The 144,179-nt window shown below is 42.1% G+C and overlaps 2 protein-coding genes across 8 annotated transcripts; one reads left to right on the top strand and one right to left on the bottom strand.

The window, feature by feature from the left end:
- The first annotated feature begins 58,732 nt into the window (after nucleotides 1–58,732).
- On the top strand, nucleotides 58,733–129,033 carry FXR1 (FMR1 autosomal homolog 1). Of its 4 annotated transcripts, none has more exons than XM_030575176.1 (17): nucleotides 58,733–58,926; nucleotides 72,734–72,786; nucleotides 86,467–86,560; nucleotides 100,527–100,598; nucleotides 102,561–102,709; nucleotides 103,341–103,434; nucleotides 104,588–104,704; nucleotides 104,804–104,974; nucleotides 112,789–112,867; nucleotides 116,753–116,862; nucleotides 118,073–118,159; nucleotides 119,787–119,994; nucleotides 121,301–121,504; nucleotides 122,625–122,777; nucleotides 123,765–123,866; nucleotides 126,689–126,780; nucleotides 128,011–129,033. In XM_030575176.1, the coding sequence occupies exons 1-17, from the start codon at nucleotides 58,876–58,878 to the stop codon at nucleotides 128,182–128,184; spliced, it is 2,010 nt and encodes a 669-aa protein (XP_030431036.1). In that variant the 5' UTR covers nucleotides 58,733–58,875; the 3' UTR covers nucleotides 128,185–129,033. The 4 variants fall into 4 exon arrangements, with proteins under 4 accessions (XP_030431036.1, XP_030431034.1, XP_030431035.1 ...); XM_030575174.1 differs by having other exon boundaries at nucleotides 58,743–58,926; nucleotides 122,577–122,777; XM_030575175.1 differs by having other exon boundaries at nucleotides 58,744–58,926; nucleotides 122,577–122,777; nucleotides 123,765–123,845.
- A 1,628-nt stretch (nucleotides 129,034–130,661) lies between these two features.
- DNAJC19 (DnaJ heat shock protein family (Hsp40) member C19) lies at nucleotides 130,662–138,057 on the bottom strand. Of its 4 annotated transcripts, none has more exons than XM_030575178.1 (6): nucleotides 137,976–138,057; nucleotides 136,512–136,563; nucleotides 136,136–136,209; nucleotides 135,610–135,686; nucleotides 133,204–133,274; nucleotides 130,662–131,443 (listed from the first exon to the last, which is right to left on the bottom strand). In XM_030575178.1, the coding sequence occupies exons 1-6, from the start codon at nucleotides 137,976–137,978 to the stop codon at nucleotides 131,373–131,375; spliced, it is 348 nt and encodes a 115-aa protein (XP_030431038.1). In that variant the 5' UTR covers nucleotides 137,979–138,057; the 3' UTR covers nucleotides 130,662–131,372. The 4 variants fall into 4 exon arrangements, with proteins under 4 accessions (XP_030431038.1, XP_030431042.1, XP_030431041.1 ...); XM_030575182.1 differs by having other exon boundaries at nucleotides 137,986–138,055; XM_030575181.1 differs by having other exon boundaries at nucleotides 137,932–138,019.
- Nucleotides 138,058–144,179: the final 6,122 nt, after the last annotated feature.

The raw sequence follows: 144,179 nt of genomic DNA, 5'->3' as shown, positions 1-144,179 counted from the left end.
TTGGTGGGAAGAAAGGAGGGAAGGGAGAGAGAAAGGTTAATTTTCTCTCTGTGTTAGGATTACTTCCTCTCTCAGGGAGAGTCTGGGAGGGGGAGAGAGAAGGAGGGGGGAAGGGGAATTTTCCTCTCTGTGTTAAGATTCAAGGAGTTTGAATCACAGTGATCTTCCAGGGTAACCCAGGGAGGGGAAGCCTGGGAGAGGCAACGGTGAGGGAAAGGGTTTACTTTCCTTGTGTTAACATCCAGAGGGACTGGGTCTTGGGGGTCCCCGGGCAAGGTTTTGGGGGGACCAGAGTGTACCAGGCACTGGAATTCCTGCTTGGTGGCAGCGCTACAAGTACTAAGCTGGTAATTGAGCTTAGAGGAATTCATGCTGGTACCCCATCTTTTGGATGCTAAGGTTCAGAGTGGGGAATTATACCATGACATTTCCCTACTGCTCTATGAGGGCTTACAGGGGAAGGGCAGAAACTCCTGTGTATTAGCATGGCACAACTGCAGCCACTGCACTCCACAGGGAACAAGGACCTGCCTCCCAGACACTCCAAAGAGACAGGGATGATGCCAAATCCATCTCTATGGCTGTGGTGATGAGACTGGTATCATGGCTCCACCTCTTGGGATTCCTGAAGGAGGTGCAGACCACAATGGAGGACCTCCCTTTCGAGGGTGCGAAGCTCTTCGCTGAGAAGACCAGTGCCTCTCTCCACTCCTTGAAGGATTTCAGGGCCACGCACAGATCACTGGGAATCTACACACTAGGGCAACAGAAACATTTTAGTCCCCAGTCCAAACACAGGACTTATTTGTCTCAATTTCTATAACAACGTCACTATGAACCCCAAAGGAAAAAGGGAAAATTCAAGAAATGGAAACCTTCTGGTTCTCAATCTTCAACCCAACCCCCTGCCTCTAAGTACCAGTTTTGATGGGCAGGTCGAGATGCCACATGGCCACTCCCCCTACTATCTGAGCCCATGGACCCATTTGGCCACCGTCTGACAGTGTTCCACAGTGCCTGGGATGCATAACATCAGACAGATGGATCCTAGAGATCGTCAGATCTGGTTATTCTGTCCAATTCACCTCCCTCCACAACACTCTTCCCCATCTCTCTTCAAGAACCCTTCTCACGAGAGTCTGCTACGTCAGGAGATAGATTGACTCCTGCAGTTAGGAACTATAGAACCAGTACCTCAACATCTACAAGGCAAGGGGTTCTACTCTCGTTACTTCCTAATGCCTAAAAGGAAGGAAGGTTGGAGACCCATTCTGGACCTCAGAGCTCTCAACAAGTTTGTCAAAGCTCAGAAGTTCAAGATGGTCATTTTATTGACGATTATTCCATCATTGGAACAGGGAGACTGGTTTTTGGCTCTTGACTTACAGGATTCCTGCTTTCATATTTCAATACTACAGCTCACAGATGATTTCTCAGGTTTACTCTGGGAAATAACCATTACCAATACTGAGTCCTCCCCTTCGGACTCTCATCGGCTCCAAGAGACGGCACCAGGCTCACCTGCAGCTGTCCCTGGTCGCACTCTTTTGTTTAAGCGGCATGCACTCCCCCAGACAGGAGACACAGACAGCTGTGTGGAAAGGACGGGAGCAGGTCTGGGGGGAGGGGCTGGGGACGGTAGAGCTGCGCGAGGGAGCTGCGAGCAGCAGCCCCACGTTCTGCTCCTTTTGCTACTGCAGGTTCCAGGAGAGTCCGTGGATACCAATTTATATCCGCAGATATCTGCATCTGTATCCATGCAGGGCTCTACTGATCAGGCCCCCCATTTGAGCCTATGGCTACCTGTTCACTAACATACCTATAGATTAAAATGGCTTTTCTGATAGCAGTTATCACAGCTAGAAGAAATGGGGAGATAGCAGCTCTGATGGCACATCCCCCCAGTAGTGGGTTGGAGTGTTCCCACCCTGTTTGCATCAGAGGGATGCTACTCTGCCTCGCTACGCAATTAAGCGGCTGAAAGCCAATGAACAGGAAATTAGCACAGTCAGGCTTAGCCCTCTGGGCGGGGCAGAGCAATCACTAGCAACCAGGCTCACTCTCCCTGGGCAGGGCAGAGCAAAAATATCTGTGGCCCAGCTCCCTGGGCGAGGCAGAGCCAAAAGTTAGTGGCCCAGCTCCCTGGTTGGGGCAAAGCAAAAAAAGGTCTATGGTCCAGCTCCCTGGCTGGGACAGACTGCAAACAAAAACAGGCCATCCGGCCTACGGTGGGTAAGCCGCTACCTCAGGGGTGGGATTGGCAGCAGGGGGTAAGGGGACCCAGGCCCACCCTACTCCACCAAGTCCCAGCCTAAGGCCCTAACAGTGGCAGGGAATTCTGCCATTGGGTCAGTGGGAATCCTGCTGAAACACGCTGACCATGGCTTCAGCAAACACAACCAGACTAATGTCTGGTTTCCCTGGGCTAGTTCCTGCCTCTAGCTGGTTGCAGGGCTTTGTCGCTTCGGGGTCCTCGGCAGCTGGAAGTTCCAGCAGCTCTTCGGGGTATTCGCTGTGGGGCATCTAGTCTGTATATTTGCCAGTCGGCAGCTCCTCCACATGTTCCTCCAGAGACAGGGGTTGATATAGCTCAGTCTCTGGTTCAGGGGCCAGCAGCAAGGCAACAGCGTCTGACTCTTTCCCTGGCTCTCCCTCAACTGAGCTGGAGTCCCCGCCTCTAATACTTCCTGTTCCGCCCCTCTGCTTCCAGCATAAGGGGCGGGCCTGGCCTGACTCCATCCACCAGGACTCAGGGAGTGGTTTTTCTCTGTCTGTGTCAGAGGGAGGCCACTCTGCCTAGCTATACCCCCTATAAAGCATTCTTCCTGGATAAGGTTACAGTAAGGCCACACCCAAAGTACATCCATAAAGTAACTTCCTCTTTTCATATGACTCAGTCAATGCACCTTCCCGTCTTCTACCCCAGGCCTCACTGAGACAATGAGGAGATCATACTATATACCTTAGATGTTAGGAGAGCCCTAGCATTCTACCTCAATAGAACAATAGCCTTTAGGAAGTCTCCTAGACTGTTCTTCTCTATGGTGGAAAGATCTAAGGGCTCAGCAATATCTGCCTAAAGACTCTCTAAGTGGGACTCAAATTGCATCAGACAGCGCTACTAAATTTGTAACATGACCTCTCCAGACTCAATCCATACACATTCCACAAAATCGATCTTCCCATCTGTCACCTTCTTTAAGAATGTCCTTATCTCAGAGATCTACAAAGTGGCAATGTGCACATTAGTCCACACCTTTGCAGACCACCAACGCAGGTCACTGGGGACTCTGCCTTAGATGCCATCTTTGGCTCCACAGTACTGTCATCTGTGACTGCCCTGACTCCGAAGTCCCAGCCCTCTAAAAGGGGAACTGCTCAGGGGTCACTTACAGTGGAGCATCCATAGGGACACTACTCAAAGAAGAAAAAGAAGTTACTCACCTCGTGCAGCAACGATGGTTCTTCAAGATGTGTGTCTCTGTGAGTGCTCCACTACCGTCTTCCTCCCCTCTACTTCGGAGTTCTCACTTATGACTCTGTGGTAGAGAAGGAACTGAGGACACTTAACCTGCGTGCATTGGCTAGCCTCTTGGCACAGTGTGAGGAGTGACAGCGTATGTGAGGACCCAGTGGACACTGCTACCAAAGTTCTCCAATGAGCAGTGCAGGGATGCAGACATACCTACAGTGGAACACCCATAGGGACACACATCTCAAAGAACCATCGGTACTGCACAAGGTGAGTAACTTCTTTTTTCCTCCTTCAACAAATATATTGATTGTGCTCTTTACAAAGATACTTCTATTCTGTGTTAATGTTTGGGACTCCTTGTATCATTTCAGCAGTAATTTAAGGTTGAACAGGATCTTGTTTCTGAGATGAAAAAGAGCCCTCGCAAAATTCAACAGACCTGGTGTGAACAAGAACACCTCCCAGTGAAATCAAATGAGTTGTGCTCGGTCAAGGCTCATAATGAATTTAATAGCATTCATTTCTCTTCTCCATCAGTAGGTGGTTTTTGCTGGAACTGAGACTGATGTAGCTTCAGCTTGGTATACAGTAAGGTTCTACAAGATACCCTAGTCTCAGCAATATCACAAGCACAAGTCTACTATAATTTGTGCTATTTCCTTAAAAGTTTCCTGTAAGAGGGAAACCCTGGGGATTACCTACCTGGCTGGTATTTCATTTGCAGACTCGGTATCTTTTTGTCAAGGTCAGCTGTTGGTAATGACAATTTACTAGCAATAGAAAGGTTATTATTTTCTAACATTTGGCTCAAATTACCTGAAAAGTCATAGGGCCAGATCCTCAACTCGTGCAAATTTGGCCTAGCTCTCTTGAAGTCTATGGATCTACACTGATTTACATTAGGTGAGGCTATTCCTGGGGGAATTCTGTGCCAAAAAGTTAAAAATTCTGCAACAAAAATTAAAAATTCTGCACACAATATTTTCAAATTATTCAAAATTGTACATATTTTATTTGTCAAGATAACAATATAATCAAACCAGTTTCAATTATTTTGGTCATTTATTTCAAAATATCTGTCAACAAGTATGTCTGTTACAATACAGACAACAAAAAAGATTCAAGAAATGTTTGTTGACAAATAGATTCCTTACTAGGCATATTAATACGGAACTCTGAGTAATAATTCATTTAAACTACACTACAGAACTGTATTTCCTGCACCCCTCAGAAGCAGTGCAAAGGCTTGGGGGAGTCAGGGGTAATGGAGGAGCTGAGGGAGAGGGAAGTAATTGCTCAGAAGGAGCCTGAGTGTGAACTTGGAGGGTTGTTGAGTATGGGTGGAAAAAGTATAGAGCACGTTTTTTGGTGGGGCGGAGAGGGATTGTTAGGGAGATTCCCCCCTGCAGACCTTGGTTGACGCCTAGCCTCTCCCATTCAGTCAGGCACATTTGTCCCTATCCCCATGTGTCCCTGCTCCCTCATGTGTCCCTCCGCCCCCATTCAGATACCCACTCCCCCCATTCCCATGTGTCTCCGCACCCTCTCCCCCTATGCCCATGTGTCTCTGTGCCCCACTTAGCCACCCCCTGTCCCTATGTGGCCCTGCACTTCCCTCTGCCCTATGGCCTGCGCCTTCACTCCCATTCAGCCCCTTCCCCAGTCTGTCCTCCCCCACTAGCCCTATGCGCCCCTATTGACCCCCCCCAGCAGCCCCATAATGTCTTTCTCTCCATATCCACTGTCTTCTGATCTGGCCAGACTGGCACTGTGAAGAAGGCATGCTCTTTTTTTCCATAGCTGGCCAGGAGCTGCTGCTCTGTTCTATTGCCACAGCGCCTTCTGGTGGGGAAAAAGGCAGAACTGCAGCAACTTTCCAGCAGAAGCTTTTTTCTGTGCAAAAAATTTAAGAATATGTATGGCTCATTAATTATGCATATGCAGTGGTGCAGAATTCCCCCAGGAGTTGGTGAGGCTCTGGCTAATGATCTCGGAAGGGCATTTACATGAAGACTGATGTATTGGCCCAGCGGCATTTTGGTGAAACATCCACATCTGTAGCTACCCATTAACTTTTGAGAGGATGTGGGGGCTATTGTTAATGATGTAATTGAATAAGGGATTCAAATATGCTCTAGCATTGGTACTTTCTAAGTGGGAAAATACCAGCTACACCCATTTTTTTATCATCAGAAAAGTGTTGATGTGGGATTCCCACAGTGGGAAGGTGGCAACAAGAGTGGGTAGGGTGTGGGACCCAGTATATACGGCAGGCGGTCTGTTTTTTAACTTATGGATCTCACTTCCTCAGGATCACGGCCTTCATTTGTAAAATGTTGTAACAATTGGCACTGAATATCAAGAATACAGTGCATGATTTTATTATCTGTAACTCCTAATTCTTATTTACTACTAGATGAATAATTTATATTAGTCATTTTCAAAGATCTGTGGTGAAATGGACCTTGTATCTCTAAAGCCAAGACAATGTGTACAATGTATTAGTCTGGAGTTTCTAAAATCTGGTCAGTTTGCTAAAGATTATTGTATATACAAATGGAAAAGAGGAAGTATGTTTATTTCTAGACAATATTTAAATTTGAAAACCAGCAACTAAAGTCTAATTTCCTTAATTTAATAATGCAGTATCAATAAGAAAATGAACACTTGCTCATCTTGTGTTTTTATATTTTATTTAATTTTGATTTGCAAATAATGTTGCCACAGATGGCCATAACAGCCCATGATTTCTGATATTGGGTAAAGCACAAATATAAAATATACTTGAAGCTCAACTCTAAGTAGATTATAAACATTTAATATAGAATGTTATCATAATATTCAGAGCACCAAATTGCAGACTTCTGTCACCCACTTTCAGGCATGCTTCTGAAGATCATAGTTAATTCTGCTGATTTATGGTAATGCTGTAGCACTATCATACGCAGCATCAGAAACCACTAACAAGCTTAGTATAAGCTTGGACTGAAATGGTTTGAGGTTTAAATTTCTGTAACGATTATAAACTAGAGGGAGTAAAATCCCACTTCAGCAAAAAAAAGAAAAAAAAAGTGTCTTGTTACAATTCAGTACTGCAACCACTCTCTCTAACTTGTCCAAGTAGCCATATTTGAGAAAAGTCATTTTAAATTGTGACTGTCATTTTTAAATTTAAAAGCAATCCTTTTTGTATGGTAATATGCTTCATAATTAGGAGATACAATGTTAGCATTTATTGAAAGGGGGAAAAAGCTAGCCTGAGAAGTATTAAAATCAACTGGATTTTTTCCATTTCTTTCAGAATGAAAGCTATTTATAAAACAAATCTGATGAGTTTGCCAGTCCCTTCCATAAACATTTTAATTAGGTATGTCACATTTGACCATTTCAAGGATACTGTGTAATTGTGATTACCCTAAAATTTATTCCAAAACTTACTCTGAACTTTTAGGGTTAGTCTGAGAGCCTGTGTGCATGGTGAAGAGGTTATGGACCAGATCCTAATATGGTATAAACTGGCATAGTTCCATGGATTTTAATATTGAAGTCAAAGGAGCTTTGCTGATTTACATCAGCTGAGTATCTTGCCTTGTGTGTTTTCTCCTCATGTTTTTATGAGAGCTGTGGAGGAGTAGCCATTTTTGGCAAATAGTGAACTTCTGTCCTGCAGCAACCAAATAATTTTACCAAGCCAGCCATGCAAGACATTACTATTTTCAAAGAGCAGTTCCACAGCTTTCACTAGCGAGAACTGTCCTCTCTTTCATGAAAAAACAGAATCTTGGCCTAAATTTTCAAAAGCAACCAGTGATTTTGGGTGCTCAACTTCAGACAAGTCAAAGAAACCTGATTTTAAGAAAGTGCTGAGCACCTGCTCTTTGAAAATCTGACCCCTTTAAGGTGTCTCAATTGGGCAGACAAAAAAATTATGCACCCAAAATCAGCTGTCACTTTTGAAAAGGGATGACTAAGAAAACTAACTGAGGCAAAACTAATGTTACCATTTTCACAAAACTGATGGTAAAGCAATTATTCTACATTGATGCAACTTGATTGGTTTTGCAGAACACTGATCTTTATTTCTATTCTTTAGAAAACAAACGATGGCTGTGTTTATTTAAACCTTATTGTACTGGGCCAATTCCAATTTGGTCTTTCAACCGAGTGCTTCAGTTGACATCAATGGGACTATAAGGCTGAGTAAGACAAGCAGAGTTTGACCCAGTGATCAACCCTTTGTAAATCATTGTAGCTCAGCCACAGCCTCTTTACGGTCAGGATAAAATAGTCAATATACAGTTTTACCTCTGCATAGCCCTTTTCATCCCAATATCCTTTATAAATTAGGGGTCATGACTGAAGCAAAACTCCTACTGATTTCAGTGACAGTTTTTCCCAAGTAAAGGTTTCAGGATTTGGCTTTATATGAACTATGGGATGGGAAGGCAGCAGACCGTTGTGCAACAGCAGCTTGGATTATGGAGAATGTTAACCAAGGCTGTGGGCCAAACCCCTGCTCTTACAAAAAGTGCAATGGGATCTTCAGTGTCCCCACAGAACCTCAGGTTTAAGTGCTTCAACCAAATGACACCCCCTCCCCCGAATGAATTGTATGGAATACAATGTATCTCCCTTGGCAGGATGAGGGGGTAACTCAGGTCTGCTAGGATTTGAAACTGTATTTCCAAAGAGTTCAGGTATTTCGCATCTGATGCTTTGGTCACCTCAGTGGTCTGAGTCAAAGCCTTTTAGATCTAAAAATGGATTTAACTAATTTGGCTTCTCCCCTCCTCCCCGCAGCAGACTTGAGCTTTGGAAAGAAAACCACCAGATTCTGTAAGATCTGGGAGGGCTCATCATCTGGTGTTGAAACACGGACTCCACATGCTACAGTTTTCTTTTCAGGATGTCACTCTCCCGCCTCCACACTCACCACCAAACAAACATAGAAATCTACTACTGTTCTCCCTGCACACTCCATTTTCTTCCAATCTGAGAGCCATTTGTGTGTATAATTGAAAATTAGCAGTGCAGCTGTTTGAAGAGAGTAATTTATCACAGCACATTGTTCGCTCCTGACACTTTAGACCTGGCTCTAACAAGGCAGTGGTTGCTGGGGGTTGAGCTGCAGAAAGTGATTCGGCTGTAATGCTGCGTTTCCCCTGCTTTGTTGCTAATTGTAGCCTCTTTTTCTCCATTGAATTGGGAGTTGAGTAAAAGAGCTTGTTTGCTCTGTGCGATGAGGCTGCCAGGGCCGCTTGGGCTATTATCACAAGATACTCTTGATCTTTTGAAAAGCAGGAAATAGAATTTTTCTCCAACAGGGAAAGTAATTTGCAATGCGTCCATTAGTTCTTCATTAAAGCAAGATTAAATTGCACAGCAAATCACATCTGTGTTTGGATGATTAAAGGGTGGCATTTTAGAGGCCAAAACTAATTACTAGCCAAAATGAATGGGAGTGAAAAAACAGTCATGTTTTTACATTAGATAGTGTGGCTTGTAATTAGATTCAAGCTAATTCCACTATTTCTTCTCATTTAATGAGATGAGCCTGTCCTCATCTTTTTCTAGGCCACGCTAACAGCCCCAAATGTATAATTTTGATAATACTGAGAGTTTACTTTATTGAAATTTCTTTGCTACCTGCCACAAGTGACTGTTCTGTGTAGTGGTGCTTCATTATGCAGCAACACAAGCTACTGTGACATGGTCCTAGTGAGCACCAAGTCCAGTCTCCTCTTTCTTTTTCTTTTTTTGTTAAATGAATAATTTTCATTGCTTTAGAGAAAAGTGCACAACTAAGGCACATCTTTGTGTGTTGGGGAAAGGACAGGTCTCCACAATAAACCCCTTTCATTGAGCAAACTTAGAGGAAGTTGCTCTCCAGGCATGAGTAGGAGGAAATTCATAGTTGCAGCTGAGAGGTGAATGCTTGAAAGGAGGTGGCTAAGTTATTTATTGGATTTTTAAAAAATAAGTTCCTACCCACAATTGTTTTAACAGGAACTGCTCCTAGAGGCTTGCAACTGACATATGGTTCCATAGTGTCCAGGAATTTGTTAACATAAGGCCAGATTGTGCTCCCAAGCATAGGCATAGTTTGACTTGTATATTTGGGGGGTGGGGGCAGCTCCAGTCTGGCCAATGGAGCCGTGCATGGGGGATAAATTCCATGGCTGCCCAGGCTTCAGTTTTGGGGGCAACACCCTCCCACCTTCCCCAAACTATGCCCATATTCCCAAGATCTGTGGCTCTCAGTCCTCCCACTACTACCTTTGTGGTACTATCTCCCCCTCATTCTTAGGATCCCATGGAGTCAGGATCCATGTAGGGAAGGAGATAGGGATTACACATGAAGTGAATAGCCCGATGATGGCCCTGAAGACACATGGCATCCCTCACTCTGATTATGTGGAGATTCCCCAGACAAGATAATGCTGATTGGTTGCCTGTTCCATGGGAACTCTTCAAAGAGATTCTCTGGGACAGGTACGGCCAGGGGAGCCGCTAGTAGCACTTGTCCAATGGAGCCGTGCTGCCAGGAAGTGAGGTGGAGGGAAGCAGTGTAGAGAGAGAGAGCTTCCTCACAGATTATTCTGATACCCCAGCATCCACACAGATCCCTAGAGTTTGGGAATGGGCCAACAGCTCATTTTGCAAGGTTGGGATACGCCCTTCCCCCCAACTCATATTCTCAATAGAATAGTTGGAGAGAAGCTGTGTGAAGATATCTGACCCTGATTCATATACATAACACTAAAAATATGCCAGGAAGGTTGCAGACAGACAAGGTCTTTACCTGGAAGAACTTACAAGCAACGGGTCCAACCCTGCAAACACTTACTGTTAGTGGGCATAGATAGAGCTTACTACTATGAACAGTCCTACTGGATTCCAAATACGTGGACCTTGAGTATGGGTACTTAAGAGTAAGCAGGCATGGTGTGCCCACTGCTCCCCTCCCCACAAGCAGGTGCATGAGGAGTGGGGTCTGCCTCCCAGCCCTAGTGCTCCTGAGCTGAGGCAGAGAGGGAAGTAATCTGCTGCTGGCATAGGCCCATAGCACAGTACTTCCTCTGAAACATCATGTGCTGCGCCGAGCATGCCATCCCATACACAGGGCTTCTGAGAATGCTACAGAATAACTCAATATGGTTGTCAAAATTTTTCATTTTGAAAAAAAGGGGCATTTTCACTCTCAAAAAATTTGTCGTCTGAAAAACTTCAGCCAGCTCCTGCTATATGCCAAATTCTCATTATCTTCAATAATTTGCTTTGGGATTTCTCATTTGCAATGACCTGCGTCAATCTCCCTTGACTCCCAGAATTTTGTGTTCTCCTAGTAATAGGGGGACTTGTTTGCCAATAAATAAAAGAAGAAATGTATCCATTTGTCACTGCGTAAGAGATACATCGTCCTCAGCTGGGAAGCTGAAGCTCCTGCAGTTACTCTGGCAATCTGAAGTGTCTCTTATGACCAATAGAAAAGGCAAGTATTCATTTGGGGAAAGTAGAATTATAGTTTACCATTAATATAGCGTTTATATTTTCTAAAACTTAAAACTACCAATGTCAGAACTTTCTTTAATTGACTGCTATATAATCAGGGCCCCATATATGCTGTGGCACAACAGAACCAAATTCCTTAAATTCTGCTGCAAAACCCCTTAAATTTTGTTTCAATATTAATGTATGCCCCATGAAATACCCTTCATTCGCACACTCCACACCACCCTTCCCTACGAAATCACACACAACTATAGCTATTATAATCTGACAAATATGTATTAAAGTGAAAGAGGATGTTTTGGAGTATAATTCCATGGATAGGGGCAAATTCCATATAAATATTGCAGCTACAGGATCACGGAATATATAGGGCCTTCTGTACAATGATTTGAAACTTATATGACTGATATAATGGAACCAAAATTCTTTGTCTGAAGTAGCCTGAAATTGTTGACTTTCAAGGTACATTGCAAAGACCATCATCTATCTGTCAGGGCCTCTAAGGGAAACCCAAAGGCAGCTGCTTTAAATTACTGGTTGGTTACATTAATTTCATTTCTTTTGGCTGTTGTGCTGCTGAATAGTTATTTTTCTATGGAGTGCAATTCTAACAAATGTTTGGGGCACCAAGGGGGTTCATTGACATCTTTTTCTATTTAATTCTAACTAAACCATTTTGAAAAAGATGTGAGATGTCAAGGCAGAGATCTCAGATATATAATAACTTTTTAACTGAGAAGTATCTGGCATTGCCATATTTGCTTGTCCCTCTGTAAGTGAAGTAATTATACCTTTTAGGCTCAATCATGCAACTTCCTAAACTTGAGTAGTCTTTATTAGAGCTGGTTGAAATTTTTCAGATGAAACTTTTTCAGTCATTGAACCATATATTTGCACAGCGCTGGTCCTTATTTGTATGAGTTGTCCCATTGATTTCACTGGCAGTGGTCCAAAGCTCTGCAAATGCAGGATCTAGGTCATGATTTTGTCCACAATTAGGTGACTGAGGGCTTGTGTACATGATGTGTTAGTTTGCACCAGTGGGGTGTAAATTCTAGTCCACACCCACATGTCGCACACTAACTGGCCTATGTGGCCCTTGCTGGGGCGCACTAATGGTTCCCCAGTGCACATTAATGTAGTCCCATTTCCCACAGTATTATGTTAACATGCCCTGGTGACCTTTTAGTGCCTGACATGCTGGTGTGGACTAGAATTTACATCACTCTGGTGCAGAGTAACACACCATGTAGGCAAGCCTTGACAGGTTACAGTATTTGTGAGACCTAACAGAAATGGAAACAGACCAGAATGGACCTGTACAACTGGATTCTTAGTCTAATATCTTAAGGGTGGTCATCCCAAATTCCACTGGTTTCCCTGATGATATTTCAACAGAATGTAGCATACAGATATTATTTTTATATGTTAACATTTGAACATGGAGTGATAGGTGTGTATGGTGTTTAATAGAGGGAATCAGGATGTGGTCCCTGTCCTGAGGAGCTTACAGTCTAGGTTGGATACAACCTGATATGACACAAAAACAGATGACATCAGGCAAGGGGGAGGAAAGAAAGCTTCCACAAATTAAGGCTGTACAGTTACTTGTTTTTGCAAGTATTAGCTCCTATTTTTAGGCCATATTCTGATGCCTTTTCTGACAGTAAGTGGCACAGATCTTCAGGAGTAGTCTCATTGACATCAATAGGACCACTAATAGTGCAAAATGCTGCTCAGGTATGGGTATCAGAATATGGCTTTTAGGTTGTATTAGACTAGCTTCAGAGTTTGGTCATTGTTAGAGAGACTGGAAAGAACTGGGTTTTGAGGAGTGTTATGCTGGAGGAGAAGGAGATTGTGTTATGCAGGATAAATGAAAGCATTTTAGGCAGAGGGGACATAATGGAAGAAGGCACAAAAGGTGCTTGTAAGGAAAAGATAAAATGAGATATGAAGGGAAGCAGAATTAGCAGAGCAATAGGGTAGGCGGAGATATGAGAGGAGGTGTAAGCAGAAGTGTGCGCAGAACCTCTTAGATGAGGACAAGGAATGATTTGGATATGGAAACAGATACTTTGTCCTAATGTTTGCCTATTTACTGGTCTGGTAGCTTGTCCTCTCACCATATGACATTCCGAGTTAGCCTTAGAGCGGCAGTTTTCAAATTTTTTTACATAGATTGTCTCGTACCCCTTCCCTCCCATTCATGAATACATAACCCACCTTCTCTCTCCTCCATGTCCAAGTGGACCCCCTCACCTGTGATTCGCAGTCACATCACATCCCTGTGGTAACTACAGTAATGATCTATTTGGAGAATCACCATTAGGAAATATTTTATGTATTTTTAGCTATTAGAAACAAGAACATGCAGCCAACACCATCTGACCAGCCAGCTCCCTACAGCTTGCCAGCAAGTGCTCTTTAGACCAGCAGTAGTCTGTGGCCACAGTTTATGAACTGCTGCCTTGGATGATATCAGCATTAAAAATATTAACAATAAAATTCCACCTGAGACAGAAATGTTTATGTGAGTCATGACCTCAAAATCAGACTGAGACAATGTAATTAGAAAACGTTGATGAGATCTTCCAGTAACAAATTCTGGACTATGGCAAGTAAAATTCAGGTCACACTTCTCCTTTGAAGTTTTAATGGCCACTCCAATTTTCTGACAGTCACTCACTTATGTTTGAAGTAAGTGTGCAAAGCCTTAGCTGTCTCCATTTGTCTCTAACTACTTCAGACGGCACTGAGCTCATAAAGCTGAAAGCTTCGAAGGGCTTATTCAGACATTCCATTCTGGCGCTGCCATTTATCGCAGGGGCTCTTAAATATATTTCTTTATAATAAAAAGTATTTTAAAAAACACAAACCTAACAGTGGACCTGTTGGGCTGGATGCATGCTTGTAACAAAAGTGCTAATGGTTTCACTGGGAGCAAAACGGGGCTCTATAGTTTAGTATTTTATACCTTTTTGCAAACAATGTCTTAAAATATTAATATTTACCCACTTTGCATTTTCCCTTTGTATTTTTATGACCAGTCCTTTCTTGTCCTGAAGAAAGGGATTGTCTTTTATTTTATTTATTTTTTTTTTTGCAACAGGTTCTCAGTGCTGCTGAATGAAGTTCACCTTGTTGGGTCAGAGCAAATCTGCAGGGCAAGTGGAATTTTAAGTCTGCTGGATTGTTACTAACATAAAGGTATAATCCACCTAGGCCTCCAATACAGGGAAAGAACCCTGTTATTATTAAGGGACAGGACTGGGGTTCAGTAATTAGAATTCTTTCTACTCCTGGCTCTTTCATAGTCTTACTAGGTGAACTTGGGTGAGTCGCATGACCAGTCAGTCACACTGCCTCATTTCCCCCTCTGCATAAGGAGGATAATACTTACTTACTTATCTCACAGGGGTGTTGTGATGCTCTAGGGCAGTGTTTCCCAAACTTGAGATGCTGCTTATGTAGGGAAAACCCCTGGTGGGCCGAGCCGGTTTGTTTACCTGCCGTGTCCGTAGGTCTGGACATCCAGTGGCCAGCACGTCCCTCGGCCCGCGTCGCTTCCAGCAGCTCCCATTTTTCTTGGAGCCTTGATCGGCTGGACCTGCGGACATGGCAAGTACACAAACCGGCCCGATCCACCAGGGGCTTTCCCTACACAAGTGGCGTCCCAAGTTTGGGAAACGCTGCTCTAGGGCCTGATCTAATTTCTTGCTGGTGCCAATGAGAGTCTTTCCATTGACTCTAATGTATGCTGGTTCAGCCCTTTAATTTACAATCCTTAATTTTGTACAGCAGAGTCGTGCTTCAGGTAGAAGGTGGTACTGGAGGTATTAGAAATACATATATTAATTAATAATTTTACATAGGTATATTTGTGTTTAGTAGGGTTTTTTCCCTCCAGCAGTTCAGGTGTTTCTTTTGTTTGCTCCTGTAGTAGTCATCATAACATCACAATCTGTTTCCATGGAAAATACTGTGATGTGCAAATTCAACTTTATGCCTTCAGAGTAAGATCAGGGAGAAAGCAGAGATGGACTTTAGGAAGAAGACTTGTTTAAGGACAAAGTACCAACTTCAATGCCAGATTCAGGCCTAAAACCTAGAGTAACTTCACTGACTTGAGTGGAGTAACTCACAAAACACAAACCTTTGTCATTATGCTTATAATCTATTATTGTTTGTTAGTTTTGTTAGTTAGATTGTAAACTATTTGAGGGTCAGAATTTCCCTTCATATCTGTTTGAACAGCACCTAACATAATGCCTGATTTAGTCCTCTGGATGTTACCATAATACAGTACAAGTAAATAAAGGTTCTTAATGTGCTCCTTCACTGTGGTATTGCAAACGCAGCAATTGGCATTTGAATATCTTAGAACATCCATACTTTGGGAACTTTTGCTGGCACTGTATAATAGTTTCAATGTTGTGTGCTTTTTCTGTGCTCTGGTGGACCCAGCAACTTACTTCTCTTTAAGCAAGCCATGCCCCAATCCTTCAATCTGAGATCCTGGGTTTTGGACATGTTCTGTTGATTCATGGTTTGTCTACTCAGGGAAATTAACCAGCATACATATTCCAGAATAACTGTTCTCCTATAGCTATTCTGGAATAATTCCCCATGCAGACACTCTATTCCAAAATGAAAGTTACTATATTCTCGAATAATTACTCTGTTTGGAAGTGCAGTACTTATTCCAGCATAAAATCATTTTTAATCTGGATGTGTAGATTTATCTAAATTGATTAAAACCAGATTTACACAGCTCTACACACAAAGTTGCATCAGTTTTACTAAGGGTATTTCTTCACTGCACAGTTAACTACAGTTATCTACACTTCAGTTAACTCCTCTTGAGTTAAACTAGCTCCAGTGATCGCAGCCACATTGTGAAAGAACATTTGAGCTGAAGAGATTGTATGTTAGCAGCTAATGAGTTTTGCTAACTGGAGCTGTAGCCTATAGTCATTGATGGGCCAGCCAGTTCAGTTTAAAAGAATCTGTAAATTATAGGTGCAGGCTAAACTGCTATAAGCCAAGTTTAAATCAATGTAAGGGTATGTCTATGGGTGTGCTCACTGTGTGGAAAAAGGCAAGGACACATGGTAGGGATTTTAACCAGGCTCCAACTTCATTAGCCAAAATACATCCAAGGTTCCCACTGGGGAACAGCTGAGTGGAATCACTTGCACCACATGGAGAGCCAGTCATCACACCAGAAGGGTCTCTGGGTGCCTCCACTCACCTGCTAGAATCCCTCCCTCTTTCGAGGGTTGAAGCAAGAGGAGACTTGGACCCCCAACCACTACCACTGTCAAGTGCATTGGGGGTGGCCTCCCTGGGATAGTGCTCTGGTCCCTGGTTTGCATTTGCCCCCCCAGGGGTTAGACATGATGCCCTCATCTCAGAAGGAGATGCTCACCATGTTATCTTTTCATATGGAACCTAAGTCAGCAAGTGCCTGCACTAGACACTTGCCACAAGGAGGTACCGGCATCAGCTTGGCTGCCTGCCTCCTTCCCTCTCTCCACACACCTTGCGTGGGCTACCTAGAAGTTTGGCCAACCCAATACCAAGATCATCCAGGAACAAGTCAGCACCAATAGCAGAGAGGTGCACTCCATCCTCTTGATAAAACTCAGCCACACTCTGGCGCTGTTAACCGAGTCACCTCAGGACTCCAGTCATGTCGATACTTTCCAGGTGGCTTTCCTCTGGGCCCTCTCCACCTTTTTCATGGGTGGACTGCAATTTGCCAAACCCTGCAGGCTAGGATCATACTATCTCCTGCCAGGAAACATATTTACCAGCAGTCCAGTATCCCACTTAGCCTTCCAAAGTAGTTGGAGCCAAGAGCACATTCCCAGGTCATTATCTTCTATGTGAACAACAGTGATGTCTGGTTTTTCCTTATGAGTCACCAACTCATGCAAAAGATGCATGAGCTGATCCGAGCACATGCTCCATCTGCATCTGGCCCAAGTACAAGCTGTGAGCCTCAAGATGAATTATACCTTCTCTTGTAAGCCCAGTGCACAGTGCTATGCCCGTAAATCCATATTCCCAGCTATAGGCATACTCCAGCTCATTCTAGATGATAGATATGGGGAAGGAAGCAGGCATGGTTAAAACCAGTGGTGCTTACTGCTCACCACCTGTGTTGGCCTCCCCTCAGGCAGCTGCACATAGGACTTAGAGGCCCTTGATCACCCATGCCCTATATCTTGGACCACTGACACCCTCAGACCCAACTGGGTAGCCACTGTTACAGCCCCTATGTGGAATGAGTGGGAGCTCCGATCTCCTGGTGGCAAGCCCAAGAATGGCAGCCCCTTCTTAAACATGCCCACAAACTGGAATTTGATGCATGCAGGAATAGGGGACCCTCACCGGGTGACCATTGATCAGTGCCCAGTACAGGACACACGTCCCCCTCACTAGAGAGGTGCAGAGCAACAGCCTTGCCAACCCTAATTTGACTGGTTTTTGAGCTGTGGATCTTGAGCTGGAGAGAATTACCTTCCCACTGCACATCCATAGTTTGAAAGCCTGCCCCAAAGAGACTTCTTTGGCTGACGAGAACAACTCACTGACCTGGGAGACCCCAAAGAAATCCAACAGAAAGCTGCCTTGAAGAATATAGGCCCCCCCACCCACCCAAATGGTAGACCCCCAGGAAGAACCTCAACTACTTGCCTAAGGACCTGTAAGGGCAATGGCTTCCTAATACTGCTCCACATCCTGGCAGCTAGGGGAGATGCACGTGGATCATTAATACCAAATAGGGGTCTGGATAAACCTGCAACTAGCAGTAAAAGGCCACTCCGTATAACCAGTTAATTATAGCAAGACCATGAACTGCCAAAGTTGGAGTTCTGGTATAGTCCAGGCCCTGCATAAACCTTCAGCCTCCCTGAAACTCTTCAAACAGGTTGTGTAAGCTAAAAAGGTGTGGGGTGCAAGTGCTCCCTTGGCCACAGATACGGCTTTTAGCAACCAAGATTCCATAGGGCTGCTGCCATCTTTTCTGGCACTTCCTTGGTCTCCAGTGCTAGTGCTCTGAATCTACTGACCTGCAAGTGAGAGAGCATTGGCTATGCCGTTGTTAAGCCCAGGCACATGCTTGGCAGTGAAATGAGCATTGTATGCACATTTCTGCTTGGTAGTGTACATATCTGTAGATAGAGAGTGCTCTGAGAGCCTTAGTTACATTTAAGATTCCATACAGGTGGAGTCTCTCCTTCCTCTCCCTGTGAGGAACTGCTGTGCCCCATGCCAGGGAGGAAAATCTCTCTTCCACACGGCAGTGGGTGAAACATGAGATAAAATAAACCCATGTGTTCTGCCCTTAAATCATTCCAGCAAGAGTGGCGCTAAGTCCATTCCAGTTCCTTTCAGAAAGGACAGAAGAGAGGGACAAGCCTCTGTTCCAAGCACAATATGCACATTTCACAAAACATGGACCATTTGGAGCAAGTAAGACTTCATCCCAGGGGTGGTTCTGCTTCTCTCAGCACCTAATCTTCACTCCCCCTGCCCATTAGTCTAAAGTAGGGCTTTAATCCATTAAACTGCTGTACGAAAGGATCTTGAGTCTGAATTTGGAGTGGAAATGGACACTCCTCAATAGGTGTCTGATTATATCAGCTTACTGACCACCTCTCAGAAGGACAAAGTTACCAGCAGCATCAGCACCAGACATATTAGCTATTGCCAGTGATTGGAGGTTTCCATTTTCACCTCCCAAAGTGCCAGTTTCTGTGTTGTGATGGGGTGCAGTCCCCACACTGGCCCTGAAAGAGTTGAATTAGGCCTAACCCTAACCCAATCAGCCACATAAGCTGCAAATTGGGGAGATGTAGGCTGAGTGGAGAATGCTAATTAGAAGGAAGTTCACCTGTGAGAGAACATATGGTGCTTCAATAAAGCCAGGAGGCTGGGAGTAGTGTGGGAGGTAGTAGGGAGGTTGCTTGTAGTCTCTCTCCCTGAGGTAGAAGAGTAGGAAGAGTTAATAGGAGCCCCTGAAAGAAGGGATAGGAACCCAGGAGCAAGGGTTTACTTAGTAGGCCTGAGAGAGGGGAGTTTGACTGGTGAATGAAAAGCTTGGAGAAGTGCAGTAGGAGGTAGCCCACGGGCAAGAGCAGTAAGGTTAATGTAGCTGTAGAACGTAACTGCTCACTGTAGGGCCACTGGCTGGAACCCAGAGCAGAGGAAGGGTCTGAGTTCCGCCTATCATCCACTGCAGAGTGGCATTGCTAGAGGCAGTGGATGGGAAGACTGCCTGAGTCACTGGGGGAGTGATAGTTAAGGCAGTGGCTGTGAGGACTGCCTCGTGCTGCTTGTGAGGAAAGACTTCCCTGGAAGGGGAAATCAGTGTGACCTGGCTGGAGGACTGAGTTATGAAGCAGCTGTACTAAGACTGAGTGAGTGGGAAGAGAGCTACAACAGTGGAATAAAAGAAAGGGGTGCTGATCCTCAGAATTGCCAGAAGGTAGTGCCACCGAGGAGTGAGTAGAGCATTCCATGACAGTTGTGCATAGGGTTAGGCTGCAGGCATAACTAGTCCCCCACAGGTAACTAAGGAGAGACCACAAGCACAGGGGAATAGAACGGGGCTCTGTACATGAGTAAGAAGAAAGCCATGGAGCATCAGACCTAGTCCCAGATCAAGGTGATCAACTGAGCCACCACATTGCCCTGCTGGAGTAGTGATGGGCCCAGGGTAAGGACCAACTAGACTATCACAGCAAAGCAGATTTACCAAGTAAATTCTGCCAGCTGAGTGCACATGCAATAGCTACTATTGCTGCCAATTCAAGTCCTGCAGGGCAATAAGCAGTTCCTCAAGGGCATGGCCTGCAGTCAGGATTCCCCAGTAAGGCTCTGCCTGGACCATGGAGCTCAGTCTTGGCCTCATTAGGGATTCCTAACCTCCACCACCATAGCACCCCAAGGCCTGCATGTCCCATGGGGGAGGTGAGGCAGCCCTTATCTTGGGCCAAAACCTGGCCCCTGAGCAGCTCCACATGGGGCACCACAAAAGTGAATTACTCTGAAGTAAAGCCATCCAGGCATGGTCCTGCTGGATTGCACAGCTGCTGGCCCACTTGCAGCAGCAGAAGCAGAGCTGAGGAAGGCTACCCTGCTGCAATCCCATCTGGGCAGGCAGAAGAGGGAGGGTGGTTGCCTGCTGGAAATCAGAAAACAGGAAGTGGCCCTTAGTATGTGGTTCTGATGGCTCCAAATCTCATGACAAATCCCATCAGATCAAACCTATCTTGTGGGGATTAAAAATCTTGTGGGACTTAGCCTGTGCCATCCTTTTGCCTTGTCTCACAGGGGAGCCACAAAAACACATCCCTTGCTAGGCTTGGGGGACCTCCACTGGAGCTACAAGGAGTAATTTCCAGCTTGAGCAGACATACCCATACTAATTCTGATCAAAAACAGAAGTGTTGGCGAAGAGTGCCAGTGGAACGAGGGGGGCTAGCCTCACATGATCCTGTCCAAGACTCTAAGTACATACTTGAGTGGCTAGCCTGTCTCCAAACTTACTCTTTGTAGTGCACTCTCTCAATCAGAGCTAGCGTGGGTATGTCTACTCGAGCTAGAAATTACACTCTAGCTCCAGCAGCAAAGAATCCTGTGGCACCTTATAGACTAACAGACGTTTTGGAGCATGAGCTTTCGTGGGTGAATACCCACTTCCTCAGATGCATGTGAGGAAGTGGGTATTCACCCACGAAAGCTCATGCTCCAAAACGTCTGTTAGTCTATAAGGTGCCACAGGATTCTTTGCTGCTTTTACTGATCCAGACTAACACGGCTACCCTCTGATACTTGACTCTAGCTCCAGTGCAGACATAGCCAAAGAATGGCCATAGAGGAGTTTGCAGTTGTTTGAAAATATCATATTGCCTCTATATAAATCCATGGTATGCTCACATTGTGAATACTGTGTGCAGATGTGGTCACCCCCTGTGATGGGTTTGGGCCCTTTCGGGTGTCAGAAGATAGGCTGGGGTGCCACTGAGTCAGCCTGTTCTGCCAGCCTGGGTCCCCTTTACCTGATCTTGCTGGGTTAGGCTCACAAGCCTCTTCCAACCAAGCACACAGGCAGGGCCACACCCAGCTGCACAGAGAGACAGAGATCCGCTCTGGAAAGATTCAGCCTTAGGGGCTTGTCCCAACACCCTGGTGCCCATTCCCTTTAATGGGTACAAACCCAAAGGTTTTATGAGATGTGCCCCCTCCCTCAATGTGGAGGGAGATAGGCACAACTTCTTGCCCTCCCCCATTAGAAATTACATAAACTGGGTTATATTATAAACAAGCAATAAGTTTATTAACTACAAATGGTGATTTTTAAGTGAATATAAGAGATAACAGGCAGAACAAAGCAGATTACTGACCAAATAAAGTAAAATACACAAGCTAAGCTCAGTATACATAAGAAACAAGTTACAAAATGTAATTTCTTACCCTAAATATTATTTTAGGCAGGTTGCAAAGTTTCTGTGGTTCAGAGTTCCAGTTATATTCCTTTTTGGAGTGGATCCCCTCTCTGTCTGGACTCACCCTCTGCCTTCCCTTCAGGTGGCTTTAGCAGTCTTTCTTCTTGGGCAGACCGGCCATGGACAGCAGAAGTCCTGTTTGCCTTCCTCCCCACCCTTAAATAGGATTTACATAAGGCGGGAATCCTTTGTTTCCCAAATTTGACATCCCCCCCATCCGTTCCAGTGGAGCGTTGCAAGAAGTCCCAGGTGATGTTTAGTATTAGGCGACAAGACCACCTGACTCTGTCGTATCTGAGCATCTAGGTGGCAGTGGCAGTATGGAGCATCTGCAGGAAGGCCAACCCTTTTAACAGTTCATTGTCCTTGCTGTTGGGTCATCAGCTCTGTCTGGCTTTTCTGTTGTTGTACCTGAAATGTTAGCAGTGGGTGTCACTCAAAGTAGCATAGTTGAAATACAGATACATAGTCAATATTCCTAACTTCAGATACAGAAATGTTACAGGCATGCAAATTGGATAAATCCATTCTGTAAATTATAACCTTTCCAATGATATCTTACAAGACGTATCTTACGTGAAGTACAGCTCAGTTATGTCATTCATATCACAAGCATATTTTTGTAAAGAATATGGAGTGAAACATCACAGCCCCTCTCAAAAAAGATGTATTGAAATTGAAAAAGGTTCAGAAAAGGGCAACAAAAATTATTAGAGGTATGGAATGACTTCAATATGAGAGGAGATTAATAAGACTGGGACTTATCAGCTTGGAAAAGAGATGACTAAGGGGGGATATGAGAGAGGGCTATAAAATCATGACTGGTGTGGAGAAAGCAAATAAGGAAGTGTTATTTACTCCTCATAACACAAGAATTAGGGGCTACCAAATGAAATTAATAGGCAGCAGGTTTAAAACAAACAAAAGGAAGTATTTTTTCACACAACTCACAATCAACCTGGAACTCCTTGCTAGAGGATGTTGTGAAGGTCAAGACAATAACAGGGCTCAAAAAATAACTAGGTCCATCAATGGCTATTAGCCAAGATGGGCAGGGGTGGTGTTCCTAGCCTCTGTTTGCCAGATGCTGTGATGGGTGATGGGGGATGGATCACTTGATGATTACCTGTTCTATTCATTCCCTCTGGGGCATCTGGCATTGGCTGCTGTCAGAAGACTGGATACTGGGCTAGGTGAGCCTTTGGTCTGACCCAGTATGGCTGTTCTTGTGTTTAAAATTGGTTTAAAAATCAGTCTAGTTCCCTCTATGTGTAGGCAAGGCCCTACTGCCTTGGATCATTTTTCCTGGTTAAGTAAAAGTTAAAAGAAAAGAATGTGCTGAGGAAACCCAAATGGGGGGTACTTCTTCAATATGCTGCCCCATAGAATACAATACCTCAGTACAAATACTGTTAAACACCTTGAAGAGCCGAGTGCCCATTCCCCCTTCAAGAATGAGCTGCTAAAATTTGAGAACTATGAATTATCACCAGATGAATAAATATTAAGGAGTGCCTAGCAGGTGGTACCCACAAACAAACTCTTTCCAAAACCCCTGTTCTGGACAAAGGCTGATGAAATTACATTGATTTAAAATCTTGTGTCATGGTGATACAGGAAAAGAGAGAGGAAGCACTGTTATTGTCTAGAGAGAAATTAGAATTGTTTTCCAGCACTAATTTCTCACACACACATCAACTCTATTCCAGCTTCTCCCAACACACAAACTCCAGCTAGCTATAAAGTACAGCATAAACAAATTGGTGAACTCTGCTCTATTCAACATACTGTAATATTTTCAGGTGAATAGCGCAGGTGGACTTTTAAGTGGCCAGTTCTGTATAAGAGGACTCATAGACAAATGCAATGCAATAGATGCAATGGGCCAGATTTCAGTTCTGATATAGACAGTGACAATTCTAATTTACTTCAATCAGAGCTACACCTGCTTTTGCCAGCACTGAATTTGGTCCAGTGTTTTTTTGAACTGGAAATTACAAACGAGGTTGGGTATTCATTGTGGGAGTAGCTGAAAACAGCACTTAGGTTACACAGGCAACTCTGACAGAGAAATTTATCATAGAAAGAATGTGGCTCTCCATAGCTGTATACAAGGAGCCAAGGACTGCACTGTGAAAACAAACACAAATTTAAGAAGCAGAAGGAAGTGGAATGCTAACCAGGACAATGTGATAGTTCTATCAGAGGTATTTTGTGACCTGTGACACACAGAGAGATGGACTACACCTGGGAGAACCCTGAGATAAGGCCATTCCAACTAAGGGTACGTCTACACTATGAGATTATTCCGATTTTACATAAACCGGTTTTGTAAAACAGATTGTATAAAGTCGAGTGCATGCGGCCACACTAAGCACATTAATTCAGTGGTGTGCGTCCATGGTCAGAGGCTAGCGTCGATTTCTGGAGCGTTGCACTGTGGGTAGCTATTCTGTAGCTATCCCATAGTTCCCACAGTCTCCCCCCCCTTGGAATTCTGGGTTGAGATCCCAGTGCCTGATGGGGCCAAAATCATTGTCGCGGGTGGTTCTGGGTAAATGTCATCACTCATTCCTTCCTCCGGGAAAACAACAGCAGACAATCATTTCTCGCCCTTTTTCCTTGGTGTAGGGGACCCCGGAAGACATTGTTACGGTTTAAGCTAGGGCTTGCGCTTTCTCAAGGAGAGGTTATTAGTGGACAGAATTTGCTAGCAGTTGCTGCTTTTAACTGGATAAAACTGCCCTGTGTGGGAAGCCTCGGTGTTTTGGGGAACTGCAGACCGTCTGCAGAAAGTCCCTGGCCCGAGGCCAGGGGAGGCAGCCATTGCTGATGGAAAGTCCCTTATTGCATATGTAAAGGCTAGTTTGCATGCTATTAGCATGATGCTATAATTGCTAAGGGCTAGAGCTTGTGCATTGAACTTCGCACCTGACCGAGCTGTTCGGACGTTGGACTCCCCAAGCCAGTGGCAGCAATGCGTGGAGTTCCCATTGCGGGTGTGTCACTTAACCTTCATTAAAGCCAATTAATTCACCTGTTTGTGTGGGCCTCGTCCTTGCAGAGCATCCAGGCATGCAACACTTGGATTGCCCTGGCAGACGCCATAGCATGGCAACCATGGAGCCCGTTCAGCTTTTCTTTTAACTGTCACCGTATATGTACTGGATGCCGCGAACAGAGGCATTACTGCAGTGCTACACAGCAGCATTCGTTTGCTTTTGCATGATAGCAGAGACAGTTATCAGTTGTTCTGTACTGTCTGCTGCCATTGTAAATTGGCAGTAAGATGACGGTTATCTGTCGTTCTGAACTGTCTGCTGCTATCATGGGTGCCCCTGGCTGAGATCGGCCAGGGGTGCAAAGGCAAAACTGGGAATGACTCCCCGAGTCAATCCCTCCTTTATGGTTTCTAAAAATATAGAGTCGGTCCTGCCTAGAATTTGAGGCAAGTGTACTAGAGAACCAGTGTATCAGAGAGCACAGTTGCTCCGTGTCAGATCCCGCAGAAATGATGAGCTACATGCCATTCACAGGGGGTGCCCCTGCAACAACCCCACCTGTTGCTTCCCTCCTCCCTCAACCTTCCTGGGCTACTGTGGCTGTGTCCCCCCCATTTGTGTCATGAAGTTATAAAGAATGCAGGAATAAGAAACAGTGACTTGTTAGTGAGATAAAATGAGGGGGAGGCAGCCTCCTGGTGCTATGACAGTCCAGGCAGGACATTAAGCGGTGCGGAAGAGAGGAGTCCAGGCAGTATAGAATCTTTTCTTTACACAGGAAAGGGAGGGGGCTGATGGAGCTCAGCCCCCAATTGCTATAATGAGGATTGTTAACAGCCGTTCTGTACCATCTACTGGGAATGGCCAGGAATCATTCCTATTTTTACCCAGGCGCCCACAAGCAGCCTCACCTGAGGCCAGCCAGGAGCACTCACGGGCTGATGGTGACAACAGATAGCAGTCATATTGTACCGTCTGCCACCAGGGAGGGGAGAGGAGCGGATACTGCTCTTCACTGCTGCAGCATCGCGTCTACCACCAGCATTCAGTAGACATAGGGTGACACTGAAAAAAGTCAAGAAACGATTTCTTTCCCTTTTCTTTCACGTGGTGGGGGGAGGGAGTAAATTGACCCTGAACCACGCTGGACAATGTGTTTGAACCTACAGGCACTGGGAGCTCAGCCAAGAATGCAAATAGTTTTCGGAGACTGCTGTGGACTGTGGGATAGCTGGAGTCCTCAGTACCCCCTTCCTCCCTTCCTCCCTCCATGAGCGTCCATTTGATTCTTTGGCTTTCTGTTACGCTTGTCACACAGCACTGTGTAGCCTGGAGATTTTGTTCAAACACTTTGGCATTTCATCTTCTGTAATGGAGCGCCGATAGAACAGATTTGTCTCCTCATACAGCGATCAGATCCAGTATCTCTGTACGGTCCATGCTGGAGCTCTTTTTGGATTTGGGACTGCATCGCTGCCCGTGCTGATCAGAGCTCCACGCTGGGCAAACAGAAAATGTACTTCAAAAGCTCGCAGGGCTTTTCCTGTTTACCTGGCCACTGCATCCGAGTTCAGATTGCTGTCCAGAGCAGTCACAGTGGTGCACTGTAGGATACCGCCCAGAGGCCAATACCGTCGATTTGCGGCCACACTAACCCTAATCTGATATAGTAATACCGATTTTAGCGCTACTCCTCTCGTTGGGGAGGAGTACAGAAACCGATTTAAAGAGCCCTTTATATGGATATAAAGGGCCTCGTAGTGTGGACAGGTGCGGCGTTAAATCGGTTTAACGCTGCTGAAATCGGTTTAAACGCGTAGTGTAGACCAGGCCTAAGAAGAGAAAAGTGCTGTATGAAAGAATTGAGGAGGACAAAGAACGGATTAAAGCAAATTATGGATATCAGTTTGGGGAAAATAAGGCTCTGTGACAAGGCTGGCAGACAGTTTCTAGATCCCTGCATTGATATATGAGACTCTGTAGAGTCACCCTAAGCTTAAGTGCTAGAACCTTATATAAAGATGCAGAGTATTTACCACTGACTCATGCTAGCAGGTGTAGCATATTAGCTTCAGGATATAAAGGGGATTGAAATGCCTCTGTGGTGTAGAAGGGTCCTCAGGAAAGTCTCTGCTGGTAGGAACAGTCAAATCTGGGGAGAAAGCTTAGGCTGAAATTTGTGTTTGCTGTTATTTAAGTTACAAGACAAGCCAAACTATAGGAAGAGGTATAGCTCTGTCTTGAAAGCATCTGCTATGTTAGAACAGTGAGAGTCACTGGAGTTAGTGGTTGTAGGCCTGTGTCTTGTGAGAGGGGTGCAGCTTCTTGAAACCTTGACCCATGTCATCTGACTGTGCTGCACCTCTGTTAACTATGTCGGAATTAAAATAAACTGTGGAAAAATGGAGTACATGAAGTGACATGACTCTTTCAGGCTGGAAGGAAATCTTCTAGAGAAGGTGGTTACAGCACTTCCATGTTTTCTTGGCAGAAAGTGACACTGTAGAAAAACCAGAGTGTGAAATCGTCCATACCTTGCTACCCATGCCAGATCCAGAGGCACTGGAAGATCTACAGTATATTTCAGGGGGAGCATAAAAAGGACTGCAAGCTGCTATACAAGTCATTCAAAATATTTCAGGAAAACTGTGAACCACATAAGAATGTCACTTAGCAAGTCCCATTTTCTTTACAAGAAATTGGCTGCCAGATGAGACACCTGACCATTATGTTACAGATCTACTTAATAAAGCTAAATCATGTTAACTTTAATAATGAGGCAGAATTATCTGTAGTACAACTGATAACCTTGCTTTGGCCTGGTTGTCAAAGAAAATGGATTTGAGTTTGTAAATGACAATGGATATTTGAAGAACTAGTGAAAAACTGTTCTTCCCAAATGAAAGTGTTAGCAAGCAGTGAAAAACCTGAATCACATCTAATTAAAAATCCATACTATGGCATAAAGGCTGAATACAAAGTAAACAAAAGGCAGAAGCCAGATTGGTTTTATATAAGTGTGGAGACAATTGCAACTCTGTGTGGGATGGGGGTGAGGAGGGATGTATGCAATAAAAGCAAATATTTTGCAAAAGGTGAGTCACACTCAGGAAAAATTGCAAAGAAATACAAATGCAAAACATTTTCAATATACGGCTTAAGGATAAATCTCTGATGACACAAAAGCAGTGTTCTTTCTGAACCTCTTGATAAATTTACAAGGCAAGATTTTACAACTGGTTTGTGATATTGGCCATAAACAGAAAGTGAAGCTCAAAATTGATATTGGCAGTTAGTGCAAGGTAACTACTGTAAGTATATACAAAAAATGATTGACCATCTAATGTTAAAAAGAAAAAACTGTGCTTGTTTAATATAGCAGATGCAAAATGAGCCACTCTGGCATGTCTGTCAAGAAGAGATACCACTCAGTAGAGTTTGAAACAGTACAACAGGAACATGTGGTTTGGGTGAAGAGCAGTTTGCAAATGCAGATGATCAACTGATCAGCTGAACAGAACGCAAAAGATACTCTTCAGGAATTTAATGAAATGTTTAACAGAATAGTATATTTTAAGGATAATGTATTACATTAATATAGATCCGAGTGTGCTGACACAGTATCTCTGTGAACTATACATGAACTATACAAAGTTCCATTGGCACCAATAGAGAATAACAGTTGGACTTGCCTCAATGGTTCAATTAATTTTTATTGAGTGAGTTCTGACATGTAATGAGTTAACAGCAAGGTTACTGCAACAAAACCAAGTAAGATAAGGCTGCAATTTATAGATCCAAAAAATAGTGGAAGAGATCATGTCTGAACTTGGAAATGTACAAGGATTTCCATTTTGCATGCGAGCTAGGAGTTCTGGTAGGTCCAACTCGATAAAGGAAGTGAAAAACTCTGTACCAACCTCCTTTGCAGTTGGTAAGTACCCTTTAAAAGTGTTCTCTTCAGAATTGACTCAGTAACTAAGGTGCATGAGAGCATCAGGTTTCAATCTTTGAGGTTCTGGAAGAGGTATAAGTAATTGTTGCTGATTTGTAATGAAAATGATGGGTGATGCATTAAGAGATTGATTAATGTTTTGTAGCATGTAAATAAACAGAACTTCAGATTTCACAGGAACCAAACACGAGAGCAGGCCAAATGAGGCTAGTTACACAGGACAGGATCTGTATTCAGTGACAAAGAAATTCAATTCCACCCAAAAAGGTGAAGACAACGGTACAAAATAAAGAGACCCTGTAACAGGGAAGCCTTAGAGAAATACATGGGCTTGTTGACATATTTAAGCAAATTCATCCTTAATTTGTCACACTTAAATGTTCCACTCAGATTACAGCTTGATGACAGTATGGAATGATACTGGAAAGGCTGGCAAAATAATAATGTTTGGAAATTGAAGAAAAAGTTGTCACAGAAGCATCTCTCCTGAAATATTTTGAGATTAATGAAGAACAAATAACTCAGATGATGCAAGCTCATGTGGGATGCATACTGTTTTTGGCTAGATGATCATCCAATAGCATATGTTTCCAAAGCACTGACTAAAACATGACAGAACTATGCTGAGATTGAAACAGAAATGCTTGCGGTTGGTGTGTTTGTGATCAGTTTTATTAATATGTTTCTGCACAGGAATAGATAAATCCGTGGAAGGCATGGCACAAAAACAATTGTGCAAAGCACTACATTGAATTTTTAAAAAATCATGAAACTTTAAAAGTACACATTACTTGTGAAAAAATAGACCTGGTAAGGAATATTTTATAGCACAGGGGTAGGCAACCTATGGCACCCGTGTCAAATGCGGCATGCCAGCTGATTTTCAGTGGCACTCACACTGCCCAGACCCTGACCACCATTCTGGGGGGGGGGAGCTCTGCATTTTAATTTAATTTTAAATGAAGCTTCTTAAACTTTTAAAAAACCTTATTTACTTTACATACAATAGTTTAGTTATGAATTATAGACTTATAGAAAGAGACCTTCAAAAAATATTAAAATGTATTACTTGGCACGCAAAACCTTAAATTAGAGTGAATAAATGAAGACTCGGCACACCACTTCTGAAAGGTTGCCGACCCCATTATAGCAGATATGCCTTGGAGAGTACCTATACATTCTGAAAGGAAGGATCTGGGGAAAGGAGAACATGAAGTAAATAGGATTCAAATACTATCCATTTCTGAGACAAAATTTGACAAATTTGGATACTAAATGACCCAACCTCTCTCGAAATGTCTTGAGAGAGTAATTCTTAACAGATAATCTGCAGGGAAAAAAAACAGGTATCTCCAGTCATAAAACTTATGTTGACTCCAAGGATAAGATTGTTACATATGATGGGACTCTGTGTAAACAACACTGTCAGAATAGAACATATCTTGAGTCATAGATACTAAGCATAATGCACAGCATACTTGTAAGTAATGGAAACTGTAAGAAGAGAGCCCCAAATGTTCTATTCTGGCTAGCCCTTATGTTGCTATTAGAAAAAAAAAGGTATCTAAGTGTTAAATCTTTAAAATCAGAAAATAATGTAAAAGCACCACTGAAACCAACTCAGATTCATGATTGAGCTAGGTCCACGACTGATACAAATATATTTAAATAACCTGACAGATTACTTACCTCTTGTCATCGGATTACTGATGGAACTTTTCTGGAAAACAAAGATTTTTTTTTAACACAAAAATTCCGTATAAAAAATCTGCTTTAGAAATTTTCCTGTTAGGAAATTCCACTTTTCCTTTGGGAAACATTGCATGAGAATGTGGCTTTCCTCCTGTCTTTTAACCATTTGTTACTGTTTTGCAAACTGGAAAACATTGGGAAACAAGAAAATTGTGTGTGTGTGATATTAGAATTGGGAAAGGTACAGAGAAGGGCAACAAAAATGATTACGGGTATGGAACAGCTTCTGTATGAGGAGAGACTAAAAAGACTGGGACTTTTCAGCTTGAAAAAGAGATGACTAAGGGGGGATATGATAGAGGTCTGTAAAACCATGAATGGAATGGAGACAGTGAACAAGGAAATATTATTTACTCCTTCACATAACACATGAACAAGAGGTTGCCCAATAAAATTGATTGACAGCAGATTTAAAACAAACAAAAGGAAGTGTTTCATCACACAACACATATCAACCTGTGGAACTCCTTGCCAAGGGATGTTGTGAAAGCCAAAATTATAATGGGATTCAAAAAAAGAATTACTGGTAGATAAGTTCATGAAGGATAAGTTCATCAGTGGATATTAGCCAAGATGGTCAGTGATGCAACCTCATTCTCCCCTCTTTCTGCGAAAAGCTGGAAATGGATGACAAGGGATAGATCACTTGATTAGTGATTGCCTGTTCTGTTCATTCCCTCTGAATCATGTGGCATTCACCACTGTTGGAAGACAGGATACTGGGCTAGATGGATCATTAGTTTGACCCAATATGCCTGTTCTTATATGAGAGAGAGAGAGAGAGATTTAATTTATAAGTGGCAGTGTTGTTCTCACTCTGAGAAATAACATGCTACACTTTGTTCCTGTTTTCCAACTGGCAAAAGTAATGGTCAGGGAAAGTGGTTTTTTTGCTCATGGTGTTCTAACTTTTAATAGTTGGAAAACAGGGTAAGTGGAGACAACATGCACAATTTCAAAATGAAAAATGTGAATCGAGCATTTTTCCCCTTGCATTTTGTTTTGAAAATATTATAGAAAACAAAATATCACCAAAAATGATTTTTATGCAAAATCCTTCTTTTCAATAACCATTACTTTTGATGAAAAACATCTTTTTCATCAGAAAATTTTTGTTCAGTGTTGATTAGTACTGTGTGTTTAAAACCTGAGCTGTTACACAATATGTCGAAAAACAATTTGCCAATGGTGAGAGATTCCAGATCAGATTCCAATAATGGCTCACCAGTCACAGCTGCCTCATTTTTTGAATTTTCTTTGAAATATCAATTGAAGCATGGCATAACAAGCCCTTAGTCTCATAGTCAAAAGGATTAGTTTTTTTTAAAAAAAAGAAGCTATTTTGCCTTCACCAAAGTCATTCAACGGTTGTATAGGAGGGACAGATGACATCTAAATTAGGGCTGGCAACTAATTAAAAAAATTAGTTGCAATTAATCACGATTAAACAGTAATAGAATACCGTTTATTTAAATATTTTTAGATATTTTCTACATTTTCAATTATAACACAGAATACAAAAGCAGCAAAGAGTCCTGTGGCACCTTATAGACTAACAGACATATTGGAGCATGAGCTTTCGTGGGTGAATACTCACTTCGTCGGATGCAACTGACGAAGTGGGTATTCACCCATGAAAGCTCATGCCCGAATATGTCTGTTAGTCTACAACAGTGGTCCCCAACCTTTTTGTGACCAGTAGCACATTCATGTTTTCAGAAGAGTGTGGCGAGCGCCAACAATTTTACAAGGTTTATTTTGTATGTGTACATTAAATAATACAAAAAAACATTTAATATTACATAATATATGAATCCAGAGAGAAGAGAGAAGCCGGAGAAAAACCGCAAGGACAGAGAACACTGGTGCCCGCAGCCCTGGAGTACTCTGTCCCCAGCAGGCTCGGGGCCCCAGATTCTCTTCTCTGCTGGGCACAAGGTGGGCCCCGCACCTGCTAGGGACCGAGAACACCAGTGTCTGCGGCCCCAGAATTCTTTGTCCCTGGCAGGCATGGGGCCGCAGCTTCTCTCCCCTGCTGGGAACTAGGCAGGCCCCACACCTGCTGGGAACAGAGAACAGCGCGCCTGCAGTCTGAGTTCTGTGTCCCCGGCAAGTCCCCTGCTGGGCACTAGGCGGGCACACATAAATGCCCCGGCGAGCGCCATAGTGCCTGCGGTCACCACGTTGGGGACCACTGGTTTATAAGGACTCTTTGCTGCTTTTACAGGACTCTTTGCTGCTTTTACAGATCCAGACAAACACATCTATCCCTCTGATACTTGACAGAATACAAAGTGTACAGTGCTCACTTTATATTTATTTTTTATTACAAATATTTGCACTGTAAAAAACAAAAGAAATGTATTAGGTAAATTGAAAAATACTAAGTATTGTAGTACAATCTCTTTGTCATGAGAGTTGCACTAACAAATGTACAATTATGTACAAAAAACAACTGCATTCAAAAATAAAACAATGTAAAACTTTACAGCCTACAAGTCCACTCAGTCCTACTTCAGCCAATCACTCAGACAAACAAGTTTGTTTACATTTGCAGTCTGAATGGCTAGCCAACTACAAAAGCAGTTTCTCCTCCTATGGTGTTCACACCTCAACTGCTGGAAGAGGGCCTTATCCTCCCTGATTGAACTAACCTCATTATCTCGAGACTGATTCTGGCCTGCATAATTACACTTGCCTCTGGAAATTTCCATTACGTGCGTCTGATGAAGTAGGTATTCACCCATGAAAACATATGCTCCAATACGTCTGTTAGTCTATAAGGTGCCACAGGACTCTTTGTTGCTTTTTACAGATCCAGACTAACATGCTACCCCTCTGATACTTGAAAAATACTGTTTATTTTGTTTATCATTTTTACAGTGCAAATATTTGTCATAAACAATAATAATATAAAGTGAGCACTGGACCTTTTGTATTCTGTGTTGTAATAGAAATCAATATATTGGAAAATGTAGAAAAACATCCCAAAATATGTAATAAATGTCAATTGGTATTCTATTGTTTAACTGTGCAATTAATCACGATTAAATTTTCTAATCACAAATAATTTTTTGAGTTAATTGCGTGAGTTAACTACAATTAATCAACAGCCCTAATCTAAATAAAACTTACAAAGATATTCAAGATGCTACTGACAATACAGGGGAAGATGTTACGGTAAGTCTTGGAGTAAGTGGATACTAACCCCTTTCAAGTGAGTGGGTAACGGGCTGGGATTTGAGCAACAGTCTGTTACTAACATTTCTGTGTGTCAAACCTCTATTACCATGGTTGCCTATAGCCTTCTAAATCAAATAGGAGTGTTTTTCCCATATAGTCTCTTAGAACAAATCATTATTACCTTCCTTATACTAAATGCTGCTCACAATTGTCTTCCTATTGTGAAGTATTCGGAAACAATAAGAAGACACATTGTATTGTCCAGTTAATGTTATTCAGCCAAGGCCATTGTGATAACAGCTATGTCTGAGCATGGAGAAACTGGAGAGGAGTTTTGAAAGTAACATTTCTTTGCAGATAAGTCAGTCTTATTTTATAGGAAGGTGATGGGTATGTACATCGGAGTATGTGATGAAAACAACAGAGACGTGTGTGTGGATTCTTGTTGATTTCCAGAAGCCAGCAATAGTCTTCTTGAAAACATCCTGTGGTCAAAATTCAGGAAAAGGGTTGGGTTAGTTTGTTTTTTCAATCAAACCTGCCATTAGAGGAAGGAATCAAAAAAATCCTTGCATGAAATTTCTGAGATCTGAGGCATTGCAACAGAATTGTTGAGCAAGTGTATGGAATGTGCTAATCTTCACAGTAAAGTTGCAGAGGGGCCACAAGGAAAGTGATTATTAGAGTGATTACATCAGCAAAAGATACTGGCTCCAAAGGAGGAAGGAACAATCCAGGTAGTAAACTGGCTGCTCTTCGATTTTTGAGGAGTCTGGCCTTCTAGTTCAGTCATTAAAAGTTTTTTGAAAATTAAATATGCCAGAAGAACAAGGATAGCTACAATTCCTTCTGATGGTCTGTCATAAACAGATAGTTAAGGGTTAATGTCTCTCTTACCTGTAAAGGGTTAACAAACAGGGACCCCAAACACCTGACCAGAGGACCAATCAGGAGACAAGATAGTTTAAAATCTCGTGGGAGGGAAGCCTTTGTTTGTGGGTTTTGGGTTTGGCTTTGTTCTCTCTGAGTCCTGGACGGGGCTAGAGGTGTAACCAGGTTTCTGCCAGTCTCCCTGCTACAGTCTCTTATCTGTTCAGAATTGTAAGTAGAAAAGGCGGTCATAGTCTTTCAATTTGTTTTCTTTTTCATTTGCATATGTGTACTTGCTGGAAGTAGCTTAAATTGTGTTTCTGCTGGAGAAAGTTTCTTTCTATTGTTTATAAATTGAAAGACCCTGTAACTTTTTACCATCTAAAGTGCAGAGATAAACCTGTTACTTTTTTCTTTCTTTTTTATTAAAAGCTTTGCTTTAAGACCTGTTTGAGTGTTTTCTTCTAGCTAAGGCTCAAAGAAGCTTAAGTCTGTATTGCCTGAGGGAGGGAATGGTAAAGTTCCTCTTTGTGTTAGATTCATGGAGTTGAATCAGGTGATCTCCTAGTGTTCCCAGGGCAGGAAGGAGCTGGGGAGGAAGGAGGGAGGGGGAAGGAAATGGTTTATTCCCCTTTGTTGTGCTCAGGGAATTTGGGTCTTGGGACCCCCAGGGAAGGTTTTTGGGGGAGAGTAGAGTCGATCAGGCGCTCTACTCTAAGTCCTGATTGGTGCAGCCTATCAGATCTAAGCTGGTAATTAAGCTTAGGGGAATTCATGCTAATACCCATATTTTGGACGCTAAGGTCCAGAATTGGGAATTATATTATGACATGGTCATTCAGCTATCCTCAAGACATCAAAAGGGGAACCTCTTTACACTTTCAAATACAGTAGTAAGTCACATACATTAGTTGTTGAGGATTTCTTTAATTATCACACTCATTTAATACTGATGTACTTCTTTTCTTGTTCTAATTGTATTCATTAATCTCTTTACAGTCCCTTAGGCATACATACAATTGTGTGGGCCATAAAAGCATTTTGCAAAGTCATATGTTTTTCTGTAAGTCTAGTCTATTTTTTAAATAAAAAAGGCGAATTAAATATTTGACTTAATTGATTTGTTACATTCTTTTAAAGTCAAATTCTGCTTCCCTTACTCAGGTAAAACTGCCATAGAGGACAAAGATTGCCACAGGCAATGGGGAAAAACATTAGAAAGGTAAGTTATCACCCACAGTTAATACAAATAACCGTTAATTAAAATATGTTAGTTGGATGAATACTGTACTACTTTTATATCTCTAGGTGGCAGCAGTGTAACAAAATATTTAAAAAGTAATGAATATTATTATATGTGTTCACTGTTTAATACAAACAGGCATTAATTAAATGTATTTGACAGTTCCTTGCTACTGTACTACTTTTATACTCTAGATGGCAGCAGTGGAACAACATATAGAACAGCTCCTGATGCTATTTCTTCATCCGTGTTCATGCTATGCTCACATTTTCAGCAGGTTTAAGTTATAGAGAAGAATTGCAGAAATTTAAAGGCAGAGTTACTAAACAAACAATATTTGCATATTTTCTGATACCGAGTGAAGCTGAGTGAACAATGGAATTTGGTGCATCGTAACATTTAATTGCTATAGTGATGGAAATCCTAATGTCCATTAGCACTGGTATCATTATGAACTGGTCACTGTTTTTCCATTGTAAACTCTTCCTGCTTTCCCCCTCCCCAAAGATTTATAGCTCAGGATCTAGATCCATCAGATGGATAAGATATTCATTTGGGAGCTGATCCAAAGCCCTTTGCTTTCAGTGGCAAGACTCACACTGACATTGGGTCAGGCTCTCCTGGAAATGTAAAGGAAAAGGTGATCTTGGCTGTTAGGTTATTTTTCCAATATTTCATGCTGAGGATGCACAGAATTGGCTAGCTTGCCCTTTTAAGGCACAATCCCAAGAAGGGGAGCAAAACTGATTTGTCCTAGCTGGAGCTTGGGGAGGGGATTATGCCCACCATCCCAAGCTTCCCCTGCACACAGCATAGTGCACTAGCCCCATCCCAGTGCAGTCAACCTCATTTGTGGACTGCTGTGGTTGGGGAGAGACTCTTCCTCCTCTTTCCTTTTGAGATGCCACATGGCTGGCACAGAAGGAGCAGTGCCTGTGCTCTTCTGAGTGAAGAGACTGCCGTTAAGACTGGTTCTTGTATAAGATCAACAAAAAGGTTGGAAGCTCTTTGCTCCTACCCTCAAAAACACCCATGAAAGTACCAATCCTAATCTGGCGCCATGTAGACAATGGATATTTATGGTAAACCTGAGGATTATTCATCAGCTCACTTTTCAGAATCTTCAGCTGCCAGTAAAACAGTAGGGAAAAGAGATTGTATTGTTAAATACCAATGTAAAATTAGAGGCAAGTTACTCCAGAACTACTAATAAATCTTAATGCTTACAGGGCTGCTCTTCGTCAGAAGATCTCAAAGCACTATACGAAGATGAGTAAGTATTATCCCTGTTTTATTGATAGGGAAACCAAGGCTCAGAGAATATAAAGACCCTACAGCTGGGAACAGGAGAGCTGTATCCCAGACACTCATACTTATGCCCTACCCATTGTGGGCCATGCTGCTCCCTGTATCAAAGATAAATCGAAGTTATACAATTGACGGAAATAAGGGTAATTAGGGCATGTATTCATTTGTGAAAATAATGTATTTAAAAATTATTGCATGTTTCCCATCCAACAAGGGTCTTGTGCTCTTTTTTTCCGGACTGAATGGTCCCAGGTCAATGAAGAGAAGATATTAGCTTTAGATTACAAGTTTTTTTTTTAAATCATGAATAAAAATCATTCCAACTGCCACCTCAGTGACAAGTGCTCTGAATTTCAGAGGTGGAGGTAAAGGTCAGGTGATGTCAACTCACATGGTTTCCCTATATTGTCAGAGGATATGTACTGATTGGAGAACATAGGGTTGGCATTCTCAGAACACACCCTTCCGGTGAGTATAGGCCGCAATTCCTGCCAGCTAAGGGCACAGTCCCATGTAGGGAATTTCAGTGTCTGCACACAGTCCCAATCAAGAGTGATTTATGAGTATGCAAGCCTGCTTTGTGGACTGTTGGGGGTGTGTACTCAATATTTTTGCTTTATTGCTAGGCATCCAACAAGGATTTTCACATGTAGCAAAGCAGATGTAGACACTGAAGAGTCGGCCTGTCCAGAGCATGCACAGGTTCTCCTTGGTATGGGCGGGGAGGAATAAATAAATTAAAAAAAAGCATTGGGCACCCCCATGTCCTTCTGGGCATCCCCCATACCAGGTCGCCAGACTAACCCCTGAAGAAGGCAGTTCACCGGCACCTTGAAATCCTTTGTGAAGTTGGTCATTGACTGGCCCCAAAACCATCACTAGGAGCAAGTGAAGTCACCTTGACAGGAGCAGTTACCCATGTAAAAGCAGATAAGGCATATAAATACCAAGGTATGTGACCTCTAAATGGGATTCTCATCCTCTCTTTTCCATCCTTCAAATCCCTCTTTAAAACCTACCTTTCCCAAGTGTTCTATACTACTCTCCCCATGCCATCCTACATCTGAGTTACTGCCCGATGTTTTATTTGTTTCTCAGTTAGACAGAAAGTGTTTTGGGGAAAGGAACATGTCTGATTATTTGGGGCCTTGATTTCTCCAGACACAAGTAATGCCCAGTGAAATCAATGGGATTTACTTGAAGAACTTGTTTGTAATAAGACTTATATATTTGTGATGCTAAATCTCATGCTTACCTATTCCATTTGAAAACAACCACCACCACCATTATGGTAATTGGATGTTAAGGCTGTGTGGTTAAGAATTCAAAAGTTCAAGAGTGCTGTTTGTGCAGTCAACCTTAACTCTCCCTTGGTGCATATGCAGTTAGAAGTAAAGATTATACAGTATAGATATGTAATCTTTAATTACATATTCAGATACTATTACTCAGAAAATATGATCTAATATCACAGCAGCAGGAGCATGTGGCAGAGGTGTGAAAACACTGTGTGTGATGGGTTCGGTCACAGAGACCCCCTTGGGACTGTCACCTGATGTGCTGAAATTACCTCTGAGCCCGTTTTCCCTGCCAGCTTGGGACTTCCAGAACCCTTGTTGAGCCAGACACACTAGCCTGCTGCAAAACAGACCCAGGGTCTGGTCCACACCCTCAAAGCTGCAGACTCAACTGAAAACAGCTCAGCAGGTTACCTGTCTCCAGCACCCAGACACCCAGTTCCCAATGGGATCCAAATGCCAAATAAATCTTTTTACTCTGAACAAAGCTTATACAGGGTAAATTCATAAATTGTTCACTCTCTATAACACTGATAGAGAGATATGCACAGCTGTTTGCTCCCCCAGGTATTAATCACTTACTCTGTGTTTATTAATAAACAAAAGTGGTTTTATTAAGTATAAAAAGTAGGATTTAAGTGGTTTCAAGTAATAACAGACAGAACAAAGTAAGTCACCAAGCAAAATAAAACAGAACACACAAGTCTAAGCCTAATATGTTAAGAAACTGATTACAGGTAATATCTCATCCTCAAAGATGTTTCAATAAGCTTCTTTCACAGACTAGACTCCTTCCCAGTTTGGGCCCAATCCTTCCCCGGCACTGTCCTTGTTAGTTCCAGCAGACATCTCAGGTGGTAAGTGGAAGTTTTCTTATATCTGACCGCCCCTTTTGTTATGCTCCACTCCCTTTTATAGCTTTGGCACAAGGTGGGAATCTTTTATCTCTCTGGGTCCTCACCCCTCCTTCTAAATGGAAAAGTACCAGATTTAAGATGGATTTCATTATCATGTGACATGGTCACATGTCACTGTAAGACCCCTAGTCTCCATTCTTCCTGGCTGGCCCACAGGTACACAAGAAGGCTTGCAGGTAAATAAACCATTTACAGCCAACTGTCCTAGTCAGTGGGAGCCATCAAGATTCTAAACCACCATTAATGGCCCACATTTTGCATAATTACAATAAGACCTCAGAGTTATACTTCATATTTCTAGCTTCAGATACAAGAATGATACATGCATACAAATAGCAGGAATATATTCAGTAGGTTATAACTCACCTTACAAGAGACCTTTTGCATAAAGCATATTCCAGTTACTACATATTCACAGTCCTAAGCATATTTCCGTAAAACATATGGAGTGCAATGTCACATTATGCTAGAGAAAAAATTCTGGTATAGCATCTATGCTCCGTCAGAGTAAAGATTTGCTCTAGTGAAGGATAGTGTCTCTGTCAGCTTGACATCTTAATCCGATGACGCCTGTGATCATGTAATTTAAAAACTGATTGTAATGCAGCTGCCCAAGGGAGCAAAGATAAATGCCTTTTCCAGCTGCAGAACTCCTACAACGTTCAGGAGCAGGCGCAGAGGCAAGGGCTACTACCAACTTTACATGGGGAATCATGGCTGTGACAGTGATCTTACTGAGCTAACAAGGTTATCTTTCTGGAGTCCTTGTTTTACCCACAGTGCAGCTTATAGACTCAGCTATAATCAATCTCATGGAATTTAGTGCACACCTTACTTAACTGGATTTTAAGATGAGTATTTAATTTACCTGTGACACTTGCCACCCCCAAGATAAGTCTTGTGGGTTTAGTTTTTGTGAAGGGGGGAGGAATAGCCTGCTAAACCCAGGGTTGTGAGTTCAATCCTTGAGGAGGCCACTTAGGGATCTGAGCAAAAATCAGTACCTGGTCCTGCTAGTGAAGGCAGGGGGCTGGACTCAATGACTTTTCAGGGTCCCTTTCAGTTCTAGGAGATAGGTATATGTCCATTTATAAAAAAGGAGAGAGCCCCTCTTCTGCAAGGCTTTGCACACTGCATCACTGGTCCTATTTCCTACCTCTTCCAACACTGCCAGTTACCTTCACCTCTCCTTTCCATCCTCTCTATCCCAACATACAATATGCCTATCCTCTCTTCTTTCAAATTCCTCCTGAAATTCTGTGAAACATACAGATGCTAAGCTGTGTGAGAAAAATGCTGCAACATCTCCATTGTAGCACACAAAACAAAGCCCCTCTATGAGTAACCCATCCAATGCTTTTCATGTCTGATTTGTGCTGTCTATTTAGATCGCAGAGACCACGGCTAATTGTTTCAGATTTGGGTGGCTAAATTATCTCATTTTCAGGGGTGCTCAGCACCTCTGAAAATTTCTGCTAATTTCAAATGGTGCTGCAGGTAAATGGCCTCTTAAAAAAGTAGGATGTTTATTTAGGAGGCTCTATTGAGGAATGTCAGCTAAGCTGCCTAACTTTAGGTGCCCAAGTTAGAACAAGAACCAAATCAACATTTGCTATGTTTTGTACTGAGGGCAACTTTTATTTTTGACTTGTTGACAGGCTGCATTCCTAACCCATCCTCAAAAATTCAAAAAGCAAGACAGCATAAACCTTAGCATAAGCTTCCTCCCCAGGCTTGTCTCTTTTAGGATTCTCCACAATATTTCCTATGTCCAAGCTCCCTAAACTGCATCTACCAGCCTGACTCAGCAGTAATTACCTTGTACCATAACATGGGTTTTAGTACCTGAGCCTAGTGTGACTCAGCAAAAGAACTGAGCATTCCTACACATGTTCTTAGGGTCAGCTACCCTGTTACAGAAGGGATATTATCAGGTAGTTCTTTCCCAAATTGTTATTCACGGTAGTTTAATATTGTTATAAATCCAGTGGGGACTGGATTTTTTTAATAATTCTAAGTGTGAATTATTTTTATATCTACCAATTTGTTGCTTGTAAACTGAAACCAAACCAAAATAGACATTATTTTTGAAGCACCTTAAAACATTTATGCTTTGTTGTGGCAGCATCAGCTATTTCTCCTCTGTTTTAGGTTTCATGAACTGGTTTATTTGTAAGTAGATGATAAAGAGATCAAACAGCTTCTAGGTTTCTTTTCCTACTTTACATTTATTGTTTTGGAGGGGGTTTAATGACTAATAAAGGGTGAAATTCATACCTATCAGAGGGACAGTGCATACCTACGTATCTTTTAAGTGGTATTAGGCCTTGTGCTGGATCACTACCCAGCAGAGAACTTCATCAGTCTGGGTAATGATCTAGGGTATAGCACTGTGTGTTACCAGACCAATTAAAAAGGGTATTGTTTCTGGCAAAATGGCATTTGGCTGTGTAAATTCTATCACCTGTGCTTGAAACTGATAGCTGTTATCACCTATATATAAAAAAATGTGTGCTTCAGAAATCCTCTGCTATATATGTCTCTCCTCCACACTCTTTCTTGAGAACCCCTCCCAGTATATGTTCCATTAAAGAACATTAGTGTTGTTCTGACTAATTTGATGATGTTAACAATAAAGTTAGTTCTTGTGCCCTTTACTCAGTACATCAGAATGAGTCTGTTTTCGCCCATCACTTTGAACAGGATGAGTTAGGAAGAACTGAACCTCTACGGAAGTAAGTGGGGGGGAGGGGAGAGACAGCATTATGTGACGCTTAAAAAAAGTAAAGCAAGAATGACAGGATTTTTGTACAACTAAAAGATGATCTTCTTTAAATTTCTAACTCTCATGTTTGCTCTTTATGGGTAGATTGTTAGAGCATATGTTCAGCTTTCTCAAGAGGCATTTAGCACTTCAAATGCAGTAATAAATTAATTTGCGAGATAGAGGCAATAATGAAGGATTCCATTTCAAATCACTGACATGCAACTTTTGTGGAATTTTCAAACACTAAAAAATATAAGTGACAGCCTCATTTATTTATATAAATGAGCCCACTGATGTAGGAAGGTACAAGATTGACAGCATTAGAAAGGGAAGCTCTCTTTGTATCTGTAGGAGAGATATAACGTATATAGCAGTAGTACACGCTTTCCTCCATGTCACTTCGCCACCACACTGTCCTAGCAGGCCACCTCCGCAATGTGAAAGTAGTTCAGCCACCATGTGTATCCAATCCTTTGTTTCTCTTCTGAGATTACCAAAATTAGTTGCAGTGACATGGACACATATCAGCTAAGAACTGAAACCACCAGTTTATTCACATGGCCAACAATAGGGACAATTTTCTCTCAGTGTCCACCTAAACTAGATCATAATTAATGAACTGCTCTGTATCCTGTCACATAGTGCCTAAGATATCCAGTTTTCTGTGACATCAATTTTGTGCCAAGAGCACAGCAGTCTCACAACCACTAAAGAGCCATTTACTTGTAAAGAAGTGTAAGAAACATCTCTCAGGGGCTAAAAGTGTTCAAGAAATGCTTAACAGTATATTGAGTTGGCAGATTCTTAGGCTCAGATTACAGAAAAACATTAGCAGTGAAAGTCCACAAGACTTATCCTAATTTATCAGATTACTTCCTCAGAAACTCTTCTTTTGAACTGCTCTTCAACTAAAGAACAAATGTATAGACTTCAATGCTTAATAAAGCTAAAAGCTTCTCCCTGGGGTAATTGAAAATTTTCCATCAAAGCGTGGATAGACCTGGTTGCAGCTGCAACAAAGAAGAAACATATAAAGCCAAGTGGAAAGCAGTTAGACAGCATTGGTGGTACAAGACCATTGAACATGGTCCTGCTAATTGGAATCTATAGCACAGGACATTCCACTACATGCTGGGCAAATGACCCTGAAAGTTTCAAGTCTATCTAGTATAAAAAAAAGTTCAGATGTAAAAATAATCATACGAATGATGGATTCTGTATCCTTGAATGGGCATAACTAACCAGAGATCTGGGTAACTGGCAAATTTCTTTTTTAAATAAGGCTCTTTGAGCCCCATATATGCATCTACTTTCACAAGCATTTCAAAACCTGTCTTCTAATAATTTCACACAGAGCTTTCAGAGAAGCAATGTTCAAAAGAATAAAAGTAATGAAACACAGGAAAGTTTTACATTTTTATTTCTGCACTTTGGGAAAATGCCTATTGAAGACACAAGACAGTTCAAATTGGAATTTCTTTACTGCCAACAAAAATGAGTAACTCTTGATCTAACGAAAAAATTACAGAGATTGAAAAGCAGAGATGGACTTGGGAAATGTTTCATTTACAGCAGGATGCAGCCCTTATTGCACTTGTATTTCAAATTGTTATATCTGTGGAGACCTAAATTGCTCCAGTATAGGGGTTTTTGGGGGCTTTAGGGCTTTCTGTCCCTGAGGAACTCTTATAGGTAGCTAAAATCACAGACTTCATCATTATGAAACTGGATAAATTTTGTTCAGCAATGTCCCTATTTTAACTGGAAATAAAAGAACACGTAATAATGAAACTGCTTATTTCTTGTCTTTTGTCTTACTTAGACTGTAAGGTCCTTGAGGCAGGGACCATCTTTTGTTCTGTGTTTGTACAGTGCCTAACACAGTGCAGTCTTGGACCATGACTAGGGCTCCTAAGCACTACAGTAATACTACTACATCCTTTTAAAGGCCCAGATCCTGCAATCTGATTTATGCAGGCACACCCTTACGTCTTGTGATGGGGTGTACAAACCATGCACTGGAAGGGAAGGTGTTAAAGAGATACTCTGGACCCAGGCATTCCCATCCCACTGCACCTGCAAAGCTTGCACAGGTTGGAGGAGGAGCTTAAAAAGAATAACTCAGGGGTGGGCCGGCAGTGGAGATAAAGTGACCTACACTCAGAGCTCCTGAGAAGGAGCACCACAGGAGCTCTTGCTGATTGAGGCCTGGTGATAGGACCCTTACCAAGGCAACAAAGAAGGGACCTGAGGTTCTTTGAAGGTTAGAGACTTTATCTTAGTGTTTAATTCTTTACTGTACCCACTCCCCTTCCTAGGCTTCAGAGCCCATGCTTCAGCATGTGCCCCAACTTCTGAGCACTGTGTACAAAATATTTTCAGAACACTAGAACTAGCCCCACTATCCAACTCTGTTGACCCAGGCTGGGAGACTCACCCCTGTGGGCTCCAAAATGCTGTGTAGACATATCCTAAGTGTTTCCAGGAGCAGGCCCTATATTAGACAATGACAGAACAAAAATGTCACTAGGTCACGGCCATCCACACAAATACCCATCTATACCCAGATGCATCTCTCTTTGTCCCATTAACCATCTCTCTCACTTCTCCTTATCACCTCCATTTTCTCTGTCCTTTTTACTCTGCTCCCATCACTTTCTTTCCCTCCCTTTATCATACATCACTTATTTGTCACTTCTTTCCCCATCTGCCATCTATCTTTTTATCTTCCTGTCTTTCCCCCTTTCACACACACTCCCATATTCCCGTCTTTCCTCGTCAAAGTTTCCATTCCTTTCTCTGCTATTCTGTTTCCTCCCTTTCCACTTCTGTTTTCATCTGCTGTTCCCCATCTTCTTTCTCTCTTTGTTCTCATCTTTGCCCCCTTTCATCTGCTATCTCCTCTCTGCCTTTCCATTTCTCTTCTCTCACATTTCAGCTCTTCCCACTAATCCCTTCCAGTCCCACTTTGTCATAGTATCTTAATGTATTCTGCCTCTGACACTAGACTTTTCTCCCTCACTGTCTTAACTAACATTTCACATGCTGAGCACAGGAGCTCCTTTCAGAAGTACCAATTCAGCACAGCAGGGGAAAGCCCAGTGCTGCAGGTATTATTCCATTAAGATAGGCTAGAACCAGTAGGTATGGAAAATTATGGAGCATAGTGCAAACTGTAGTTTAGAGCACTAGCAATTTTTAGGGCTAAAATGATGAGTCTTGGAGCAATGAGGTGCTTGGGGTATCAGAAAATACAGTTTTTAACATACCAGACGGATGACCTAGAGCAGTTGCTACCAGTACAACAAAGTAGTAATGAAAGGAGTGCTTGTATTCTGAAGACATAAGGTTCTGAGTACTTGTGTAATAATGTAAAGGGAAGCAAGAGGCCAAGCAAAAAAACTGGGTCAGTTTTTCAGTTTTCAGCAGAATTGCCTTATAACTGAAGTAGCTTGCTTCATTAATCCTCTTTTTAATCGTATCAAATAGATACGCAGTGGAAAACACCATTCTGCTAGTCTTACAATATGGTGAGGAAGACAGAGGAAAGACAAGAAAGTGGCCAGATTCCAGCTCATCATCTTCAACTTGATTGCAGTTAATCTGATACCTCTGCAAAGCCAAATGATTATTCAGAGCGAGATTGTCTAAGCTAAGACAGCAAATACTAAAACCATTGAGGCCATATTTTAACCTCTTGACTGCTAATTTCACTGCAGGACAATGTACACTATACACTTTTGTATCTAGCAGTGGAACTGGATGATGTGCAGTGTATATCTGTGACAAGGTGATTGCCCATAGTGTTTTTGAAACACCTTGAATATAAATGTTTTATCCGTAGCCTTTGATATTAATGGTAAATCTTCTCCCTCAAATATCACTGAAAAAGTTCAGCAGGCAAAGTTAAAATCAAATAGGGCCAATCCAACATCCATTAAAGTAATGAAAAGAGTCCTTCTGACTTTAATTGGAATTAAATAAGGCTAATATTGGCAAAATAACTGATATTTAAATTCTTTGAGTGATTGCAGATGTCCATTACATTAGGAGTATATGTGTGTGTGTCTTGTGCACCAGTGCCAGAGAGTTTTCCCGAGTAGTACTCATAGTGGTGACCACACCTGTGATCTGGTATCCCTCATGCTTTGAGCCAAGGGCATAAGGGCAGAGCTGCCTCACCAGACCTTCAGCTCCTTCTTACCATTGGTGGTCAGTGTGTGCTATTAGCTCATTCGTTCTGCAAACAAGACATTATAGTTAATTCTTGTTGTTAGTTAGTGGTACTCATTTTGAGTCCTTGGACCTTCTTTGTTCCCCCACCCTCTCATTTAACATATTCTCCACTGTTAGTAGTTAGTGGACTGTGGGCTCTGCCTGGTACCAGGAAAGCCTGTGCCAGGGTACCCTGGCTTCAAGCCCTGCTCTGGGAGTGTCAAACCAACACCCATGAGCAACCCTCACTCTTGCTGTCTGAAGTGCTTGGATAAGTGTTGTGTCAGGAGTAGGTATGTGATTTGCTGATGCTTCAAGACAAGAAGTAGGAATCAGAACACTTGAGGTACCTCCTTGTAGAAGCCACTCTTTGCCTGACTTCAGTACCACCTCGGCCAGCTAAAAGGAATTCCTCTACATTCTTAGCTATGGATAGATACAGGAGGAGATCCCCTTCACTGGAGCAGTCCTCCAAGAGGCACAAGCTCTTGGGGAATTCTTGGCATCTGAAACCAAAGAAGAGGATGACTTCCACATTGTCAGAATTCTCTTTGTGGGACTCCTCAACCATAGAGGCTAGTCACTCTTGTAACAAAGGTAGAGTGCACCTTTCGGCCCACCGCTCCCTGGTACCACGTCCTGGGGCTCAACCAGGCCAGAGTTGTTGATTCTGGTTCCTGTGCTGGGACTGTTGAGGCTGGTTGCTTCCTCAGCACAGCCCATGCTCATAGAGGGGCAAAGGCGCTTTTGGTACTAACCACCCTGGAAACCTGTGCAGCTGCAGAGAATCTGCTGAGCTTCTCAGGCCAGTCACACATAGTGCACACATTGGCTTCCATGTTGGGATTTGCTACAGTGTCAGTGACTTCAGGTCTGGTCCACTTACAGCAATCTCAATGCCAGCTCCGAGACCAATGGTAACTGTTCTGCCTCAGCACATATACTGACAACCAGGAAGCCCGCAAAGTTGTTGCTGATACAGACCAGTCATAGATAATGGTTACACTCTCCAGCAACACTACCCGGTTCCACTTCACCCTGGCCTTTGGATCATCTTAATTACTTGTTCTTTCTTATGTTTAATCAGTAAACTTTTAATTTAAATAAATGCTTTTAAGTATTCACCAAATAAGCACATACAAGCAAAAAAAAATTTCAAACCTATTTAATATTAAATAATTAAAAAATCATAAACACCCCTAACTCTTTACGTCTTTAAAATCAATATCCATACAACATGACTCATACTTCTACTGAAGATTTGAAATGTCAAACCAAAACTAGAGTTGGCCTCTTTCATCATCCAATCACGGAACAAGACAGTTCTTTTCAGTTCTTGCAACTTGGACTGGAATTTTCCAGTCTCTTTATGCAGCACATTTTGTCACACCAGCCTGTATAAGACAAATTAGGTTATAAATGTTGCTAGAGCCATCTTAGGACATACCTTGAACACTGGCTGGTTTGCTCCAGTCAACAACTTACTTCTGGAAGTCACTTTCCATGGTCCTTTTTGTGATGCATCCCTTGGCTAACTGCAATTATGCTTGTTCAAGTTTCAGTTTCTCCATCAACCCTCTGCTAGTTGCTGAAATGTCCAGTTTAAAGTTCATAAAATTTATACAAAATCTGTCTATATTCTTTGATGGTCTTTAAACTTGTTTAATAGTCCATTATACAAGGCAAAGACACTTCAAGAACTCTTGTTCTCCAGCAGATCAGAAAGCTGTATAAATCTTCCATTTCTGTTCTCTTTGTTTTAATAACATTGATGGGACCTTGGTATGAATGGCTGAGATGAATTTGTGCATTATTAACCAAACAGTTACATTTCTGATTCTTCCACTCTGAGACCAGGTGTCCTTATAAAAATAATATTTGGTTTCAGTTCTTTTTATTTACTGCTTCTTTCATCACAGGTACATTTCATTAACTTAATAGAATAAGCATGCTTGATTGCAAGTATTAGCCTTACTTCTTCACTTTATTACTTAAATAAATCAATATGAATACAACCCCTTTCTTTCCCAAACAGGATTGCCTATGAGGTAAACCATGTCATTAAAGTTTACAATATTTTGCCCAAAACTGTATCAGTTGTAGCTGACATCCATTTTATACTTATAACTTTATTTAATTGCAATATTAGATTCCATCAAGTTCCCTGTTTTCACTACTGTGTCTAGCACATCATAGCATATCTTAATGTTTGATTTTTTTTTAATTCATTCATTTACAGACAGGGAAAAAGGGGAAGTCTCTTTTAGCTGCACCAGCGGTACTTTCTTGCAAAAAGGCTGCAGCAACTGTGAATTTCTTCAGACTGTTGAAGAAATCTAGCCATTAGATCTTGGGTTTTTATTCTGTCAGCCCTCTGTTCTGTCTTTTCTAAAAGACCTTGTTGCCTGGGTGTCATAAACAGATAAGAAAAGTTGATAGCACAGAAGTACTTTATATCTCTTTGACTGTAAAGGGTTAACAAGTTCAGTAAGCCTGGCTGTCACCTGACCAGAGGACCAATCAGGGGACAGGATACTTTCAAATCTTGAGGGAGGGAAGTTTCTGTGTGTGCTGTTAGAATTTGTTGTTGTTCACTCTGGGGGCTCAGAGGGACCAGACGTGCAATCAGGTTTCTCTCCAATCTCCTTGATACAGGTTCTTATAGATTCCAAATAGTGAGTACTAGATAGATAAAGCGAGTTAGGCTTATGTTTGTTTTCTTTATTTGCAAATGTGTATTTGGTTGGAAGGAGTTCAAATGTGTATTTGGCTGGGAGGAGTTCAAATGTGTATTTTGCTGAAAAGATTTTAATTTGTACTTGTATATTTAGGCTGGGAGGGTATTCCCAGTGTCTATAGCTGAAAGACTCTGTACGTATTCCATTTTAAATTTACAAAGATAATTTTTACTGGTTTTCTTTCTTTAATTAAAAGCTTTTCTTGTTTAAGAACCTGATTGTTTTTTTTTTTATTCTGGTGAGACCCCAGGAGCCTGGGTCTGGATCCACCAGGGAATTGGTGGGGAGAAAGGGAAGGGGGAGAGAAAGGTTAATTTCTCTCTGTGTCAGGATTACTGTCTCTCTCAGGGAGAACCTGGGAGAGCAAGAGAGAAGGAGGGGGGAAGGTGCATTTTCCTCTCTGTTTTAAGATTCAAGGAGTTTGAATCACAGTGATCATCCAGGGTAACCCAGGGTGGGGAAGCCTGGGAGAGGCAACGGTGAGGGATCCTTGTGTTAAGATCCAGACGGACTGGGTCTTGGGGGTCCCCGGGCAAGGTTTTGGGGGGGCCAGAGTGTACCAGGCACTGGAATTCCTGGTTGGTGGCAGCGCTACGGGTACTAAGCTGGTAATTGAGCTTAGAGGAATTCATGCTGGTACCCCATCTTTTGGACGCTAAGGTTCAGAGTGGGGAATTGCACCATGACACTGGGCAATTCTTAAATAATAAAATGTCACAACTTTGGGGCCTTAGTTACTACACAATACACCAAGGGCCTGCCTTCCATGGAAGATTTTCAACTGAAGATTATGGCACAAAGAGGAAGTTAAAAAAAAAATGGTGTGGTACAAACTTGTTAGCAATTATTGTTGCAGTATCCCTGAGGCTGGTTCTAATTAGATTTCAATGGTTGTACACTTTAGTTAATAATTATGATCTTTATTATTTTACTATAAAATAATATAGTATTGGAAACGGAATCAGAGCTATTCCTGTTTCCTGATACACATAGCTTCAAAAGGACTAAAAACAGAACAATATATTGTAATAATGTAGAAGTTAAAAAGTAATATACGTTGCATGTTATAATAGATAGAAATTTCAAGAAAGCAGTCTAAAGGATTAACAGAATAGTTGGAGCTTGCATCAGTATGCTCACAATGTTAGATTCTAAATTATGTTACGTTGCTTTCTAAAGATCTTTTTGACAGAAGGGTGGGGAAAGCCAGTGGGGCACAAAAGGAATAAATTACATTTATTCCTAGCATAATTTACACTAATTATTGCTATCTTATTTTTCACTATAAAAGGTTAAATTCCACACACACACACACACACACACACCTAACACATACACACAATTAAGGTAAAACCTTGTTAAGAGTGACAAACAAATTCAGAAAAACTAAGAACTTCTCAGTTTAGTTAGCATCCGCCTCTAAGCTATACCTCAAGACATTACTGCTGCCACTCCATCAAGGCCCTGATCACACTGGGCTGGGAAGTGATTTAAGGAACTGTGATTAAACTCTGTTTAAAGGTGATTCTAGCTAATCTAGGACCTAACACAGCTTGGGGATCACTATGGATAGGGACACCTTGCAGTCATATTTAAAAAGGCACGTCTAATCTAAATTGTGTTTTCAAGCATAGTTCTAACATGGTTTGCCCCATCATATTTGCTGGCTAAATGTGTTAGAAACTGGTCTAGCCAGAATTGTATTTAATCTGGGTTTAAATATGATTCCTAAACTCTGTTTAGAGCTCCACGTGGACAGAACCATAAGTTTATAAAGATTAAAGAGAGGGTTGCCCACATTCAAATTACAACGTATGCACATTCCTGTGTGTTTTTATTTATTCCTAATTCATTAAGGACTTTATCTTTAGTGGGGAGGAGCATCCAGACCTCCCACTGCCATTTCAACTAGGTGCTCAACACTGCTCAAGGGAACATAGGTAAGGGAACATTAATGAGGATTATCTACGTGAGGAAGGGCTGCCGGACTGGAACCTAAAAGTCTAGTGCAAACTTGATATTTTAATTTAAAACTCAGCTATGTTCCATAGGCGTCATGTTTTCCATGCACAAAGAGCAAAACATACTTTTTTTTTCAGCCTATGTATTTTTTTTTAGGTTAAAGAAAGTAATAAACCAAGAAAGAACAAATATAAAGGGATAAATGTAAAAGGAACAAATTTAAAGGAATAAAATGTTAGGCAGTGCTTTGTGTTGGGGGATGCTGCAGAACTATGGGAAGCTGGGGGATTGAGCATGCTTCAGCATCCCTTTGCTATCAACCTACTCCTCAATATCTTAGGTCATCTTCATATGTTGCTACAGAGGGGGAAGAGCTCTTGTATTTATGATGAATTACATCCCTAGGGATGTACAGAGGTCCCAGCATTACCCTGGGAATGGAAATTTCCAAAACAACAAAGTTCCTTGCCAACTGTATGCAAGGCAGTGTCTGTGAATGGGTGAAATTCACTTCAGTGCACAGGGCCTACAAAAGGCTATCTATACCATTTAAAGTAAAGCTGGGTTTAAGTTGCAATGGAAGCATTTTACAGCCCCTCTGTACAAGGTTAATTTCACCCAATAACAATAGCTTCTTGAAGCTTTCATAAATAGGGTAAGAGTTTAAAGATTAGTGTTGTTATTTGACTTTGTTTTCTGGTATAGTATGAGTTTCTTGTAGCAGGATTCTTATCACCATGGCCAAGAGCAGCTTTCATATGATGGTCCCATTTGCTTTTTGAATGACAGCTGCCAGTTCTGTTTTCACAGCATATGAAGGCCAGCTACACAATGGCAAATCTGAAACTCACCCATGTGGCAAAAGCAGGCCAGAAGTTTGTTTCACTCATCATTACAACTACCATTCACACAACGCTGAGTACTTTGTTGCCTGGAATAAGTCTTTTATTTTGGTGAGCAGGCATGTCACCTAGTGGCTCCTGAACAAATGGGTGAAAAGTTGAAACTCTTGACATTCTTACACATCTGAGCTATTTCAGTGTAGATGAGGACCACAGTCAAGAAATATTTTCTTTTAACATTGGTACTTCAGGCCTTCATTATATGGTTGATGATGAATTGACTCAATCACTTTCTCTTTTTAGATTCCAGCAACAGTGGCCAGCATATAATAATATGCCACTTATTAATAGAGTGAATTTGAACCCTATATCTGTGAAATATTTAAAGTGGGTGAATTTATGTAAGTGTGTCCCCTCCCGCACACTCTGAACCCCTCGGTCCCAGCCTGGAGCACCCTCCTACACTCCAGCCCCACCCCAGAGTATGCACCCCCCAGCCAGATCCCTCAAACCCCCTGGGACACCAACCCCCTGCCCCAGTCCAGAGCCCCCTCCTGCACCCTGAACCCCTCATTTCTGGCCCCACCCCAGACCCCATACCTCCTCTCACACTGCAACCCCCTGCCTCAGCCTGGAGCCCGCTCCCATACGCCAGACCCCTCAGCTCCAGCCCGGAGCCCCCTTCTGCACCCAAACCCCTCATCTCTGGCTCCACCCCAGAGCCCGCAGCCCCAGCCAGAGTCCTTACCCCCTCCCACACCCTAGTCCCCTGAGCCAGCCCAGGGCAGGGAGAGCGAGCGACAGGGGGGTGGGGGATGGAGTGAACGAGGGGGAATCAGAGCAGGGGCAGGGCATTGGTAGGGCCTTTGAGGAGGGTGCTGCAGGGAAAAGGTGTTCAGTTTTGTGCGAGTAGAAAGTTGGCAACCCTAGGAACAAGCAAACAAGCCATAGACATTTAAACCACTTCAAAGAGAAGTTAGCGGGGATTGTTTTTCATTGCATCACAGAGGTTGCTAAGTGGTAGCTGTGATGTACTGAAAACTGTGTTAAAATTACAAGCTATTGCTTTAAGTTGCATAGACTATAACGGCAGAAGGGACCATTGTGATCATCTAATCTGACCTCCTGCACATCCCAGGCCACAGAACTTCACACACTCACTCCTGTAATGGGCCGATAACCTCTGGTTGAATTGCAAGGGGTTTCCTGGTCCTACTTGCATGCTAGGGGGCTTTGCACAGAAGTGCGTGAGATCTGTTTTTTCAGCAATCAGTTGGTGAAGAGCCAACCCAGAGTAGGGTTAGTTGAGTTGTTGTGCCTCTCTGCCTTATCAAGCAGCTTGCTTTGTCTCTCTCTGGTTTTGGGTTCTTGGGTGCTGGGGTTCTAGATGCTAAGAAAAAAAGTAGTATTAAATTGCAACCTTTCAAAAAGTAATTTTTAAAATCTAGTATCTTTGTGTGTACCATAAATGTAACAGTAGCCTTTTCATGTGTAAAATGGAATGTAAAAACAAGATCATAACACTTCTGTTTAGTAAATGAAGAGACAAGTCTGAATTTGTCTGCACTCTCAATTTTGCCTAAATATTTCTGCAAAGAAAAATATGTTTAGACAGTTTGCTCTTGTTTTTAATAACAAAGCTCTGGGTCTATGCCCAGTAAAATGCAACAGCTCCCTTTCACTTTCCTGGAAAGGCTTGTAAGTCAGTGAAGACACTAACATCTCTTGTAACAGAAAGAGTTGATCACCTTGTAATAGGATGACCAGATGTCTTGATTTTATAGGGCAGTCCCGATTTTTGGGTCTTTTTCTTATATAGGTTCCTATTACTCTCCATCCCCTGTCCTGATTTTTCACACTTGCTGTCTGGTCACCCTACCCTGTAATATATAACAATAATAAAAGGTTCTATTAATTTACCTTCTTATTTCTGAGCCATTAGGGTATATAAAAGTTTTTTCTACAGCCATGGGGTGGTGTGGGGGAGGGGAGACATCTAGTGTGTCTTTAAAAAATCAGTTCAATCCTGTTTGGGACCACAGACACTAAATTCCTTAATCATACACATATGGTTATTGCATAAAGTCACTAGACCAGAGTTAAAGTTATTTGGGTGCCCTGTCTGAGTATTTCTGTACTTGTAATGTTTGGATTTCATTTAAGTTAACTTAAAGTCTGAATTTCCTGGGTTTATAAGGGTGATTTTTGAGGTAATTACAATATCCCTGTAATTATTTCAGCCATATAACTTGTATCTTAACTCAATTTTAACATAGTTTTTGTCGAGGTATATTTTAAAAAAAACCATTATGTAAATAACTAGTATTCCCAGGAGTAGTCTTATTGATTTATATTGAACTACTTTTGAGGAGTGAGATTTACAGGATTACATGTAGCATGTTAAGTTCTTTGGGATCTCACATAATGAAAAATAATCTACAATAATTAATATCTTACATGTAATCTGTTTTATGCCATTTCTAATTCCACAAATCAGAATCCTGACCCCTTTTCTGTAAGCACTTGCCCAAATGTGAAAAAGAAGTTATAAATTGGAGATCCAAAGCTGTGCTCCATGAATGCTCCTATGTCTTAATACAGTGCGGAAGGTTTGTGGAATGAAGAGCCTAGTCCCTGGCCTCTCCTCTGCTGTCCCCTCTCTCCCGCAGCCATGCCACCGCGTGGGCTGCGCTCTGGCTCGCCGCTCCTGCTGGGCAGTGTGGGGAGACCGCTGGCTCTGGCCAGATGTCACGGCTGCAAGCTCCTGCTGCTGGTAACGGGGTGGGGAGCAGGGGGTTGGGTAAGGGAGCGGGGAGTCCTGGAGGGAAGTCAGGGAGGAGGCAGTGGTTGGATAGGGCGGAGGTTCTGGGGGGATGGTCAGGGGATGGGGAACAGGGAGAGTTGGGAGTAGGAGTCCCAGGGGGCTTGTCAGGGGGTGGGGATGTGGATATGGGTCAGGAGGGCAGTCAGGGGACAGGGAGCAGGGTGGGTTGGATAAGAGGGTGGGATCCCAGGAGGCAGTTAGGGGAGGGGGGTCCTGGGATGGGGTGGTCAGGGGATGAGGAGAAGAGGGCAGTTGGATGGGGGCGGGAGTCCCAGAGGGGCTGTCAGGGGGAGGGGATGTGGATGGGGTTGAGGAGGTCAGGGAGCAGGGGAGTTGAATGGCGGCGGGGGTCCTGGGAGGGGGCGGTCAGAGGACAAGGAGTGAGCGGGGGTTGGTTGGGTTGGGGGTTCTGAGGGAAGTAGTCGGGGTGGGAAGTGGGCAGAGGTGGATAGGGGGTAGGGGCCAGGCTGTTTGGGGAGGCACAGACTTCCCTACCCGGCCCTCCATATAGTTGCACAACCCAGGTGTGGCCTTCGGGCCAAAAAGTTTGCCCATCCCTGATCTATACCATCCCTGACAGGTGTTTGTCCAACCTGCTCTTAAAAATCCCCAATGATGGAGATTCCACAGCCTCCCCAGACAATTTATTCCAGTGCTTAACCACTCTGACAATTAGGAAGTTTTTCCTAATTTCCAACCTAAACTGCCCTTGCTGCAATTTAAGCCCATTACTTCTTGTCCTATTCTCAGAGGTGAAGAATAATTTTTCTCCCTCCTCCTTGTAACAACCTATTATGAACTTGAAAACTGTTATCATGTCCGCTCTGTTTTCTCTTCTCCAGACTGAAAAAAATTGGGTTTGTTTAATCTTCCCTCGTAGGACATGTTTTCTAGATCTTTAATCATTTTTGTTGCTCTTCTCTGGACTTTCTCCAATTTGGCCACATCTTTCCTGAAATGTGGTGCCCAAAACTGGACACAATAGTCCAGTTGAGGCCTAATTAGCGTGAAGTAGAGCGGAAGAATTACTTCTCATGTCTTGCTTACAATACTCCTGCTAATACATCCTAGAAAAACGTTTGGTTTTTTTTGCAACAGCTTTAAACTGTTGATTAATATTTATCTTTTAATCCACTATGACCCCCAGGTCCCTTTCCACAGTTCTCCTTCCTAGGCAGTCATTTCCCTTTTCGTATGTGTGCAACTTATTGGGCTTTGCATAGGGTTGCAAGATTTGGCCCACAGTGAACAACAGAACAGGAATTGATACTCTTGAGTGTGCATATATCAAGAAATAAAAGTTGTCTTATTAAGTTTTCCTGCTGAACTTTTGGATATGTATCTAAACCAAACCTTTAAACATTCTGAAGTTGGACCACTATTTTAAAATTACTTTTTTCCCCCCTGTAGCAGGGTCACTGCAGGGCCCTCTTAGCTCCTGCTGTGCTAACAAAGTCACTCAGAGATCCTGGGGTTAAGTAATGACTGCAGTCATTTATTATTGTGTTCCTGACACCTTTTCACCATACCCAGCTGGGGTTCTAGTGTCTACACCCAGGAAGGAAGAGCTATTGCTGCTCTGCTTCCACTCTCCTCCAGCCTTATATATAGCTCCAGGCTAATTGGTGAATGGGAGACAGCTGCCTGCCCAATCAGGCACAGGTTTTCTCTAGCCAGCTCCAGTTTACTTCCCTTAAATGGAGCTGGTGTGACAGAGAGCTGACTCATCAGTTCATGCCCAGTACCCTATCACACCCCTCCTATAACCCTCTTACTATTTTCAGATGCCTCTTCACTTTCTATGTTTTAGCTGGAACCAGATGCATTAAAATACTTTCATGGTACTTGCAACCTAGGCAGAAAAGCAATTTCCAAAAAGCTCATGGGAATTTTTTTCTCAAGATTTCCCCCCAGTTTTCTAGACTAAGATGGCTTCTGATAAGCATTCAAACTTTAGATGTTTACCTAGACTCAACCAGTTATTAGTAAAAACTTGTCATAAAACACAGATTGAAGTTACTTTGGCCCTGATTAGGCAAAGCACTTAGAGACAGATTATTAAAGGTATTTAGGCACATATAAGTGCTGTTGAAATTAATGGGAGTTAGGCACTGAGGCAATTTTGAAAATCCCACTATGCACCTAATTGTATCATTAGGCACCTAAATACCTTTACAAATCTGGCCTTTAAGTACTATTGTTGGATTAAATTATGCTACAGTACATTAAAAATTTAGTCTGTGATGGGTATTATTCATGCTAATTATTGCAAGCTGCTGGCTTGTTCTTAGAGAATAGAAAAGAAGATTCATGAATTGTCTTAAGTTTCTGTTCATATTTATACCAGTGCAAATCTGGAGTAGCTAAATTGACTTCAGTAGTCACTCTTGATTTACAGTCATGTAAATAAAAGTGGAATTTGGTGCAGTCATCTTCCTCAGTCTGATTGCTTCCAAGTGGCTGTCCAGCCTCCTGAAAACAGCTGCCCTGAGTCCCATTTTTCCCCAGCTGCAGCAACCTGCTGCACTAATAGTCTGTAAACAAGCTTGTCCTTTTAAACACCATCAAGTGCATATCTTCAGCAAAACAATTTTAATCAGTCAAATTCACATGCAGATTACATTGGCTCAAGCCAATTCTTGTTATCATTATTGACCAGAACTGTGCATAATATTCCAAATATGGTCATACTGATGCTTCTTACAGTTCTAAAATACAGTAACTTCATTTGATACCTATTACATACCTTAATTCATACACAATGGAATTTTGTTTGTCATTTTTATTGCTGAGGATGATACCTAATATTTAGGGTTTCATTTTTACCCCATGATACAATTTTTTCCAAATATTTAACACTGAAACAATGAATAGCTTCAGAAATAATATTAGATGTCCCAGAGAAGGCCTTTAAACAATTAAATGTTTTGCCATTGGGTCTATGGTTGCATAACTGTTTGTTACATAATATTCCTTTTGAGCCTCTGTAGTGCACAGAGTTGTATGCATCATTTCCCAGATTAAGGGTTTTCTGTGTGAATTTGGAGAGCCACCTCTTCAGCCCCTTATGTGCCTATTTGGGAAAAGCCTGCTGCAATTTGGGGAGGCCAGGGCCCTATTTGTATGTGCTGGGAAAGTCCTGCCCTCCTGCATCTGTTTATATACACATAAGCCTTTTTTCTTGGAGTCAGGCCCTCCTGTGTATTTAGAGATCCTCCCTCTCCAGGGGATTCTTGTTTATATTAGTGTCCACAACCGTGCTGGTGCTTTCCAAATACAGAAGACAGCCCTTACCCCAAAGACGGTGTGATCCAAAAGTATGAAGACAGACAAATCGTTGAGGAAGAAGGGAACATAACATACCAAATGAATAGGATGATGACAGCATAAGGCTTCTCAAACTTTGATTTAAACATACTGGATTCTGCTTCCTACATCTTTCCTCCATCATTGAACACCCTGCTCTTTCCCACTCAGCAGCAGGCAACTCTGCTTCCAGTGTTATGCCTCCCCCTTCACAACATTTGATCCAGCTCTTTGGCAGGGCATGAACAATGAGTAAACAATAGCATTGTGGGAGTGGTGGAAGAAGTCTGTGTGGGATAGAGTTGACCAGTCTCGATTTTACAGTGACAGGCCCGATATTTGGTGCTTTGTCTTACATAGAGTCCGATTATTCCCCCCTCCCCGATTGTTCACACTTGCTGTCTGGTCACCCTAGTGTGGGAGGAGGTGAGTAAGGGATGAACAACGTAGCCTGCTGTCCCGTGCCTGTGAAAGGTCCCCTCTCCTGGGTGGGGAAGGTAAACAGGTTTCCTGGGTCTAACCAGAAAGGGCCCCTGCCCGGGGGAAGGGGTAGTGACTAGGCACTCTATCCTGCGAGACTTAGACCCACTTTTGGCGGCTGTAAACAGGCGGGGTGGGGGGTGAGCCCTTATCCCCTGGGACTCAGCCAGCTTCCGCCCTGGCTGTGGAGCGTGGAGGGTGTTCCCTTGAGATCCCGCCTGTGGGAAGGAAGCGAGACCCTTCTGGGGACCAGCCAACCCTGCCCCGGGTCAGGAGTCCTGAGGGAAACGGGCTAGGCAGGGCTGGGTAGTGTTAGGCCTCGGTCGCAGGGTAATGCGCCCCCGCTCTCTAGGCGGCGGCACTGAGGGGACGCTGGGGACAAGCGGCAGCCAGCCCCTGGGTGCGTCAGCAGTCAGCCCGCGCCGCGGGGCAGCCAGTCCTGCTCCTCCCCGGGGCGGGCGAGAAGGGCCCCGAGCAGGAAGAGGAGGCTCGCAGGGGACAGACGCCCCGCCTGGCGCGAGTGGGAATTGGCCGCTCCAGTGTGTGGGGAGGGGCCGGGGAGCCGAGCCGGAACACCCCGCCCCCAGTGCGCGGGGAGAGGGAGCCGCCCCGCGCTGTGTGAGGACTCGGAAAGCGAGCCCAGCGAGCCCCCCCGTGGTGACAGTTTCTAGAAGCCCGTCCCGGCGTCCTTTGCGGTCTCAACATGGAGGAGCTGACCGTGGAAGTGCGCGGCTCCAACGGGGCCTTCTACAAGGTATCGCTCTGGGGCTGGGGGCGGGAGCGGGAGCGGCAGGCAGAGGGAGCGGGCGGGTAACGGTTTCCGTGTCCCGGGCTCGGCCTGTCCCTCTCATCCAAAGAAACCGTTAGGGGGGTTTCGGGCCCGAGGCGCGGAGGGGGGGGCAGGCAGGTGAGAGCGAGGCGGGGCCTTTGGGGCAAGGGGGGGAGGTTTGCTTGGGTGCAGGGGGGAAGGGTGGCTGGAGGGAGTGCGAGTGCTTGGGGGCGCTGGGAGAAGGTGGGGTTGGGTTGGGTGCTGGCGGGGGGCTGCCTGGGGAAGGTGGTTGGGGTAGGAGGAGACATCTGTGTGGGGTAGGGTTTGAGAAGGAGTTTGGGGGCGTGTGGATGAGGTTTATTCCCAAATGATGGGGTTAGTACCCCGTAAGGTGGAAGCCTGGCTTCATTGGCACTGGGTCAGGTTATCAGATGACAAACGCAGAAAAATTTCTTCCTGTTTGGGGGTGAGGGCTTGGATTATTTGAAGGATAGAAGCTTTTTGTAGGAGTGTGGATTAAACTGCTGAAAATAAAAACCCATATAATATAATGCTTAGGGACTTGGAATTTATTTATGTCATCAGAAAGCTTCCTTCACCACCACCACCACCCCCCCTGGTATGCCAGGATGTTACAGGTCAATACAAAATACTCTCAGCTGTTGCCTGTCAGTCTTTTTCCCTAAGCCAGGCCTGAGATGTTTGAGAATCCCAGCTCTTTTTATAGAGAGCGAGCCCTCTGTGCTTCTTTGCAGGAGGGCTGATTGCAGCCATCCTTGTGAACACTCGCTTTATGCTCTGCTCCCTGTGCACTTAATTTCGGGACTCCCTTAATCGCTTACATCTAATCATAATAGCCCACTATGTAAGACAGTGACTTATTTGCCCTTTTCATGAGTTTTATGTTGGTAGGTCTATGGATTTACATTGGATATCATATGGTAATAGGGTGACTAGATAGGTGAAAAATTGGGACAGGGTGGGGGTAATAGGCACCTATATAAGAAAAAGTCCCAAATATTGGGACTGTCCCTGTTAAATTGGGAAATCAGGTCACTCTATATGGTAATTATATAGTATGTAAACACAGTTGGTGTTTTAAGGATCATAACCAGCTGATTTTACAAGTTTCAGTCTTTTAATAGATGGTTGATAAACTAGTAAGAGGGACTCTGTTAGAAAGAACTTACTAGGGAAAATTGTTCCACTCTTAATATTAAGGTTCCACTCTTAATATGTAGTGTTGAATTTTTTATTCAGATCAACAAAGTTGTTAGCCTTTGACAGTTATAGGAATTTTAAAAGTCTTATTGAGATTTTGAAAGTATCATCAGAACGCACATTAAAATCCTTAATCATAAGAGAGAGATGCTTTTAAAAAAGAAAAGGGAGCCTTTTCTGCTGGTTAGAGTAGTCAGGAAATTTGTCTAGATAGTATTCCTGGCTCTGCCATTGCCTTGTTTTGTGACCTTGGACAATTTACTTAACTATGCTACAGTTTTCTCATCTGTGGAAGAATACGGGGGTTTAAAAAAGTGTTATGAGGTACTTTAGAATCTTTGGATGAAAGGATCTGTGTAAATTCAAAATTATCATCATACAAAGCCTGCTTTATAATCTGGAGTGATGAAATGTCCCTCCAAGTAATCGAGAATTGGCAGACCTGGATCTGTACCATTGTGTATTTAGTACTATGAAGAAGTGTGGTTGGGTGATTAATGGAAGTAATGGGCCATAGGGAGGTGACCTATAAGTGGGTTTTACTTAGAAATGACCAGTTTGGTGGTCAGCTCTATGAACTGAGATCTGGGGAAAGCATGACATCTAATACTGAATGTAGTCCAGTTATTAAGAGCTAGGTTTATCTTCCATTTTCTTTCTGAAAGCTGGGGTTGAGATGTATTGAATTAAGGCTTTTGGTCACCTTGTGATCTATATCAACACACCCTTTCAGAAGATTCTGTTTTGTTTCGGTAGATAAATATGGTGAAATAACATCTGCTGATGGCTAGATCTGGTTGGCCTAAGGGGCTGTTGCATATTAAGCAAGCAAAAGTTGCATGCATGTCTGGGGATCTAAATTGCTTGATTTTTCTGTCTAGGGTTTAGAAGGGAGGGAGGAATCAGTCTAATGCTTTCAGCATCCCTAGGTAGCGATAGAATAGCAAGACTTACAAGGGGATCACTATCTCAGGTAAAATCAGTGTATTCCCAGGTCAGTGTATGGAAAGCATTACATTTTTCTTCTGAAGGAAAAAAAACATATTAGGATGACAGGATGAAACCCGAGGGTTGCATTCAGTGTCCTAGATTCAGACTTACTATTACAGTGTATCTCAATCATGTCATGAGATGTGAAAGTTACCCACCATGCCAGTAGATACAAAGCCAAGCTAATAATTGTGTAAAACAAATAATTCTTATATAAATGACTTAACTGCAGCTGAGCTATAATCATGTGCTTACAAAAATCTTTAATATTAAATCAAATTTGCCATATGTTTTACTATGGTTAGTTCTGTACTCTTTAGAGCTGTGAACATGGCATCAACAATAGCTTCTCTTGTCTCTCACTAACTGGTCTTCATTTGCTAGAATTTTAGAGATTATGTGTGCATTATAAATGATGTAATTTAGTAAGGAAAATGGTTATTGTACTTTTCTAAAAATAGAAAAGATCAAAATCTATTTTCCACAATATAAATCAATTTAATTAAAAGGGATAACTAGTTATGGTGTATGCTACAAGAGGGGTTTCTTGATGATTAGCTCTTGTAATATAATCTGATTTAACTTTAAACCGTTAACCTCCAAACCAATTTTAAATATCTTTTGAAATAAACATTATCTGACAAGGTTCTATTAATCATTTTTACTTTATCCAATGGACAGAGAGTACTCTTCTCATCTTACTCCCCTTAGAAGGTTCACAAGTTAAAGCCCTGGTCCCTCAAGTTGTTTCATGTGGGCTGCGGGCATGGAACAACTTGTAGGATTGGGGCCTAAAGTATGGTGAGGCCAAGACAGATAATTTGAACACCAGGAAAATTAATCTTTTCAGGATCCTTCAGATGAGCATTTATTTAAAAAACTGGTTTTAATAGCGTGGTCAAAAATGAAGAAACTTAATGCTACAATACCTGTTGCAATAATATTTTGCCATATTGCTTGTGTGCATTTAATGGAATATACAGCAATGCAAAATACTACTTATGTACGAGGGGGCCATGTTGTAGTTACTGTAGAAACTATACCTTTGCATTTCCTGGTTTAAGTGCATTTGTATTCTCAGGTATTTGTTAACTGTAAGATCAAAATAAATTTTGTTGATAAATAAAGTTGACATATTTTTTGAAGGATAATTTTTTATCCAACGCACATTTGTAATAAAAGACTTGCATGCTGAAAAATAACACAAAATGGACCAAAAATATCCCTAGCACAGGGGTTGGCAACCTTTCAGAAATGGTGTGCCAAGTCTTCATTTAATCACTCTAATTTAAAGTTTTGCGTGCTAGTAATACATTAACGTTTTTAGAAGGTCTCTTTCTATAAGTCTATAATATATAACTAAACTATTGTTGTATGTAAAGTAAATAAGGTTTTTAAAATGTTTAAGAAGCTTCATTTAAAATTAAATTAAAATGCAGAGCCCCTCGGACTGGTGGCCAGGGCCTGGGCAATGTGAGTGCTACTGAAAATCAGTGTGTGTGCCACCGTTGGCATGCGTGCCATAGGTTGCCTACCCCTGCCGTAGCATAAGCAGGTGCAACTCCCTGTTTGTTGCCAGTGGAAATAATATGCACTTATACCCAGGCTAAATTTGAGCCAGTATTGACTAATCCTTCAGGTAGTCATAGGAAAGTTGTGTATGTACCAGATGTCAGTCTGATTCTCCAGGAATTTTGTCTTAAGAAATGACCAGTAGCAGTAAACTACTAAGTGGGGCTAGGGTAGATTATTTAAATCAAGGCTTTTTCTTCATATTTAAATCAATCAGTTTTAATCAGCTTTTCCATTTGTGCTTCAATTATTTTCTACAGCGAGATGTATCCTTATTGATTGATATAACCTTAAAACATGTTGATTTACAATTAATTAGAACCTTTACACTAGGCTTGGTACATGTTTTTGCTACATAGGAAGGTACGCTATAACTATATACATTTGTTTAAGCAGTTACATAGCTTAATATTTTTAGGTTCTTATTAATTGTACATTTTTAATACACCTCTAACCCGATATAACGCGGTCGTCGGGAAACAAAAAATCTCACCATGTTATAGGTGAGACTGCGTTATATTAAACTGGCTTCCCCCCCTCCGTTCCCTGTTCCCTGACCACTCCCCCCAGAGACCCCCATCCCTAATCACCCCCAGGATCCCACCCCCTACCAACCCCCCGTCCCCTAACTGCTCCACCACCAATCCACACCTCCCCCTCCCCGACAGGAACTCACCGGCAGCGGTGGAAAGCAGAGCAGCGCAGCCCCAGTCTGCTGCACTCTGCCAGCTCCCAGCCATAGCACTCCGCTTCCTGCCGTTGGTGAGTGCAGGGAGGTTGGGGAAAGGATGCCCCCCTGCACTCGCCTGCGGTGGGAAGCAGAGTGGCGTGGCCCCAGCCTGCTCCACTTTCCTTGCCCCGGCCCCAGCCGTGTTGCTGGGGGGCAGCTGGTGGAAGGTCCTGCACTCACCTGCCCGGCAGGAAGTGGAGCGCCACGGCTGGGAGCTGGCGGAGTGGAGCTGGCCAGGGCTGGGCTGCTCTGCTTCCCGCTGTCAGTGAGTGCGAGGAGGTTGGGGAAAGGATGCCCCCCGCACTCACCAGTGGCGGGAAGCGGAGCGAGGCGACCCCAGCCCGTTCCACTTTGCCAGCTCCCAGCCATGGTGCTCCACTTCCTGCTGCCGGTGAGTGCTGATAGGTTGGGGAAAGGACACCCCCCGTACTCACCTATGGCGGAAAGCGGAGTGCAGCGGCTGGGAGCTGGCGGAGTGGAGTGGGCTGGGGCCAGGCTGCTCCGCTTCCGCTGCTGCTGGTGAGTGCGGGCTGGATCCCTTCCCCCAAGCTCCCTCCCACGAGTGACACGGCTGGGGCCGGGGGGAGAGAAGCAGAGCGGACTGCTTCTGGCCCCCCGCTAATCTCCCAGGCCACTCTGGGACTGCAGGGTCCCCAAAAGTGCCCTCCCACATCTCCTGCCCCCCAGACCTGGGGATTGGAGGAAGCCCCGACCGCCTCCGAGACCCTCTGCCCCTTATCAAATCCCTGGCCTGGTCCGGCACCCTTAACACGCTGCTCAGAGTAGTGTGTCGAAGGTTTACCGTTTTATATGCGAACCTGCATTATATCGGGTCCCATATTGGGGTAGAGCTGTATGTTAAAAAAATGGTGAATGGTTAGCTTTTTGCTCATGATTTGTGCCAAGCTGCGTTAGGATGGTAGCTGGAATTTAATTTTGACACATTACAGCATATAAAATTTATTTTTATTAAACAAAACAAGGCCTTAAAACAGTACATGATCTATTGTGCCATATTTATAAAGCTCGACCTCAAAAGTTAGATTTTTCTTGTTACTTTGTTTATGTAGAAAAGCAGCCTTTAATTCAGAGTTTGTGACAGAGGCTCATAGATTCAGCATTATAATTTATTTAAATGTTTTAAGATATTATAAGGTTAGGCTTTAACGTATTTTGTATTAAGTTCAAATTTCAGTTTAAACAGGTTTATTATTGAAGAGAAAAAACTTAGAATTTAAATAACAATAAAAATTTGATTTAAATTAAAAAAAATCTGATATTTAAACTTTAAAAAAAAATCATCCATTTTTATCCCTGAGGAGGGTCTTTTTATTTGGGTATAACGTGAAACAATTCTCACATCAGTGATAATTATAAAAATACAGCGGTTAGGTATTAAAAGACATAAGGGTTTGGTAATAGTATTCACATCTTTTGACTTCAACATCAGAGCTTCAGACAAAACACTAGTTACCAAAGCCTTTATTATGTGAGGTTCTTTCAGTGAATAAGGTGCACTTAATCTAGTTTGTAATGTGCCAGGTTTCCATGACACAGAAATTGTCACCCTCCCTTGTTAGCAATATCAGCAAAAAGTCTGATTGAATGAGGCTGAACTCCTTTCTAGAGCTGGTCCTTCCTAGTTGTGAGTGAGATACATCTGGGAAGGGAACTTGCACTACTGTCTGCTGTGCCTCTTGTGGATAAAGGCTCCCTTTCCTACCCTGGAATCATAGTAGGCTGGCACCTGTCCCCACCACTAAATTCACTTACAGAACTGCAGTTCTACAGCATTTAAAAATGTATCAGAATACTGGTGGGATAAATTACTCATGGTTCACTTCAGTTGGGCCTAATCCTAAATCTGTAAGCAAAGCCTCAGGTAAGGGAACTTCTGTTTTTTGGGAATACTTAACTTCAATTTGGAAGCATTACCCGTGGGGCCCACACACCTAGCCTGCATCAAACCTACTCTTTGATGTAGGGAAGACCGACAGATATACCCTCCTTGCACTCCTCACCATGTGAGTTTGTGGCCACACCTGAGCTATAGTAGAGCCCTTGCCTGCACCCCTTGATTTCCCCCAGTATGTCAGTAGCTCTCTTGTGAGTTTTGATACAGAGATCTCCATGGTGTGTGGAGACATTTTATTTTGAGTCTCTGGTTCCCAATCTGTCACAGAAGAAACTTTGCTTGCGCACAGGCATCTCCTCCCCCCTCCCAAAATATGTTGTGAGTACATAAGATACCCTAGTTTGCCGTATATTGGATAGTCCTCTTGCTGAAGTTACAGAATTATCATTATTCACTTATTTAAAGCTTACCTGTTTGTCTTTTTCACCATATTGTTTTATTTGCTCCATCCTACTGCTCCCTTTTTTCTCTGACGATTTCTTTTGTTTATTTCCAAAGTTGTGTTTTGGCATAATTATCTTCACAGTCACCAATGGTTAAATAAGAGTAATTGTAACAGAATACTTTTCCCAGTTATGCTGAGAAAAAACGTTTTTTTCCATTACCTATTAATTTAGGGAAAACTCTCATTTTCTGTCAAAACATCCAAAGTGGCTAGTGTAAACACAGAGTGGCGGCTCATAGTAACAAAACAAATCTATTCATATATTCCAAGGCCAACAAGGATCACTGTGATCATGTGGTCTGACCTCCTGTATAGCACAGACCATAGAACTTCCCTGAAATAATTTCTCTTTGAACTAGAGTATAGCTTCTAGAAAACATCCTTTTTGATTTTAAAATTGCCATGCTGGAGAATCTACCACAACCCTTAGTAAGTTGTTCAAATGTTGTTTTTTACTTACGGTTAAAATTTTACACCTGATCTCCAGTTTGAATTAGTCTGGCTTCAGTGTGCAATATTTGCACCTTGTTATAACTTTATCTGCTTGACTGAAGAGCACATTGTCAAATATTTGTTTCCCATGTAGGTATTTATAGATTGTGATCAAGTTCACAAATTCTCCTAAGGTGTGTTTTCCAATCCTTTAATCAGTCTCATTTATTAAAGCATATATTACTACCCTGGTGTAGAATTCCTCTGAAATTCAAGGTTTAAGACCTGATTCTCCACTTCCTTGCATTTTGAAAACGAAGGTTATAACACTTTATAGGAATTAGTATCTCACAACAAATATGGTGTAGACTACTGTTCTCTTTGTTAGATTTATGAAATGTGTTAATAATAATAATAATACCTCAGCACTTGGACAAATGTGTAAATTTTATTTAAAAAATTACATATTGTCTCAATACCGCCAAAAGACTTCCCGTCTGTTCTGAAAATGTTACTTATTGAGGAACAGATGTGTCTTGCAGTATTCTACGAAGGTTATTTAATCTGTGCTCTGGCAGACCAAGGAGCTCTTTAGGGCATTGACTGACTTTTTTGTTACGTTTGTGTCTAGTGCCTAGCACAATGGAACCTTGGCCTATGACTGAGGCTCCTAGATGTTATCACAATAATAAATGATAAAAGGGTATCGTGGAGCTGAGGCCTCCTCAGTGAGAATGTCTTGCTGCTAACTTCATTTAAATTCAAGAACCCTTACTTTAGGTGCCTCAGACAATTGCATTTGCTCCAGATTCACATAAGGAAATAGGTGGTGTCAAAGATAAGTAAGATACAAATTAGGACTTAATGGGTCAAAATGAGTTTTATATTTCATCTAGAATCAGATTTTGGAGCATAGGTGTATGAGAAATCCCGTTTAACTATGCAGCTGAACTATCCCTAGTTTCCATGTGGTCTTAAGGCATAGATATTTTTAGATTACAATGCAGTATTCCAATTTAAGGTGACACATCCATGGATAACTATGGCAGTATTAATATTCTAACGAAAAGGCCACAGCCTTTTCGCCAAGTTTACAAGATATACAATCTTTGCAAAGTGAGCATGTGAGACATCCAGATTTCAAGTCTGTGTAACAAATAGATTTAACCTGACAAATGGGTCCCCAGTGTGATTTCTGTCTTTTCTGGTTGCTTGCAGCCCCCTATAATCATCTGTCTTTATCAGTAATATAAAGACTGGTTGCTTTCAAGATAGTTTGAATCAGAGCACTTAGAAAACTCTCAGAACTGGTCAAACACCAACAAAGTGGTTTGAATTTCTTTATCTTCATCTTTCAGACATTGGATCATGTTATACCTTTCTTTGCTAGACTGAAGAGCCCATTATCAAATATTTGTTCCCCATGTAGATACGCATAAACTGCAATCAAATCATCCCTTAACCTTCTCTTTGTTAATCTAAGTAGATTGAGCTCCTTGAGTCTATCACTATGACAGGTTTTCTAATCATTTATTCATTCTCATGGTTCTTATCTGAACCCATTCCAATTTATGAATATTCTGTTTTAATTGGTATCACCAGCACTGGATGTAGTATTCCAGCCGTGGTCACAACAGTGCCAAATACAGAGGTAAAATATACCGTCTACTCTTAGTCAAGATTTCCCTATTTATGTCTAGTGATCACAGGCACTGACTTCTGCTCGTGCTGGTGGGTTCTCAACTCCCCTCTGTCCCCTGCCCTGCCTCCACACCTGCCCTGCCCCCATTCCAACCCTTTATCCAAAGTCCCAACTCCACCCCCTTCCCTGAGCACACCCTGTTCCTGCTCCTTCCCTGTCTTTCCCAGAGCTTGCTATGCTGCCAAACAGCTGTTTGGCGGTGGTAAGTGCTGGGAGGTAGGCGGAGGAGCGGGGGTGTGGCGTGCTCAGGGGAGGAAATGAGGTGGGGTGGGGACGGGAGCTTGGCTGCCGATGGGTGCAGAGCACCCACTAATTTTTCCCTATGGGTGCTCCAGCCCTTGAGCACCCATAGAGTTGGTGCCTATGCTAGGGATCACATGCCCTCCAAATCTTTTTCAGAGTCACTGCTTCACAAAGGAGTCCCCCATCCTAAAAGTATGGCCTACATCAGGGGTTGGCAACCTTTCTGAAATCATGTGCCGAATCTTCATTTATTCACTCTAATTTAAGGTTTTGCATGCCAGTAATACATTTTAACATTTTTAGAAGATCTCTTGCTATAAGTCTATAATATGTAACTAAACTATTGTTGTTTGTAAAGTAAATAAAGTTTTTAAAATGTTTAAGAAGCTTCATTTAAAATTGAATTAAAATGGTGGCCAGGGCCTGGGCAGTGTGAGTGCCACTGAAAATCAGCTCGCATGCCGCAGGTTGCCTACCCCGGCCTACATTCTTTGTTCCTAGATGTTTACTTTTAGCTATATTAAAATACATATTGTGTGCTTGCACTTAGCTTACTGGGTGATCCAGATAGCTCTGTCAGCCTGTCCTGTTCATTGTCTACCACTCCCCTATTTTTTGTCATTTGCAACCTTTATCAGTGATGATTTTATGTTTTCATCTAAGGTATTGCTAAAAATGTTAAATAGCATAGGGCTAAGAATTGATCTTTGTGGAATTCCACAAGAAACAGACCTGCTCACTGTTCATTTCCTGTTTACACTGACATTTTGAGACCTATTGGTTAGCCAGCTTTTAATCCAATTAATGTATGCCATGTTAAGTTTGTTGTCTTTTTTTTTTTTTTAAATGTCATGAGTACCAATTCAAACACCTTACAGAAATCAAAGTACATGCAATGGGGGGGGGGGGGGGAAACTACATTCACACAGAGCTAAGGTTGCTTAGTGATGTGTTTATTTCCTTACAGAATGTTGAATTGAGCCAAGCTCAGACTTGTGAAAATCAAGAAATGCAGCAGTGCCCCCAATACACACCATTAATATGCATACCTTTACTCTGCCAACCCCAGAGTTGCTGAAATGTACAAGCCGTTTCCCTCCATTTACAGCCCATTCACTGTCATCCACAGGCTTTGGGACATGTTAAAGCACAAAAAGGGCATGGGGGGGGCGAGGTTGCTCAGAGCACTTTTCCTCTCTCCTCTTTGACCAGTACCCCAATATGCATATATCATGCTGGCCCTTGGCAGTATAAGATTGAAGAGGTTACAGAATGGCCCTGATCACTAGGATCCTATGCCACCGTTTCTTGGGTGCGTTCTAGGATGCGGTGGCCTTGGGAGCAAGTGTCAGCTCCTCGGCCATTGGAGTCTGCTCCTCACCACCTGTTGCCAGTATGGCATACTAGTTCTTTGACCTGCATGGGAGGGTGGAACTTCATCTCCAAAAAACAGTGAGGTGTCAGAGCTTGTGGTGTTTCTATGCCTTAGAGTACACATTTTTTCGGTCAGTTGTGAGCTCTCCAGTTTCCTGATTGATGTTTTTCCAATAGTTATTAATCATTTTTATATTGTCATTGTAGAAATTCAGATGCTCTGCAAAAACAGAGAAAACTGTAACAGTTCCTGAACACAAGTCTCTGATGCTGTCCAAATCTGGTCTCATAGATTGGATGAGGTCTACACCTGGAACAAGGCATAGATCATTCTAACTGAGTGACTCACCACTAGTATTTACACTAGATCACAACCTCTTAAATCACTGGTTAGATGTTTCAGAGTATGCAAAATGTGATGCAATTGCAGGCCACTTCAAGTCACCCAGATCAGCCTGTAGTCAGCAATCCCCATGTCATGATGTACTCCTTGCTCTCCCACAAACTTCTGCAACCTCATGATCTGGAGATCATCCAGAATCCATACATTGGCAACTCAGGTTTTCTTTCCCATCAGCGGTCAAAGTACCTGCACTTTCAGTTCCAAACCTCTGTCTTATGTGTTTGGAAACACCATGTTAATCTGCCCTGAGATCAGGAAGTACCACTCCCCCTGCCCCCACAAACACCCCCAGGAGCTAATAAAATACAAATGTTCTCAACTAATCCAAGACTTGCCTACCACCTGTCCTCATTTTTTGCTGCCTCCAAAGCTGCAACCCATCCCCTCTCTCTGTCTCCCCCACCCTCTCTACACAAAGTCCTGTCTACATCACCTCCCCACCCAGCATAACAAACGTTTTGGTTAGGCTGGCTGCTGATTATTCTGCTATAGAAATGGGGTAAAAATTGGTACCTTTCAGTTTAACAGAACATGGCAGTAGAAGTAAACCAGTTTCTTTGAGGAGACTGTGATTTGGGGAATATTGGGTTACTGACTCTACCTCATGCACTTATAATGCACATCAAATTTAAAAGCAAGTGTGCTTACAAGAATTGAGCTTTAAAGCATATTAAATGGTTGGAATGGAAACCCTCTAGCTGTTCTTTTGTATTGGTGCATGTGCACCTATAAAAAACCTATATTTTCTTAAATACCGTTCTCAGTTTGGGTCCTCCAAAGATTTAGTGGGTGCCATGCACTACTTGAGTAAAACTTGACGATTGAGACCTTTTTGACCAACATCAGTAGTTTGATTAATAGTGCTGAGCAAAAAAACCACACACACAAACCCTTGAAACTTTTTGAAAAATGGCAATTTTTTTAAAAGAAATATCTCCATATCCCAAGCTTAAATGATTCCAAATTTGGTTTACTAACCTTACTCTGAACGCTTCTGAGGCAGACCAAATTTCAAAGGAATCTGACTAAGCAGGTCGATTTTAGAAGTCTTAGGAAGGTCAACATTTAAATATAAGTCATGGTGCAACCTTCAGTATGATGGTCCTAAAGTGCCACTATAGTTACATCAGCACTTATTACCTTTATCAGCTAAGCCTGTAGTCTCATCAAAAAATATATTAAATTAGTTTCATGGGATCAATACTTCCAAAAACCCATGTTAATTGGCTTTAATTATATTATCCACCTTTAGTTGAGTTGTGTCAGCCCTTCTGTTGTGTCCAGGATCAATGTCTGACTGACTGGCCTGTAATTACCTGGATCATACCATTTACCAATTTTAAATATTGGCATTTACTTTAGCTTTCTTCCTGTCTTTTGGAATGTCCCCGTGTACCAAGACTTATTGAAAATCAACATTAATGGTCCAGCAACCTCTTTTAAAACACCTAGAATCATAGAAATATAGGACTGGAAGGGACATTGAGAGGTCTTCAAGTCCAGTCCCCTGTACTGTGGCAGGACGAAGTTTGTCCATCCTGTTCTTAAAAACCTCCCATTATGGGGATTCCACAAACTCTCTTGGAATCCAATTCCAGAACTTAACTGTAGTTAGAAAGTTTTTCCTAGTATCTAACCTGAGTCTGTTACTGCAGATTAAGCCCATTACTACTTGTCCTACCTTCAGTGGACATGGAAAACAATTGATCACCATCCTTTTTATAACAGTCCTTAATATATTTGAGGATTATCAGGCCCCCCTCTCCCCCCCGCTTTCCCCATAGTCGTCCTTTATCTAGATTCAACATATATTTTTTTTAAACCTGTCCTTGTAGGTCAGAATCCTGTGGCACCTTATAGACTAACAGACGTTTTGGAGCATGGGCTTTCGTGGGTGAATACCCACTTCTTCAGATGCATGTATTCACCCACGAAAGCTCATGCTCCAAAACTTCTGTTAGTCTATAAGGTGCCACAGGATTCTTTGCTGTTTTTACAGATCCAGACTAACACGGCTACCCCTCTGATACTTGTAGGTCAGATTTTCTAATTGTTGCTCTCCTCTGTACACTTTCCAGGTTGTCCACATCTTTCCTAAAGTGTGGTGCCCAGAATTGGACACAGTCCTCCAGCTGAGGCCTCACTAGTGCTGAATACAGCAGGACAACTGCTTCCTGTGTTTTACATACAATACTCCTGTTAATAGACTGCGGAATGATCATCTTTTTTACACTGCATCACGTTGTTGGCTTATATTCAGTTTGTGATCCACTATAACTCCCAGATCCTTTTCAACTGTACTACCACCTACATAGTTTTCCCCTGTTTTGTGCATTTGATTTTTCCTTCCTAAGTGAAGTACTTTTTACTTGTCTTTGTTGAATTTCATCTTGTTGAATTCAGACCAATTCTCCAGTTTGTTGGCGTTCTTTGAATTCTGATCCTCCCCTCCAAAGTGCTTGGTGTCATCTGCAGATTTTATAAGCATGCTGTCCACTCCATTATTTAAGTCATTAATGAAAATATTGAATAGTACCAGACCCAGGACAGACTCCTTTGGGATCCCACTAAATAGGCCCTCCCAGTTTGACAGTGAACCATTAACTACTCTTTGAGTGTAGTATTTCAACCAGTTATGCACCCACCTTATAGTAGTTTCATCAAGACCACATTTCTCTAGTTTGCTTATGAGAATGTTGTGTAGAACTGTGTCGAAAGCCGTACTAAAATGAAGATGTCACATCTACTGCTTTCTTCTCTTGCAGGGATTTATCAAAGATGTCCATGAGGATTCACTCACAGTTGTATTTGAAAACAAGTAAGTATTCTATAGGAAAACAACCCCAGGGGTTAAAACTGTTTTAATTTTATTCTTCTCTTCACCATTCAGATTGTGAGTAATTGGTTCATACTGGAAAGATCAGTTTCTAGAACATGTGATATTTAAGGCTCCTTCCACAGTTACTAGCATAGTCCCAGATTTTTCCCTTAGTTTAACTGCCTTTCCAACACTAGAAGATTTAGTATACCAAGTTCATTCTGATCATTAACTTTTACTTTCTTGGGACTCTTATCAGGGTTATCTTTAGGAAGTCTTCACTTTCCCTATATGACTCTGCTACTCCCTGTCATTTTAGCAGTATTTTTGTCACCCAATACCCATGTGTTCTTCTTTCAGCCAGGTTCAACTACAGTTTCATTGAACAGATTGGAGATTTTTGGAGTGTATTAGAACCACATTGTAAGCTCATATCGTAATTTTTGGAAGGATTTTATATATTATCTTCTTCACGTATTTGCCTTTGTGGATCCCTACTTCATGTGCATCTGTGCCTCATGTACGCAGGATTGGAATCTTGTTACAGGAGTGTCTGTTGGGACCATGCCTGTGCCATGCATAGCCTTGTTCCCTCCTCCTGCCACCTCAGGGCACAACCATCCCTCAGTTTTCTCGTATTACCTGTGAAAGCAGGACAGAACCAGTGATGGGATAAGAGGAAAGATCATCTCATAGATCAGCATCTGGTTAAAATACTCCTAACAAAGGGTAGGAATACATGGTCCTTTTTCCCAGTGAAGAGAGGGAATAGCAGGGTCCCCAGGGATTTGTACTGGGACCATTGGTGGTCAACATATTTAAAGTAATCTGGAAAAAGTGGTAAACAGTGATGTGGCAAAATTTGCAGATGATACAAAATTACTGAAGATAGCTAAATCCAAAGGAGACTGCAAAGAGTTACCAAGGGATCTCACAAAATTGGGTGGGCAACAAAATGGAGTATGAAATTGTATTGATAAATGCAAAGTAATGCATATTGGAAAACATAATCCCAAGTACGCATTCAGAATGATGGTGTGTGAATTAGCTGCTACCAGTCAAGAAAGATCTCGGAGTCATTGCGAATAGTTCTCTGAAAACATCTGCTCAATATGTAGCATCAGTCAAAAAAGCTAACAGTTTTAGGAACCATTAGGAAAGGACTAGATGATACAACAGAAAATATCATAATGCCATTATATAAAGCCATAGCATGCCCATACCTTGAATGCTGCTTGCAGTTCCAGTTGCCTCATCTCAAAAAAGATATATTAGAATTGGAAAAGATACAGAGAAGAGCAATAAAAATAATTAGAGGTATGTAAAAACTTCCATATGAGGAGAGATTAAAAATACAGAGACTGTTCAGCTTGGAAAAGAGATGATGGTGGGGGAAGATATGATAGAAGTTTATAAAATCATGACTGGTGTGAAGAAAGTGAATAAGGAAATGATGTTATCCCCTTCACATGACACAAGGACCAGGGGTCACTTCTCATTTTATTGATCGACAACAGGTTTAAAACCAACATGAGGAAGTGGTTCTTCAAACAATACGCAGTCAATCTGTGGAACTCATTGCTGGGGATGTTGTGAAGGCCCAAAGTATAGCAGTGTTCAAAAAAGAATTAGATAAGTTCAGGGAGGATAGATCCATCAATGGGTATTAGCTACGATAGTCAGGAATGCAACCCCGTGCTCTGGGTGTTCCTAAGCCTCTAATTGCCAGATGCTGAGACTGGACAACAGGATGGATCACTTGATAATTACCAGGCTCTTTTCATTCCCTCTGGGGCACCTGGCATTGACCATGTCAGAAGACAGGGTACTAGGCTAGATGGACCATTGATTTGACCCACTGTGGCCATTCTTGTGTTCTTCTGTCTTTCGCTTGCTCATAGAATTTCCTTAGTTTAGCTTAGATCAGTCAGGAATTGATTCCTTACTAAAATTTTCTCCTCTTTCCTTTTATTTCCAAAAATCTGTGTCTTTATGAATTCTGTTTGGTGCCTCTTTCCACTGCTGCCTGTAATGACTGATCCAAAGCCATCAGGTTTTAAGCTCTTCCCATCTTATGACCATCAGATTCCCCTCACAGATGGCCGCAGCTGCTGTTTGTCACGCCTTGTACTTGGTTGTTGCTCAGTCTGGTGATTGTTTTCCAAAAGGATAAGAAAATCTAGGGGCATGTGTGTGAAATCTTCCAGAGCTATCAATGAAGAGAACCTCAGATCCTGAAGATCAAAGTTGGAGCTCCAGGACAGGACTGTTCACAAAGACCCAGTCTATCAGTGCTCCTTTCACTAGGGAAATGACATCCAAGATAGGTACCAGTAAGGGATTGGCACTAGCAGGGGAAGAGCCTCTGCTTCCAAAAACTACTTTCTCATCAACAGCATTCCTAGTACTACCATCTCCCCAAAGATCAGCACCAGTTGAGATGTTTTCTTCCTCTTCCAAGCATATCATTTCTGCACCTTCCAGATGGAGACCGTCACCTCCTCTCAAGCCAAAGACACTAATTTCAGAGTGATGACTTGCCCATTGTAAGCCTAATCACTGTGGCCTAATCAGTTATGTAATGCCTTGCTTGTATTGCGTATACTAGGGATCCTGTCTAGAACCTTTGGACCAGATCGCTCACGTAAACGCAGATTGTTTTTCTGCAACAGTGACCTCAAGGCCATTTATACAAGCCATACCTGCTGCCATGCCTGGATGGAGACAAAGAAGAACAAGAGGAAAAAAACAGGTCTGGAACAACTGAACCAATGTTCTGCAGCCACTCCCAAAGACCTGTCATCTGCGTCCCCTGATGAGACGGTCTCCCTGCCAATTCCAGCACCTGATGACCTTCAGGCCTTTCAGGAATTACTCTCAGCTAATATGTGAGAAACTGAGGCATCAATAATCAAAGAAGAGGCCCATTAGATATTCAATATTTTGTACTCCTTTCTCTTGGCAGGATAGCATTGCCCACAAATGAGAGCCTCCTAGAGCCAGCTAAAAGTCTATGGTAGGCCACTGCTACCACTGCCCTTACAGAAAACAGAGAAGTGAAAACAATATAAAGTGCCATAAAGAGGCTTCTAACGATTTTATAGTCTTCCAATACCAGGGATACCAGTAGTCTCTGCAGCCTGAGAGAAAGCTAGGTAACTGAGTCCAATGAGAGCATCTCTCAAGGATAAGGATTTCAAAAGGCTTGTTTTCTTTGAGAGGAAAGCGTTTTCTCTTTTCTTTCTTCAGTTACATATAGTGAATTGCCATGTGTAATTTGCAAAGTATGAATTTCTGACATGTTACACAGTATCCTCCTTTCTTCTTCGAGTGCGGTCTTTGTGGGTGCTCCACTTCAGGTGTCGATGCTTCCTGGCAGCGTCGATTGGAGATTTATGGCAGCAGTGTCCACACCGGTGGTGTGTGTGCAGGAGGTGTCTTGCAGTGCCTTTGGTACCACGTCTAATGCACGCATGACCTGAGCCCTCCAATTCCTTCTCAACCATCCTCGGTGAAGACGGGGCTCGGGAGCAGTGTTTGTTACTCTCACCAAACCTTTTAAAAGATAGCAGTTTATATAGTTAGTCTTTTATAAGTTATAGTTAGTGTTAATGATAGTTTTAAGGAAAAAAAAGTTTACTTTCCCAAGTTACCTCCCTGCACTGAGGTCGGTTAACCATCAGAGATGCCTGGGTCCCCAGGCTTTAAGTGATGCAGCGGTTGCTGCGTAGCAGTGCCCATATCAGACAGACACTCTTTGTGTGTCCAGTGTCTTGGGGAGATGCCAATGGCACAGATATCAGAACTGCCACAATTTACTGCAACAATGAGACTTGGCTGTGTCATTGGCACTGCAGTCTCCACTGCTCAGTACTGAGGGCTCTCCTGTAAGTTGTGGAGGAGATCCTCATACTTCCCATGGCATGGTACGCTCTTCCACTGATGATGATGATATGCAGGAACCATGCACTTTCTTGCCACACCACTCATCACCAAAAGACCCACGACCAGTCTGAAGCCAGATGGGTCCTAAATACCCTCATAACCAGCTGACCCAACCATAGTATGGACCACTGTGGAGGTATCCACCGATGATCTTTCCAAAGCAATGGGCACATTGGGAACCCCGAGCAACTTTCCAGTCCCCCAATACAGGCCACCCATGGCTCATAAAGGCAAGCTGAGGTCTAATCCCACATCTCCCACCCTGCAACCAATGGAGGCTCAGGATGTTGGGGACAACACAGAATCAGTCACTGATCAGGAAGCGACATCTCCTGCTCACAATTCTTCCTCCTCCCCAGATGAGGCAATCATGTCACTGCCACCATCCCCAGTGGATGACTTCACAGTTCCAAGAACTGTTTAAGTGGGTTGCCTAAAGCCAGGACGTCCCATTGGAGGAAGTGCAGACAAACCAGAACAAGCTGATACAAATCTTACAACTTGCATCTACTTCCAGAATTACTTTGCCCATCAATGATGTGATCTTAGAATCAGCAGAGACAGTCTGGCAGACACCGGGCTCAATTCTTCTGGCATGCAAAAGGGCAGATAGAAAGTATTATGTCCCCGCCAAAGGGGCGGACTTCCTCTTCTCACACCCGCCCCCCAACTTCTTGGTGGTAGATGCCACTAATCAAAGCTGCAAACAACAACAGTTTAGATCAACCCCACAATATAAAAACGACAAAAGACTCAACCTCTTTGGATGAAAAACTTACTCCTCGGCGACATTACAATTCCAAGTCACAAACTATTCGGCCTTGCTGGCTAAATATGATTGTGATAATTATGGGAAATTCAGCTTGTTCACAGCAGAGCTCCCCGAGGAGAAACAATCTCAATTCCAGGCCATTATAAACAATGGTCAACTCATAGCTAAAACAGCCCTCCAAGTGTCTTTGGATGTGGTGGACTTGGCAGCCAGAACCATGGCTATGGCCGTGGTCATGCGACGGACATCCTGGTTACAATCCTCTGGCAAACCTAGAGAACTCCAAACCAAGGTAGAGGACCTACCTTTTGACTGAAAGAAGCTCTTTTCGAAGAAGACAGCTGAAGTGTTCCGCTCAGTGAAGGTTTCTTGAGCCACTCTTCGCACTTTGGGGAACTACACTCCACCTGCAAAGGAACAGGGATTCCTCTCCAACCAATAGCGACAGTACAAGAACCAAGGACAATGCCAACGGTCACAGCGACAGAGAGCACCTCAAGCTCAACCATCAACTTCTCAATTGGCTCCACCCAAGCCACAATTTTGAAGTTTTGGTTGAGAGTCTGGACGACCTCCCTCACCAGGCAGCACTTTCACCTGATTTATCTTCATGCTTTGTGCAGTCTTCACCCATTCTACCACATCTGGGCATCAATAACAATAGACCAATGGAAGTTAGAGATTTGTATGATTGGGATATACCATTCCCTTTACCTCCTGACCACCTACCCTGCCTCTCTCCCTGTCCCTCTTCAGGAACCCTTCTCATCAGCATCTGGTAGGACAAGAAGTTGATCATCTTCTACCACTAGATGCTGTGAAATGAGTATCTTTGCAATATACGGTGAAGGATTCTCCTTCTTTAGCCAGAAGGAAAATGGGGAATGGAGCCCTTTCTCGAATTTCAGGAAACTCAACACATTTGTATGCACTCAAAAGTTCAAAATGATGACACTGGGCATGATACTTCCAGTGCTGCAAGAAAGAGACTGGTTTTCAGCCCTCGACCTCCAAGATGCTTATTTTCATATTATTATACATCCCGCTTACAGGAAATTCCTGCATTTCACGGTACGACACAAACACTTCCAGAACATAGTACTAACTTTTGGCCTATCCACCAAACCAAGAGTTTTCTCCAAAACCCTGGGAGTATTAGAGGCACATCTGCGCAAACAGAGAATAATGATTTTTCCTTGTCTGGACAATTGCCTTCTCAAAGGCCCAATTCAACAGGAAGCACTGGACTCAATCCAGGCGATGATCATGCTATTCAGGGATCTTGGACTACAGATGAACAAATGAAAATACACTCTAGTCTCTGTCCAACAACTGGACTTCATTCGGGCACATCTCGAAACCATAGAAGCTAAAGCATCCCTTCCCCTGAACAGATTCACAACTCTGACAAACCTTATTTTAGAGGTAAGATTCAGCCCTCAAATACTCGTACTGCCCTGCAACTGCTAGGACACATGGCAGCCACAACGTTTGTGGTACGACATGCAAGATTACATATGCCTGTGTGTAGGGCTGGCTGAGCTTGGTATACATACGCAGCAAGCACAGCCTGCACAAACGACTTGCAATACCACCCAGTGTCCTAGACTATCTACACTGGTGGACAAGACCAGAAAATGTATGCCTGAGCCCCCTTCAGTAGTAATCATAACACCTTATTCATATGCACCTGCGCATGGGTTCAAGACAAATGATCTCCTGCGGAGACTCAGTTACTCATCAGTCTGCTAGAACTATGCCTAGTTCGCAGCGCCTGCAGACACTTCCTACTGCACATGAAGCATGAATCCATTCGAATCCTGATCGACAACGTTGCCTGCACATTTTACATCATTCGGGAAGGGAACTTGATCTCACTGTGCACTGAAGCCATGAAACTGTGGAACTGGTGCATACGCTGCAAATTAAACATTTTGGCCTTCTACCTTCCCAGCTGTCAGAACGCGACGGTGGACATGCTAAGCAGGTACTTCTCTCAAGACCATGAATGGGAAATGAATGGGAGAGTTTTGCTCTCCATTTTCCGCCAGTGGGGCACTTCTCTCATTGACTTGTTTGCATCCCCAGCGAACAGCAAATGTGCAATGTTCTGCTCGAGAGCGAGGATGGGACCCCTGTCACTGGGGAACGCCTTTCTCATCACAGGGGATGCACACCTTGTGTACGTTTTCCCCCCCGATTCCAGTGATATCACGCGATACGCAAGATACAAACAGACAAGGCAAAGGTTATCCTCATAGTCCCAACATGGCCACACAAGCATGGTACAACCTTACCTGATGCGCATGGCGATATGCATCTCTTGAGCTCTCCTTGGTTGTCTGGACATGCCGTCTCAGAACAAAGGTCATGCTCTACAAATCCGGAGAAACTCCACCTACAAGCGTGGCTCCTACATGGTTCCGTCATGGCGAACTAGCCTGCTTGGAAAAAGTTAAACAGTTGTTACTAAACAGGAGGAAAATGACCACACGCAATACTTACTTTCAAAAATGGAAGAGAATTCTCCTCCTGGTGTCAAGAAAAACACTCAACAGCCTCCACAGCACTGCTCCCATTAGTATTGGAATACCTACTGGAGCTGAAATGCTCGGGTTTAGCAACAAGCTTAATCAAAGTCCATCTTGCGGCCGTTACTGCGTTCCATCATGAGATTGATGGGAACTTGATCTTCGCATGCCCTGTTACTAAACACTTCCTCTCAAGTCTCCAGAACATTTACCCAGAAGTTCACCAACCTACCCCGGCCTGGGACCTGAATCTGGTGTTGAAATGCCTCACCAGACTGCCATTTTAACCCTTAGCCACCTGTTCCCTGCTGCAATTATCCACGAAAGTGGCCTTCTGATCACCATTACTTCTGCCAGACAGGTGAGTGAGATTGGGGCGCTTATGGCCGATCCTCCCTACACAATGTTCTTCAAAGATAAGGTCACGCTATGCCCACATTCAAAATTTCTACCAACCAATCCATCTTCCGATGTTCTATCTCAAGCTTCATGAGACTCCAACAGAGACCGTCTTGCACACTTACATCTGGCAGGCTGTTAGCATTTTACCTGGAAAAGACCAAACCATTCTGGAAATTTCTTAGCCTTTTGTTGCGCAATATTCACTCAAAGATTGATTAGATGAATCTCCATATGCATTCAACAGTGCTATCGTATTTGGAGAACACTTTCTCCCATGCACATCAGAGCACATTCCACAATGCTTCAATAGTGTTGCTCAAAAATGTTCTGATAGAGGTTTGTAGCGTGGCCACTTAGGCCTCGCTGTCTACACATTCACCGAGTACTATGCAGTCACTCAAGGTTCCAAGGCTGAAGCTATAGTTGGCTTTTTCCTAAATTCCAACCTAAACTTCCCTGGCTGCAGTTTAAGCCCATTGCTTCCTGTTCTGTCCTTAGAGGCTAAGATGAGCAAGTTCTCTCCCTCCTCCTTATGACACCCTTTTAGATACCTGAAAACTACTATCATGTCCCGTCTCAATCTTCTCCTTTCCTAACTAAACAAACCCAATTCTTGCAGCCTTCCTTCGTAGGTCATGTTCTCTAGACCTTTAAATCATTCTTGTCGCTCTTCTCTGGACCCTCTCCAATTTCTCCACATCTTTCTTGAAATGCAATACCCAGAACTGGACACAATACTCCAGTTGAGGCCTAACTAGCGCAGAGTAGAGCGGAAGAATGGCTTCTTGTGTCTTGCTCACAACACACCTGTTAATGCATCCCAGAATCATGTTAGCTCTTTTTGCAACAGCATCACACTGTTGACTCATATTTAGCTTGTGGTCCACTCTAACCCCTAGATCCCTTTCTGCCTTACTCCTTCCTAGACAGTCTCTTCCCATTCTGTATGTGGGAAACTGATTGTTCCTTCCTAAGTGGAGCACTTTGCATTTGTCTTTATTAAACTTCATCCTGTTTATCTCAGACGATTTCTCCAATTTTTCCAGATCATTTTGAATTATGACCCTGTCCTCCAAAGCAGTTGCAATCCCTCCCAGTTTGGTATCATCTGCAAACTTAATAAGCGTACTTTCTATGCCAATATCTAAGTCGTTGATGAAGATATTGAACAGAGCTGGTCCCAGAACAGACCCCTGCGGAACTCCACTTGTTATACCTTTCCAGCAGGATTGGGAACCATTAATAACTACTCTCTGAGTACAGTTATCGAGCCAGTTATGCACCCACCTTATAGTAGCCCCATCCAAGTTGTATTTGCCTAGCTTATTGATAAGAATAAATGTCTTACGAAAGTCTAGGTATACCCCATCCACCGTTTCTCCTTTATCCACAAGACTCGTTATCCTATCAAAGAAAGCTATCAGATTGGTTTGACATGATTTGTTCTTTACAAATTCATGCTGGCTATTGCTTATCACCTTACCACCTTCCAAGTGTTTGCAGATGATTTCCTTAATTACTTGCTCCATTATCTTCCCTGGCACAGAAGTTAAACTAATTGGTCTGTAGTTTCCTGGGTTTTTATTTCCCTTTTTATAGATGGGCACTATATTTGCCCTTTTCCGGTCTTCTGGAATCTCTCCTCTCTCCCATGATTTTCCAAAGCCATGATCTCCTAGACACACACTTCCATATTGCAGTCCATCCAGTCCACAGGAAGTATCTATGATTCTCTAGAGGGACCTAATCACTAGCAATACAAAGTTCTATCATTTTGGCCCCTCCACAGGATTGAGAATTTTCACAAATTGCCTTGCGGTGTCAGCTGCATATCTGGGGAGACACAGGGCATTCACATCTATTCGTACGTGGATGGTTGGCTGATCAAAGGCAGTCTCATCAAGAAGTGTTCGCAGTCCCATCTCATATCCTTGACCTATTCAGAGATTTAGGTCTGATGATGATAAACTACAAGAAGTCATAGACTCTAGGACTGGAAGGGACCTCGAGAGGTCATCGAGTCCAGTCCCCTGCCCTCATGGCAGGACCAAATACCGTCTAGACCATCCCTGATAGACATTTATCTAACCTACTCTTAAATATCTCCAGTGATTCCACAACTTCCCTAGGCAATCTATTCCAGTGTTTAACTACCCTGACAGTTAGGAACTTTTTCCTAATGTCCAACCTAAATCTCCCTTGCTGCAGTTTAAGCCCATTGCTTCTTGTTCTATCATTGGAGGCTAAGGTGAACAAGTTTTCTCCCTCCTCCTGATGACACCCTTTTAGATACCTGAAATGCCTCTACTGTTCTACCTGAGATGCCTCTACTGTTCTCAATTGAGAGAGATCATAAGGGTTTTAATAGACTCAAAATTGGTAAGAGCACCCCTCCCTGAGGAGAAATTTCACTTCATTGTGATAGTACTCCCTAGTATCAAAGCAAACCAATCAGTCATGGTCATGACTTGTATAAAAGTCATGGGTCGCATGTTGAATAACTTTTGGTGACCTCGGTAGCCAGACTTCCTCTTGTGCCATTACAAGGCTGGCGAAGATTGGTATGTTGTCCATTTTGACATTATATGGACATTGATAACCATTCCATCTCGTATGGTGGCATCACTGTGTTGGTACGCTTGCAGAACTATACTTTTCCATCCCTTCATCAAAAAGACTGATGTGGATGCTTCAGGAGCAGGATAGGGCACACACTTAGATGACCTTCAAACAGAGCATGTAAATGTGTTGGAGCTCCAGGCAGTCAGGCTTTTGCAGGCCGTTCATAACAGCCTTGAAAAGTTCTGCCATACAGATTCTCATGGACAACATGTCTGCAATGCACTGTAGTGGGTACTCATTTATCACACCTGTGCCTAGATTCCACCAGGTTTTGTAACTGATGTCAGACACATGGGATAATTCTGATACCCTTCACCTACCAGGTGTCAGCAATACACTAGTGAATCTTCTTAGCCAGTAATCTATAACCAGTTATGAGTGATTACCTCCAGAATATCTGTCCTTTCTCTGATATTTCACTGGTTGGCAAAAAAGTCCAGGATGGGAATACCCTACAGAGAGAACACTGAAGGTCCAAAATTCTGTTCCAGAGTGGGTATAAGTCACGGATCCATACAGGATGCTTTTCTCGCATCTTGAAAACAAGGCTTTCTTTATCTACATCTCTGCTGATTTTTCTGATAACCAAGATAATAAGTAAAATTGGACAAAAGGCAGTGCCTTTTATTAGCTCAGACAGTTTTGGCTGGTCGATCTTCAAATGTCACCTCAACCTCTAATTACACTGCCAGACAATAATATCACTTTATCAGGGTCAGGTTCTCTACCTGTGCCTGAAGTCATTACACTAAAATCCTGGATGTTGGCTTGCTAAGCACCACTGATAGATACCGTTGAGTGCAGGTCAACAGATCTTTCAGTAGAGCTGAAAGTCTTCCCAAGGAAAATCTGTTCTTTCAAATGGAAGAGATTCTCGATATGGCAACTTTGTAACAATCTGCATGTTCTGAAGGTTCCCATTCCCAAGGTTCTTGACTACATTCTGCACTTAAAGTTCTTGTGATTCTGTCAGTTCAGTCAAGGTTCTCTATATAGCATTTTCAGTAGATCACTCTCCAGTTCAGTCAATCTCCGTATTCCTTCATCCTGCTGTTCTGAAGCTTGTAACAGGTTGATCCATACTTATTCACTACTTAGAGAGCCTGCCCCTTTCTGGAATATAAGTGTCCTTAACAACATTACAGAGGACAGCCCCCCACCTCCTAGCTGCTTTCTGATTGCTCTCTTTACCAGCTTACTCTCAAGACAGTTTTCTGGTGGCTATTATGTTAGCAAGAAGGTTGAGTGAGATTATGACCAACCCTCCCTACATCATATTCGACAGAAATAAGAGTGTGGAAGCCTCAACCTACATTTATTACCCATATTGTTTCTCTCTTTCACATAAACCAGTGGTTCTCAACACATTTACCATTGTGGGCTGCATATGCAACTCTCTATATGTTATGTGAGCCGCATCCACACAGTATATAAACTACCTGTGTGACCCTGAGGATGCTGCATGGGCCGCAGCTGTGTGCTGATTGGGCTACAAGAGGGCTGCGGGTTGAGAACCACTGACCTAAATAAATCAATCAGTTTTCCTTTCCAAAACCCACACCATTCTGAGGGAGAAGAGGCATCACATTCTGGATATTACTGAAGCCGTAGGTTTATCTGGATAAGGTGATAGCATTTTTAGACTATCTCTGTGCCTCTTGATTGCATTAAGCAACGTAGGGACAAGCCATCTCGGCACAGAGACTATCTGGATGGATTACACAATGTATTTCTGTTACCAGCTAGCAGACATGTTCCTTCCTCCGAACATCAAGGCTCAATCTGCTTCTCTGTACTACCTAAAATAGGCTACTACCCAGTATTTCAAAAATATCTCTTTATCTGAAATAAATGGCCACCTGAAGTAATCCCCTGATTTTTTGTTAAACATTATGCTGTGGACCTGGCCTCCAGATTAGAGGCAAAACTGGAACAGGCTTATTAGTTTGTTTTATTTATTACTGTAACACCCACCTTCCAGATGGGCATTGCTTGCTAGTCACCTGGAATGGAGATCGACATGAACAAATACTCAAAGAAGAAAGAATGGTATTTTACAGTAACTGTGGTTCTTTCAGATGTTTTGTCCATGTGGATCTGCACAGCCTTTCCTTTAACGTTACTTTTTTGGAGTCTTTATTAGCTGGTATTCTCACTTAACGAGGGAACTGAGGAATGGTTGTGGCCCCTCCTCCCATTATGGCCATAGGTGGGGGGCTAGGCAACTACAAGGACATAACAGTGCATAGGAGACCCCCAGAGAGACTTATTCAGAGATTCTGATCCAATGCATATGGGTTGCATGCCCACTTGAAGTGGGATCTATGTGGACATACACCTTGAAGAATCACAGTGACTGTAAGGTAAGTAACACTCTTTATCGGAGGAAGATCATTAATTGTACTGGTCAGGGATACCATTCTAGACACCTTCTAGCAACAACTGGGACTAAATTAGTTTCTTGACCAGCATAATTCTTAAAATACTGTGGACATATCCTGAATTGAATCTTTGCTTGCCAGCTGTTTTTTTTTAAGAGGAGAAATTGGTATGTAGGAATCTAATAATGTGCTATTAAGAGACAGATCTAGCAAAACACCTATTGAAATCAGTGGAAGTTCGGGGTGTGCAGGACCTCATGCCCAGCTAGCTGGATATATTTAAATACGTATAAAGGCCTGTATAGCATGAATAGTGAGGGTAAAGTACATCGTAAAATAGTTTTTACTTAGTTCACTTGGTATTTATGGAGGAAATTTAAAAGGTTTGTTGAGGAAATTTAGAGGGATAATGTCAACTTCAGGGTTTTTTAATTGATTAATTTAAAAAATGCAGCTTTTGCTGTAACAGTCTTTTAAATATTTATATCCTGAATTTAAAAAAATCATAAGGCTTTTTCTGTTCCTCTGATGTTTGTAAGAATTTTTTCAGCAAGGGAGAAACTGACTTGACTACATGTGGGAAGAGTGAGATGGATTATAGGTAAAGTAATATAAAATGCACAAAAGTAAACAGAAAAAATATTGAAGAGTTATTTTTCTCTGTGTTGTATTTACTATAGTTACATGTAAAAGTTTGAGAGAACTATTTTTTCCAAGTTGCTTGTCAATTCAAAAAATAATTTTATTACTAAAATTCTTAAAAATTTAACTTTCGTTTGATTATAAACTCTTTGGAGCAGGAACAATCTTTTTGTTCTGTGTTTCTACACTGCCTACCACAATGGAATCCTGGTTCACAGCGAGGGCTTGTAGGCACTGCCACAATACAAATTATAAATTAATAATCAGAACTGAATTTTAAACAGTGAACATATTTTAAGAATGAATTGTCAGTGAATATTTTTAAGGTTTGCCAGACCAGGATTAGTTCTTGAAATAATCAATGGAATATCTATTCAACTTTCAGTTGGCAACCAGAGCGCCAAGTTCCTTTTAATGAAGTCAGATTACCACCTCCACCTGATATCAAGAAAGAAATAGGAGAAGGAGATGAAGTGGAGGTGAGTTGACTCTCATGTTTCCTTCCTAGCTTGCCCTCCTGTGGAAGTGACTGTTCAGACCGGATAATGTTAACACTGATTATAGTCACAAGAAAAAGTAGAGTTAAGCTTTAAAAGTGAGCATCTAATATATGTAGTGTCTGTCACTAGTAATGGTTGTACTTTTTGAAAGGTAGAATGGTCGAGTAGATGGAATGTGGTTATTATGAACTAGAAGTTACAATATAGAAGAATTTGGTTGAAAAATGTATTTGCAGTTTAAAAAAATCATAGGAAACAACCTTTCTCATTTTCATTAAAAATTTTCATGGAGCTTTTCATGTTTGCTCAGAAACTGATGATGATAAAAAATGGTGACCCTACCATTCCCATAAAAATTCAACAAAACAAATTTCCTACTGAAAATTTCCATGTAATTAAAAAGCCATTTTTGGTCAAAAAGAACCAGCTGTGTTAGGAACTTGATTTCTGATCCTGACTGCACCTCTGACTTGCCCTTAGGGTTTGAACTTGTGCCTGTTGAGGTCGATAGCAAAATTCCAATTGAATTCAGTGGTGCAGAATCAGGTCCTTAAGCTTTGTTTCCTCACCAGTAAAATGTCTCACTGTTTACTAGTTCACTTAGGTAGTATTGAGGTTAGTGTGTGTGTGTTGAAAATCTGAAACTGTATATCAGTTATATATGACTATATTGTGCTTGAGTAGCTCACATAGTTAAAAATTGAATTCCAGCTTCCATTCTAATTCTGCTTTTTCAGTTGGTTATGACCTCAAATAAATTCTCTTGGAGCTGAATTTTTCTATGTTTTATCTCAGCAAAGGGATGATTTTGTTTTTTGAAAGTTTGAGCAACCACAGCTCATCTCTGCTTGAGTTATGTAAATATGGAAGAAGAAAAGTTTTCCCCATGAGTTTGAATCTGAAATCTTGCACTTAGATGACTAAATTAATTTACGGTAGATTCAAGCATAAAGCCAAATTTGAAAGAAGCTTGTGTTCAGTAAATTTAAAGTTAGGAACATTTGAAATTGGTTGACTTTTGTTTGTGTGTGTTTTGATTTTTTTTTTTTTAATGTCCATGTTCATGGAATCTCTGTGTTTTGAGATATGACAAAAAACCCACCACACACATTCCCTCCCCCTCCCACTCTCTCCAGGACTTTCACTCCACTGTAGTAGTGTCCACACGGTGAACTAGTGCACAGCAAGCTTGTGTACTGTAGATTCACACACTGTGTTGCTGCACAGTAACTCACTGTGTAAACAAGCTTTGTTTGTCCTAGAAAGCTGTGAAAATGTTTCAAATTCAAGTTAATTTTATAATGAATGTCTTATTTTGCTCTTTTAATAAATAATATGTAAAACATTTTGCTAGAGAAAATGTACTGTGAAAAATGTTATTTTGGGAGTCTAGGTTAGGGTTCCTTTTTTCAAAGTTATCTTTGTATTAAACATATTTGACTACGGTTCTCTTCTTTGAGTAGATCCAGCCTTGTATTCCACTTAGGTGTCTGTGTGCGCCCAGTGCACTGGAGCCAGAGAATTTTGCCTATCAGTACCTGTAGGAAGCAACACTCATGCTAAATGAGGCAGCACTGCCTTGACCCCGTCCCTCAGTTCCTTTTTACCACTCATGGCTGGAGTTGGAGCTCTGTGTGGTTCTTAACCTCACAGTCTCTATATTCCTTAGTGACTTTTTTTCTAGTTGTATATAATTAATTAGTACTCTTAGTGTTAATTAGATTGAGCGTTAATTAACTTTCATTTAAGTATTCCCCTGGTGATATCCTCACCAGGATTTAACATTGTCCATTATATGGCGGAGCGATCCCCGGCAACTGATTCCCACACATAGTGCTTTCTGTGCTTAGGCTGAGCCACACGAACGGTGTTTGATTTGCAAATCGTTCACAAAATGGACTCGGGTGATGAAGGTTCTTTGTCTAAAGCAGCCTACTTGGACACGCCATGCAGCCTGCTTCGGCACTGAGGTTTAAATCAGATCAGAGGCTGCCCTCGGGTTCCAAGAGTGTTGTCATTTCATGGTCTGGATCCAGCGCCTCTCTGAAGAGACAGAGGAGTCGCTCCCTGTTGAGTGCACTGACGAAAAGGTTGTATAAGACTGATTGAGGCCTCTCGAGTTCGCATGGGGACTCATCTGTCTCCTGCAGAAAGAGCATATAGTACCATGGTGTGAATGCTGGTGCTTGAGATGGAGTAAGTCCCATTAACCACTCTCCAGGACCACACCCGGAGGTCAGAGACTTGTACCATTCTCTGCAGTTGCTCTGAGAGAGTAGCTCTTCCTATTAACGATGCACTCCTAGAGCCTGTTAGGGTTCTGTGGAGCATGCTGGCTTCAGTACTACTTACTGCAAAGTGCTTGGAGAAATGCTACTTTGTCTCAGTGCAGGGATTTGAGGGTTTTTATACCCACCCTGCCACAAATTCCCTGGTCATAAACACAGTGAATGATAGAGCCTGCCTGGCATGGCAGATTTAAGTCAACTTCTAAGGTTACACATGTTAAACAGATAGACCTGATGGATAGGAAGATTTACACCTTTTCTTCCTTGCAGATGTGGATTGCTAACCAGTAGGCATTGCTGTTGAAATAAGACTTTGTGAACTGGCTGGCTGTGTGTTAAATTTGCAGACCAGCTGACCGAAGCTTCCAGGGAAGTATTTTGGGCATTTATCACCAAAAGCTGATGGGTGGCTAAGAATTAATTGCAGTCCGCACTGGCCGCCAGGGATAGTTGGACAAAGTAATGGGCTCGATAATGACCATGAGAAGGGTGTGCTGGCTGCAGAATTTGGCCATTGCTCCTGATGTGCAGCAAGCTGTAGAGGATTTGCACTTTAATTGCTTCCTGTTTTGTTTTTTGTTTTTTATTTGGACAAGATGGATGAACTCTTCACTCCTTCGAGGACCGTAGGACTATCTTACGGCTGTTGGGGGTTTACACATTGGCAGTGCAGAGACCACCACTATGGTGGTCAACAACAGTATTGTCTGTAGTGCACATTTTGGCAGCTTTCCCTCCCCTGAGATAACTGGACTATCCCAGAAAGGGGCATAGGTTCCAGAGGAGGAGGCATTCAAGTCTGGGGTTTGGCCAATAGACATGCCTTCTCCAGGTGCCCCGCAAGCATCCATTTTGACTCCAGAACAGTGATCTAGTCATTGCATTCTTTTCCCCCCGTCCCCTCTGTTTGGGGACAAGTTGCCTCACTTTCATAATGGTTGGGGCTCGATCACCACTGACAGCTGGGTCCTAAGCACCATCAGATTGGGCTATGCCATACAGTTCCTTTCAGTCCCTCTTCAGGGGCCCGCTCTCATGAGATACTATTCCTCAAGCAGGTCCACTTTCTCCTGGCATTTTTTGTTTGGCTTCCTGGATCTCAGCTTAAGTATTGGGATGTGAACTTTGGTTCACACTCAGAAAATCGAGTTCATTGGGGCCCTAAAAGACAATGAGTTCAAGAGCCTTTTTGCCCACCAACTGTTTTAAGGCAATTTGCCACCTTTGCCTCAGTCTGCAGTCTCAGCTTCCAGGACAGTTCAGATGTGCCTGGGCTCTTGAACCACATGTTGGCTTGCATGCAGGTGGTCCAGTTTGCAAAATTGTGTGTTCAGCCCCTTCATATGTGGCTCAGGACAACTTACTGTCTCAACTCTTCACTCCTTGTACAAATTGGTTCATCTCCCTGCACTGGTCCTGGACTCCTTGGAGTGGTGGATGCTTCTGGAGAATGTTTGTCATCCCTTCATCCAGCCCAGGTCTGTTGTCACTGATGCCTCCTTGATGGGCTGGGGAGCACATCGGAGGTTACTGAAAGTTAGGCATCCGTGGTCAGAGCAGGAAGCCTTGCAGCATATCAAAATGCAGGAGCTTCTGGCTATCTACAATGCCTGTCACATTTTTCTGGACCATATCAGGGGCTTAGTGAGTCACATACTTACCAACAGTACCACTGTGATGTATTATGTGAATAGTCAAGGGGGAGCACACTCAAGGGTGCTCTGCCAAGAAACAATCAGGTTGTGGCAGTTCTGCATTGAGGAGAGTTTCACTCTGATACCCGACCATCTGCCAGGGGTCCAGAATCATCTCTCAGACCATCTCAGTAGGAATGTGTTTTTTCTAAGTCACAAGTGATCCCTGAGGCCAAGTGTCCTTCAGGTCATCTTCAGAGCTTGGGGCATTTTGATAATTGACCTGTTTGCTCTGAGGGACAACAGGAAATGTCTGTTCTCCTTTCGAGTGGGCCTTAGTCTGGGTTCCCTAAGTGACACTTTTCGCCTCAGCTCGCAGTCGGCTCTCCTGTATGCTTTTCTTCTGATCTCAGTCATCTCGCAAGTCATCCTCAAGCTGAAGGCGGATTGGGCCAAGCTTGTTCTCATTGCCTCAGCATATGTGAGGCAGTGCTGGTTCTCTGACGTTCTCACACTCTCAATTCAGCCTCCCTTGCTCCTTCCTCTCAAGGCATAACTGTTCCATGGTTGAGTGAGGAGAGAGAGCGGTGTTCAGTGGCTGTACGGAAGGTAGTACTCAACAGTAGAAAGCCTTCTACCAAATGGCTTATCTGGTGAAATAGAAGCAGTTTTTGATGTGGCCATTGGCCTGTGGAATTCAGCCTATACAGGTTTCTCTCCAGGGCGTCTTGGAGTACTTGCTGCACCTTCTGTCATGTTAGCTTAGCTTATTGAGAGTGCATCTGGCAGTTAATATCAGCATTTCATCCTCTCTCATTCAGGGAAGATCAGTCTTCTCCAATGGCACGGTAGCAAGATTCTTAAAAGGGCTTCTTCATCTCCATCCTTCTCTGGTCTGGGAGCTGATTCCTCTGTGAGACCTTAACATTTGGCTCTGGAGAGACAAAGCCAAGAGCTGGAGCAAGCCAAAGGCCAGGGAAGCAGTGGGAGGGGCTTACCCTCCGACTTTTCCACGAGCCCAGAGCTGGAGTCAGAGGGTTGAAAGACTCCCAGCAGAGAGGCTGGGGATGGGTTCCCATTGGGATGAGCATGGTTGCATTCTAGCTGGAAGGGCAGGGGTGGTTGTCTTGGTAAAAGGACATGAGAAGAGCAATGAAGTGCCTAGGTGGAAGACACTGGAGTATGGGACTCCCAGCAGAAAGGAAGAATGGGATTTTAAGCACTATATATGCTGGGTGTAAGAAATTGGCTAGTTTGGGACTTTTGTTGGAGATTATTTGAACTAGTTATAAGTAGCCCCAAGAAAGGGTATTATTTGTTGTGGGATTACTGGGGACTCTGAAGGGGAAACTGGGGCAGATGTATCTGTTGTGCAAATAGTCTGCTGCAGGATTGTGCCTAAAGCAGGTATTGCCCTATAACATGCATTTCTTGTAGGGCAAACCTTTAATATGACTGTAGAATAGCTGGATAATCATACTTCTTTGTACACATGTAAAAACATATCGTGACAGCATATAAATTCTACTATAGATGAAATACTACAGTGGAAGTCATATTTTATCTGCTAATATTTTGAAATAGATTGTATAGTGCCAAGAAAGAACTTGGATTTAAGTTGCAATTACCTGGGAAATCAGTTTTAAATTTTCTTAAACTATAATAAATTTATACTATTTGGGTTGTAATTTGCTGGAAAAACAGGGATGTTGACAGACCCCCTAATTATGTGGCTTCCCTAATGAGTTTTGCTGCAAATAAATAAAACTGTCTTTGTATATAGTAGGTAGAAAACTGAAGAGGTCATGTATAACGGTGTGGCATTCCATTTTGAGTTATGATATATCCTGTGTTTTCAGCACAGTATAGTCTGACAATTATGACGTGTTTTTTTAAAAGGAGCACTGCCTGTGTGTATTAAATTAAACCGGGAGGAATGATTAAAAGGGCATTTAATAGTAGGATATGGAGTCTTCCATTTCTAACTTGCCAGTTCAAATAAACCTTTTAAAACAAGAATGACTAAAAGCTGCAGTGGCCTCTGGGAAACGAATTTGGCAAGATTCAGAGTTTATTTAATAGTGGGTAAGAGGAACCATCAATAAAAAATACCCATTAGAACCAATTGGTGCTCTCAGCAACAGCCTCAGCCAAAGGCCAGTGATTGACTGAACCATAAAAACTCACCTACCCTCATATTCTCAGTGATGGCAACTTCAGATCAGGGCGTAAGCATGTTGCTAGGGTAGTGTAACTAATGATACTACTGCTGCGTATTCTGCTTGTTCCATAGTTTCCAGGACTGCTGATCTGTCATCTTTTCCAGAGCAATATATTCACACGCAAATTAAATTAATAGAAAAATGAAACACATGCCAAGTTTTTATCCAGATACACCAAAAGAGTTTGAAATCTCTCCTGCTCCTCCTGCATAGCTAGTATGAAAGATTATGCTGGTTCATAAATTGAACTAAAAATTGGCTGCAGTACTACTAAAAATAAAGCAAAACAACATGTTTGCTAAATAGAGAACAGAATTATTATTGAAAAACTGCTATTTTCAGGTTTCTAAATATTTGAAAACATCCTTTCAGGTAGCAAACTAGATATCTGCCAAATGAAGATAGAAATTGCAATACTTTTATATATCAAGTTCCTAGTACTGTAAAAACCTTAAGTGTTTGCTGCTTTCAGCTTTGACCAGTTAAAAATACTTAATTCTTCTGCATGGTAACTATCCAGTGTGTAATATAATACTGATGTTAGGCTTGCTCTACACACAGATTTTGTATCAGCATAACTATTTCTGTTTGGACATAAGCATATTTATGCCAGATAATTGTCTTCATGCTAGAAGTTTTGTTCCACCTTAATTATACTGGTAATGTTAAAATGGTACAATTTGTATGTATAGACAAGGCCTTAGTCTTTGTGTCAGAATAACAGAGTTAAAACAATGTAGAACTTGAACTAAAAGCTACTAGTACATTATTATTTTTTTGAAAACGCATGTTTGTTTAAAAATTTTGTTTTTTGTATTGGCTGTTTAAATCTGGAATTCCCAAATTTAGGTCCTGATCCTGCCCTCACTGAAGTTAATGGATAAACTCCATTTGACTTCAGTGGTTTTGAATTGTTTCCATAGTAAAAAACACTTGTGTATTAAGGAGAGACACAGTACTTGAACCTCCCATGAAATCTTAACAGCAAAACAAAACGAGAGCCAGAGCAAAGGAGAAAATATGGAAAAATTACTTGTGAATAAAGTTGAGTATGTCTGTAAGTCTTTGCAAGATTAAGGTCTTATCATTCTTTCAGCATAGCTATTTTTATACAATTATAGATTACATATGAGTCGGGCTTGGATATACATAGTAGTAGTGTATGCTATGATGCAAAAAAAAAATGCATTTATATGTAGAGATTTTTAGAAATTGAGAAGATAATTTTATGCAAAAACATAATATTTTTGAGCGTTCATTTATAATTCTTCAACACTCTGTGTGTGACTTATATAGAAACCTACCAAAGAAAACATTTCTAAACCTATATAGTCTGCTCCCTCATTATGAGATGAGCACTTGTGATTTTCCAACCAAGCCAACACCAGTTGCAATTCTGAGGAGACTGGGAGTTAAGTTTTAATTATGTATACAGAGTAGGGTAACCTGTTTGTTTTTTCTCAACACTTTTGTGTAATAAATTAATTACTATGTTGTTAAGTATTGCTCAACTAAATGTTCAGCTGAGGGAAAAGCTCCGAAAGATTTCATCTGAAACCTTTTTTCCAAAAAGGAGTAAGCTCCTGAAAAATAGACTTATAATGCCAGTGAATTTTTTAACCATACCTAAAGTACAGTGTCATTAGCATGGCTTTACAATATATTAATGCCTTCTCTTTTTATGTCAAAGTTAGATAAGAGTTTTTTAGAAAAAGTCCACAAACACAGAGGCTCTACTTTTTACCCTGGTGGTGATCATCATAATTAAGTTGAATGCATAGCCAATATTAAGAGGTGTAGGAATATAGTTATTGGAAATATTTTCATTTACCATTCTTTTGTTGATGTTTAGTGTGTGCTATGCTTTATTTAATATTTTATTCGACCTCTTATTACAAAATTATTAATTTTCTTTTGGACTGTATAATGTCTTAAACATGTTAATTCTTTATGAATGTTATCTTCACACTTATTGACTTCAATTGGTGATTGAAACCAAGCTCTGTTACATTTACTATTCGGTTTAACAGTGCCTCAGGAATTATAGGCTTGAGTAGAATCATAGAAATGTGGAGTTGGAAGGGACGTCAAGAAGCCATCAACTCTCCCTTCCCCCCTTTCCCTCCTCCCCCCCGGCCCTCCGTGCTGTTGCAAGGCCAAGTAAACCTAGACCAGTGGTTCTCAACCTTTCCAGGGTATTTTACCCCTTTCAGAGTGCATCTTGCATACCCCAAGTTTCACCTCCACTTAAAAACTATTTGCTTACAAAATCAGACATAAAAATACAAGTGTGTCACAGGACACTATTACTGAAAAATTGCTTACTTTCTCATTCTGTCTGTATGAAATTTTAGTTTGCACTGCCTTTGCTAGTGCTTTCTATGTAGCCTGTGATAAAACTAGCCAAATATCTAGATGAGACCTCTGTGTACTCCCAGGGGTACGCATGCCCCTGGTTGAGAACCACTGATTTAGACCATCTCTGACAGATGTTTGTCCAACCTGTTCTTAAAAGCCTCCAACAATTTGGACTCTACAACCTCCCTTGGAATTCTATTCCAGAGCTTAACTATCTCTGTAATTTGGAAAGTTTTTCCTACTATCTAACCTAAATCTCCTTTGCTGCAGATTAGGCCATTTACTTCTTGTCCTGTCTCCAGTGGACATGAAGAATGATTGATCGCCATCCTCTTTATAACAGCCCATAACATATTTGAAGACTGTTATCAGCTCCCCACTCAGACTTCTTTTCTCTAGACTAACCATGCCCAGTCTTTTTAACCTTTCATCAGAGGTCAGGTTTTCTAAACCTTTTATCATTTTTGTTACTCTTCTGTGGACTCTTTCCAGTTTGTGCCCATCTTTCCTAAAGTGTGGGGCCCAGAATTGGGCACACTCCCCTGGGTAAGGCCTCACCAGTGCTGAGCAGAGTGGGACAATGTTGTTGTGCATTTGATTTTTCCTTCCTAAGTGAATTACTTTGCACTTGTTTTTATTGAATTTCATCTTGTTGAATTCAGACCAATTCTCTAAATTGTCAAGGTCATTTTTTAATTTTAATCCTGTCCTTCAAAGTGCTTGCAACCCTCCCAGCATGTGTCCTCTGTAGATTTTATAAGCATACTCTTTACTCCATTATCCAAGTCATTAATGAAAATATTGAATAGTCCTGGACCCATGACTGACCACTGCAGGAGCCCACCAGATAAACCTTCCCAGTTTGATAGTGAACCATTGATAATTGCTCTTTGAGTATGGTGTTTCAACCAGTTATGCACCTACCTTATAGTAAATTAATCTAGTCCACATTTCCCTATTTGCTTATGAGAGTGTCATGTGAGCAGCTCAATAGAGTTGATACAGTAAATTGATCTAGACTCAGTTCAGTGACATGCAGTGGAAAATTCCATTCTAACTGAACAGAGTTCGAAGAACATTCACAGGCTTAGACAGTGTGACCTGGAATTTGCTCTGCAAAGTTACACAACAAGAATCTCTCAGCATCTTTATCAGAAATGCAAACTAAGTTTTATAAATTGGTAATGGCAAAGTAAGCATTAGTGTAACAATGTCACTATTAGAAAAGGCAAATGTATCTCTGAATAAGTAATGCACTTCTTTTAATGGGTAGGAAAGGTCTATGCCTGTGTATTATAAGATACAGCTTTGCAGAGAAGCAGTGTAGTCTAATAGCACACTGGTCTGAGAGAAAGCAAATTCTGTATCCAGTGCCGCTTCTGACTCGTCCTATTATCTTCACCAATTCCATTAGCTTTGTGCCTGTTTATCCATCTTTAAAATGGAAATGATTTTATCTGTTTCCCAGCAGTGTTAAGAGTACAGAACTGAGTTCCTTTCACGAAAGGTGCTATTAGAGTGTGAATTATTAGTTACAATGGTATGTCTGATTATGGCAGTTATAGCTAGTCACATTCTAATATAATGCTGTGGGAATATGCGGTAAATCAAGAATGGAAGGCATGATCAACCTGGTGACCTATTGTCAGTCAGTTATGCTAGATCAGAGTTCTAGTCTTTCTGCAATGACTAACAAACATTGAGAAGGCTGAGCTGGAAATATTCTGATCCTTAGAAAAGAGAGATTGCTTTTCATTGCTCTGCTGTGACCTTTCTGGATAGATATTTTGTGTCTGCTGAGCTCCCAAGTATCCATCATTATATTAAAAGATCTATTAAGCTGCTGCCTTCCTTTTGTTTTTCAGAGTAGAAATCTTCGGCCATCTCTCTTCCCATGGTCTTTTCCTCCTGTGGCCTGTTGTCATTTTACATTCTGTTCAGCCAAGGAGGGTTAGCCCTCACTTCTTCCAGAGAGGGATTTTTGCTAGGAATTAAACTTGAAAAAGAGGATGTGTGCTAAACTCCAGTGTTATTTGGTCAGTGGTTTACTGTGGTCTCTGCACTTTTTTTTTAATGAATATTTTCATTCTCTCTCACAGCCCTGCTTTTCCATCTCTTTCATTCTGCAGTAAAATCATAATCTGTTTATAGCACTGTTTTTGCCATGGGAATGAATATGTTGTCACAAGTTCAGCCTTCTGACCTCAGGGCCAGGAAGGTGCAGGTCTTTTTCTCCAGAGTGTGCTTGGTTGTAAAAGGTGCTGAGGAAAAAAAAAACTTGAAAAAGTATACAGTAACTCCTTGCTTAATGTTGTAGTTATGTTCCTGGAAAATGTGGCTTTAAGCGAAATGATGTTAAGCAAATCCAATTTCCTCATAAGAATTAATGTAAATGTGGCGGTTAGGTTCCAGTGAAATTTTTTTTCACTAGACAAAAAACCTATATATACACACACAGTATAAATTTTAAACAAACAATTTAATACTCTACACAGTAATGATTTGTGAAGCTTGGCTGAGGTGGTGAAGTCAGAGGGTGGGATATTTCCCAAGGAATGCCTTACTGCTAAATGATGAACTAGCATTCAGTTGAGCTCTCAAGGGTTAATGTAGCCTCACACTCTACAAGGCAGCACCAATGGAGGGAGGGGAGACAGCATGGCAACCAGAGTCACACACCCTGTGTGTAGGAGAGAGAGAGATGCACATTGCCCCTTTAAGTACACTGACCCCACTCTAAGTATGCTGCCTTTTTAAGTATAGCAAGCAAGCTGAGACAGCAGCTGCGGCCAGCAGGCTCTCTTTGTCCTGAGCCCTGTTGTGTACTAACCCTGCTCTACTTAGGCGGCAGGTTATATACATTTGCGGTGCTTGGGTTTCAGGAATATTCAGGGCCAGGTGCCCTGCTCCAGCAATATTTGGAGCTGGGTCTGTCCCCCGACTCTGCCTGGATCGGGCCCAGGCCCCCGTGGGCCTCCTCCCCCCCCGCTGCGTCCGTGCCTGGAGCAGGTCCCAGCCCCCGCCTGCCACCACTCCCCCTGTGCGTCCCCCCCGCCACGCCGCTCCCTGCCTGACAGAGAGCAGCGCACGCCTCTCCCCTGCCTGCTTGGGCTCCTGACAGAACTGCTGTCTGCTGCCCCAGGGTCCTAATGCCCGTCATCCGCTAATGGCAAGGCAGGCTGCCCTTCCCCTGCCCTTCTGCCCTAGCCCTGTGCCTCTCCAACACCCCGCACCCCTCATCCCCCGCACCCTAATCCTCTGCCCCAGCTCTGAGCCCTCCCGTAGCATGAGCCCCTCATCCTCAGCGCCAACCCTCATCCCTCCGCACCCTGATCCTCTGCCCCAGCCCTGAGCCCCCCGACATCATGAACCCTTCATCCACAGCCCCAACTCTCATCCCTCCGCACCCTGATCCTCTGCTCCAGCCCTGAGCCCCCCCTGCAGCATGAACCCCTCATCCTCAGCCAGAGCCCTCATCCCCCCGCACCCTGATCCTCTGCCCCAACCCTGAGCCCCGTCTTGCTTCATGAATCCCTCAGCCCCACAGCCCTCGCCTCTGCATTCCCTCCTATCCCCAAACTCCCTCCCAGAGCATGCACCTCCAGCCCAGAACCTGCACCCAAACTCCGTCCCAAAGCCTGAACCCCTCACCCCCTCCTGCACACCCACCCCCTGCCCCAGCCCGGAGCCTGCACCCAGCACCCAAACTCCATCCCAAAGCCTGCACCCTGCACCCCTCCTGCACCCTAATCCCCAGCCCAGGACCTGCACCCTAGACCTCCTCCCCCCCAAAATCCCTCCCAGAGCCTTAGGCAGGTGGGGGCGGAGTTGGGGGGGGGCGGGTTCTGGGCACCACCAAAATTTCTACAAACTTGCCACCCATGCTGCTGTATATGGAGAAGGGGTAAGCCAGGGGAAGGAGGAGAGCAGGGGGGAGGAGGGGGACACCCTGACATTAGCCCCCCTTCTCTCCTCCCCCTCGCCCTGTCCCACACAGCAAGCAGGAGGCTCCCATGAGCAGCTCCAAGTCAGAGGGCAGGAGCAGCACACAGCAGTGTGGGAGGGACAGCTGAACTGACCGCAGTTGATAGCACAGGGAGTTGCAGCAGTTGCCACACAGGGAACTTAGGGGAGCGGGGAGCTGATGAGGAGCTGCCAGTCCAAACTGGTTCCAAGCCCCGCCAGCTAGCTGCAACAGGCTGCTCTTCCTGCAAGCAGTGGACAAAGCAGATGGCTGCCAAACAAAGTTATAAGAGAGCATTGCGCAACTCTAAACAAGCATGTTCCCTAATTGATCAGCAATGTAACAATGAAACAACAATGTTAACCCGGAGGACTTGAAGTGAGGAGTTACTGTATCTGTGTTTTAGGGATAATAGGTGTACTACTCCATTCAGTATGAAACTGCCTGTTTTCATCTTGATTAATCCTTTAATATTAGTGGTGATTTAGTTCTCTGTTTTTACTGTCCGACTCCTTAATTTTCCATCAAGTTTTTTGGAACATAAATGTTCTTGAGGTGACTGGACTAGACTTGCCTTATTGATTTTGATACTCAGAGAAGGGTAGTTTGTCTCCATGAAATTTCTACAATTAGAGGGTTCTTCATATATGTAGAGGACAAGTTTTGGGGGGTGGAGGGGAAGATGCGTTCCCCCCACCAAAGTTAAAGCACCCAGTAAGGAAGATAGTATTGACAGCAGCATTGTCAGTGATGGATCTTAGATATAAAGTCTAAGAATTGCCATAGCATTTTTTCATTAGTAATATCAAGGAAAAAAGCCTATTTGGCATAGTCACTGTGGCCAGTGCAGGATATATTTTTGTCTGTTTTGCTGTGGCTACTTATAAATTTCTTTCTGATGGCCTTAGTTTACTACATTAATGTATACTGAACATGCGGAACAATTCAAAGTTGTGAATCCCCCAATTCATCACTTGCCTAATGTTAAATAGGCCCTGGAGTACCTATAGTAACACTATTGTGAGCTGACCTGAGTCCAGATCTTTGGGTAAACAAGAGACAAAATGGCATCCTTAACTGTGAATTTCTTGGTTCTTGTGCACTTTAGCCTCACAGAAAAGTGTTTAAATTTATTGTGGAATTGCAAGAATCCTGTGTCTTCACATGCTATTGAGTAAATTTTTAACCCCTCAAAAGCTGCCTTGTGTATTAACAACAGAATCTGCACACCTATTCTGTGTAGTGCAATGTTATGAAAATATATATGATGAGAAGCACATATAACTGTGGCTAACTGGAATTTTATATAAAAATAGTTTTAAATTGCAGTATCTTATACTACTGGTGACTTTTATCTTGGTGATTAGCTGAGTTAGTTGAAAAAGATTCATTTCTGCTTTACTGCTAGTTTAACCTGTTAGGTTTTTTAATTGTGCGGCTATATTTTAAATATGCTCCCCTTGTATTTTTTCCTTTCAGGTTTACTCAAGAGCAAATGACCAAGAACCTTGTGGCTGGTGGCTGGCAAAAGTTCGAATGATGAAAGGAGAGGTAAGTTACTTTAAAACTTATGACTATCTGCTCCTATTTGAAGTGCAGCAAGTATGGAAGGTAAATATTGCAAGACTCATTAAATCTGTGTGCAGTATCTTGTGAGGGAGAAATGACACTGTGATATAATGACGTAAGGACATGAAAAACAGAGCAGGTGAGAGTGGGTTGTCACTAATACAGAAACAAAGCATAGCTTGAAAAAAGGAGAAGGAACCCAAAATTAAGTATTACCAACACAAAACCACTATAGCAGGTTAGGTCATACATTAAGGCCGCTCATGGCAATGGTAACTTTTAGCTGGCTGACTATGCACAGGTTGGGGGGTAACAATAAATATTCTTTCTTGTAAATTGCTCACTAAGTTGGGATGACTCCTGGATTCTTGTCATTTTGTGTGATTGACACACCTTGGGTCAATATACTTTGTGTCTGGTCGTTCAGGTTCTGTAAGAACTACATTGCATGCCTAACTCTGATTTATGTGTTCATATATTGGATGAGCCATTTCTGGACTATGTGTGGTACCTTGTATATCTGTATGCTTAGTTTCTGACATAATTTGAAACAAATCAATCTATTTTGCAAACAGAATTGGTGAAGTTAAAAAAATATGTAATGCAAAAAATGTCCCTACCTGTATTTCTAACATCCTGATAAGATTTTAAATTTGATTCAGTTCTCATAATTAAGTTACTTCACATTATTTGTATGGGTAATAGAATGTCAGAGTTATGAATACCAGATTTATGAATTGATCAGGCAACCCCACACATCATTTAGAATCAGAAGTACATAATCAGGCAGCAGCAGAGACCTCCTCCCCTCAAAAAAAGCAAGTACAGTACAGTACTGTGTTAAATGTAAATTACTATTAAAAAAAAAAGAGAGCAGCATTTTTCTTCTGCGTAACAAAGTTTCAAAGCTTTATTAAGTCAATGTTCAGTTGTAAACTTTTGAAAGAACAACCATAATATTTTGTTCTGAGTTACGAACAACCTCCATTCTTGAGGTGTTTGTGACTCTGCTACTGTATTATTTTTTTTCTTTACATTTCACTCAGCTTAGTGAAAGGAGACTAATCTGTTGTTTCTATTAAAAACATTTTTCAGTGCTCTTCTGTTTTTTCTTCCTATGTGCTAGGAGAACTCAACCAAGTTTTGATTAAAATGCAGCAAGGACATGTTATTTTAAAATAAATATATATTTCCATGAATAGTTAAAAAATACACTGAATTTTGGGCTTAAACTATAAAATGTAACATGATGACATTTCATTAATTTAATTACACATTTCAGTTAAGAGTTTGGCAGTTGGTTTTTTTTCAAAGAGGGGTTTGGAACTGGAGTTGTATTTAAATAATGCCCAAATACCACAGCATCATGCATCAACCAAGAGACTGAATAAAATACAAACAATAATAAAACTGGAAGTTGGCTATGATGGTGAGTGCCCTAGAAAGAACCGAAGTAGCTAGAACAGCAAGTTAGATTTCTAAAGTTTTCAGTAAAATAAGTAAAAATTGAAGGTGACAATCTTTAATGTGGACAAGAATGTTTTTTGAACAGATGTTTTTCTCAGCAGTGCTCCTGTAATAAATAGGAGCCTGATTCTGCTAGTCTTCCATGTCCTGGATTGAGTCGACAGAATTGGCAGTCAGAAAAAAACAGTATTTGATTTACAAACTGTGCAAACTTAGTTTCCAGTTGTACAATGCAATGTGCATATGTATACCCCTCCACCCATATAGAGACCCATTGGCTTCAGTGGGACACTGGGGAGGGGGTCTGCGCAGGCTTATAACATTGGAGGAGCACAGCTTTGTCAAAATAGAACTATGTTTTAATGTGTAAACCCATACTGTATATTTCCTTGATGGTGGAGATAGTAGCTGTTACCTTTATGAAATGGTTACTTTTAATTAATGATTTTTAAAAAAAAAAAAACTTTCCCCGCTTAGTTTTATGTCATTGAGTATGCTGCTTGTGATGCCACGTACAACGAAATAGTCACATTTGAACGACTTCGACCCGTGAATCAAAATAAAACTGTCAAAAAGAACACATTCTTTAAGTGCACAGTGGATGTTCCTGAAGATCTGAGAGATGCGTGAGTAGCTCTGCATACTGTAACTTCACTATTATTCATTTCAACATTGCAAATTCCTTTCTCCATATATGTATCTTAAATTCTTATCTTAGGTTATTTTTTGGAGAGAATACTCCTGTTGTAGTTCAAAGTTAAATGTCATTAACTGTGATACTTCAATCAAATATGAAAGTGATGTGGTTTCCAATCATCCTCTGGGACAGTTGTACCTGCCCCCTCCTTTTTCCCCCCACCAGAAGGCTTGGTGATTTTTCTGGTGGTTTGGCCATATGCTCTGTGGTTGAGCTGAATGCCATGGAAGAAGTAGTCTTTGGTCAAACAGGCTGCTTCCTGAGCATTCAACCCTGTACACATGAGCTGCTACTGTAGCCAGCTGCAGTATAGAGTAACAAGTAGAAAAGGAAGACTTCCAAGGAGCTGCAGACAGCTTTACCTCTTTCACATGTGCAGTGTGAAATCAGGTAGACCCCCTGACACATCCCCTTGCACTAGTCTGGAGTTTTCCAAGCTGAGAAACATTTCTTATTATAGACTACTGCCGTGTTTTCATTTTTGATTAATAGGGTTGCACAGTTCTTATTGATACGAATGTCTTCAGCTGAAGTAACCTTTACAACATTCATTTCTCTAGGTGCGCTAATGAAAATGCACATAAGGATTTTAAGAAAGCTGTAGGAGCTTGTCGAATTTTCTACCATACTGAAACTATGCAGTTAATAATACTGGTAGGAAATCAAGTTTATTTTTTGTGCAGACAGTGCGTGAATATTCAAGATATTAACTACTACATTTTGATTGGTTACAGAATGTTGGGTGCTTCCTGCATATCTGTGTGAAATAATTTATTTGTAAGGCTATGCACGTTTCAAGCAGTTTATATGTATGTGTTCATAATATTTTAAAATAATGTATTTTGGAGTAGGCTCATTGGATTGGTGTCAGTACTGCATCAAAGACAGCCTGAGTTTGGGAGTGATCTTTGGTCTCTCTGATTAATGTTTCCTGCGATGCAGCTTTCTGCAGAAGTAATGTACTTAATCTCTTTTGAGGGTAAAAGCACTCTTGCACAAATTCCTTTTACTGGATGGAGCAGAGAGATCATAGTCATAATCATAGTCATTTAGGGAATTGGGAGCCTTAGTCCTATCTTTTACATATTTTTAATTGTCAGTCGAAGCCAGGGAAAAGCTAGTACTCAGTCTCCAAGTATCAAAGGAAAAATTTAAAGGCAACTCTCACGAAGTTTTTCAAATGCAGTGAGACTGAAATTGGGTTTGGCCTGGGGATTCCTGCATCTGCCTTCTAACATATTAGTTTTCACTCACACCTGTGTAGGAGAATCACACAAACATCACACCTGGCTTAATTAGATTTGCTGATAAGGAATATTTTCATCAGCAGTAATTTGTCTTTGCAGTTCTATTTCCTTGGGACAGAATTTTCCATATAAATTTACCTGTTCAGATTCAGTTTTCCCTTCTTACTTTCTCGGATCTTCCAGTGAAGAAGTGTGTGACCTGCACATATATGGTAAAAAGATTACATAAAGTAATCTAGCAGTTTATAATAGATCCCTAGTGGGATTATCTCATTGCAACATTCACTGTATAGGTCCAGTAGAAAAACTGTGGCTGTAAAGATATGGAGCCAATGGTAATGGATTTGTGGGATTTTGTTTTGGAAGCTGAATTTTTCTTGGTATGTCTTGTTTTGAGACCTTGAGGAAGGCTAATATCAATAAGTGACTTTCTAAATTGGGATTTATATTTACAATTCAATTCAACTGTAAAAGTAAACAGAGTTTTAATTTGCCCTCTGAATGCAGATTTTCTTTATCAAAAGGGGATATTGCTTATCTTACCACTTCTCTTTTTGTAGTCTGCCAGCGAATCAACAGTGAAGAGAGTAAATATATTGAGTGACATGCATTTGCGCAGTATTCGTACCAAGCTAATGCTCATGTCAAGAAATGAAGAAGCCACAAAACACTTAGAAGTAAGCTGTCTTAGAATGGAATTGTTTAAAGTAATCATTTAACTGTGTTCAGTTTTGAGTTTCTTCTGATGGTGGACAAATTCTTTCACCTTCCCCTAGTGCACAAAACAACTTGCAGCAGCATTTCATGAGGAATTTGTTGTAAGAGAAGATTTAATGGGACTTGCAATAGGAACACATGGTAGTAACATACAGCAAGCGAGGAAAGTTCCAGGAGTAACTGCAATTGAACTTGAGGAAGATACTGGTACTTTCAGGATCTATGGAGAGGTAAGGGGAAAAGATTTTTTTGTTCTTCATATTTAATAGTTGGTTTACTTTGGTGGTTATTATTACTGCACAGAGATGAGATCTGAGTACAGGAACAAGAGTCAGAGATTGCCGAGTTCTAATTCCAATTCTGACACAGTTTGTGGGGCCAGTCAGCTTACCCTCTGTGTTTCTGCAGATGTGAAGTGGGGATAAAAATACATACTTCACAGGGCGAGTGTTGTAGGTGGTATATTTAGCTGTCTCATATTTGTAAAGCATTTTGAAGATGAGAATTACTATAGTATCATGTAATAAATGTTTGTCACTTTAGCTGTTACCTTTTTTGTTTTGAGTGTACACAGTTTTTAACCAGTGAAGCCCCTGCTCCCCACACCTTTTCTTTTGTTTTCCTTTTTCTTTTTGGGTGTTGCCTATTTCATCATTTTCGAACTCCAGGCTTTCTGTTTTTCGCTCCCTATCATCATGAATGACTACTAAGTTAGAGATTTGTAATTCTGTTTAGACTTCTTCATTCTGGCCATGGAGCTTTTGTAATGTGATTGAAAGCTCCAGAAGTAAAGCTGATATTTAAAAGAGGATATAATATGCACAGTATGTGCTCCAGTCTATTAAAGGAGAACAGGTCACATATCATAATGTTATTTACAGATCACTAGTCATTGGTTGCTAACTAATCAAAAGGTTCAGCAGCAGTGTCTTATGTTGTTTCTCATTTGAGGCCTGAAGTTGACCTTTTGTGACTCTAACTGTGGAACTTTAACATTCAGTTAGTCATTTTCTGTATTTAATAATAATAAAAGCTGGAAAAGACCCCTTATATAGTCTTCTACCACTGGTGTAACACACTACAGTTTGTTGGGGAACATATGAGTTATAAAAAGTCTCTTAGGCAAAAGGCCAACAAGCAGCATGAGGTGGAGGGGAGAGAAATTACTCTTGGTTGCAATACTACTTATTGTATACAGGTAATACTTGCTCAGGACCAAATACTTATTGCAAGGTATTATTCTTGTTAAATGACTATATATTACCTGCCATTCTTCAGACTAGCATGTTTCTCTCCAAACTGCCATGTCCTCTGTACATAGTAAATATACTGGAGTGTATAAATATAGGTGTGCTCATATAATTCTATAAAGGGATTAAATATTAACAGGTTGAGAGCCCTGATTGTTGACTCTGGTTGAGGAGCACTTGATGCAGGTCAGGAGGGGAGTGTACAAATGTGGTTTTAAAGCTATTTTTGTGCCCTTGTGATCCTGGGGCTGCTTTAATTAGTCCTTTCCCCTAAATCAGCATTCATCTCTGAGCCAGAGCATAGAGCCACTTTTTGGGTGGGCTGTAGTAGTGGTTGAAGTCTCTTGTGTTCCCTTAGATAGAACTTTTGTCTTTTGGATTCTCACAGTCTATAGACCCTGTGTCTACCACCCAACTCCTGGGCCAAATTCCACCAGTCTGCCTCCAAATCCTCCCTCAAAAGAGCACTGTGCAGAGAATTTCTCTCCCAAGTAACATCTTTGTAACCTGCTCTTTTTTCCACCTGCACTAAAGCAGGACCTCTGGTGTACAAACCTTGTGAGCATGCACATATGGAAAAGGATTTTAACCATGTCAGTTCAGCTGTGTGCATGTAACTTGTATACAAATATATAAAAATAAAATCACACATTATTTCTGAACTTAGTTTATTTTCAATATTGATATATCTAAAACCACAATGATTTTTTTTAGCTTGTATCCAGATCTCCTATTCCACATTAAAAGAAAAATTTAATATCCTGTATTATAGGAGGAGTGGTAGCTACCGCTATATTTAGGCTGCCTAACATTTTACATTATAAAGCATTCTGCAACTTTTTCTCTGAGAAGCTGTCACACCTTCATTGCTTGCAGTTGGCTTTTGAATGCCTTCAGGGAAGCCTTGAAGGCCTAGCGATGGGTAGAATGTCTTCAGTCTAGCAAAAGGCCCTTTCTTTGTCCTAAAAAAATTCTGTTCAGCTTTTATTGAGATATAAACTACTAAAAATTGTTTCCCTTTTCTCACTTATGTACCTTAGGAAAATGTTGGCAGCAAACTAAAATAATAACTGAGCATGAAAATTCTAAATTCAGGCAACTGCCTAAGTAACAGCAGCAGATGCTGTAATGAGAATACCTGGGAACTGCTGAGGTAGTTGTATTGAGGGAGGAACTTCCCCCAAAACCCAGCTCAGAGTTCCTGCATCCCATACCTCCTGTCAGAGTTCCCTCCCCACTCTGAACTTGGGGGTACAGATGTGGAGACCTGCATGAAAGACCCCCCTAAACTTATATTCCACCAGCTTAGGTTAAAAACTTTCCCAAGGCACAAATTCCTTTCCTTGTTCTTGGATGGTATTTCTGCCACCACCAAGTGATTTAAACAAACATTGGGGGGGGCACACTTGAAGCCTTATCTCCCCCAAAATATCCCCCCAAGCCTCTTCATCCTTTCTGGATGGGGGAAGGGGGAGACGTTTGAGAATAATATACCAACCGATAGGTTAACAAAGTGAGCACAGACCAAATCCCTGTTTTCTAGGACACTGAAAATCAATCAGGTTCTTAAAAGAAGAATTTTTTTTTTTAAAGTAAAAATCACACCTGCAAAATCAGAATGAAAGATAACTTTACAGGGTAAATAAAAAGATTTAAAGCGCAGAGGATTTCCCTCTAGGCTCAACTTCAAAGTTACAAAAACAGGAATAAACCTCCCTCTTTAGCATAGGGAAAATTCACAAGCTAAAACAAAAGATAATCTAACGCATTTCCTTGCTATTACTTACAATTTCTGTAATTTTTAGATGTATCAGATAAAGATCTTTTTAGGAGCTGGGTTACCTGCTTTGTGTCTCTTTGTCCCGAGAGAGAACCAACAATGAGATCAAAAACAAAACTTCCCCCTCCCCCCTGATTTGAAAGTATCTTTTTTCCCCATTGGTCCTTCTGGTCAGGTGCCAACTAGGTTAATTGAACTGATTCACCCCTTACAGGTAAGTGATTCTGTAGCTCTGGCCAGGAAGGATTTAGGTTACTGCATACATAAAGGTTGTTACCCTTCCCTTTATATTTATGACACCACCTTTTGAGGCATCATAGAGCAGGAGCTCCCAAAACGCCCAAGGGTGGTATGAGAAAGGAGGAGAGCCTTGCTGTGCTCCCTCTGTCTTTGACAGATTTGATGGTCTAATGGATGAAAGGGAAGCTGTAGACATGATATATATTGACTTCAGTAAGGCTTGATAGAGTCTCGCATAACATTCTCATAAGCACACTGGGGAAATGTGACCTAGATGAGATTATTGCAAGATGGCTCCATAACTAGTTGAAAGACCATACTCAAAGAGTAGTTATCAATGGTTTGCTTTGAAACTGGAAGGATTTATCTAGTGAGGGCCTGAAGGGGTCTGTCCTGGATCCAGTACTATTTGGTATTTTCAGCAATGACTTGGATAGTGGAATAGAGAGTGTGCTTATAAAATTTGCAGATACCACCAAGCTAGGAGGGATTGCAATTACTTTGGAGGACAGGATTAAAATTCAAAATGATCTTTCCAAACTGGAGAGTTAGTCTGAAATCAGGAAGATGAAATTCAATAAAGACAGTTACTTAACTTAGGAAGGAAAAATCAAATGCACAGCTACAAAATAGGGACTAACTGTATTAGATAGTAGTACTGCTGAAAAGGATCTTGGGGTTATAGTGGATCACAAATTGAATATGAATCACCAATGTGAAGCAGTTGCGAGATAGGCTAATGTTCTGGGTATATTAACAGAATTGACATATATAAGAAACAGGAAGTATTTGTCCCACTTTGCTTGACACAAATGAGGCCTCAGCTGGAGGACTGTGTCCAATTCTGAGTGCCACACTCTAGGAAGGATGTGGATAAATTTGTAGAGAGTCCAGAGGAGAACAACAAAAACAATAAAAGGTTTAGAAAACCTGATCTGTGAGGAAAGGTTAAAAACACTGGGCATTTTTAGTCTGGAGAAAGTAAGACTGAGGGGGGAACCTGATAAGTCTTCAAATATTTTAAGGGCTATTATAAAGAAGATGGTGATTAGGTGTTCTCTATGTCCACTGAAGGTAGGACAAGAAGCAGTCATCTTCATCTGCAGCACTGGAGATTAGGTTAGATATTAGGAAAAACTTCCTTAACGATAAGAATACTTAAGCATTGAAATAGGCTTCCAAGGAAGTTTGTGAAATCCCTGTCATTGGAGATTTTGTCTAACCTGGTCTTAAAATACTTGTCAGGGATGGTCTAGGTTTATGTAGTCCTGCCTCAGTGCAGAGTGTTGTACTAGATGACCTCTTGAGGTTCCTAACAGCCCTATGTTTCTATGATAATCCCTACCACATGGCCCCATTGTGCCCACTCCCCCATTCTGTGGGGGCACCGGGGAAGGTATACGTCCTCCAGCACCAGGTGGGAGAGAGCCTGTCTAGACTTACCCCGACCACTCCTCAGACCCATAGTGACTTTTTCCAATCATTTTCTCCTTTGGAAGCCTTCTTTCTTACTGCCAGTTTATGGAAACAATTCTGTAGCTCAAGTGGTGTCTATCTTATGCTGAACGTTCAGGGTTTGAAACTCTGCCAATAAATGCATAATGGAGGATTATTACAGTTGCACAGAACAGAATTGGCTTTTACTCTTTAAACAAAAGAACTCCTAGGAAATTACATTAAAAAAAAAAGTGTTAGTTATTTAGGTTGCCAAGTCAAGTACTGGAAAGTTATGAAATTACAGGTTTTCCTGGCCCATGCATGGTCATGGACACCCTTCTCATCCCTTGAAGACCTGGTCTTGGCAGATGATCTCACTCTCCTATCACATACCCAACACCATTTACAAAAAAAAAAAAAAACTTGACTCAACTCATTCAGCCAGCAAATTGTACTGAAAATCAGCCGCAATACGACAGACCATCACCAGCATAGACAGAGTATTATGTTCTCACCAATGTAGAAACATTCACATGCTTGGGCAGCACCATCAGCTAGGATGGTGGAACAAGCTAGGACATTCAGAACAAAATCCATAAAGCCAGGAACACCTTCAGGAGCTTAAATACAGTCTGGAAATCATTGAAGCACAACACCAACACTAAACTCAAAATTTATCAGAGTTTTGTACTTTCAGTATTACTTTATAGTGCAGAATGCTGGGGAATGAGAAAATGTGACATGTCCAAACTGTCTTCATACCACACAACCTGCTTCAGAAAAATCCTCTGAGTTTGGTCATGTATCCACATGTGCAAGATCCCATCCCTCCTTAAGATCTCCCAGGACCTAGTAGAATTGATGAGCCCACCTTCCCAACCCCTTGCAACTGCAGCTTGCTCTCTGATGCACCTCTCTACGAAGGTAACATTTCTAGTGGCCATTTTCTTGGCCAGAGGAGTGAGAGAGTTAACCCCTAGCATCAGACTCTCCCTACACTGTTTTCCATAGGGATAAGGTTCATCTTCACCCTCACCCAAAACTTCTCACTAAGGTAGTCTGATTTACTGATCACTCTCATTAGAGTCGGTATGGTAACACCCATTGTTTCATGTTCTGTGTGTGTGTGTGTGTATGTATGTGTGTGTATGTATGTGTGTGTATATATATGTATATGTATATATATATATATATATATATATATATACCAGTGTATATATGCATGCATCCGATGAAGTGGGCTGTAGCCCACGAAAGCTTATGCTCAGATAAATTTGTTAGTCTCTAAGGTGCCACAAGTACTCCTGTTGTTTTTGCAGATACAGACTAACACGGCTGCTACTCTGAAATCTGATTTTTATGTTAACCAGGGAGTCTATTTGCCAACTTTCTTTCCAAAACTTCACGCTCATAGAGATGAGGAGAGACTGCATTTGTTGGATGCCAGAAGGGCTCTAGTTTTCTATCTGGAGCATACTAAGTCCTTCAGGTCTTCTATTTAGTTGTTTGTTGTAATTACAAACAGAACTAAGGGCAGTCCAGTGACTACTCAGATGATTTCATCTGGGATCTCTTCATGGATTCATTTATTCTACTGGTTGACTAATCTAACCCCACCAGTTATGATATTGGTGCATTCTACTACAGCACAGGCAACATCAACAGCTTTCTTGGTGCAAGTACCTATAATGGACATTTGTAAAGCAGTGACTTGTTGTCATCTGCCTACACATTTGCTTTGTATTATGCCATTTCCTGTCAGTCCAGGGACAATCCCAGTTTCAGATGGGATTGTCACGGAGTCCCCGGGCGATGCTCTGGAACTGCTCCCCACAAAGCCAGTCAGGACTTTGGGGAGTCTCCTCTCCCTTGGAGCAGACTGTCTTCAGGGCAAGAAGCTTTCATGGCTTTACCTTCCTGGGTCTGACCTTGGAGCATTCAGCATATGCCCCTCCGTGCACTTCCCACAGCATGTCCACCCAGGTGGGGTCCTGGGGAAGTCAGAGGGTCCTGCATGCACCCCCACTTCGCAGTCAGACGTAACTTTCAGCCAGCCAGTAAAACAGAGGTTTATTAGATGACAGGAACACGATCTAAAACAGAGCTTGTAGGTACAGAGAACGGGACTCCTCGGCCGGGTCCATTTTGGGGCCCAGCAAGCTAGACAACCCTGTCTGCCCTCACTTCCCCTCCCCAGCCAGCTCCAAACTGACCCCCTCCGGCCTCTCCTTCTCTGCTGAGTTTCTTTCCTGGGCCAGGAAGTCACCTGATCTCTTTGTTCTCCCACACCTTTAGCATCCCCTTACAGGGGGGAAGGGCCCTGGTCATTAGTTGCCAGGAGACAGCGTGTCGTCCAGAAACTGAGGCACCCACACAGTATTCAGAGAAAACATTAAGAACAGTCCTACTTCGTCACAAGGAGGTCTTATAGTTACCTCCATGTTTGTCTCCTTGTGAGTTATCTACAATGAGATGGATATTTGCAAGCACTGAAGAACAAAAAACAGTACCTACCAGTCAGTAACTGTTGTTCTTTGAGTTGTGTTGAATATGTCCATTCCATGACCCACCCGCCTGCTCCCTCGTTATCGGAGTCTGTTTGGTACAAAAGAACTGAGGGGAGTTGGGAATGGCTCTGCCCTCTTCTACCTGCACATGGTGGTGCAAAGTGACAGGGGGTGCTTGGACCATCCCAGCGGGTATCACTGAGGGGAAAAAAATTATCTGACAATTGTGCACAAGATGAAATGGACACATGCAACACCTCAAAGAACAGCAGTTAGAGAAGGGTAGGTAACCATTTTTTCTTTACCTTTCTTCTCTGTTAGTCTTTAATGTGCCACCGGACTCCCTGTTTTTTTGGTGGATTCAGATTAACACGGCTACCCCCGATACTTGTCTCTTCTTTGTGATGTTGGTTATATAGATATTTTTACACAAGCATATCGGTTCAGAAATTGTGTGTGCCATTTTGGGGATAAAATAATATATATCCTTCCGAATTGATGGTCTCTCTAAAATTCAGTGAGCTGTTGCAAGATAGATAAAGGAGGTATTTTTGACAATTGGTTTTAATTATGGTAAATTGCAGAATATAAAAACTTTGTTTTAAATAGTGTGTAAACATTGGATTTTTTTTTTTACTATTTATGCCACTCTCTTGCCACTGTTTTATTCCTGAACTTTTTAAACTTGGTTATTTCTCTAACATTTAGTTCAAAACTAGATTAATTTAATCTCATTCCTGCTGTTGTCTGGAGGTTTTCCAGCTGTTGTAACAGGGCTTTATTTTTAACATATTGTATTCAAAATAAACTTCTGTTGTGTTCATTTCTAGAGTGCTGATGCAGTAAAAAAAGCTAGAAGTTACTTGGAATTTGTGGAAGATTTTATTCAGGTTCCCAGAAATCTTGTTGGTATGTAACACTGCTGAAAGTTTAAAACACTTGAAAATTTGAGGAAAGAAAGTCTGTTCAGTATGACTATGCATAGAAAACTTAGATGCCAGTATTTGACAGTTTTCTCCCTTCACTCAGGAGCTAAAACCTTTTAAATAACAATAGGTATTTTCAACATTCCTGTTATATCTGTTGCAAATGTGGATATCTTGTTGTCAATTCTGTCTTGTAATTAATTTAAAAAATATTAAATAGCATGCTTAGATATTATGGTTGCATTTTGAAATTCATAACAGATTCAGACTTCTGCAGTCATATGCTTTTTAAATTCCCTGCTTGTATAAAGTTAAAAATGATAAATGGGGGTGGGGGAATGGAACCTAAAAAATCCTCTTTAAAAATGAATGTTGAAAATAATTTTTTGAAATTAAGTTTAAAAGAAAATAATTTCCTTTGAACCCTAAGAATGGCATGGTGATTCAACTAAGAAACCATTGTCTTAATGCTTGGTCCTAGTTGAGTGGTTATGCCTTTCGCATGGTGTGCTGCAGTATACACAAGCAACAATCTGATAGTCATATCCTTTCATGTATGCTAATCATTTTTTAGGTATCATGTGTCCTTTTTAATTTAGTTTTTTAATCTGGGGCAGAAATACTTTTTTTATGGATGAAATTCCTAAAACTGTAAAAATGTGTGCTACAGCTGGTTCCTTAAGTACCCTTACACAGTCTCAGAGCTCCACAGTTATCTTTGAGAACTCCTGGAGGACAGGAAAGGTCTCAGAAGACTGGAGAAGGGCAAACATAGCACCACCTATCTTTAAAAAGGGGAACAAGGAGGACCTGGGGAATTATAGACCAGTCAGCCTAACTTCAATACCTGCAAAGGTACATTAGCAAATTATTAAACCATGAGTTTGTAAGCACCTGGATGATAATAAACTTATAAGTAGGGCCGAGCCAGAAATTGCCAGTTTTTTGGGAACTCCCCGATCACAGGATGGGCAAGGCACATGGGGTCACACAAACACAGATTTCTGCCTGAAGACACCTGACTCATCTCCAGGGCAGAGGCTGGAGCAGAGATGACACGTGGGTGGAGTTTAGGTCACAGCCCTAACCAGATTTCTGACCACAAGGGGTGACAGGGCTAAGCCCTGGGGAGGGGGAGAGACTTGCAGGGAGGCACTGACTGATGGGTTGGCGCTGCATCCTGCGCCTGCACCAGCCACCATGACAAGGGTCACAACACTGCTCCCAACCTCAAATGTGAGGCCGCAGGTACTCCCTTCAGCACCCTCCCAATATCCCCTCCCAGTATACACACCACCCTCCAGTATCCCCTGCAAATACTCCCGCCAGTAACCTCCCCCCATACCTCCTCCTAGTATAGGCACACCTCTTGAGCATCCCCCACTTTGTTTCAGTACACAGATTGGGCTAGTTTTTAAGTGACTTTGGGCTGTTAATGCAGTAGAAATCTGGCAGCCCACCTGACTCATCCCCAGGGTGCAGGGCAGAAGCTGGATACTGGTTGCTGTTGAGACTCACTGCCAGCTTCTCCCCTCCTCACACAGGCTTGTGCTCAGCAAAACCTCTGAGGAGCTTCCCCTGGGCAGGCAGGCACTTGGCAGCGTGGCACTGGGCTTCTTCACCATGCTGCAGAACAGACGATGCTTGCACCTGCTCTCGGCAGTGTCCACAGCACCTCTTCCCCATTCACCTCCCCTCAGCACACAGCTGGCTCTAGCCCTCAGTATTACAATACAATACAATATATTTTTCATTAATGTAGTGCATATTCTGAATTTCCAAAATATACAGCTTTGAAAATCTGAAATTACTCTTGTTTTCATTGTTGGAAAACACTGGCCCTAGTTATAAGAAATAGCATGGATTTGTCAAGAACAGATCTTGCCCAACCAACTTAATTTCCTTCTTTGATAGGATTGCTCACCTAGTAGATGGGGCAAAGCAGTAGATGTGATAGCCTGGATTTTAGTAAGGCTTTTGACACAGTTCCACATGATTCTTAAAGGCAAATTAGGGAAATGTGATTGAAATTACTATAAGATGGATGCATAACCAGGTGAAAGACCATACTCAATGAGTATTGATCAATGGTTTGCTGTCAGATTGGGAGGGCGTATCTAGCGGGGTCCCTCAGGGGTCAGTCCTGGGTCTAGTACCATTCAGTATTTTCATTAATGACTTGGATAATGGAGTAGAGAGTATGCTTAAAAAAATTTCAGATGACACCAAGCTAGAGGACTTGAAGGCACTTTGGAGAACAGGTTTAAAATTCAAAATGACCTTGAGAAATTGGAGAGTTGGTTTGAATTCAACAAGATGAAATTCAATAAAGACAAGTGCAAAGTAGGAAGGGAAAATCAAATGCACAACTGCAAAATGGGGAATAACTGTCTAGTGGTAAAGGGATCTGGGTGTTCTAGTGGATTACAGACTGAATGAGTCAACAATATGATGCAGCTGCAAAAAAGCTAATATTCTGGGTGTATTAACAGGATGTTCTATGTAAAACACAGGAAGTAGTTGTACTGCTCTGCTCAGAACTTGTGAAGTGCCAGCTGGAGCACTGTGTCCAGTTCTAAGCACCACAATTTAAGAAAGATATGGACAAACTGAAAAGATTCAAGAGGAGAGCAGCAAAAATGATGATAAGTTTTGAAAACCTGACCTATCAGGAAAGGTTAAAAAAACTGGGCATGATTAGTCTTGAGAAACGAAGAATGTTATCAGGTCCTCCCTAAGTCTTCAACTATATTAAGGGCTGTTACAAAGAGACACAATTGTTTTGCATGTGCAATGAAGATAGGACAAGAAGTAATGGTCTTAATCTGCAGCAAGGGAGATGTATGTTAGATATTAGGAAAAACGTTTTAACTATAAGGTAGTTAAGCCTTGAAATAGGTTTCCGAGGGTGGTCATGGAGTGCCTATCTTTGGAAACTTTTTAAAAACAAGTTGGACAAACACCTATTAGGGATGATCTAAGTTTACTTGGTTCTGCGTCAGTGCAGGGGAGTGGGCTTGATGACTCCTCAAGGTCCCTTCCAGCCCTAAATTTCTGTGGTTCTATGATTAGGATAATTCCTGTCTTGTAAGCTGTTAAAAAATAAAGGTTGGTTCCCACTTCCTTTTCAAGATAAAACATACATTTCCCTAAAGCTCCTTGTCCCAGTGTACTTCAGTTTTATATTTCCTCTGATAAAAGACATCTCATCAAGCAGAGTGATTCTAACATCATACTTTGTCATGGGTTTGGTACTAGGAGAAGAGTGCAATCTACTGAATCATCAGTTCCAGCTACTGAAAATATCCCCAATTTTGGTAGTCAGTTATAAAAGACTTACTACTGTATGTCCCAACACTGTTTATCTCATGAGATTTGACAAGATCACTGTCAAATCTCATGATGTGGTATGACTGTAGGTCTGAAAGATCTCTGTTTCAGAAGGACTTACTTAAATTCTGGGTTGGCTCCATTATATAGGAATCTCATGTTTCCTGGTTCCGGTCCAGATACATTGAAATAAAGCAAGAAGAGCTTGTAAAATTATAGTGCCATTGAATCCTAGCCCTGATTCAACCTCACAGTTGAACCTAATCTGAATCCGGCAGCCACCATCCATGACAAATATCTGATTTGTACACTGCATTAATACTCCCACTGGTACCTTGTGTTGTCATTTGCACCTTTGTAAAGTAGGTGAAAAATGTGACATAAAGTCCAAGGTAGTGGATAATTGGGCTCATGAAGTACGACTTTTATTTGATTACTATTACTGTTTTAGAATTTGTAACTTGGAAATGATAAGGAAACTATGTTAAAGAAAACTTTGAAGCATTGGTTCAAAGATAGCTATTTTCCTCCCCTCAAGGAAAAGTTATTGGAAAAAATGGAAAAGTGATTCAGGAGATTGTAGACAAGTCTGGAGTCGTCCGGGTGAGAATTGAAGGGGACAATGAAAACAAACTGCCCAGAGAAGATGTAAGTTATTTAATCTTTCCTTCAACTATTCAACTTGTATTTTTGAAAACTACATTAATGAAATTTGTTAACAAATGGTTTTGGAAGGAGCAAAGGCGATACTGTTTACTCTCTGTTTTAATATTAGCAAAGTATTCATAGAAAGTTGACAAGTCGGGGAAAAGGTGAGGTTCTGGATCAGCCAGTGGGTTAGTTTGGGATCTCCGTTTCATATGTAGCCCAGGTTGTTAGTATCTAATGGCTGTGTGGTTGCCTATGAGACATTATTTTGATCTCAATCAGTTGCTGGTCAGCTGGTATCCATATCACAAAAACTACTAGAATTGACACTAGATGAGAGGGACTCTCCTTGGCATTCCAAGGAGAAAGGCCAAAGCACTGGCTCTGGAAGTTGAATTACCTTAAGGATGATCCTTGTAGGTTTTGGTTGAGGCACATTTGTGGGTCAGAGTAGAGGAAGATAACAGCACAGCTGCCAGTGCTGTACCTATTCTGTGGATGTATAGAGGACTTCACTCACCAGGACTGTCAGGCCAGCACCTTTCACCAGCAATAAATTTACATTTAAATTTCAGCAACTCAGGAAAGTTGATTTTAAATAATCATATATTTCTCAATAACACATTCTTTGATTTGCAGTATCATTTCTCCCACAAATACCTGATCACCTGCACAACTGTAATGTAGTTGCTACACACTTTATTCATGATAATATTATATATATAATGAAAACTTTGACTTATAACTTTGATCCTTTTAAGGTTCATGTGTGCTGAAAAGCTGGTTTAACTAGCTAGTGAAGGATTCTCCCTTTTGGGGGGAATTTGGGAATGGCATAAAATCACCACAGCTACTCCTGTGCTGGCAACTAGTGCAATGAGCATGGCTGGAAAGTGGTATGGCCTGACCATCCCCATGCCCCACCAGTCTGCAGCTGCTGAAATGGCTTCTTGGGGCCATAGGCAGCCAAACATAAATTAAACCAATCCTGAAGCTTCTCTAACTTACAGTAGCCCAAGGTTCAGAGAAGTGCAGAAATGTCTGTCACTGTTGCCTCCTTCCCCTGACTGTATCTAGTGTACGATGGATACAGCCCAAGGTCCAGGCTACATTGTTATGAGTGGTGGTTGTCAGATAATTTGTTCCTTTTGTGGTTTTGATAATGTGTTTCTCTCTTTTTGAGAATGATTATAGAGTTTTGTTTCTACAGGGAATGGTCCCATTCGTATTTGTTGGCACTAAAGAAAACATTGGAAATGTCCAAGTTCTTTTAGAATACCATATTGCCTATCTGAAGGTACGTTTTTATCTGAATTTTGGAAATGCTTATTAGAGGAAATCATCAATTTATACTTACATTTTTGAGTAACACCTTTACTTCAGTGGGTGTAGCAGAAGTTCAGTTCCTTTCAAGATTCGCCCTAAGGTTGGATGTATGGCTTCAACTTTGTTCCCTTGCACATATAATTTAACACCAACGTAATGCAGGTGATCACAGGTTATCTAAAATACAAATAAAGTTAATAAGGCTACAGGAGAACACTGTTATGTATATTTGATAAAAAGTGTGTGATCTCAAAATTCATCTTATTGCCTTGCAGACATGCAGGGAAGCAGAGATAATGTGTTTTAACCTACATTTTTTGCATGTCCTAACTTAACAGTCCAATCTTAATGTTTAACATATGTTCTCCTTTGAGTGATTGTACATGTATGTAATTCCATATTATGTGTGTGTATGCCCAGTGCACTCAAATTGGAGACTGCAAGCTAGCATTACTCATCAGAGCAGCACATATGCTTCCTTGTGCTGTGGACCAAGGGTATAAAGGGTATAAAAGGGCAGAGACCTCTTCATCCCTTCTCGGTTGCTCCTCAGTGTATGTGGCTACTAATTGGAGCTCCCCATAGTATCTGGCTCATGGGCTCTAGAGCCCTTACTTGTTTGCAAAGACAGCGTTCTTAGTAGTGATAACATCAGTTAGGTGGCTTCTGCACCAATGATCATTCTGCATCAGAGCTTGTTGCAATCTGGCCAACGTCACACCTGCAGAGAGCATTCTGGCTCATTTCACCAGAGGTGAGGCTATCTCTGCAGCATTTTTAAACAACATCCCAGTCATGGACCTGTGGCTGCCCTGCATATGGACTTCGATTCACACTTTCACAAGACACTGTGCCATTACAACATCTTCTAGAGTTGATGCAGACTTTGGAAAGTTTGTTCTTCAGCTCATGTTCAAATAAGCTCTCAGTTCTCACCACCTAAAGAGTACTGCTTTGGAATCACCTAAAATGGAATATATTTGTGCAGTCACTTGAAAGAGAAGAAACTATTACTTAACTGTACCACTGTTTTTCTTCAAGATGTTGTGCACATATATATTCCACAACCCCCATTCCTTTCCTGGTACATCAGAGTCTGAAGACATCAGGATTCCTGTTAGAACTGAAGTAGGGGTCAAGTTGGCCCCACCCTTTATATTTCCAATCAGTGGCTTCAGCAGATGCAACACACGTGCCACCCTGACAGATAATGCTAGCTAAAAGTCTCTAACTCTAGATTTGTGCGTGCCCAGTGTACTGATGTGGAATATATATACGCACAACATATCTTGAAGAACAACAGTTATGGTTCAGGTAACTTGTTTTTGCATGTGATGTACTGACTCCAGCTTAACTAATCACAAAGCATAAAAAAGGAACTAAGCATTAATGAAGCATAAGGAAAGTAAATACACTGCTACATAAGGCTTTCAGTGGCCTTCAGACAACTATCAAATAGATGACGTAATATTGATTGGTAATGAAAGATCTGAAAACCTGTTAAACATACTCTGCTAAATGACACCGAGGGTTGGATTCACTTTCTAACAACACATAATCTATAAAACTGGTTATGATTTTATCTTCTCTGAATATAGGAAGTAGAACAGCTAAGGATGGAGAGGCTCCAAATTGATGAACAACTGCGTCAGATTGGTATGGGTTTCAGACCTTCTTCCACCAGAGGTCCTGAAAAAGAAAAAGGGTACACTACTGATGAGAGTACTCTCTCCTCAGTACAAGGGTCCAGGTCATACAGTGGAAGAGGGAGAGGTCGCAGAGGCCCCAATTATACGTCTGGTTATGGTGAGTATTTTTAAATTACAGAACAGGTATGGAAACTTCTGTCTAGGAAAATGATGCTGTGGTTTATTTTTTAATATATATTTCATTTTTAGATATGTTACTTACAGCTAATGGTGCGAGTCTGTCACAGAGGTCACGGAAGTCATGAATTCCATGACTTTCCAGGACGTCTGTGACTTGTAAAGTGGCTGGCGTGATTGGACCAGGGGCCACCTGATCTGCTTGGGTGGCCCCCGGGTCAACCACGCCGGCTGCTGCTGGGGCAGTCTCGGGCCATCGCACCTCTCCCCTCCAGCAGCAGCAGGAGTTTGAGTGTCGGAGGGGTCTCAAGGCTGAGGCAGGGGATTGGGATGCAGGAATGGGTGAGGGCTCTGGGCGGTGCTTACCTTGGGGGGGGAGGGCTCCCCGGAAGCAGCCAGTATGTCCAGCTCCTAGGCGGAGGCACAGCCAGGCATCTCTGCATGCTGCCTCCACCCACAGGTGCCGTCCCTGCAGCTCTCATTGGCTGTTGTTCCCATCCAATGGGAGCTGTGGAGCGGGTGCTCAGGGTTGGGACAGCGCGCGGAGTGTTGTCGCCATTTTGTACTCTTGGTGAATTGTGTACTAAACTGGAATGGGTGTTGTACAGTTGGCAGTATCTTGATGTAGTACATAACAAACTCTTTTATCTCTGGGAGTTTAATTTTCAAGGTGTTGTACCTTCATACGAGAATCACAAGTGGCCAAAATATTTTCATTCCTGATTACTTCAGTGTCTGAGTGCTTAAAAGGCAGGAGTTGTATTTTTAATCCAGTAAAAAATTATGGAGAGTTTGTTAGCCAGAAGTATCAGATTGAGATTTATGACTATAACTTAACATAGTAGTTAAATTGTTCAAACCAGCATTACAGTAGTTGCATGACTGAATAGTTGCTTAGCAACTCTATAAAGTTGTCCCTTGGAATTTTTGCCTAGAAACTGGATCATATAGCCCACATGTGTGTATATATAGATGGAATTAATCCCTCAGTGCTTGTGTGTCCATGTACAGAAAGACAAAATAATGTACATTATGCATGAATTGCACTTGCAAATCACTAAAATTGCATAATAAATTGTTGACCACATTTCTCATATTATTCCAAAACAAAACTAAGAGTCTTCTAGAGAGTTGGTAAATATCAGTTAAAACCTAAAAACCATATTTTGATATCACATACATGTGAATCCCTGTGGTCAGTGGGATTCCTATGTGCATTTGAAGCTAGAATATGGCCACAAATTCCATGTCCATCTCTTTGTTTTTCTTTTTTTATACTGTTAAAGGTACAAACTCTGAGCTGTCTAATCCCTCTGAAACGGAATCCGAGAGAAAAGATGAACTGAGCGATTGGTCACTGGCAGGAGAAGATGACCGGGAGAGCCGACATCAGCGGGACAGCAGAAGACGTTCTGGAGGAAGAGGGCGTAGTGTTTCTGGTGGTCGTGGACGTGGTGGACCACGTGGTGGGAAGTCATCCATTAGCTCTGGTAGTGTGTTTGAAATATATTTTGGGTTTAATTTTTATTTTAGACAACTGGCTTTATTTTCTCTTCTTAAATTAAGTAAATCACTATTTTAAAGTATGTGTATATATTTTTTTTAAATATTGCAGCTTTTTTAAAAATAGCAGGCTGTATATTGCAAGCCAACTATCAAAATTTAGATATTTACAGTTGGATCATGTCAATCATGTACAGTCATGTCAGGATTGGCATGTTTTATACACCATGTTTTGAAAAAGTTTAAGGGCTTTGCTTTTCATCCCATCTCTCCCTAACTCCCAGTCCTCACTCTTCACCAGCCTACACAGATAATTAGACTTGGAAGAATTTGATTTTTATTTTTTTTCTAATTTTTACTATTTATGATTTTTATTTTTAACTATATGTATTTATTTTTACAGTCCCTGGAAATTAAGGGGGGTAGGTATAGGGGTAAGGTTAGGTCAGTGCTGACAGCGTGGCTGCAGGGGGCTCTCAGCACTAACACCAGACCTGAAAGGGGCTCCCTGCATTGGCCAAAAGGCCCAAGACACCAGGGCACAATGTGTAGGGGAGGTTGCAGTCCTGGCCCAGTGGAGCAGAGACCCTCTGCTAGGATTGCCCGGAGGAGGACAAGCCCCTGGCTGCAGGGCACTGCTGAACAGTTCCTGCCCATGGCGGTTCCCACACTCTTGTCTGGTGAGCAAGTGAGCAGGGCTGTGACATTGGAAGCCCCCACATGTATGTATCTGCTAACTAGGTGTAGAGGGCCGTTCAGCAAATAAATGGATTAAAAACTAATCTTTTAAAAGTTTATTTTAAATATTACATTGAGGGTCTCTTGATAATATGCTCATGTGTTCTCCAGTTCTGTGGTGCCCTAGAATACACCCTGTTAGATTATCGGAAGTAGTGAAAAAGCCCAGAGTAACTAGCATATTACCATAACTTTTACGTGTGGCAATGTACTGCATGATTTTATACATTTTTGTATTGTAAAATGTATAATGAAGTCAATATGACCCACTATTTGTAACTGAAGTTTGTCTTAGATGGACCTTTTCCATATGATATTTAGTGCTTAAAGATCCGGACAGCAACCCTTACAGCTTACTTGATAACACAGAGTCAGACCAGACTGTGGACACTGATGCCAGTGAATCTCATCACAGTACTAACCGTCGTAGGCGGTCACGCAGGCGAAGGACTGATGAAGATGCTGTTCTGATGGATGGAATGACGGAATCTGACACTGCTTCTGTTAACGAGAATGGCTTAGGTATGTTATCAGTTGGGAAACAGAACCACAGAATGAGTTCTCACAAAAGATTGTGAATTGGCTGTGTAAGTGTTTTGGGTTTAAAAAAAATAATTATTAATGTATTATCTAACCTTTTTTCTTTTGGTGAAAAATCTTCCACATGCATGGAAGTACCATGAGGTTTCTTTCTCTTACTGGTCTCTACTGCTATCCTATACAATGTCCATAATACTTCTGGCTAAAAGAGACTTTGTGGGTCTGCTTTGGTTCCTGTCAGTACTGCTGTTTTAATTAGTGCCTTCTGAGGCTGATTAGAGAAACCAAGGTGCTCGTGGTTCTCCTTGGGCCAGAATCCTACTTCCTTAACCCTTGGCAACTTGAACCTCAGTTTAGGAAAGCACTTAAACACCTGTTTATGTCTGACCCCATTCAGCCTATTCTTAAGTGCTTTCCCTGAATAAGCCCCATTCACTTCATCAATATTTGCATAAGTGCTTTCCTGAACCTGGGCCTTGAGGAACAAGGGGCTAGTATCCAGAATATAATTGTTGTCTCTCAAATATCAAAAGAATAAAATTACCCACTGAAGAATCATCTGTTTTGTGGTGACATTGAAGTCAGACAAATCTTACTGCAAATGTAAGGAAGACTTAACTTTCCAATGATGCGGGGCCAAAGATCAGCTTGTTAATAGTTTAGTAGCAGTTTATATTTGATTTATTATATGTTCAGAAACCGCATGTAGGCGTTGATTCAGCAAGTAAACTTAAGTGCATGCTTAAAATGAAGCATGTGCTTGAGTTTTTTTTACTGAATCTGGACCAAACTGTGAAAGATCAAATTTCTAATCAATTTTGAATGCTTCCAGTTCAAAATACCATTTTCTTTCAGTATATCTTCTTTTGTTTTCCATGTTAATAAAAAACAATCTGTGCCCATCCTTTAACTGCTGAAGAAAAACAGTTTTATCGTCAGAATAGTTCATGGTAAACTTTGCAATTGCAGATGATAGTGACAAAAAACCCCAGCGACGCAATCGTAGCCGCAGGCGTCGCTTCAGGGGTCAGGCAGAAGATAGACAGCCAGGTAACTCGAGTGGAACTATGGGTAACCTCGGATCAAAAGCATGAAAGAATGTCATGTGTCTGCTGTTTATATATATATATATCTATAAATATATATATCTATCTATATATATATAGCTGCACTACTGTAAATAAATATTACTTAATAACTAATAAGACTACTGTGTATAAGACAAAAAACAATTCTCACAACAGAACATATTTAATTCATAACCTGTCTAATGAAACTAACTTTCATTGTCCTTTAAATTTTAATTTTTTACTTGTAAATACAGTTTATGCTTCTGATGCTGCGCTCCCATTGAAGTCAATGGCTAAACTCCCATTGATTCCAGTGGTTCAGAATCAATCTCTATAAGAATACTGGGACATGTTCTGCACTTACACCTGTGCAACCCCCTGAAAGTGACATGACCAAATATTTTTTAATTTTTCATGATTGGCTCTTTTCATGTGAGAGGAAGATGGCTTGGAACAGCAGTGGTGGCATGGGTTAGTACTGAGGTGCATTGGCAGAGGAATGTGAGAGAGTTTACATGACATCTGCCTGCCCTATGCATGTATCAAGCCAATTCTATCAGTCCCTCACTTTTATGGACTTAGTAAATCATCCACAAATTGAAAAAAGACATTTTAAATGAAATTGCATGTTTCTGGTTTTTTGGTACTGTGGTTTGAGGCATTTCTTTTATGTGTACTAACACTTCAAAGCTTAAAGGTGAATTCTCTGATTTTAGTGTTACTTGTTCTAGAAAATGTGTGACTGCAAATTCATAAGATATTTTGGTAAATTTACAGGGATGTTTTCCATCCTGCTATGCTCAAAATGTGACCGTTTTATTTGCATCTGTTTGCTGAGGGTCATGTCATTGTTTATATGTGTAGGTTTTTCCTGAAACACATGCTTCAGTGCTCTTTTTAAAAAAATAAATCCAAACAGTTCAGTACTTATGAGCATTCTTCAGTCCTATAATACATAGATGTGTACTTACAAAGGAAATAGATTGGTAAAAAAATCAATTTCAGCTTCAGCTTTACCAGGGGTTTTGTAAATGAGAAATATAATATTAGTCAACATTTGAAATGCCATTACAGCATTTCCCTTCACTGAAACATGCTTTAATAAAAACTCAAAAACAAAAAAAAACCCCAAACTACCCCTCAATTTTGCTTTCAATCAATTTAGTTTCTCCCCATATTTCAGAAGTTGAATGAAGACTGTGCTTTTCTGTTGTTCAGAATAAACTTTTATTATATTAGTAAATATTTGTAAATAAAATAAAAGACAGATCAATAGCATGTTGGATTGTGAGAGTAATAGTGAAAGATCTGTAGTTTTATAATGTCCTCATGGATAATGCTCTCCTGCTAAATTTTTTTATAAATATAGGAATAAATGGAAGGAGATGGTACCAGAGATGGTACTGAATCGTCTTTTCCTTTTGTAATGTGATATTTAAATTCCATTAGTTTACGGTAATTATGAGAACATGAGAAAAGTTCACTGAATAATCAAATGTTTAAAAATCAATATACAAAATTAGTTTTCATTTGAGACAGTTAGTTGTAATAGCAGCAAAGAATCCTGTGGCACCTTATAGACTAACAGACGTTTTGGAGCATGAGCTTTCGTGGGTGAATACCCACTTCCAATGCACTTTTTTTTCTGCAGCGAGTGAATACCCACTTCCTCTTTAGTTGTAATGTTTCTCTTATTGTTGCACAGTTTGGATGAATATTTGTGCATACAAGACTTAAGTAAATGCATAACTGTTCATGTGAGTAGTTCTATTGCATGTATGTAAGCCACTGGGTGTAAAGTAGTATTTTAAAGGAGCACCTTTTCTAGTACTGAGAACTGAATTGTTCTCAAAACTAGGTAACTCTTGAGCAGTTGCACGCAGTTGTGAAGTGTCTAATAGTAATGGAATAGAGACCAAATTAATACATTTTGCTTGGACCCTGATATAAGTCTTACCAAAGCTGGAGTTTGTCAAATGCTAAATATAATTATTAATTGTTATACAATAGATTATTGGATAAGCTCTGTAACTTCTTTAGGTTCATCACCTCATTGTTTATACATTTTGAAGTGATAATCACAAATATGTGTTCTAGAAGTACAGAGTTGCCTTTGAATTGCAGGAGTGGACAAGAAATAGCAGGAGGGTGTGCTTAGTTCATGAAGAACTCTGCAAGAAATAAATACTTTATTTTAAAATTTTGTTTTCCCCTAATTCCACCTATTCATCCCATGTTTTTAATCTCCCTTCAATCTATTTATGGGATACCGTAGAGTGAAATTTCCTTACATTTTATATGGTACCATAGGTGTCCATTTCACTTTCCAGTCAGTAAAATATACCAATATAAACAAATTCCCTTCCTCAGAGTGCTTACAATCTAAAGTGTTTTATGTCATGAAGAGAGTTCAGTGATAGTCCTTCTTTTCAGATTGCTTAGCCTACACTTACCTCAAACTAGAATTATTTTTTACCCTAATTCCAGCCAAATTCTGCCTACGGAAGCAGAGAGATGTTGTGCTCAGCTACCACTGATTTAATGGAAGCCATGCATGGTTATCCAAGTACATAATTTGATCTTTACTGTGAAATTATTATAAATTAACTGTTGAGTTAATTATAATTTTTAATCACCCAAAGAGTTGCTAGGTGATTCACAAATAAGACATATTTATCAGCTATAAAATCTATATTTTATGCATAAAGTGCAGAAAATCCTAAACAATGGCGCAGTAGCAGATTAGCTCACTGTTAAACATGAAATAATCTGAAAAGTATTTTGTAACGCTTCAGCATCTTTAATTTTTCTTCCCTCACACAGTCACAGTAGCTGATTACATATCACGAGCTGAATCTCAGAGTAGACAAAGAAACCTCCCAAGGGAAACACTGGCCAAAACCAAGAATGAAATGGTAAGAAAAAAGGAAGAAAACTCAAAAGTTTTAAAAAATATATGCTGCATTGTTTTGCCTCTCTTCTTTAGTGATGGGAATGCTCATAGTCTTTCACAGTTGGGGAATGAAAAACCCTATTGATGATATAATTGATATATTTATACGTTGTGAATGTATATTTGAAATAGGTTTCAAAAGTACTTTGTTTCCATCTTCAAGCCACATTATGAAATTGTAAATTTTGCAGACTATTTATGAAATCAGGTGGTCTTTCGGAAGATTCTGGTGTTTTAAAACCACTTTATCTTTTGTAAAGAGGAAACTGTTTGAGATGACTATAACATCACAAGAGAAAGTGACTGAGTACACAGCAGTTGATTTTCATCTCTTGTTGAATTATAAGTCAGACTTTTAGTTTATAAGTAAGTTGAATTTACTGCATCTAATGTAGTACTCTAAAATTAGAAGTCCTTACCCCAATTCCTTAGACACCTGCCAACAGTAAAGCTCTTTTAATCTTCAAAGCACTTTATGAATAATACCCATGTCACAGGAGTCACAAGGATTATTTTTTATATTTTACAAATGGGGAAACTAAGGCAGAGATTCAGTGACTAGCATAAGGCTAGAGAGGCTAGAATGAATGGTGTAGAGATGGTAAACTGGGAACCTGTTCACACATTTCATAATACCAGAACAAGGGGGCACTGAGTGACATTAAAGGGGGCAAAATCAAACTGAAGAAAGGAAATACATTTCCACCCACCCAGAATATTTCCATTTATTGAGATGACAAGCTTAGCAGGATTTGAAAAGGTATTATTCATTTATATGGATAACAAGAATAGCCTATTATACTAGTAAATACTCAAAAGGAGTAGGAGATTTGAAAGGGATATAAAACCTAATGCAACTTAAGCCAAACTCTCATTATTGGGGGTTTGGAGGAAACTTTCTTGGAGGATAGATTATTTCATAACTGCCAACTGCAGGGTTTCTTGCACCTTCCTCTGAAGCACCTGGTGTTGCCCACTATTCATGATAGGATAGACCACTGGTCTGATCCACTGTGGCAATTCCTATGAGGGAGTTGGTGTCGAGCCAAGATTAGAACTCAGGTGACCTTGGCTCCCCTTCTGATGTTTAAAACACACTGGACTGTGCTCCTCCGCCCCCCTGTTCCCCCCAAATGATTGGGGTTTTCCATGTTGTATCTAGTAGGTTTTTTAAATCTTTTTTCTTTTAAAGGCAAAAGATGTGATTGAAGAACATGGCCCTTCAGAAAAAGCAATAAATGGCCCTGCTAATGCTTCTGGGGATGAACCTTCTAAGCCACAGCCTAGTCCTGAAGAAGAGAAGTCAAGTACTATACAAGAAGAAGAAAATAATCAGGAAGAAGCAGTGCTTAATGGTGTTTCATAAACTGAAGTTCCTAGTTTACAGTTCTTTTACATTACATTTTACAATAGTGCTTGTATAAGCTTGCCAAAGATAGAATATGGATTGCCAGTCTTGACACCGCACTTTCAGTTCCTCCATTTTGGAATTCAGAAAGGGGAGGGATCCTGAAGAAATCATATGTTAAACATACTTTGACACCTACTGTGTTATAAATATATCATCAGATGTGCCTTGAGATAGTATATGTAACATTTAAATAAACAAAAACTTGCTGGCTATAGGAAATGTTATTTTGTTTTCAAAATATGGCAAAGATGTGGGGGGAATCCCTAATGTAATATTCTTTATGAAAGCATTAGCTGCTTTTGTTACATTTTTAATAATATGCAACCACTTCTTCACCTGAGGAAAACTAGAAAGAAATGCAGTCTAAAATATTTTGCACTGAATTGTAATTTCTCCATTAGTTTAGTCTGGAAACTGGTCTGTTTTAATACATGTTTTTTAAATGCTGTATGTAGAGGAAAAAAACTGCAGACCACTGGAATACATTTGTTAAATTCTCATAATCTGCAGGGATATTGGGTGACATTGGCAGTGACTGTTCTACTTTTGAGGCTTTGTTTGGTTTATTTATTAAACTGTACAGTATTTAAAAATCAAACATAGCTTTAGTTAAAACACTAAGCTGAATTAGTCATGTCCATTAAGACATAACCTGAACTACTGAAAAGATCAATTTCCAGAAAGTTTATTCTGTATAAACTACATATGTTAGTCCTTAGTAGAGTATTTTATTTTGGTTGTTTGATGTGCAATATGTTTTTGTATGCTGGTAGAAAAAAATAAACTTTGATCTTCCATTGGTTACTTAGTTTCCTTTAATCAGAAAGATGGCTTAGTTAAAGTAACTCAAGATAGTTCAGACTATTGACATTGTAATTTAGTACTAACTGCTTTACTTATTAATTGGTTGAGATGAACTCTAGGTTCTCTCCTAGGGAAGACCTAGATAACACATTGAGCTTGACCTCTCTACACAGGAGTTTGTAAAACGTTAGAACGCTTTAAAAATACCTTTTTTTATCCTCTAGACTAGAAGGGCCTTGAAGATCTAGAGGAGGTGATAACTTATTTTTATATAGATGGGAATATTGACAGTGGCTTGCAGGCTTTTAAAGAGGGACTTATAGGATGGAAGCCTGGCACAGAATAGGGTAGGCCATTCCAGGCATGGGAGTAGTAGTAATATGGACTAGAAAATGTAGAACAATGAAGTCACTATTTTGTGATGTGGACCAGAGGGATGCAAAGATACCATAGCATATGTGGGTGTGGTTGTGTAGAGCCTTAAAAGAGAAGACAATCTTAAATCTGATTTCATGAATGCAGGCCAGTCAAAGGATTTGAGGAAGGACATGCTCTGAGCAGTGAGTGACATTATTTTAACTGCTACATTTTATATAGCCAGAGGAGCTGAGATGGGCAACAAGGAGGCTAGAGAGGCTGCAGTAGTCAAGGCAAGAGATAAGCAAGATATAGGTATGCATTTCAGCTGAAGGGATGGATTGTTTTCAGTATGTTCTAGAGAAAAAAGTGCCAGGATTTGGTGACTGTATAGTTGTCTAGGAAGGAAAGTATGCAGTCAAAATACTCCAGTTGTTTACTTTAGAATTAATTGGGAAGGTGGTGGTGGTCACAATGGCACTGTTGAAGGGAGAAAGATGAGCTCCTCTGATGTGTGTTTAAGAATGTAGTATGACATCTAGAAAAATGTGATCCTGGACATAGGGGAGAAGAGTTAAGCGTAGAGGTAGATTTGAAAGCCATTAACAAAGTTTTTATTTTTTTTAATACCCTGAGATATCACAGCTAGACCTGCAGATCTGTGTGTTTTAGTCTGGGAAATACCTGGACAAACAGATTGAAGCACTGTATAGATAAATCTTCATGCTTGTTTTCTATATTTTTTTGTTATACTCTTAAAAACAATTCAGTAGTTCTGGTTTTCCATCTTTGATTTCTTAATGCACAGAATTTCAGTGATGATACTCCCAAACACAAAGAAACACAGGCATACATTTTTGCAGATTGGGATCAGAGCGACGGAGGGAGAGGTTGAAAAGACCTGAATTTGGTCACAAAACAAGCATATTAGATTGAGAGAAGCTAAAAGTTGTCTGAACTCTCATCCATCTATAGACAACATAATTTCTGTGCTGTAACGCAATGTTTTCTCTACCAAGGGAGAATGGATAGTTTTTTTGGAGGGAACTCCTTTACAATTTCTCATTTAAAAAATAAATAAATTTGTCCTCGTAACATTGAATCTAAGCCTCTATCTTAAAGGCTCATGCAAGTAAAATTCTCACTTTCCATCTTGTACTACGACCTTCAGTGTTCTTATCCTAAGAATACTATACCTTATTCTAAGATAAGCATCATCTACTGTAAGGCTTTAGTATATTATGAAATTTTAGTACTTATTACTACAAATATAAGTTTGTCATTTTATTTAAATGCGGTGGAATCAGTAAAAATAATGAAAACAGTGTTGAAGTAAAAAATACATTGAGACAAATTAATAGCACTATGTCCAACTTGTTTTTAAAAGTTAATACAAATTATCTTACAAGGGAATTCAGTACATTCCACTTTTTCCATTTTACACGTCGCATTAATGTAACTAAATTTCTAAATGCTTTATTCCTATTGTGCAAATAAATCCCCATGATTTTCCTTAGGTAGTTTCAACCCAGCCTTTTCTCTTATTAGTATCATCTTGCTAACTTTGGGATATTAAGCCATAGCAGCATGAATTTCAAACAGATGTACCTGGTTAAACAGAAATTCAACATTTTCAGAGTGCTCAAGACTGTCAGGCCGTTTATCTGAATATAGATCAGCCAGACCAAATCACAATATTTCCCATGTCATCCTAGGAAAAATACTTCTTGAATTAGAGGTAAATGGTACCACTACTAGAGATAGTGGCTTAGAATCACTTTTGAAAAAGTACTATTTGTCACTCTCCCCAAAACAAGATATATATGATGCAACCAAGATGGGGGGATGGGGGAGGGTTCCCTGTATTAGTTTAATCATTGATCAAGTAAAAAAGATTGGTGTCAACTTTCCTGGGGTCAGTTATCAAAACTGATATTAATATACATAAACTAAACCATTAATTTACACCTAAATATCCACATTCACTTCTTAGCTTGGCCTTCCAGTAAATCTTTAGCTTCATTGATTTTGGCTGCCACATAGGGAGAACCACCTAGAAGAAAAAACAGTCTTGTCACAAAAACTGACAATTTTTTCTACTTTATTACATTATTGCCCAATTCTGGCTTACTGGTACCAATAGGGAGAAAAATGTGAGCATATCTGTTCAAAGAAATACATGATTGCCCCTATTTCATAAATTAATAGACAAATGACATCTGACACTAGTTGCAGAATACTTAGGATTTGTCTAAATATGGAGTTCAGGAACAGCTTTTAGTCCAACAAAGTGGATTAAGTTTGACAGGAAAAAGATTGATTCTGGAATATGTCTCCACTCAGAATTCAGGCATAGTGATTCTAGAATAGCTATTCTGCAACAATTTCATGTGTAGACAAATCCTAAATTAAATTAGATGTCTAGTCTAGTCCTGTGTCACTTGGTGAATTTATTGATAGGGTCACCCAGGATTTAGAAGGGTAGGCAGAACTATTTTCCAAATATTTTGGATGTTCCCTGCATATTTTATATAAAGCTAATGAGTCCACAGATTGATTAATTTAATTCAGCAGGGCCTGACCCAAGCTTCTGTACAGGTGGAATAATTTAATAGTGAAATGTAAAATACAGGTGATTAGTAGATTACATGTTCCAAAATTAGATTTGATCACCTACCAAAAGATGCACAGACCCTTTTAGAGTACAAAGGGCAGTGCTTCCTCAGGTCAGTATTCTTTGCTTTAGTTCCTGTTAAAAACTGGCAATATTATGAGACTCCCATGAGGAGGAGGAAAGAGGCAAAGAGGAGGATGGGAAGCTTCACAGTCACTTCAAGGAGGCCATTTTATCTTTTAAATCAAGATTAAACGTCCCAATTTGTCAAATACCAAAGAACAAAGGTTTAAAACAAACAAAAGTATTTATTCACACAACACACAGACGACCTGTGGAACTCCTTGCCAGAGGATGTTGTGAAGGCTAAGTCTAAAACAGGGTTCAAAGAAGTAGAAGATAAGTTCATAGAGGATAGGTCCCTCAATGGCTATTAGCCAGGACAGACAGGGATGGTATCCCTAGCCTCTGTTTGCCAGAAGCTGGGAATAAGCAACAGAGGGTGGATCACTTGGTGATTACCTGTTCTATTCATTCCCTCTGGGGCACCTGGCATTGGCCACTGTCGGAAGACAGGATCCTTGGCTAGATGGACCTTTGGTCTAACCCAGTATGGCCGTTATGACGATTTAGATTGATTGAAGTCAATGGGGTTTAAGTGATATGATGAATAGAGATGGGAGTATTCATATGTTTAAAGTTAGGCATGTGCTTAAGTACTTAACTGAATGTCAACATTAGTGTCGCACAGGCAGCAGCAGTACATATTAAGGTTTTTGCTGTTTCTGAAGACTTAATGGCCCAATTCTAACCAAATAGGAGTGCCATGCATTGGAGCAGCTGTACAATCACACTGTAGGCTTTCACTGAAAAGGAACTTTTTTTGTCTTTATATGGTAAGTCAAAGCAGAGATGAGGTATCGGGTAGTGAGAGGAATTAATTTGCTGAATCTATTAGTCTAATAGTGTTCAAATGTCTGACCAGGGGACTTCTAAATATACAAGGATTCAAGCATCTTAAGATGTATTTCCTCCCAGGCATGTTGTTTATTTTCTTTTTGTTAACGTATGAATGATTTACCTATATGCCCTATACATCTCATTATCTTGGTTCCATTAATTTGGGCCAAAAATATACTGGGTGGACAGTAATCATTGATTTATTTCAAATGGGACTTATCCCTACTGGTTTTATGTACCTTTATCTGGATGATTCAAAAGCATGATCCGTCTGTGAGCTTCCCGAATTTTACCTTTATTGGCTGTAGGACTAGTTTAAAAAGAATAGAGAAAGTTAGGTAACCTGACAAAGGAATTTTATTACGCAACTGAAAACCTGCAAAATTAGAAAAATAAATTATAACAATTAAGAATAATTTGTCTCACTGCAATTGTTCACAGCAAATTAAGAAATTTGAAAAAGCATTTTTTCTCCTGCAAAGTTTATCCTCCTGTTGCTACTTTGTTCAACATCTTCAGTCCATCATGCCAACCTTAGTGTGTATTTTACAGCTTCACTGACATATTGACCAGTTTCTACTGCAGAACTGTCAAAAGGCGCTTGACATTACTTTTCTCTTATTTATTGGAAATTCAGTCATATTTGAAAGAGAAAACACATACCCTCCCTAGGACTGTACCTGATTAAAGTCCTGTAAAGATTTGTGGATGTATGTGTACAGTCCTTGAGAGCAAGCCATCTAAGACATAACTAGTGATTTGAATCCCTAAATTATTGTTTATGAATGTCTGCTTGTGTGATTTTCCTTTACTAAACTTTTATTCTTAGTATTTTTACTTAGGTTTCTCAGCTCTTTGGGGGAGAGATGGTCTTTTCATTGTGTGTACAGTACCTAGAAAAATGGAGCCCCACTGTCTGATGGGGCCTCTAGGTACTACCACAATACAAATAATAAGTATTCTTATCAGGCATAATGTCACAGACTTATGCTATTGGGAAGATCAATGAGAGGCAAATCTGGAGCAGTGAAAGAATGAATAAGGGCCAAGAGCAAAATTTTCAAAAGCACCTTATGCCCAGATTCTCAAAGGTATGTAGGAGCCCAACTCCCATTGACTTGGGCACCTATATCCCACAAAGTCAATGGGATTTGTGCTTCTATGTGCCCAAGTTCCTTCTGAAAATGAGACTTAGGCCTTGGCTACACTGGCGCTTTACAGCGCTGCAACTTTCTCGCTCAGGGATGTGAAAAAACACACCCCTGAGCGCAGCAAGTTACAGCGCTGCAAAGCACCAGTGTAAATAGTGCCCCAGCGCTCCAATCCCCACAGGGAGGTGGAGTGCCTACAGCGCTGGGAGAGCTCTCTCCCAGCGCTGGTGCTGCGACCACACTCGCACTTCAAAGCGCTGCCATGGGAGCGTTCCCGTGGCAGCGCTTTGGAGTTTCGAGTGTAGCCAAGCCCATAGGCTCTTTTGAAAATCTTACCTCAACTCTAACTCATACGAGTAGTTCTGATCACCACACTGAGGCACTTCTTAAAGCAATGGCTCCCAAACTTTTTAACACATCCCCCTGCCCCAAAGTAATTTGCCCACCCCCGCCCCTCTTCCCCAGAGCCAGGCCGTGGCTAGGAGCCAGGGGCCAAGGCTGGGGACAGAGGCCAGGCGTGGGGCCGGGGGCAGAGCAGGGCTGAGTAGGTCTCCCTCCTTGCCTCCAGCAGGGATTGTCCAGCGCCATCATCCCTTCCCTTCCCCCCAAATGTTCCTCAACACCCCCTCGGGGGGCACATCCCACAATTTGGGGGCTGCTGTTTTAAAGTATGTGATTACTGCAGTTATCAGCCTCTCTATGATCAGTCGGTTACAGAATAGATGGCAGTCAGCTTCAGAGAGGGCCACCAAGTACATTAGCTAATAATGCAGTGAGAGTCCACCAGTTGAAGTCGTCACAGTAGCCATTTCCCGAATATAGGAATGAGGATAGCTACACCGTAAGTCTTTGCAGTAGTCTGGGCAGGGGTTCCTAAAATCCAGATAGACTTCAAATGAAACAATTTTCTGAATAAGCCTGTGCCTTCATAGTTGCTAAGCTTAGAAAGCTTTTGGAACTTTTGCAGCCCAAACCAATCTTCTTAAATTTGGTGCAGGCAACCACCAGTCATTAACTTTTTTAGTATGTGTGACTGAAAACAAAAATTATTTTTGTACTGAAATACTAAATAGACCATAGTCCATGCTTTGATTAAAGGCACAGTGACATTCTTTTAGTGCCAGAAAAGTTAGGTTGGGCGTTAAAAGCAAGTTAAAAATGTAATACAAAAAAAATGTGGTTGAATACTGAATCCCCAACTGGAAATGGCTTTTAAAATGTAATGTTTGTTGATTACAGTATGTTGTACAAAGAATCTAATATATGCAACCTTAGAAAGACCTGGTAGCCAGTCTTGCAAACTGAGCTGAGTAAAAGAAGTCTCTGCATTATGATAATTCCTTTTAATTTAACTTGGCACTGAATTTCAGATGCTGAAGTCAATGGGAGCTTTGAGGATTCAGTACCTCTGAAAAATCAGACCCCAGATCTTCAACTCAGTAGTGCTGTACTCTCTCCTGCATCCTACATTTTTAATTAAAATGATTTTTTTACCTCACTCCTAATATTAAAGCTGCTTCTCGTTTTGTCATTTTGGGATCAAATCCACCTCTGTAATAACCACTGAAGGCCTGAAATGGAAGGTGCATTAGTAAGAAAACTGACAGGCAAAATAATGTGAATTAAACAATACTGGAGGTGAAGGAGAGATCACCATGTCTTCTTGAATAGCTGCAGAGCTTTCCTATCTATAAGAGTACAAGGATGCTTATCGATGGTTATCATAAAATTCTATCAAAGTTGCATTTCATTATTTACTCAACTGTTTGGTGCGGTTTAATTTGGAACTGATCTACAGCAGAATTGCTGAGATGAGGGAAAGTGTTTTATATGCTCAATCTGAGTCTTCTGTCTCAATTTATCATCATCAATCAGTAATGAAGTGATGACAGTTTGGTCTGTCTCAATTTATATTAGAGCATCTTGAACCTCTCACTTGGGAATGAGTGAAGCTTTGTAGCTACAGAAAATTATATTTAACATAGGTAGAAAAAAGTACTATGAGTAAAACAAAACTTACTGATTTTGGCAGACTCTGAAGGGCTTGTTTTACTTGTGGTTCCATTTGCTTCATAGCTTGTAATGCATAACGACCTTAAAGAAAATAACTAACATTAACAGAACTAAAGGCATAATTTCATGAACTTAGAAATTTAATACAATAATTTACTTTCAGATCAGTATGTATGAAAAAAATGGTTTTGACCTGCTAGAGAAAAATTTCGGTATTTTCTTAGGCTGCAATCAGATCAACAAGTCCACTCCTCTGTATGTGCCCCTTAAAAGATAATGTACTGTGTCGTGCTGAACTGATAGTATATTTTACACTGCACCATTATTAAAGCAGGTAATGAAAAATACAATCAACTGTTAGATTCCTCACACCAGATACAAACCTGCAAATCCAGCAGCAGCTATTGTCAATCCAACTGCTATCACAGTAGTAGCCTGGGTGTGGGGAAGAAAGAGTAACTGATTAATTAACAAAAATGAAAACACAATAATCTTTAGTCAAGTTAATTATGTATATACATTAAAATTAAAATGGCTTCAAATATGACAAGAAAACAGTAAATTGCAATATAATAGATGGTTAACTTGCGCACATTGGCTGGCAGCTTTTAAAGCCTTACTTACTGTATTTCAAAACTACAAGTGGAACTGTCAGTAGTTACCCTTGGGAACAGAAAAGTTTCAGTAGTCCTATATGGATATAGTTACTGAAACATATATTCCACTAATCACAAATGCATTATTGTGGCTTAATTGGTATTTATAAAATGCTTTGAGATCCACAGATAAAAAATGCTTCAGCAATATCAAATATTACACTTTTGTTTCAATTATCCAAACATCATTCAGGACATCCAATACGTCTGAATGCTCAAAATTGTAATTACATTGTTCAATTATTGAAAATCAACAGATATGTGGACACATGGCCCTATTCTGGATTTGTGCAACAGCTGGCGAACTGTATTACCTACACAGCCATGTCTATACTAGGTGCACTTAACTGGTATAGGTGTACCAGTATATTACACTGGCAAAGTGCTCCTAGCTGTGCTTTTCCTGGAATAGCTTATTCCACACCCACCCAGGAGCCAAACAACTTACTCCAGCAAAAGCATGGTTTTGTTGGTATAACTGCATCTACACTACAGTCCTAAGTCAAGCCTTCATCACACCCTTGCCTGACCCAGCTCCGCTGGAAGAAGTTTGTAGCATAGGGTTGCTTTGCTCCCCTGCTTAATTTTAAACTGATGAGTAAGGCCACTGAAGGCTATGGGATCACCGCAGATCAAGAATGTCTGCAAATCCGTACGCCTGGTCTACAGGCCGATTTTGCACTGGTGTCCCTGTGCGGGGGGAGGTGGGATTTGTCACCAGACTAGTTACACTGTTCCAACCCTCCCTGCGGCTGCAGAGTTTACTCCGCTTCCCGGGCGGGCACCAGCTCGGCTGGCGAATTGCGGTGTCACTGCCCTGCTGTGGCGGCGCCGCTCTGTGCCAACGCGCCTTGTAGTGTAGACAAGGCTCTGGCCACACCGGCTGGGGCTGGGGCTGGGGCTGGGCTCCGGCAGATTTGCCTGCGTGCCGGGCAGTGCGGGCGGAGGTCAAAGCCAAGCTCCTCAAGGGCGCCCCAGCTGCGGCCCAAGCGAGTGGCCGGCGGGCGCGAGCCGGACACCGCGCTCAGCAGGGCGGGCTCCCCGGCCCGGCCCGGCCCACGCGCTGCGGGGGTGAGGCTGCCACAGAGCGGCACTAACGGCCGCCCCCCGGAGCACCCCGCGACCGGCCCCTCGGGGACCTGCTCGCCCCCGCCTGCCTGGACGGACGGAGGGATCCGGAGCCGCCCTCACCATGACTGACCCGGCGGAGCCCCGTGACCGGGCCGGACAGGGCTCGGGGCACCACAGCCCTGTCGTAAAGCCCGCCAGGGGCCTGTCGTAAAGCGCAGCACACGAGAGTGGGCGGGAAGGAGGGCGCGGCGTGGCCTTGCGCGGGGGCGGGGGCGGGGGCGGGGGCCTGGAGCTTCCTGGGCGCTGATCTCGGAGGGGCGGGGGCGCCAGGCTGGGGAGCGCCAGGCTGAAGGTGGGGGGAGGAGGGGAAAGTGGATGTAAAGGGGGGTCGCCAGGCTGGAGACTGCGGGGAAGGGGGACGCAGCATGGAGGGGAGGTGCCAGGCTGGAGATGGGGGGGAAGCAATGCAGGGGGGGGGGCGCCAGGCTGGAGATATGGGGAAGGGGATTCAGACAGGGGGCGCCAGGCTGGAGATGAGGGGAAAGGGGACGCAGCATGGAGGGGAGGTGCCAGGCTGGAGATGGGGGGGAAGCAATGCAGAGTGGGGGGGGCGCCAGGCTGGAGATGAGGGGAAAGGGGATGCAGCATGGAGGGGAGGTGCCAGGCTGGAGATGGGGGGGAAGCAATGCAGAGTGGGGGGGGGCGCCAGGCTGAAGGGGGGGGATGCAGCATGGAGGGGAGGTGCCAGGCTGGAGATGGGGGGGGAAGCAATGCAGAGTGGGGGGGCGCCAGGCTGGAGATGAGGGGAAAGGGGACGCAGCATGGAGGGGAGGTGCCAGGCTGGAGATGGGGGGGAAGCAATGCAGAGGGGGGGGGGCGCCAGGCTGGAGATGAGGGGAAAGGGGATGCAGCATGGAGGGGAGGTGCCAGGCTGGAGATGGGGGGGAAGCAATGCAGAGTGGAGGGGCGCCAGGCTGGAGATGAGGGGAAAGGGGATGCAGCATGGAGGGGAGGTGCCAGGCTGGAGATGGGGGGGAAGCAATGCAGAGTGGGGGGCGCCAGGCTGGAGATGAGGGGAAAGAGGACGCAGCATGGAGGGGAGGTGCCAGGCTGGAGATGCGGGGGAAGCAATGCAGAGTGGGGGGCACCAGGCTGGAGATATGGGGAAAGGGGATTCAGACAGGGGGCGCCAGGCTGGAGATGAGGGGAAAGGGGACGCAGCATGGAGGGGAGGTGCCAGGCTGGAGATGGGGGGGAAGCAATGCAGAGTGGGGGGCGCCAGGCTGGAGATGAGGGGAAAGGGGATGCAGCATGGAGGGGAGGTGCCAGGCTGGAGATGGGGGGGAAGCAATGCAGAGTGGGGGGGGCGCCAGGCTGAAGGGGGGGGATGCAGCATGGAGGGGAGGTGCCAGGCTGGAGATGGGGGGGGAAGCAATGCAGAGTGGGGGGGGCGCCAGGCTGGAGATGAGGGGAAAGGGGACGCAGCATGGAGGGGAGGTGCCAGGCTGGAGATGGGGGGGAAGCAATGCAGAGGGGGGGGGGGCGCCAGGCTGGAGATGAGGGGAAAGGGGATGCAGCATGGAGGGGAGGTGCCAGGCTGGAGATGGGGGGGAAGCAATGCAGAGTGGAGGGGCGCCAGGCTGGAGATGAGGGGAAAGGGGATGCAGCATGGAGGGGAGGTGCCAGGCTGGAGATGGGGGGGAAGCAATGCAGAGTGGGGGGGCGCCAGGCTGGAGATGAGGGGAAAGGGGACGCAGCATGGAGGGGAGGTGCCAGGCTGGAGATGCGGGGGAAGCAATGCAGAGTGGGGGGCGCCAGGCTGGAGATATGGGGAAAGGGGATTCAGACAGGGGGCGCCAGGCTGGAGATGAGGGGAAAGGGGATGCAGCATGGGGGGAAGGTGCCAGGCTGGAGATTGAGGGGAAGCAATGCAGAGTAGGGGGCGCCAGGCTGGAGATGGGGGGGAAGGGGATGGAGAGGGGGAAGGGGACGCAGGCTGGGTGGCGCCAGGCTGGAGATTGGTGGGGGAAAGGGGATGCAGACTAGGGGAGCGCCAGGCTGAAGATGGGGGAAGGGGGATGCAAACTGAGGGGCGCTAGGCAGGAAATGAGTGGAAAAGGAGCACAGACTGGGTTGTGCGAAGCTGGCAGTGGGGTTGCCAGATGGGGAAGGAGGGCGCAGATTGCGGAAGTAGGCTAGCCATGGGGGGGGGCACACAGGGGGGCTCACACTGGAGGTAGGGAGCCAATCTGCAGAGGGGAGTCACAGTACAAACTGAGGAGGGGGAGCACTGGATGAGGCAATGCCACTGACTAGTGAGGTTGGGGAGAAGGAGGCTCATCCTTTCTCCCTTGGTGCTCTCTGTGTTACTCTCTATCTTCCTTCCCCTATCTCCATTCCCCTATCTCCAGTCCCCTCCCTCATTCTTTGAGAAAAATGCATTTTTTTAAATGTTTTTGTTATTTTTTAAAAAATGGCTTTCCAGAAATATGTAAAACAATCTGCATTAGAGATTAATGCCCTGAATTTACATGTCAAGAGATGTTGGTTTTGAATCTTTTGATTATTAAAAGAATATTTAGTGAGGGCAGACAAATATATTTGTTTAAACCTTCATCTAAAATAGGCTGAACTGCTCCTCTCTCCCCCCCCCCCGCTAATATATAATTTCAAGGTGAGACACATATTCTATAAACACCCAAGTGCTTAACTTCACACATTTGAATAGTCCCATTCAGGGCCTAAATATGTGTAAAAGCTCCCATTTGTGTTAGACTTTAGGAATTTTTACAACAGAATTACAAGCCTCTGGAAATAGGTGTAGTTTCTGTAGGGTTAACAGTACATACAATGTATTGGCCCTACCATGCGACTACTGAAGTCATGGCGAGTTTTGATATTGACATCAATGGGAATCAGGCCCTATATTGTCTAGAGGAGGGATTGGCAACCTTTGGCACGCGGCCTGCAAGGGTAAGCACTCTGGCAGGCCGGGCAGGTTTGTTTACCTGCTGGGTCTGCGGGTTCGGCCGACTGCAGCTCCCACTGGCCTTGGTTTGCTGCTCCAGACCAATGGGAGCAGCGGGAAGCAGCGGCCAGTGCATCCCTCAGCCCATGCTGCTTCCCGCAGCTCCCATTGGCCGGGAATGGCAAACTCTGGCCACTGGGAGCTGCTAGTGGCCGTACCTGTGATTGCTCAGGTAAAGAAAGCATCTCACGGCCCGCCAGGGGCTTACTCTGAACAAGCTGCCAACCAAGTTTGGGAACCACTGGTCTAACCCAATATGGCTGTTCTTATGATCTTACTTCAGTCTTGATCTAAGTCAAATAGACTGCCACTTTTTTCAAACACCAAATTCATTTGTCATGAAAGGCAGTTATGTTTTCCTCCCACTCTTGTTAACGTGTGCCCTTTCCTTTTTCCTCTTCTTTTTATTCTCTCTGGCCTCTCAAGCCTATATGTTTAATCTTTTCTGGTTATTTCTTTTATTTGTGGTAATTCCTTCCCTCTGCCTGTGACCATCCCATTTTTCTCTGACTTCTTTCTTGCATCAGTCTTTTTGTTCCAGATGCATTACCACAGAACTCTGTGAATTTACACCTTAATGGAACATTCCCTGCTGTGCTGTCAACAAATGGGACTGACCACTAGTACAATCTGTGTACATTTAATATCAAGTATTGGTTCCAGATGGACAAGCTCAGTTATTTGATTGCTGTAGATTACCACCAAATGAAGGAGAATTATAGGTCTGGTACTTGTGTCTGAGTATTAGTAATAATACAGTGTCATGTATTAATACAGTGTCGTGCAACAAAGCAGTAGTTGAGGGCCTCTCTGTAGTTCTATTATAAAATCAAATTTTTGGATATTGGATGGCTCAGAATATTGGTAATGGGGTAAAGAAGCTTTCTGTTCTGAGTTACTGCTTCAAATTCATCCCAGGTAAGGTGGTCTAAACACTGCTGTCTGATGGCTGTTTTGGCCTGTATGAGTGAGTTGTTGGTCTCAGTGTAATTCCTAGTGGAATGGTGAGCGCCTCATTGGCATTCCCAAGGGCTCACAGTGAGCACCCTTTTTGGCATTCCCGAGACTAATGATCAAATGAACATGAAGACTGAACTGCCCTTTCTCTGCTTAAGGTCCCAATCCTGCAAGCTCCTCCATTTGGGCAGCCCTTGATGTAGGATCAGAGACCTAAGATGAGGTCTGACTCCTAATGGAAAAGAAGCTTGCAATGCTGCTGCGGAAAATTGAAACATTCCGTTTCCATTGTTGTCATATACCTTTTATGAGCACCATGATTTCAGAGTTTGGGGTTGTGTTATTGTTTTGGTATTTTGCTGCAATTTTAATGTGGTCTAGTTCTTGGTAAATAAGGTAATATTTTAGGGCATTTTCTATTTGTTTTTCCTCCTACCAATTTTTTAAAAAATCTGGTACATTTTAAACAGAGTGAAAGAAAGTACTTGGAGTGCTTAAGATACTTGTATTGGCTGTATATATGAGCGGAACCCAGCATCCTCAGAAATTCATTTGCTAGAACCAGGCCGTAATGCCTCCCAGCAGGAAAATAGCCCGCAATACTATTATCTGGATTTACTAATAAGAGGTCACTTTATTTCTCTTTCCACTTGTTTAAAAGGATTGGTGACCACAATCCCAAAGGGTGAGGCAGCAACCATATTCCAGTGCTTATTTTATATTTATTTGTGTCACTATGAAACAGTTTATCTCCAGAATGATAGATTCTGGTAGTTCCTTAGTCTTGTGGATTTTCTGATTTAAGTTATTTAATTTTCAGTGTGAATTAGAGTTCATTTTGTAGAAAAAAAGTTAGATTACTTAATAGTATGCACACTGGCAAGTTCTATATGTGTACATCACGCAAATACAGTCTGGATATGGAGACCATGTAAATTGCTGACTGTGTACCTATACTTCTAGGGACATTCTGCGCCCAAAAAATAAAAATAAAAATTCTGCACCAAAAAAAAAAAAATCTGTGCACAATATTTTAAAATTCTGCAAATTTGTCAAAATAACACTACATAATCACCCCCGTTTAAATTTTGGTAATTTATTTCAAAATATATGTCAGCAAGTATGTCTGTAACAATACAGACACACACAAATATTCCCCTAGGAGTAGAGAGTTAAAGAAACCTCTATGACAACCAGTTCCTGTTTCTCTACCCCCTCCTGCCCCAAGCCCAGCCAGGGGGCCAGACTTCCACAACCCCTCCCACCCTGAGCCCAGCCATGATTCCCCCGCCAATATACCCAACCACCCCAGAGCCCAGCCACAGCCACCGCCCCTCCCCCGGCCCAGATATCCACACCCTCCTCCCTAGAGCCTAGCCGCAGGGCCCCCCTGGCCCAGATACCCAGACACCCGCCTCTCTCCCCCCAGAGAGAGCCCAGGGTTCGAGAGGGAGAAACAGCCTGATGCTCAGTCCCAGACTTGCACACAGTTTCCTGCGCGCTGCTGTCTCCTTCCCGCAGGGCGTGCTGGGAACTGCAGCTGCCAGGAATCCTCTAGTCCAGTGGTTCCCAAACTTGTTCTGCTGCTTGTGCAGGGAAAGCCCCTGGTGGGCAGGGCAGGTTTGTGTGCCAGCCGCATCCGCAGGTTTGGCCGATCGCGGCTTCCAGTGGCTGCGATTCGCTGCTCCAGGCCAATGAGAGCTGCTGGAAGCAGCGCGGGCCGGGTGACATATGGATAAACAAACCGGCCCAGCCTACCAGGGGCTTTCCCTGCACAAGTGGCAGAACAAATTTGAGAGCCACTGCTCTAGTCCCGCCCCCTCCCCCTGGCAGTGTCTTCTATGTGTGAGCTGGTCTCCGCCAGGTCCAGCAGCCCCTAGTGGCAGCCGGCAGCACTGCAGCCCATTTCTGTGGGAGAAAGGAAAGTCTGCATGCATGTTAATTTCTGCAAAATTCTGCATTGCACAGTGGTGCAGATTTCGCCCCAGAAGTAATCTAAAAGGCACACAAACTGCACACTCAGTACTTACCTTTTCCCAATAAAATAAGTTTAACATTTTGGCTCAAAAAATACACTAATTTAACAAAGACCTTTAAAAGTAGAGGGTTTTACACTTTGTAGCTTCTGTCAGCCAAGCTCCTTGCACACACCAGAGGCTCCTCGCATCCCTCCATTCTATCCCACAAGCTTCCTGTGTGCCATCTTCCCATCCTCCTCTATTTCAGGAATTTAGTGTAACCCCTCATACCCCCTTCCTTAAACTGGGAACTCTGAGCCCCCCATTCCCTCCTCTCCCAATGCCAAAGACCTCTTGTGTCCCTTTTCCCTCCAGCCCCCC

The sequence above is a fragment of the Gopherus evgoodei genome, chromosome 9, assembly GCF_007399415.2.
Source record: "Gopherus evgoodei ecotype Sinaloan lineage chromosome 9, rGopEvg1_v1.p, whole genome shotgun sequence".
Taxonomy (NCBI): domain Eukaryota; kingdom Metazoa; phylum Chordata; order Testudines; family Testudinidae; genus Gopherus; species Gopherus evgoodei.
This window is presented reverse-complemented; position numbering and strand designations above follow the sequence as displayed.

Bases quoted from the DNA above. Each gene is read 5' to 3' on its own strand.
- FXR1 (XM_030575174.1), top strand. From the start codon at position 58,876: ATGGAGGAGCTGACCGTGGAAGTGCGCGGCTCCAACGGGGCCTTCTAC. The intron at 58,927-72,733 runs GTATCGCTCTGG...CTTCTCTTGCAG, and splicing joins CCAACGGGGCCTTCTACAAG to GGATTTATCAAAGATGTCCA. The intron at 116,863-118,072 runs GTAAGTTATTTA...TTGTTTCTACAG, and splicing joins ACAAACTGCCCAGAGAAGAT to GGAATGGTCCCATTCGTATT.
- DNAJC19 (XM_030575178.1), bottom strand. The intron at 136,210-136,511 runs GTTTGTATCTGG...ATTTTCTTTAAG, and splicing joins AGCTGCTGCTGGATTTGCAG to GTCGTTATGCATTACAAGCT. The intron at 135,687-136,135 runs GTAAGTTTTGTT...CTTCCATTTCAG, and splicing joins TTCAGAGTCTGCCAAAATCA to GCCTTCAGTGGTTATTACAG.